This window comes from Lygodium microphyllum, chromosome 27 (genome assembly GCF_053477565.2).
Source record: "Lygodium microphyllum isolate KBCC chromosome 27, Lygodium_microphyllum_v1.1.10, whole genome shotgun sequence".
NCBI lineage: Eukaryota > Viridiplantae > Streptophyta > Polypodiopsida > Schizaeales > Lygodiaceae > Lygodium > Lygodium microphyllum.
In genome coordinates this window covers 89,290,018-89,434,196 of record NC_141161.1, presented here as the reverse complement: position 1 = coordinate 89,434,196, position 144,179 = coordinate 89,290,018, and the positions used below count along the sequence as shown (strand labels likewise).

General features: G+C 41.3%; 1 protein-coding gene across 1 annotated transcript; it reads right to left on the bottom strand.

Annotated features, from left to right (window-relative positions):
- Positions 1-74,372: 74,372 nt before the first annotated feature.
- LOC148012586 (histone-binding protein MSI1-like) lies at positions 74,373-126,334 on the bottom strand. Its single transcript, XM_087669795.1, has 6 exons — positions 125,858-126,334; positions 124,384-124,713; positions 109,961-110,113; positions 109,669-109,793; positions 74,925-75,020; positions 74,373-74,796 (listed from the first exon to the last, which is right to left on the bottom strand). The coding sequence occupies exons 1-6, from the start codon at positions 126,200-126,202 to the stop codon at positions 74,565-74,567; spliced, it is 1,281 nt and encodes a 426-aa protein (XP_087525921.1). The 5' UTR covers positions 126,203-126,334; the 3' UTR covers positions 74,373-74,564.
- Positions 126,335-144,179: the final 17,845 nt, after the last annotated feature.

Genomic DNA, 144,179 nt, shown 5'->3' with positions numbered 1-144,179 from the left:
TGTCCCAAAATAATCTCAATGCCACCTTCCCTCAAATTTTGGAAGAATATAGAGGAGCAATGGGATACTCTCAATCTCAATGGTGACTATTAATTTGCACTTAGTAAAGAGTAAGGTCATGATCTGCATGAATTAAATTTTGTATATGTCAATTGGAAATGTGGTCAGCATGGATTTTTTAAATAGCTATAAGGAAGTGTGCTATAAATTAAGCCCTCATCAATGAGTACATTATCCCATGACTAACTTAGATGTTTTAAGGCATATGCACACCTACCAGAATACGGAGTTCATATTCCATTTCTAAACTAATAATCGTAATAGGTTGAACATTTATTACATGGTCTACTAAATTTGGTCAAAAGTGTGGTGTAGGAGTGTATTGCTACTGTTGCTCAAACTGTTCATAAAATATTTATTCTATAGGCAGTAGGAGACTGTTGTCATTTGCCATGGGTGGTTCATGGGAAGGGTGTCTAGATGGATATTATTTCTTTGTTGTACTATTGTTAAAAATGGTTGATGGGTTGGCCATCTAGGGTTTTTTTCTCAACACTCCCTATCCTACTAATTACACAAATGCAAAAATATCCAAGGCCTTGGAGATTCAACTTTTTCTTATGGCCTTTAGTCGAGTAGAGCAACATGACATCCCTCTTGTTGAAGGATCATTGCTTGATATACTTGTTGAATCTTGCCTTTCATTGGACTACATGTTTTGATCAAGTGGTCAAGTCTTTTTAGGAAATGTTGCTATGTTCGAGTGTCTTCCCACCATTCTTAGTTAGAAATCCACAGGCTAGGGACTAAGAACTCAATAGCATAATAGCATCTATACCATATATAAGCTGAAATGGAACCATGGTAGTCTTCTAAGCTACCTGATAGGGCCAATGTGCTACCATGAGCTTATGTTCCTAATCTAAATGCAATGTTGAGATAGCTTTGGTCAATACACTAATGAGAACTTTGTTCGTGGCTCCTACTTTCCCATTTGCTTAAGGATAGTTAGGATGAGACTTCCTATGGATGACTAAGGATATAGAAAGCAAGTGCTCAATTACTTCATTAAGAAATAGTGTCCCTTGGCTCACTCACAATTTTGATGGAGCAACCAAAATGTGAGATAACTTGCTCCTATAGAAATCATGCAATAGTTGGTATATCATTTTTATGGGTTTCCCTAGCCCTAGTCCATTTAGTCATGTAATTTGTGGGCTACAATGATGTATCAAGCTTGTGAGTATTATGCAGTTGAGCTAATTAGTTCCATAAATTTTGTATCCCATTTTTCAAAAGGTTGGTGCACAATCACCAATGTGAGCTCCATCTTATCCTTTCGAATGGGTAACTTTGTTCTTTGGTACTTGTCACTATGCTCAACATACCTAGCCACATCTTTAGAGTGGGCTACCACAATTGGGATTGAAGTATTTTCCTTGTTGTGGTAGTCACATAAAAGTTTCCTTCAACAATGCCACCATGAGTCTCTTATAATAGATCATTGACTTCATCCTCACAAAGACACCACTAAGGAAAATTGTATTTCCTTAGGCAATAGAATTGACTCAAAATCAATTGTTGGTAGCATCGGATCTTAATCACAAGGCATGCTAGTCGAGCTTTCTCAATTGGTCATTCCAATATGCCTTGCTCAAGAATATACACAATGTCATTGACCCAATTAGGTGTGAGATCGGTCTTAAAGGACTAAGCTTCTTGATTAATGTGGAACAAATGAGTATCAAGGAGTTGGTCGTCAACTCTTATGGCCTCTTCACCACTTGCAATAAGTGATTGGCAATAGAGTGTTCTTTCCCTCTATACACAACAATAGAAAAATCAAATTCCAATAGAAACAAGAGCCATCTAGTGATGCACACTGTGGCAAGAGGCTTATTTACAAGGTATAGTAGTGCTTGATGCTGATCGACAAAGAATGTGAAAGGCATAGTGAGGAGGTAATGTCAAAGATTTTTCATAGTGTAAATCATCACTAAGCCCCTTCGTTTCAATGGAAAAATAGTGAGTTGTCAACTAGTGAAGCTCACTAGGAAATCCATTTTATGTGCATGGAATATTATCATTCAATCTGGGCCCCTTAAGTTAGGAGCATTTGTGAGAGTATTTTTCAACACTTTGTAGTAGGAAGCTTGCCCACACCCAGGTAATTAGTAGCTTGTAGAATGGTCATGCGATACCATTGCAATTTAGCACATAGGGACATTACAATCCAGTATGGTCAAGGATATCTAGTCGATATGCTTGATTTTGTAGATAAGTCTCACTTTTTGTAGCTTATCAATTTCTTCTCTGACATGATGGTTGTATCAAGGATTCATAAGGTAGGGTTGTTGTGCTTAATCGGCTTGGTATCATCCTTCAAAGAAATTGTGGGGTGAGAACTTGCCATGGTATACCCTTAAGATCAAAGTAGTTCCAAGCAAAAATGTGTCTGTATTCTTTCAACAAGCTAATCAATTGTTCATCATCCTCTTCACTAAGTTCCTCAACAATGTACATATGCTTAGGGGATTCCCCATGTGCTCCAATATTCATTTCCTTAACCTTTGCTAGTCCCTCAGTGGATCCACTAGATGTGCCTTTGCACTTTACACTAAGAAACACAATTACCTAATCACTCTTTTTAAACTTTGTGATTCATAGTGTAAGATCTTGTAGTTTCTTCTAACTTTGAGTTTTTGACTCACTATTATGAGGACTGTGTATTAAGTGTTTTCACTTGAAAAGGACTCAAAGCTTGGTCCTACATTGAGCAAGTTGGGTAGCTTGGGGAATTTTTGGGTTAGAAATGCTACTTCATTCCATATTGGAATCATAACTTGTCATGATGGTCTTCAAGACTTTACCTATGTCATCTTTGACTATGAAATACTTGAGGTCTAAATAGCTATTGTTAATTTGCTCTATTTTTTCATTGTCAAGTACCTTGAGATACTTGATCCATTCCAATTCTAAGTTTAGTCTCATAATACTCGCATCAATGAGCAAGCACTCAGTCTGAGAGACTTTTGGGTCCATAAATATTTACTCAATGGTGTGGTCATCAATTTTGTAATCTATGTGTCAAAATCACAATCATCAACATCTTCGACCCCCGACTATAGTCCTCATAGTCACTTACTTCATTCGCATTTACACTTTGCTCCTTCATCAACGAGATGAATAGAATGTTATGGAAGTCAAATGAGACTTAATGTAGATTCATCCATTAGCATGTGGGGTTCTTTAAAAATTCTTCGAAGATGATCATATCACTATTTTCTCAAGTATGACAACATGGCTACCATTGGTTGAGAATCTTAGCAAATGCAAGCCTACCCATTGGGGTAGGATAGCCCTCAAAAGTTGCGACTACTAAGTCAAGGGCCATCATAAATAGTGACACTAAGATTGGTTCTATGTGAGATTCTAACATGAGGGTTGAAGAATCTCATGCATCTTTCTAATTCTAGTATTCATAGGTTGAATGATATTCTATTTCTATTGTAAATTACAATTCCAAGGTGGCAATAATATGCATCCAATTGTGCTCATCCTAAGGAGGAGACATTTATGGCAAAGGGTCAAGAGGTTAGAGGGTTGCTAGAATCTTCATGTAAGAGTGCAAAGATAATATCTAAGTCAATAGGTGAGGTTTTCTAAGACTCTGTCTCCATGTTTACTATCTCCTTTCTATTTTCTAGAAAGACTAGACCACTGCCCCACTCTTTGATGAGACGTGCACTGTGCATCCATGGCCAATGGAGCAATAAGTTGTAGTTGACTCCTTTCATGACAACAAAGCTAACCTTGAACTATCCTCGAGTGATCTTGACAAGAAATCTCTTAAGACTCCCATTGGTTTGGCTTTAAACCCATCGATGGCCAAAGAGTATCCCCAAGGGTTTCCATGAGAAGAATACCATGTTGCCCAGCTCCTTCCTCGAACATGGGAACCCCTAAAACACTTAGGGTTGGACATACACTAAATTTAGGATGTGGAATGTGGTGAGATCTGGCATGATTTGTTCCTTTGACCCGATATTTTAATCCTTGCCAAATCAATGGGCTATTTTTAAGTTGAGTTTCAAGTGTAACAGTAACTTTTATGGATATAAGGGCTACAATAATGGTAGATTCAAGATATACTAGGGCCCTACTTTCATTGAGAACCAAAGAAGACTCTTGTTCTATGGATCGGGTAAGTTACTCATGAATATATGTGTGCATCATGTGGGTTAAAAATAAGGTATTTTTAAAAACCATTTTTATATGTTTTTTACATATAGAAGGGTGTAATGCATAGGGGTTTCTTACAAATTGAATAGAAAAGGTTTATGTTCTATTCAAGAAAAATTCACATATAAGGATATTATAAATAGGCCTTGAACACACGTGATGTAGAGTGTATATATATATGAACACATGTGATGTAGAGTATATATATATAGTAACTTCCCCGAGTTCTATGGGTTGTGGAACATTCAAAACACTATATTAGGGAATTTGGGGATCCTCATATAGTTTGGGAATTCTCAATATAGTTAATATTTGGCCACATAATCAAATGTTATCCCCTTACTTGAAAGTGGAGCTTACGCTAATTACTATATAAGTTTTCTTTCCAAGTCCCACTTTGACGCTTGGGTTAAGTAAGTGGGACTTGGGAGATTCTCAAAATCTCTAATATGGTGTTTCGGGGTTTGGATGGTGATTTTGCCAAGTTTCCATGGCTTCTCTTGAAGAGATGCATAGGATAGGATTGGAAGGCTTAAGATATTGTCAATTTCCCCTATCTAGAACTCATCTTGAGTTGCCTTTAACCACTCCTTGACTTAAAGAAGGGCAAAAAAACAAATTCTTGAAAATTGAGGCTATCTTTCTCTCTATGGGGCATTCATGTTGAAGATAAGGAGGAAGTCATACCTCCCATGTTTTTCAGGGTCGTAATCAAACCTATGCCATTTTGAATAGAGCACATAGATGGAATGTCAACCTTTCAAGGGGTTCAATGCTAAAAAATGTGACCCAAGCTTCTATGTTGATAAGTATGATGTTTCTTTTTCATTTTGATGGAGACTTATAGCCTCATATTATCTTGGGTACTTCAAATATCGTGTCATGCCAACAGTCAACTAGATGTTGTTCCCACAATCCAAGATCTTGGGGCTTATGCTCAAGCCACCTTTTTCTAGCCATGTGCCCACTCTAATTATTTTTTACATCACATCAAGAGGAAGTACCTTATTGATCCCCTATGCAAAATAAAAGCTAAATTTCATAGGTGAGTCTTGGGACTTCCAATATTGCAATGCAGAGATCTTACTGTCCCAACTAATAGGGTTAGGTTTTGGCTTTTGTGGAAAATGCATGTCTAGGGTGAGGCATCTTTCATGAAGTCTAAGGAAGCTCGTTCATCTTCAACACTTGAATTGTGTCCTAGCTCATGTGGTGTTGACCCTATTGTGTTCATTGGATCTTATTCTTACACTTGGGGAATGATGGAGGTAAGAGCAATGCTTCTTCAGTGGGGTTGAAATTAGTTCTTTCGCTTCTAGGATGCCAATGATTCTCAAGTCTTTGATATGAGAGCCCAACTTTTCTTAACTATAGCACACAATCCTTTTTTATCATCTTGTATTTTGGTCAAGGTATCATACTCATTTTCAAGTTGTATTTCTTGGTGAGCTACAACTTCCTTTTAAGATTATCATTTCCAAGCTCTTTTTGAGTACTCTCTTGGTGAGCTACAATTTTGTTTTAAGATTCTCAATCAATTCTCCTTCACTTTGTTATGACACTTTGACAAACTTGGTTATTGAGTTTTCATCATCTTTTCCCTTTCTTTGGCCCTTTCCTTTGCAAGGTTTTGCTCACATTTTGATTGAGCTAATTTCATGGGCAACTCAAGCATGGTGTTTGAATTATTCTCTTTCCCTTATCCCATATTTTATTTGTTCATTATAATCCCTTGTCTTTCCACCTCATGAGGACTTGCAATTTTACACTATTCTCCTTCCAATCATGCTTGACTCAATTATATCCTTTGTTGCACTTCATAATCTGGTTCCTTGTGGATTAGCTCATAGTTGTGCAATACCATTATTACTTCATTAGCTAGTTCCATAACTCTTCTATCCTCCTTTATATCTTCTTTAGGATTTCTTTCTTCTCTAACTCTATCTTTACCTACTCTTGCAATTGTGTTAGTGTGTTCTAGTCCCCTTTTAGTCCAGCTTTATCCCTAATGGCACTTGCATATTGTTGGAAGAGGGAGGGAGAGAGACAATGTAATGGAGTAGCAACTTGACCTTCAGGTCGTTCATCATTCACACTGGGTCTAAAACCACCGACTTATTTAATGTCCCACACTTGCTGATACAGCTGGACAAGACTAATGTCGGTCATACATACTAGTAGGAGAATAGTATGAGCTTGATATTCTAACACTCCCCCTCAAGCTCAAATCATCTTATGAACTCCAAGTAGCTGTCTAAAACTACTATACTTATCTTTACCCAAAGACTTGGTAAAGATATCTGCAACCTGTTCATTAGTCTTCACATGCATAAGATCTACTCTCCCTACAAGAACCATCTCTCTGATAAAATGGTAGTGTACTTCTATGTGTTTTGTCCTAGCATGGTATACTGGATTCGTTGCCAGGAGTACACTACTGAGATTGTCACATAATAAGGTCACTAGAGCATCCACCTGAATATCCAAATCAGCCATAAGCTTGAGCAGCCATGAAATCTCAAATGCTGCCAATGTAGCACCCCTGTACTCTGCCTCAGTGATACACAATGCAACCGTTGGTTGCTTCTTGCTGCTCCAGCTGATCATGCCACTTCCAAGGCCAAAAGCATAACCACTCGTAGATCTGCGATCATATGAGCATCCTGCCCAATCCGCATCTGTGTATCCAACTAGTTTCAAGGGCTTATCTCTCATATAGAACAGCCCATAATCTACAGTGGACTTAACATATCTCATAATCTGCCTAACAGCACCCAAATGTGGCTTCCTGGGCTTCTGCATAAACTGACTTATGAGCCCAACTGCATAACTCAAATCTGGCCTAGTGATGGTCAGGTAGATCAGACTTCCAACCATCTGCATGTACATAGTCACATCCTAAATTTCAGCTCCAGTGCTAATGTCCAGCTTGACATTCTAATCAAGGGGTGTATCTAATGGTTTGCATTCAGCCATGCCATACTTCTTCAACATTTCCATGGCATAATGTTTCTGCATCAGCCATAAACCATTTTCAGCCTTGATTACCTCAATACCCAAAAAGTATTTCAATTCACCTAGATCTTTCATGTCAAATTCAGATTTCAGCATCTTCATTACATGCTGTATGCCCAAATCATCATCAGCAATGATTATCAAATCATCAACATATATGACCAGCACTACCAAGCCACTGTTTGTCTTCTTTGTAAATAGGCTGTGATCAGCCCTACCAACAGTAAAACCCAACCTCTGCAAGTAGTTACTGATCCTAGCATGCCAAGCTCTCGGAGCCTGCTTCAGCCCATATAGTGCCTTTTTCAGCTTACATACATAATGCTGAAAATCAGGGTGAATATACCCTTCTGGCTGAACCATATAGACATCCTCTGCTAAGTCACCGTTAAGAAATGCATTCTTAACGTCCATTTGCTGTAATTTCCATCCTCTAGTACCAACCAAAGTAATCACAGTGTGTATGGTTGCTATTTTGACAACAGGACTGAATGTTTCCTCATAATCAAGTCCATACTGTTGGGCATACCCCTTAGCAACCAGCCTGGCTTTGTACCTTTCCACAGTGCCATATGACTTGCATTTGATTTTGTAGACCCATTTGCAACCAATGGTCTTTTTTCCTTTAGGCAGTGGCACAAGATCCCATGTCTTATTTTCAGCCAAGGCATTCATTTCTTCATCCATAGCTACACACCAGTTCTCATTTTCCACTGCTTCAGCATATGTACTTGGTTCTTTGATCTCCATCACTTTTGTCATGTAAGCATAATGCTTTGCAGTGTAGCCACTATATGTCAACCTGTCAACAGGGTATCTAACCCTCTGTGAGCATCTAAGCTGTGGTGCACTGCTCGATTCCCCTCTCTCATGAGGCGGAATGTACCTGCTCTGCCTTGCGCCAGGCATATAGACAGTCAGAATACCAAGTTCACTGTCTAAAGTGTCAGTAGACTCATATCCAGAAGTCATCCTACTAGGTGTCATCATCCCAGATACATCCTCAGTAACTTTCTCTTTTCCTTTTTCCACGACATCATATCTCCCCCTCACTGACATACTGGTGTCAGTGGACGGTGAGCTCCTCAATCTCCCTGTCCATGGAGATATTGTCTGACTACTAGGTCATGTCATAGCAGTGCTCTGTTGCATATCAATTGTAGATACATGAGTAGAAGGCATATCTGATGGCACTGTAGCCGGTGATACATACCAAGAACCCATCTCATCAAGAATAACATCCCTGCTCACCAAGGTCTCCCTAGTAGAGGGATCATAACATTTGTATGCCTTCTTCTCCTGTGAATATCAATGAAAACACACTTATGCGCTTTTGGATCCACCTTCTTCCTTTTTTAATCTAGAATATGCAAATAAGCAAGACAGCCAAAGACTTTCATGTGACTTACATCCAGCTTATAGCCATACAGCTTCTCAAACGGTGTCATCTCATGAATACCTGCAGTGGGAGTCCAATTCAAGATATACATGGCTGTCATAACAGCCTCAGCCCAATAATAGAGTGGCATCTTCTTCTCATTCATCATGGCACGAGCAGCTTCCATCAAGACCATGTTCTTCCTTTCAGCTACCTCATTTTGCTGAGGAGTGTAGCTGCAGGTAAGCTGCCTACGTATGCCATTTTCAACCAAAAAGTTGTCAAACTCATTTGACACATACTCCCCACCGCTATCTGACCTCAAGCAAGAGATATAACAGTCAAATTCCTTTGCAACTTGCTTTTTAAACTGCTGAAAACCAGCAAACACCTCATCCTTTGTCTTCAGAATGTAAACCCAAGTATAGTGACTATAATCATCAATGAATGTAACATGATACTTCGATCCTCCCATGGATGCATTATGGGCTGGCCCCCAAACATCAGAGTGCACTAACTGCAATGGACGTGTACTCTGCCTTACATGCCTGACAAATGGCAACCTTGACTGCTTACCAAACTGGCAAGCATCACATACATGACCAATATCTAAATATTGGAACTTGGGTAAACCTGTAACAAGCTGTTTTTTCTGCATAATTTGCAGCCTTTGCAAATTTACATACCCCACTCTCTTGTGCCAAATTTCCAAGTCTCTGATAGTGCCAGAACCATGGGCAAACATGGCTGAATTCAGCTCTGGCACGGTAGCATCAAGAGTAAACATTCTGCCATTCCTGTGACCACGAGCTATTAACTTGTATCCATTACCAAACTATTCAATAAAGCAACCATGCTTGTTGAATCTAACCTGCAAGTTCTACTCCGGTCGTCTGACCAACAGACAGTAGGTTCTTCATAATCGAAGGAACATGCAATACATCATGCAAATTTTTCTTTTTGCCATCATGAACCACAAGAGGCCCTTTTCCTTTATGCTCAATGCTATGCTGCGTGTCATCACCTGTACAGATATAGCCATTTTTTTCAACCACCATATCAGTGAACCAATCACCATGAGGAGTCATATGGTTCGATGCCCCTGAATCAATATACCAAACTGCATCATCAGTGGATTTTTTAGCAACTCTATCTTTTACATACTGCATGGCAAACAATCTATCTCCTAAAGTATCATCTGCCTGACTAGATGTAGCAAAATGCCCATGTTGTTTGCCTTTCTGATTGCCCTGCTTCTTCCAGCAGTCCTTGGCAATATGCCCATACTTTCCACAGTAATGACAATCCTTATCTTTGTTCGGATTGTCAGATGGATGTTGTTGTTGCCAAGAGCCTCTACCTCTAGGGCTAGATCTCCCCCTACCTCTAAAGTTTCCACCACCTCTTGCATTCGATATCTGCTGATTGTTATTGCCATAGGATGCATTTTGCTGGCCTCCTCTACCAAATCCATAGCCTCTACCACGGTTTCCACAGCCACGTTGATTGGAATAGAAAATTGCATCCTTATTTTTAGAACTGCTAGATCCTACAGCCAAACCAAACTTAACCTCTTCATGGATAAGCAATGCAACTAGCTCATTGAAATCAGGCATTTCAGCCCGCACAGACACAGAAGTGTCAAAAGACTTATACTCAGGCTCCAAGCCGTTCAAGGACACAGCAACCATGTCTTCATCTTCAACCTGTGAACCAACAGATGCCAACTGATCCGCAATGGTCTTAACCTCCGTGACATAATCCTATATAGATCTGCTCTTCCTCTCCATGTTGTTGAACTTCTGCTTCAACTGTATCTTCCTGGCACTTGTGGTTGTTCCATAATACTTGACCAAAATGTCCCATGCATCCTTAGGAGAGCTGCAGTTCATTATCTGCATTACCATGGCATCTGAGATACATAAAGAGAGCCAGTGCAAGACTCTACGAGCTCTTTCTATCCAAGCTCGGTGTAATCGTCTCTGATCAGTCGTAGGTCGATCTGGGAGCTCAGGTTCAGCTTCCGCTCCAGTCACCAAGTCCCAATAGCCTTTCCCTATTAAGAAGTTCTCCATGCGGAACTTCCATATGGCATAATTGTTACCATCAAGCTTTTCCCCCACTATCTGGGTTATGTTGTCAGTCCTTTCTGCATTTGCCATGTTGTACTAGACACTATTTAGTCACTGCCTGACTTCCTGCAAGCCAACAAGTCACTCTGACCAACCTCAGTCCTTGACTATTTATGACAGTTTTCTGCAACTATTCTCTGCAAAAAACTAGGGTATTTCAGCCCTTTACAACCTCAAAAACATCAACAAACATGTGGTATAACCCGTAGGTACATCAGTCAGTACATAGACTTTGCAGGTATTGTATCTCCGTGTCATGCAAGCTTATTGCAGTAAAGAGAATACTATTCTGAAACCTGTAATTTTTCAGTAACCAGCAGTGAATTTACTATCAAAAAACACTTTAAAACATGTCATACATGCTCCAAACTTTCCCAGACATTTGCTAGTATATGTAGGCAACTAGACATAATCATACGGGCACAAAACAGTGCATATCCAGCAACTACAAGTGACATAAATCTGCTCACAAATTGTATACAGCCAATAAACTGTCAAACCAAGATGTATTTCATCCCAAGAGATCCTCAAGCCACTTCATACATATGCCATTGTGTGTAGAGATCAATACATAACCATACGGGCATTCGCAGACTCTCTGTCTTCAAGAAGTAATGTCAAAAAGTACATGGACTGTTTATGACCAGCCAATACACTGTCAAAGCATTTGTTCTCTGATTCAGATTTCAATTTTTAAGAGCCTTAAATGCTCATCTCAATTCTCATAGCATTCAACAATCATATCCCGTACCATACAACTCCATGTACGTAACAAAAGGCATGTATTTCTTCAAGTCAATGAGTGTATGATGATGACAGTTTTATGACAGGTTTCAGCCTGTCATAAAATTTCAGATCTGAATATTTTATCAATAAAATGCGATCCAAATGCATCAAACTCAGTACATATGCTTCCTGAATGAACCCTCACTTCAGTAGAGCTCAAAATGCTCATCAAATGGCTTCAATTCTTCAAAGAGTGATCAGTGTATGCTACCCCGTTTCAATTTACAACAGCCTATCTTCAATTTCAGATCTGTACTTCAATATTCTAGCTCATTTATCAACTCCAGACCAAGCATTGACATGTCAGATCATTAATATGTCTTCCCAAACAAGCATACAAGCTCTAGATCACTCAAGTAGTGATTTATGTCTTCAGTAGCAGCAGGACAGCCTTCATTTACAGCAGGCGCAAACACACCATCAGCATGACTGTTTACAGCAGTAGGTCGTCTCCTTCTACATGCTCAACCAAGTCTCCTGAAGGCTCTAATCAAGCCTCAAGCATTGCCATGAACCATAGAATCCAAAATGGCAAAATGCATACCTTCACAGATACAATGATAGCCTGCACAATGACAACCTGCTTCTCTTCAACCACTTCCCTGAGTCTTCAAGCTGTAGGTCTTTCTCACAGATTCATGCCTTCAAGAGCCCATCCATGATGGCTTTGATACCATGTTGGAAGAGAGAGGCAGAGAGACAATGTAATGGAGCGGCAACCTGACCTTCAGGTCGTTCATCATCTTACATTATTTCATCGACTACTAACATAACATAAGTGTATACAATAGTACTAAGGTCCATAGGACCATTCACACTGGGTCTAAGACCACCGACTTATTTAATGTCCCACACTTGCTGATACAGCTGGACAAGACTAATGTCAGTCATACATACTAGCAGGAGAATAGTATGAGCTTGATATTCTAACACATATTGGCTCTCTAGTTGCACTCTCTTTTCTCTTCCACCTTGGATTTTTCTTTTAGTTCCTCATCCTTCTTTCTTGTCTCTTCTCTAGCCTTGAGCATAGAAAATTCCTTCTTCAAGTTGAAAGTTTCTCTAGTTGCTTTCTATCGATATGCTTTATGCATCTTTGTTTCCCTCTACAGTGTGGCTAGAGTAACTTTACTTTCCTTGTCCAATTGGTCTCATTGGTCCTCTAGTTCTTTCAACAAATTGAATTTCTATATGGGACTCTACATGGGCAAAGGTATTGAGGTTGATGATACTTTGGTTCTAGGTAATTTGGGCACTCTCTATTCTAACTCTACATCTATGATTTCTAGTCTTTTAGCACCTGTGACTATGTCCTCCTCTAATCTTACTTGAGTGAGCTACAATTTTTGCTTCTAAGTCATATACCCTATCTTCTAATCTACTACCGGTGCCTTACTCTTACCCATTATTATTTTCAATGTGGGAAGCTTCCTTCTACACTTGGGCTTGCTCCTTGACTAGTTCTTGCTTCTATTAAGATTCCAAATTTAGGGCCAATGAGTGATATTTCTTTGACCCTTGTTGGTTGCTCCACTAATCTTCTAACCGTTAGGGCTAAATTGTTCACTTATTTTCGTTTGAGCTTCAAAGTCATTCGCTCCTTTTCATCTAAGATCCTCCTCTTCCTCCTACTATCTTTACTTTTGTTTCTCCTCCTCCTCATGAGATTTCTTAGCTCTTTCTAGAGCCTTCTCCTCTTTAGATGTAGTCTTTCTCTTTTTTGTTGCTAACTTACTAATGATTTTCCTTCTTCCATCTTCATCAAAGGTTACTGACCTTGGCTACTCTAGTTGTGTTTTCTATTGTTGTTGCATGGTTTCAATTCCAATTTTTAATGTATGTTCAACCCTTTTTCTTCTCTCCTTTGTTTCTATTGATATGTGTAGTACTGGTTGGTTTACTTCCTCTTCTCTAGTTGGGATTTTCTTGGAAGCTTGGATTGGTGCTTTCTTGCTAGCCTCTGGCTATATTTAAGCTTCCATTGTATTTCTACTAGCCTTCTTGTGATAGACTTCTACTTCATTTTGCAATTTTCTTGTCTCCTCATTTTGCAGGTCTTCTTTTGTAGCTCTTACTCCAATGTCCTTTCTAGGATAGAGGATATTTGTTGTATTGATACACTAGGAGACTTTTGTGATGGTGATGATTTTCTTGTTTGCATGTCCTTGATAGCTTCCTTTACGATTGCTATATCATGATACCCTCAAATCCCACCAATGTAGCTTTTGTTGTGGTAAATGATTTCCTGACATATACATTGAAGTTTTCTTGTCTATGTTTCCTACTACTAAGATCTATAATGTTCTCACATGGATTCTCTTCATTGTGGAGTTGTACCTAGTGCTAGAAGAAAATGCATGAATTAGCTTTGCATGGGTCCTCACAATAGGGTGTGAATTGCCTTCTATGCTCAGTCCATCACTAGCGAATGGCTTCTTCTTATTCATACTTGACTTGTGTAGAAATATATCTTAATTTTTAGCATCTCTTCTTCTTTCTCTATAGGTTCAAGGCTTTGTATATCACATTCAATCATAGTGGTATTTCTACTTGATGTCGGCCATTTGCATCTTCCACTATGATCACTCTACTATGTTTCTCAAGGTCATAGGATGTAAGAAATTTTGTGCACTTGTCATATTCCACCTTACCTTTAAACTTTCCATGTATTCTTGCAATCCACTTCTAAATCTTTGGCTACTACTTTGGCAAGATTTTGAATTTTCCACTATTTCATGTGACGATACCACCTAGTCTCCATTTTTCGATTGTATTTTTCCCAATCCTCCTTTGAAAAGGGTAGTTGGGGCTTGCTTATTTTCTCCTATATCACTTTCTCTCCTTCTCATGCCATTTTAAAGAACCTAATCACAATAGATTATGGTGAGATGATTTTGTCAATGAAAACAAAACATATCAACATTAAAAATTTGGCCCTTCCATCCTACTGAGTGTGAGTTTTCTTGCTTGATGAATCTTATTTGTGTTTGATAAATTGATATTAATTTTTTACTTGTGCCTTTTTAAAAATCCCTCCCTCACCTAAATGAATCCAATACTTTCAAGGCTTGCAACAAGTGACTTGTGGATGTGGCAATTCTAAGTTCTAATTTTTCTTCTTTTTTTGTTATGATGAGCTTCTGCACTTACTTAAATATATGGTGATATGGTACACAACTAATTCTGTAGAAACCAATCTTTAAAATGAGGATTATATGCAAATTCTACATAATGATCCATATTGTTTGGGCACATGCTAACATGCACCAACATACATAATTTAGCTCAAGACATCATGAAATCATTTGAACCTATTCTGTTGTCAATGTGAAGTTCTTCCTCACTAAGGATTCAATCCAAATATGGGTGCTACATGATGCCCTCCTCTAATGGTCTAACTTAAGGTGAGTACCTTAAACAATGTACACAAGATGTAGGTTGGATCATATTTTTTAGACTTGATGGCATGATGTTCTTCAACATTTCTCATATTTAATAGTCAAGCCTTTCCCATTGTGTGTGTAAGATGAAGCATTTTTGCAACAAATATGATGTAGGTTGGGTCATATTTGTTAGACTTGATTGCATGGTGTTCTTCAACATTTTTCATTATTTAATAGTCGATCATTTCCCATTGTGTGTGTAAGATGAAGCATTTTTACAACTAAATGGACTTTGATTTTGCAAATCAATTAAGATTCGTGAGATCTTCTATTTTTGTCTCTACACAATTGCATTTGGAGGTTACATGGCATCCTTGAGAGCTTTTGCTTGTGATATTTGGGTAGCAATCAATTCTTTGGTTATCGAGGAATGCTTGGTTAATATAAACTCAAATTTCTCCCATGAATAGGTCAGAGGCCTCATAGATGTGGTTGTACTTTTTTCAAGAGAGCCAAATCTAACATTGTCTAGCTATGGGTGAATCAAATGAAGGTGTTGTCAGGTTGTCTAATGCATGTGATGACATCCTCACTCATATCAATGGTCATATTAGCAATTCTAAAATGAATGGTCTCTTCTAATAGGGTTTTAGGTGTTGAGGAAAATCTAGATTTGTAGTATTGATTTTGTCGATGTAATTAGTTGAATTGGGTAGGGCATTCACATGAGCCTCAGTTTATGCATTTTAAGGATTAGGCAAGACTTCTATATGAGGTGGTTATTGGTGGCTTTTACAAGTTTCTGTGGAAAACATCTTATCCTTTGGTGATTGTGCCTTGTTTCCATTTTCCACTAGAGATGGAAAAGCATCTGGGAAATTAGAAGTTGCAAGGCAACTTAAAGGCCCAAAGGGTGTCTCATTTGTCTTCTCACAACTCACAAACTTGTTGGTTATTTTTGCTAAAGCTCTGACCTTGGTTCTATGGGGCTGATGTGTTTGATAAGCATTCCTATGGAATGCATATTGCATCCAAGGCAATGAGGTTAAATGTCATAGCAGATGTTTTCTCTATATATCAAGCTAAGATTGATTATCAGACTCTAGTATTATATCACTTCACTTGTTTCTTTGATAGTGCCAAGGTTAAAAATATGCAAGAATGGGCACCCTCAATGAGAGTTGAGGAAGTTTGAAGTTTTATGGGCTTAACTAGATGGTGCATGATTTTTATCAAGGACTATGCGTTGACTGATTTACTCCCATTGTATGGACTAGCATTATGTGGACTCCCATCGAACAATCTAGCTTTGAGAAGCTTAAACAAATTTCGATCACAACTCCTATTCTAAAACTAACCAACTTAAACCAAGCATTTTAAGGTATCACTGATGCAAGCTCTCTTTCATTAGGTTGTGTATTCATGCAAGAAGGGCATTGAATAGCCTATATTCTTCTAAGAAGCTAAAGATTCATGAGAGAAACTATGATACCCATGATCTAGAGTAATGTAATTCATGCTCTCAAAATATAGAGATAGTATTTTCTTGGCAACAAGTTTATCTTAATCACCAACCATAAGAGCCTCAAATGGATCTTTACTCAACCAAACCTAAAGATGAGGCAACTATGATAGATTGAAGTCTTGTAGGAGTATGACTTCGAGATCAAAGTACAAGCCAGATAAGGAAAAAGTAATTGTGGATGCCCTAAGCTGCAAAGCATTTCTCAACACCCTTATCTCGGAAGAAACCCTCCAATATAAGATCTCTAATGGCAATGGTGTCAATGCCCAGTAATCCAATCATAGAAATGGCTAAGGAGGAGCACGTAAGGATCCAAGATATCAATAGATGATAAAAGAAGTCCTATCTAAGATAAATCCTAAGTTCAAGTTCAAGTAAATAAAACTTCTCTATAGAAGAAGTACTTGTCTACCTCAAGACAAGGTTGTGCATCCTAAGAAGTCAAGATCTCAAGAAGAAGATACTTTGGGAAGCCCATGATTCTCCTTTATCAAGACATCTGGGCTATGCAAAGACTCTCAACACTGTAAGAAGAAGCTTTCATTGGAAAAATCTCAAAGTAGATATGCATAAATATGTCATTGAATGCTTGAGTTGTTAATGGGTAAAGGCTACATGCGTTACCACTAGACATCCCATAAATGAAGTGGGAATTTATAAGCATAAATTTTGTAGTTGGATTACCCAATGTCCAAGGAGGACACAATTCAATCCTAGTCATTGTGGTTGGATATGCAAACTAAAACCAACTACAAGGCTTTAGATATTGCAAGGATATTGGTAAAAGTGATCCTTAGGCTACATAGGTTGCCTAAAAGGATCATCAATGATCGTGATTCTCTTTTCACTTCTCACTTCTATAAGAGTTCCTTTGATGCCATTGGTATTCAACTTTGTTTAAGTACCACCTATCATCAACAAATTGATGGGCAAACTGAACGAGTCAACCAAGTTATCAAAGACACACTTAGAGCTTACTACTACTTGTAAGGAACCTAAGAAATGGATACAATACCTACCTTTGGTGGATTTTTCTTACAATGCATCCTATCATCAAAGCATCTAGATGGCCCCATTCCAAGCTTCATATGAACAAGAATGTCTAACCCCACTAAACTTTTCTGATCCTACCCTAAAAGTAGAAGCTTCCAATAAGATGTTGAAGGAGATGAATGAACAAGTTAAGGCTATCAAACAAGATATCTAGGCCACCAAGGATCAACAAAAAGCACATGTTGATCTAAGAAGACAAGAACGGATCTTCAAGGAAGGCATTGTAACAAGTGGGATACACACTGACTAGGGTTTAGACACCCCGTCACACTGACCGGGGTATTTAAGGTGTAAGAGCCCCAGATTAGGGCAACAGTTATTATCAAGATCACACTCTTCACCTTCATCTCCAGCTTCCATGGCTTCCTTCTCCTTTCTCTCCTCTTTCCTCTATTTCTCTCTCCTCTTCTAGACTTCTTCCTTCTTCTTCTTGTTCTCTTTCTCTCTCCTCAGCTCTCTTTCTCTCTCCCCTCAGCTTCTTTCATTACAAGTGGTATCAGAGCTTCAAGCTTTGGTCCTTTTCCTCTTTCCCCTTTCTCCCTTTTCAAATCCCAAAAACCCTAGTTACTCAGCTTACAGGTACAGGTATAGCAAGAAGGACTGCAGTTAACTTTAGCTTTTTGGAGCAAGCAGGAGCTATGGCTGGAGACTTAGACATATCTGGAGGTAAAACGGTTAAAATAGCAGGTCTTCACTTCTTTTCATGTAAATTTTAAGGGTTCCAGGCCAAGTTTAGAGTCCCAGGAGTTGGAAGAGGGAAAAACCTCAGTTACTTTTTGCCTCAGCCCTCTTTCTCTCTCTTCTCCTACAAGCTGCCATGGTTGCCAACCCAAAGAAATCCCAAGAAACCTGATCTGAAGGTACTCCCCGACATCAACCAGCCCCGAGACCTCATCCCTAACCTCCCAAGCTCTAGATCAAGAGGTGGACTGGGAGGATTTGTTGTCTAGGAGGCCTATAGGACAGCCCCGCAATTTGCGGCGCATTTTGCGCTGGCTGTCCTACTCTCCCCCAGCCCTCCTGCCACTTCCCCTCTTACTGCCCTCCCCTCCCTACCACTCTAGGGCACTGCTCCAGCTCCTTGGTCCTTCCCCTTTGGCATCCTTGCTCCCGAGAATCAACTTCCATGGTGGACAGCAGCTGGGACTGTTTGAAATAGTTTGGGACAGCCATGGATTCTCCTAACTAAAGCTTCCTCTAACCTGGAGAGCTCAACCCCACAACCCCTTCAGCCCGTGAAGGATTCCTCTTGCTCGGATGAAGCCATTGAGCTCAGCATGCATGGAAGCTTTGCGGGCAGCCATGAAAGCTTCACTTGAAGCTTCCCGTCCTTGAAGCTCAAGCTCGAGGATAAGCTTGGGAACCCTCTTCATCAGCAAGAGCACTCAAAGGCTGAAGCACTCTTCCACGGATGCCCAACCAACAACCACACTTTATCAATGGAGCAAGTGGCATCATGACAATTCGGGCTTCAATGATCATCACAAGCATTAAAGAGGTATGCCACTCTGATCTTAATCTCTCAATTTAGCCACTTGCTGAGCTTAATCCATTGTTGGAGAGATTCAAGATTGCATACCTTTCCCCCTTAGAGGAATCAAGATGTCCACATCTCAAGAGAACTTAGGGGTTAAGTGAGAATTATAGAGTTTGTGGATTAGGATCCATCAATACTTCTTACTATATTACTCTAACTACTTATAGTACTTGGAAGTTTAAGATTATAAGGACAAGGTAGAATAGCCATTATAAAGTAGTTTTTGTTACAAATGTAGGGCCTATTACATCTCTCAAAGCACTTTCTAATCATCTCCAAGATTTTAGTGAATTCTAGTCCTTCATTACAAAAGAAAATGGGGATGTTGATTACACAAAGTATCTTCATCCATCCAAGTGACATCCTCTTCAGGATAGTCTTTCCACTGGATGAGTTATTTCTTGATGGTTTTGGTTTGGAGGGTACATTCTTTTACATTAAGTATTTTGTTAGGATGAAGCTCAAAGACAGCTTGTCCTGGCATTACAACTTGTTGACCATCAAGATCATGATCATGATTGGCTACATAACTTTTTAGAAGGTTAACATGAAATAGATTGTGAACTTTTAAGTGTTTAGGAAGTTGTAGCTTATAATCATTAAGTTTGATATACTTGTGAATCTTGTATGGCCCACAACATCTTGGGCTTAGCTTCTTGAATTTCCCCAATGATAAAGGACTCTTATTAGGATAGATGCATGTAATGAAAGAAGCTGAGGGGAGAGAGAAAGAGAGCTGAGGAGAGAGAAAGAGAACAAGAAGAAGGAAGAAGACTAGAAGAGGAGAGAGAAAGAGAGGAAAGAGGAGAGAAAGGAGAAGGTGTTGACATATCGAGCTCCACTCGTGATACGCCAGGGTGACCGTTGTGTATTTATGTCACCGACTTGTCAGTTGCAGATGCGGTTGGTACACCGCCCCTGAATAATAGCTACATGATAGCTATCCTTATCTACTCTAGTTCGTGGCTCAGTTAGTATGCCACCTTAGTTAGTTGAGTTTGGTTTGAGACCCATATCTAGGGTTCTTCTATTTTCTTTGTACTTGAGTTCTTTTGGCTTCCACAACTAAGAAGAGGAAAACTGTTTTCAGCCTCCACCCTTGTGTGTATTCCCCCATTGTGCAAGCAAGAAAGCTACAAGTGAGACTCCTTCCTTCTCTCCCACAATCTTGACATGGTATCAGAGCCTTGTTCGTGGTAAGGAGCTCAAGAAAGCAAGCCAAGCTCGCGGTGTTCTGGTAAGAGGAGCAGTGTTGCTTTCATTTTCTGTTTTGGGAGCAGATCTCTGCAGGTAGCACAGCCGGAAAGTGCAGGAGTGCATTGTCTCAGGTTGAGACGCCCTTCGCGGTGAAGCAAGAGGGCAGTATATGCTGCGGGATAGGGCTTTAGCCCTTGGCGACCTTGTTTTTTTGGTTTGAGGCCATTTCGGGACCTGTTTTGGAGGCGAAAGTTTTCTGCACGCACTCAGGAAAAGGCTCAGTTTTATGCTGTGCAGCCACGGTTCTACAGGTCGGTGAATAGTTACTGTAAAAATTGCATTGTATGCTTGTGCGCAGAGACATTGGGAGTTACAGAATCGTCCCTGTTGCCTGTTGATGCAAAATCGTCACTAGGAAGTGACTGTGTGGTCAAATACCACTTTCGCCAGTTTTGCAGATTTTCCCTTGTGAGGGTGAAGCTGTGGTTTTTGCAGTGACAGAATTTTTTGCAGTGTTCTGTAATGGCATCTGATTCTCTTTCACAGATTGTCACTGAAAAGCTTGACAAGAACAACTTCCAAGCATGGAAGTTTAGAATGACGAATTTCCTTATGGGAAAAGGATATTGGGAATTTGTTGCAGGAAATGAAGAAGAACCAGTTCTTCCTGATGTTCCCAATCAACAGCAAATGCAGGCATTTAAAGCATGGCATGAGAGAGCCAGGAAAGTTATGTATTGGCTGTCTATCAGCATTTCAGACTCTATGATTGTGCATATTCAAGATGCAAGTACGCCAAAGGAGGCATGGGATACTCTGTCAAAGATGTATAGCACAAATACACAAGCCAGGAAAATGCAGCTCAAGCAAGAGTTGCACAATGTGCAAAGAGAAAATATGAGCATCAATGACTACCACATGAAGGTGAAGAAGATTGCAGATGCACTTGCTTCCATTGGGTCGCCAGTGGAAGATGATGATTTAGTTTCCGTGACCTTGAATGGTCTAGGAAAGGATTATGCGCAGTTTCGGACATCCATTTCAGTTCGTGAAAGATTTCCTGATTTTGAGGAGTTGATTGCTCTTCTAATTTCTGAGGAGCAGAGAAATGGTGGTGCATCTTCTTCAGGAGGAACTTCAAAAGAAGCTGTCTTCTACTCAAATGCTGGAAGAGGTAGAGGCAGAGGTAGAGGAGGCCGATTTGGAGGCCGTGGTAGAAATCAGAATATGCAGCAAACTCAAGAAAACCAGTCCTATGGAGGAGGACGTGGTAACTCTAGAGGCAGGGGGAGCCAAAGAGGTCGTGGTGGATGGCAAAGAGGTCAAAATGCAAACAGTAATATTGAATGCTACTACTGTGGTAAAATGGGTCATATGGCTAAAGACTGCTATAAAAAGCAGAATGACATCATGAATGGAAAACTGCAACAAGGGAATTATGCATCTTCTAGTAGACAGGGTGATGACAGAAATGAGCATTTGTTCATGGTGCAGCACATGAACAATTCTGTGACAAGTGCAGAAGAAAGCAATGATGTATGGTATGTTGACTCAGGTGCATCAAACCACATGACAGGTCATGCAGAATGGATGGAGGATGCAAGGAAAATGGAAAAACCAGGATTTGTGGAGACTGGTGATGATACTGCACATCCTATTGTGCAAATTGGAAAAATTCCTTTGTCTATGCAGGATGGGAAAAAGAAATACCTGTCCGATGTATTTCATGTCCCGAATATCACCAAGAATCTGGTTTCTGTTGGTCAAATGGTTGAACAGGGCTTGCAGGTCAGATTTAATCCTCATGGATGCTTTGTTGAGGATATGAAAAATAAAGGTCGCTTGATAGCAAAAGGAAAGAAGAAGGGCAGAATGTTTACATTGGATGCAGACATGTCTGAATTGAGTGCAGCAATGTTTGCACATGGGACCGGTGTAGTTGCAGATATTGATATCTGGCATAAACGCATTGGTCATGTTAATGTACAGCGACTTAAATCAATGCAGGCCCAAAATATTGTTGCAGGATTGCCTAAATTCAAGGTTGCAGAAATGCATAAGGTATGTGAAGCCTGTCAGTTTGGAAAACAGGCAAGGAAACCATTTCCTAGACATGTTCAAGAGAGTAAGAAGCCATTGGAATTAATCCACTCTGATGTGTGGACTACTAAAGCTGCATCTCTTGGAGGCTGTCATTATTTTGTCAGTTTTATTGATGACTATAGCAGAAAAGTTTGGGTGTATTTTATGAAAAAGAAAAGTGAAGTTTTTGGGCATTTCAAAACTCTTAAAGCTATGGTTGAAAAAGAAACAGGTCTACAAGTAAAATGCCTAAGGTCAGATGGAGGGGGAGAGTACCTCTCAAATGAGTTTGCAAGGTTCCTGCAGGAGCATGGCATAAAGCAGCAATATTCATGCAGTCATACCCCACAGCAAAATGGAATTGCAGAAAGAAAAAACAGACATATTGGAGAGGTGTCTCGTGCCATGCTCAATGAAAAAGACCTGCCAGATTTTTATTGGGCTGAAGCAGTTGCTACAGCAGTCTACATAATGAACAGGACTCCCACTGCAGCAATACATGGAATGACTCCAGAGGAGAGGTATACTGGTAGGAAACCAGATATTTCTCATTTGAAAATTTTTGGTTGCATTGCCTATGTACATGTGCCAGATGAGTTGAGATCCAAGTTGGATCCAAAAGCTGAGAAGTGCATCTTTATTGGTTACTCTCTGCAGCAAAAAGGGTATAGATGCTATAACCCTTCTACTCGTAAGTTTACAGTGAGCAGAGATGTTGTTTTTGATGAGATGAGTAGCTGGTATAAACCAGTAAATGTGATTGGTGATGTAGATGCACAAAATGGTAATGCTGCACAGAATTCACAGCAGCAGTCACAAAATATTAGTGGACCTGGAGCGTCCTCTAGCAGTGGTTCACATTCTTCGCCATGGACAGGCAGATTGAGATCAGGAGAATCTTCTCAAAGCAATGCAGATAGTGGTATGCAGGTATCACGAAAAGGAAAAGAGAAGGTTGATCAGCCCATGTTTGATGTGAATGCAGGTCACTCTTATGTGGATGGTGAATCCAGTGGCTCAGAACAGAGCATTGATGATGAGTTGGGTATTCCTTCTATTGTTACACCTGGAGTAAGGAAGACCAGGGATGTTTTGAGAGCACCTGGGAGTGAACCCACTTTGCGCAGGTCTACCAGAGTTAGGTATCCTGTGGATAGGCTGAAATATGATGGATTTACAGCCATTCACTATGCATATATGGTCAAAGTGATACAGGAACCAGAACCCACTTCTTTTGAGCAAGCCATGGGAAAAGAAAAATGGGAGAAAGCCATGGATGAAGAAATGGATGCCTTGGAAGCAAATGCTACGTGGGAATTGGTACCTTTGCCTAAAGGTAAGAATGCAATTGGCTGTAAGTGGGTTTATAAGGTGAAGCACAATGCTGATGGTTCTGTGAACAGATACAAGGCAAGATTAGTAGTCAAGGGGTATGCACAAACATATGGCATTGACTATGAAGAAACATTTAGTCCGGTTGCAAGGATGGCAACCGTAAGAGCAGTCATTGCTATGGCTGCATCAAAGGGATGGTCTTTACATCAAATGGATGTAAAGAATGCCTTCTTGCATGGTGATTTGCAAGAAGAGGTATATATGGAGCAGCCACCAGGTTATGTGCATGCTGTTCATCCTGAGTTTGTTTGCAGGTTGAAGAAAGCTTTGTATGGCTTGAAGCAAGCACCTAGAGCATGGTCTGACAAGATAGGACAGTATCTTGTCACTATTGGCTTTCAGATTTCCAAGGCAGATTTCTCACTTTATGTGAGAAAAACAGAGAAAGGTATTATGCTACTTGTCATTTATGTTGATGATTTGATTATGACAGGTGACAGTGATGAAGATATCCTTCATGTGAAAATGCTATTGAAGCAGAAGTTTGAGATGAAGGATTTGGGAGAGCTGCGTTATTTCTTGGGCATTGAGGTGATTAGATCACCAAGTGGGATACAGCTCTTGCAGAGGCAGTATGGATTGGACATGCTGTCCAAATATGGGATGACAGGCTGTAAGCCTATTTCAGTTCATTTGGAGCAGAATGTGAAGCTGAGCGCAGATGCAGGTGAGCTTCTGGAAGACCCTACTATGTACAGACGCATAGTAGGAAGCTTGATTTATATGACTATTACCAGGCCAGATTTGAGCTATGCTGTTGGATTGGTAAGTCAGTTTATGCAGGCTCCAAGGAAACCGCATTTGGATGCGGCTAGACGCATACTCAGGTATGTGAAGTCCACATTGCAGTATGGACTATTTTATGAGACTGGGGTTCAGATACAGTTGCATGGATACACTGATGCTGATTGGGCTGGTAGCATTTCTGATAGACGTTCTACCAGTGGATATGTGTTCTCTTTTGGGAGTGCTGCAGTCACTTGGAGCAGCAAGAAACAGCCTACAGTTGCCTTGTCGAGCACAGAGGCTGAGTACAGGGGTGCAGCAATGGCTGCATGTGAGGTAGCTTGGTTGCATAAGCTACTTTATGATATGCATCAGTCTACAGATGGGCCAGTTGTCATTTATTGTGACAACATGAGTAGTATACACTTGGCAAATAACCCAGTCTATCATGCTAGAACAAAGCACATTGAGGTGCATTATCACTATGTGCGAGAGAGGGTTTTACTAGGTCTTATTGATCTAGTTTATGTCAGCACAGAGGATCAGGTAGCTGACATATTCATGAAGGCATTGGGCGCAGAGAAGCTGCGCAAGTTCAGAGACCTGCTTGGTGTGCAGGAATTGGGATTGAGCTCGAGGGGGAGTGTTGACATATCGAGCTCCACTCGTGATACGCCAGGGTGACCGTTGTGTATTTATGTCACCGACTTGTCAGTTGCAGATGCGGTTGGTACACCGCCCCTGAATAATAGCTACATGATAGCTATCCTTATCTACTCTAGTTCGTGGCTCAGTTAGTATGCCACCTTAGTTAGTTGAGTTTGGTTTGAGACCCATATCTAGGGTTCTTCTATTTTCTTTGTACTTGAGTTCTTTTGGCTTCCACAACTAAGAAGAGGAAAACTGTTTTCAGCCTCCACCCTTGTGTGTATTCCCCCATTGTGCAAGCAAGAAAGCTACAAGTGAGACTCCTTCCTTCTCTCCCACAATCTTGACAGAAGGAAGCCATGGAAGTTGGAGATGAAGGTGAAGAGTGTAATCTTGATAATAACTGGTTGCCCTAATTTGGGGTTTTTACACCTTAAATATCCAGGTTAATGTGACGGGGTGTCTAAACCCTAGTCGATGTGTATCCTGGTTATTACAATCCATCCCCACTTGAAAGGTTTTTTCCCTAAAAAACAAGGAGAAACAGAGGGGAGTGATAGGTGGGCTAAGGGAGGGTTGCCAAGTACTACTCAGAGCCCTTTGACAATGAAGAATAGGAGTGGAGAGACTAGGGACAGCATGTAGTCCTGGACCAGTCAGCTGAAGTAAACTGGCCATAACTTTTGATAGGTAGCTCCAAATGGGGCGTACTATATGTCGAAATGGAGCTTATGACGAGTACTTTCAGCCTATGTAGAATGCACATGCGTTGGATTTGAGTAAGTACAAAACTGTTCTAAAATAGTGTGCAGTCTGCGGGAAGGAAGTGGGCAATTTGGGTCATGACCGGTTAGACTTCCTGCTGTTGGGGTTTACGAAGGTAAGGAAATTCATGGAAGATGGTTGTTGGGCACCAAGAGGCTTCTTTCAAGGGTAGGCCTTGCCATTTGATAAGGTATTCTTTGATGGATCGGGATCGTAAGTGCTTATCTCACTGCCCAATGATTGCTTCAGGAACATATTGAGTGATGCCCTCTTCATCGATGGGGGAAAGTTCTTCCACATAGTCCACTGAGGAGCCTACAAAGGGTTTCAGTTGACTGACATGACACACATTGTGGATTTTGGTGGTAGGGGAAAGTTCCAAGCGGTAGGCCAAGTCACCAACTCTCTTCAGGATGCCGTATGGGCCATAGAAGCGGTGGGCTAGCTTGCTACTGCTGCCCTCTTTGAGAGTGGAGTAGCGAGACTTAGGCACTTTCAAAAGGACCAATTACCCTTCTTGGAATTCCAAATGCCTGCGTCTTTCATCAGCATAGAGTTTCATGTGTGTTTGGGCCTTCTGAAGATTCATTTTGCATTGTTGAAGTAAAGCTTGCATGTGATCCAATTCAGCTTGACTCTGAGGATTGATATTATCAGTAAACAAGACTGTAGGAAGGGGAACCTTATACCCATATAAGGTCTCAAAAGGGGAAACTCCAATGCTAGAGTGTGTTGAGTTATTATATGCAAACTTAGCCAAGTGAAGCCCCAACTATGCTGTACATCATGGCAAAAGTGCCTCAAGTATGTCTCAAGCCATTTGTTCACTCTCTCAATTTGGCCATTAGTCTGAGGGTGATATGCAGTGGATGGAGCAAGCTTGGTCCCCATGGAGGTGAAAACTATCTGCCAGAAGTTGCTCATAAACTTTGCATCCCGATCATGTACTATGACTTGTGGTAGGCCATGCAACTTGAAGACATTTTCCATGAACTAAGTGGCCACCTGAGAGGCAGTATATTGGACCTTAGTGGGGATAAAGTGGGCAGCTTTGGTGAGGCGATCAACTACCACATAGATACTGTTCCACCCTTTCTTAGTCATGGGAAGGCCGGTGATAAAGTCCATTGTGATGTGAGTCCATTTCCCGTCAGGGATGGGGAGAGGCTGCAAGAGGCCAGCAGGCCTGAGCATACTATCCTTGTTCTGTTGGCATGGAACACATTTGGTCACAAAGTCCTTGACGTCCCTCCATAAGCCTTTCCAATGAAAGCTCTTGGCAATCCTGTCATATGTTTTGAAAATACCCAAGTGACCGGCAGTGGGGCAAGAAAGCATTTCTTCCATGAGGAAGTGTGTGGGATGACAATCTTGCCATGGGACCAAATAAGGCCATGCTTGAGCTGATATTGGGAGTTTTCAGCCATAACCCCATGCTGTAATTTTTGAAATATGTGGCTGAAATGGTCATCTAACAAGTAAGCCTCCTAGAGCTCTTCAACCCAATCACTGTGCAATTCTGAGATAGATGACACTCTGCATGCCCACATTCGAGAGAGAGAACCAGCCACAATATTATCCTTTCCCAGCGTGTGTGAAATGTCAAAGTCATAGTTCTGTAAGGTTGCCACCCATCGCCTTTGCTTAGGAGTCAAAGTAGACTGAGTCAAGAAGTATTGGAGGACTCGGTGATCACTTTTCACTTGGAAGCGGCTGCCATTCAAATAGTGGTTGCATTTCTTGATGGCATGGAGGATGGCCAACATCTCTTGGTCATATACATTCATTTGCATCTCCTTCTCATCAAGCTTGCGGCTTTCAAATGCAATCACACCATGCTCTTGCAACAATACTGCACCAATACCCTAGCCACTGGCATCACAATGAATGGTAAAGAGCTTAGAGAAGTCAGGGCGCAAACAAGGATGGGGGCTGAAGTAAGTGCGTCCTTTAACTGTTTGAAGCTATGATCTGCCGTGGCATCCCAAAAGAATGACTATTTTTTCAAGCGATGAGTCAAAGGTGCTGCAATGGTGGCATAGTGCTTAATGAAGCATCTGTAGAATGAGGAGAGACCGAGGAAACCACGCAAGGAGGTGGTGGTGGGAGGAGTGGGTCAATCCTTAACACATTGCACCTTTTTTGGGGTTAGCCTGTATACCATTTTTGCTTACAATGTGTCCCAAGTACTCCACATATGTCTGCATGAATATACATTTGCTCTCCTTAGCAAAGAGTCGATGCTCTCTCAATATGTCAAACACCCTCCGAACGTGTGTCAAGTGCTCCATAGATGACTTGCTATAAATGAGGATGTCATCAAAGAAAACAAGCACGAACTTGAACAAAAAGGGCTGTAGGATTTTTTTCATGAGGCTTTGAAAGGTGGCAGGCGTTAGTCAACCCAAAAGGCATCATAAGAAAATGGTAAAGTCCACGATCAGTCCGGAAGGCCGTTTTGACCTCATCTCTTGCCCGCATACAAATCTGATGGTAGCCAAAGCGCAAGTCAATCTTAGTGAAAAAGCATGCCCCTTTTAACTCGTCCAGCAAATCATCAATCCGTGGGATGGGGTAGCGGTTCTTCACTGTAATCTTGTTCAAATCTCTGTAGTCAATACACATGCGGAAGGAGCCATCTTTCTTTTTGACTAAGAAAATAGGGGATGCATAGGGGGAAGAACTCGGTTCGATGAAACCCATCTCCAGCAACTCCTTGATTTGCTTTGCAACCTCTTCACACTCACACTTGGAGAGTCTATAGGGGGGTTTGTTCACTGGCTTGGAATGGGGCTCTAGGTCAAGTGGGTGGTCCACTTGTCTATTGGGAGGGATGTAGGCATCTGAAATAAGTCATTGTATTCCTCAAATAAGGCCTGCAAGGCAGAGTCATATGATAATGTGGAGGGCTGATCAGAATTGTCCTTATTTAATTGCAAAACAAAGACCTGTGTGAGCATTTCTTAAACTCCCATCTGAGTTGCTTTGCTGTAATGAGCTGAAAATCAGCATGGTCTCGAACTCCCTCTAGGTGGATAGGCTGTCCATGCATCATAAACTCCATGTAAAGCTGAGAGAAGTCCATAGCAAATTTTCCCAATTGTTTCAGCCAATCACAACCCAAGACAACATCAATGGGGCCCATATCTAGGGCAATCAGATCAACCAGTGCCACATAATTTTCAGCCAAGCATAAGGGAACTGCGGGACATACATGTGTGCTGATTTCTTCTTCTCCATTTGCTACTTGCACCTTAAAGGGTGGCGTAATGCCATAGGAATACATTTCAACCGATCAATGGCTGATTTATTGGCAAAACTGTGCGTGCTTCCACTATCCACACAAGGATAAAAACATGCTTCCCATTGATACTACCTTGAATGCGAAGGGTACTGGGGCTACGTGAACCTATCTAAGCATCCAAGGAGATCGAGCAAAGGGAAGTGGGAGGTGGGTGGGATGTTAAATCAAGTATCTGTGAGGGCGCACCACCCGGGTCAAAGGGAAACCCATCCTCCAGGCCATAGAACTGCTCATGATCAACATCCTCCGTGGGCTCAATCTGGTCAATGGCCAGGTCATCCTCCTCATTGTGCCAATCTTCCATGACATACATGCTATGAACTTTGACCTTACCTGACTTGTAGGGGCATTTGGATGCATGATCAACAGTGTACTTATCTCCACATTTAAAGCATAGGCCCTTTTCTTTGCATTCTTTGACAACATCTGGGGAGATGAACCGTTGACTACTAGATCCATGGGAAGGTGATGCAGTGGACTGTTTATTTTCAGCATACTGATTTTTAGCCATAGAGCCCAATACTGTCCCAAAAGTGCCCATTTTTCTTTTAGCATGGAAGGCGGGGTAAGTGGGTACTTTGGGGCTGTTATTAGGCATAAAAGAGCCTCAAAAACCACCTCCGTATGGGGCTGATCATGAAGGGATGCGGGGAGGTCCAACACCTTGCTGAAAATGCTCATTCTTACGGTACTTTCTTGCATATCTCTCAGCCAGTTCAATTGCATCAAATAGTGTAGTGGGTTTTTGGGCCATGACATCAGCAATAGACTCGGTTCCAACCCATAGATGTACTTGTGCAATTTAGCATTTTCACTAATGCTTTCCACATACATGGTCAAGTTCATGAATTGATTGGTGTAGTCACGTACAGTGAGGTTACATTGGTCAAGAGTGTACCATCTTCTTGCCAACCGTTCTTTTTCCACAGGGGATACAAAAACTTGGACCATATGCATTTTGAAATCTTCCCAATCAATGAACTGCTGATTCTCTCGATTGATATAGTGCCACCAAGTGTGGGCAAAACCTTCCAAGTGGAGAGAAATAAAAAGTATTTTCTGCTCATCAGTGCGGGGGTAGATGTTGAAGTAGGACTCCAACTTGGACGCCCATTCTTCCAAGACAGATGGTGAGGGAGATTGCCCATTATACTTTGTGAGAATGACCTTGTCACGCAAATCATAGGGGCCATGCTGCCCATGAAATCCTTGTTGTCCATGCATCCCGTGGTGGACATACATGCCCTGCTGTCTGTATATCCCTTGTGGTGCATTTAGCCCATGTTGTCCATTATAGCCATGCTATCCATGATTGCCAGGCTGGCCATTTGTACCATATTGTCCTTGATGGGGCTGATTCATATGTGGTGCATGGGGGCTCCTAGGTAGAGCGGGTGAAATTCGACCCAAGGTAGGGGAAGGCCTCAAGTGAATGTTGCCGGCATGGTGGATAGGGGAATTCAATAGGGGCTCATCATGCATGTGAGAGGGTTCCCCAATCTCATAGGTAGAAGGAGAAATTCCCTTAGCACCAAGTATACCCTATGGTCCATGCGACGGTTCCATGGAGGGCATCTAGACTCATGTCTAGAGTCATTGGTCTTCTCCTAGGATGAAGCGGTCGATAACTGAGCAACAAGAGCAGTGAACTGTTCCAAGGTCTGTTGGGTCTTTGAGTTTGAGATGGCCATGTGTCCAATCGCTTCATCAAACTTAGACATCATCTGGCAGTGGTTGGTGACCATATCGTTGTGGCGTTCCATATGACGGAGCTCATGTTGACAGAGGGTGTGATTAAGAAGGGTATACGGGTCCGTTTCAGGCATGTCCTCTTGTATATCACCGTGGTAATCTTGTGTTGAGCTTGGTTCCTCATTCATGGAGGTCCGAGAGTCTCTAATCTCCCTCTGGAGTTCCTCTTGGGCCTTGCTTTTGCCTTTCTGGCCAGCCATATGGATGCAGTCCACAGGACTTGCTGTCAGTAAAAAGGGCGTAACTCTTAGTAGGAAACTCCGATTGCTGAGATTTTGGGCTCAAGTTGGAGGGGACGCCGGCCTCTTCAAGATGAGATATTAACATTTATGACAAAAAATGATAAGAATTTTCTGTAGGGGTTTTACAGTGCATGTCCTAGAGTGGTCCGCAACCTGTCAACAGTGATACTAGTGCACAAAAATGGGCATAGCTTTCACACCGTGACTCCGATTGGGGATATTTTTGATTCAAACCAGAGGGGATAAAATCTCTTCGAGATGAGCTATAGGGTTTACGCCCTGATTTAGGATAGAATTTTCTGCAATTGGATCTTTGTGACAATCTTACAGGACTGTGACAAAAAAACACTGTCTATCCCTTAGTGCCAATGTCTGACATGGATAGATCATAGATCAAGGGGCCTGATCTGACACCTCAATAGCATCTTAAGCATAGTGAGCATAATCCCGAGCATCATTGCATACCCATCAACTCTGCCATTCATGCATAAGTACATTCACTGCCATACATCTCCATAGACTGCATGTACCTCAAGTGGCATACATGGGTGCCATTATCATTGCGGGGTATTCAAGAGGAATCATTGGGTAAGAAAGTGTGGCTTATGGAAGTACCTGCACATGCAAACAAGTATTGGGCTCCGGATCACCGGGAGGTGGGCAAAAGTGCACCCCTTCAGGGTATTAAGTGGTAAGGGAGGGTCACCTCTCTTTGCACCCCTTCAAGGTATTAAGTGGTAAGGGAGGGTCACCTCTCTTTTGTCTTACCACCTCGCCTGGCATCGGTCTTTTTCCTCAGCCGGAGTATACATGGTAGACATTTTTAAATTAGCAATCAGCATGAGATGCATTGGAAAGGAGACATTGGGCCTTTCATGAGATGCAAGGAATGATGAGGGTTGGGGTAGGGGTTACCTTGGTAGTCCAGTGACCCGGCTAATAAACAAACCAAGTTGTCATCACCTCCTCTCAATCATGTCGACATTGGACTGATTATTGCCATCACATCGAAACAATCGATGCTCGATACCAACAATGCCATTGTGAACCCCACATGTGTGAGATTGTAAAGTGACTTGAGTGCATCATCGAGAGGGAGGGAGAGCTCTGCCAAGGGTGAGATAGGGAGAAATGGAACCAATAGCCTTAGCTAAAGGTTATATTTCCTTAGCCTAAGGCTTAGGCTAATGTTCCTTTTTATTCACATGCCAATTAGCATGAAAATAGAACAAAGGCTATCATCGATAGGAAGAAACAACCAATTCTTTAGGGATAGGAAGCTAAGTGCAACTCACTTGTAAGGGCACCCTTAGGAGTGTCCTAAGAAATGTAAAGCAAAGCCAAAAGAGATTGAACCAACAACTCTAATAGAGTTGAGGCGTGATCACGAATTGGAGTCACTAAGTGGCTTGACTTGACAATACCAAGGCTACTCAAACAAGAGCTAGTCACTCAACTTGCCAACCTAGAATCAACTCATTCTACAACAATGCAACAGTAGGTCGATCGAGCAAGACGCTTTGTCACAAGGGTGAAAAATAATGGCATAAGGGAAATCCCCAACAACCAAAATATCACTCTTGACTTTGTGGTTGTAAGAGTATTGCTTGTACACAACCATAGCAACAATAAAAACCATCACCACTTGCAACATCCCTAGAATTCTAAAACAATGAATTTAAGCAGACATTCATTTGGGATATTCTAACTACTAGCACCTTGAAGGAATATGAACATCATACACAACTAATCGAGAACTCTAAGGGGCACTACTCAAGCAAGGGATGTAGGGAGATCATCTCACCAATTGTACTCATGCTTGTGTATTGGAACCCCCTTGCATCCATTATCCCATTGACTATCAAACAACATTGTGTAGTAGGAGATTAGGACCAATTAATGCTCAAGGCCAAGAGCTTCACACTAGAAGACAACTTGTGCATTAGCTCTCTAGTGGTGCTCAATTAACTCCAGCTATTGGTAGCTTGCTCACACTATCTAAGAGCTATCAAAGTACCCATCACCACAAGCACTAAGAACTACCTCATAGTTGGAAACCTACTCATGACACATGCTCCTTTGAGAAACTCTAGATAGGATGCATACAACTTTTTGATCTAAAAATTTTTCTTAAATATTTAGGGTCAACACCAAAAAAAGGAGCTATTAATCCACATGTTACATCCTAGGAAGCAAAGCTACTCACACCCCCTACAACATCTCATAGGCGCTTCATGCCCTCGTTTCATATCGGCAACCTAGGGACAATTGAGTTATTGTGCATCTAATTGTGTGCCTTTGAGCAATGAAGCACATTGGAGTCACACTATCAAATTCAAAAGGGATATTGATAGTCACAAGTATCATCTTGCAAATTAAAATGGCCAATGAGACCCGTATGTACCAACCAAACTTGTTAGAGAGCCTTACTTAAAGCCATACTTAGCTAGACACCTCTACTAGGAGCCTTTAACCTACTTTCCTACCAATGAACAATCCAAAGACCCTAGGAAAAAATTGAATCTCTAATGCTTATGCTTCATCAAAAATAGGCCTAGCAAGGTTGCATTACATTGAGAAACACCCAGTTACACCCAAGGAACCCAAAGAGACCACCCTCAAGTAAAGGTGATAGTGTGCTTAATATCAAAGGGTACCACATTGCATAGTGCTAAATAACTTCTTTGAGTGCATGATACACTATGGTGTGGAAAAGTGGAGGGCTTGGTTGAGCACAAGTTGCACTTAAGATACTCAAATTGTATTTGAGCATGTTGGATTATTAGAAAAGAAAAATCTTGTTTGTGCACACTTTCATTGTCACAAGATTCTAGGGAAAGGACTGAAAACATCACATATTCACAAGAGAAACCATTGTAACAAGAACACAAGAAAACAAACTATGACTGTATCAAGCAAAAAAAAAAATAGAAACACAAGAACGGCACTAGCATAAAAATAAAAATGAAACAAGGAACCACATCGCAATAGAAATAGACGAAAGAGGCACTCGTTACTAAAGGTTGTCGAAGGGAGATGAATTGAATTGAGAATTTGTCGAAGACAAGACTAGAACGTGAATACACCTAGCAATAGGTCTTGAACAGAAACATAAGATGAAACAAAGGGATCCCACATCCAAACAAGAAAACCAAAGACTGTAGAATTTAAAAGGGCCACGCTAGCCATCAAGGGCAACTAGGCCACGGAAGAATACTTGCACAAAATGTGTGAGTGCTACACTTAATCTTGACAAAATGCAACACTATCAAAAGATAAACACAAAGATGGACAAACTCAATCTTAACATTGAATGCACTATGATTAGGATTGCAAGAATGAGCCATGATCCCAAAACAACAACCATATTTGATCATGCAACTAAAAGTTTAATCATTTGCATTTGAAAGATTGGGTTTGTTGACCTAGACCCAAAAGATGATGAGCTAATATATCTTGCATATCTTAGGGTCAAACTTAATGCAAAAGGAGAGCATGGTATGGATGCTCTCATCAACAAAGGAGAAAACTTCAATATTTTGAACCTACATGGCATGGACAAAAATAGGACAACTAGAGCTCACACCAACCAACACAATCCTCAATTCCTTTGCAAAAAATCCATATTCTCTCCTAGGAAAATGTAGAATCCTCACAACTATCAAGATCGAAAGTCAATCCATCTTGTTCCATGCAGTCCCAAACCATGAGAATGTGGGCAAGGAAATACTTGTTGGTGGAGCCTTCAAGTGAGCAACAAAATGTGAGATTGACTATGTAGTACAATGAATATATATGATGCTCCTAAATGTGAAGATAATTACAACATTTAGCAAGTGTAATATCACCAACCCTCAAGGGAAAATCATGGAACAAATCCTAGACCCCAAAGAGATAGCAACTAGTGAGAGAAGTAGGGAGACACTTGAGGAGTTGCTGTGAGTGCACAATAAAGAAAGAGAACCTATTACACAACCTATTAGCACACGACCATTCTTCAATCAAAAAATCAAGGGAGTGATGCCAAGGATACAAGATGGAGTTATAAAACTCATAGAAAAAAATGAAAAAGTCCTAAACCTCATAGGCAAAGATGTTGGCGGAGATCTAGTATGCAATGATGGGTCCCAGATACCTCATGCTTGCTTAAGAGTACTATGTAGGAGATAAGTTGTGGCTACCCAAACTGCCTATAAGATCATCTCTATCACACCATACACAAATTCCTCCTCAACAAAACAAAAAAATCCCTAAACATAAAACAAATCCTCAAAAAAATATCAAGGGAGGCAATGTTGAGATTGAGATCCCCATGCACAAGCAACCCACAATTAGATACAATAAAGTCCTAGAGCTAACAACTAATCAAGATCAATCACTAGCATCCATAATTGATATGCTAAGTGAAGGGAAAAGAGTTGAAAGGTTGGACTCTTCAAAACAAAAGGCATTTGAATCATCATAGTCTTACAAGATTGCTTAGCATGATCTAGGAAAGCCTTATGAAAATACAAAAGAAAAAGAAAACATTGATGACGAGTAGATCCAGTGACACAATTACCAAACCAATTGAAGGCATAGAATCTCTTAGGCCTGCACCTTCATTATTCAAGAGAAAGAAAAGAAGCAAAAGAACCAACAATAGCATTGAACAACTGTAGAAGCCACAAAAATGGAGCCTAAGGACAAGAGCAAGAAGTTGATAGCCTTGACACACAAACAATCCATAGATATCTTTATGCCCACTTCTCCCAAAGGAGATAAGCCTATGAATGCTTCCAAAAGTTCTAAGGATTCCAAGAAATGGGTGCTTTTAACTCTTGTAAATAAAACTCAATCCATCGATAAAAAAGTGCATGATTTCCAATCACATGTGGAAACAGAACAATCACACCCATCACATCCAACAATGAACAAGACATGATAGCCATGGAGCCTCATGATAAACATGAAAATCTCAAAAGTACAATCAATCCTATGCTCGTTCAATCTTTCCCATCTCGTCCCAAACCTCCTATCATGCAAAAGCCCAAATTAACAAATCATAGGGTTTCTACTCTCAGATGTATTTGCTAATAATTTCTTTCGACATTCGGATGTCATGTACTTGATGTATTGATCCTTGAATTTATCTTTCACACTCTGGATATGCTTCAATGGATGCACTTTTGAGATATTTACATTTACCTAGATATTTTGCATTAGAGCTTTAGATTTTTTCTATGCAGTTGAGCTTAGTTACTGAGACAATGGGACTCTTGTTCTCTATGTACATGCTCTCTTGGATACTCTTAGATGCACTTACACCTACTAGTAGGTTGATTTGACTTACATGCTTTGGACACCAACACTTACCTCTATCAGCATGATTCAGTTATGTATACATGCTTTTTGGTTATGTGTTGAGCTCCATTACTTTCTACTTAGTCAATTGTGTATTTGATGGATCTTTGCACTTAATCTTGAGATCTCTTACATACACAATGCATATGCCTATGGGATGTATGGGTTACTAACTCCCTTGAGTTTATGACAAATTTCAGTACCCCTTCCCTTGTATGCCTATTTTTCACTGCTAGTCGCTTGTACATATCCTAGTTGTTATCTAGATATTCCTCGCCATGGGAGCTCGGTATTTTGTGATTGCTACATTTATTACAACAGTGTTGTAATCACAATTTTTAGTATTATCTTGGAGATCAAACATTTTACTTTGGTAGTCTATTGCTTGTAGTTGGTGGACGACTCTCGGGAAGGTTTAGCAATGGTTTATGCAGTTAAGAAGTTTCGTCATTATTTGCTTGCCACTCCCTTCACATTTTTTGTTGATCATCAAGCTCTACTTTATCTTGTGAACAAGCCATGTGCCATAGGCAGAATTGCACGGTGGTTGTTGTTGTTGCTTGAGTTTGATTTCTCTGTGGTTGTGCGGAAAGGGAAGCAGCATTACATGGCTGATCACATGTCTCGATTAACCAGTGGAGAAAAGGCTACAGGAGTTGATGATAATTTACCCGATGTCCATTTATTCTGCCTTCAACAGGAGGCCCAACTGTTCAAGGCTGATCTTACACCTCATTGGGCCAATGATATTGTTGCTATTTTAGAGAATGGAATTCCTGAATGGCCCATTGAGAAAGCTCGTCTCACTCGCTTGTTGATTAACCTACCAGATGATTGCTGGTCAACTTTATCAACTAGGGCATGACAGTCTTCTTCGACGATGTGTTTGTGAACATGACATGGAGTGTGTGCTTCAGGAAGCCCATGGCGGCATTACTACAGTCTCATCTCCCTCTTCTCTTCTCAATTCATGTCCCTTGTTCTACTTCACTCCGCAGTCTCACGGAAGGGGCATTTAACAGGATCTAAGAGCATAGTACGGCCTTCACCCATGCAAAGTCAGCTGCAGCTGCACAATTGCCTAAAGGAGAGAAGTTCTTCGCACATCACAAATCGCCTCTCTATCAGGTCTTCGTAATGATCACATGCAAGGAATAGGGAACGGGGAACAGCATAGAAACAGGGTTTAAATATTGGTAAAGTCAAGAATTTCTCGATATTCTGAAATAGCACACACAAATGATTCAAAAGGATCGTGCTGGCGGACATTTTGATGGTCAGGCAACAGCATGTAAGGTCTTACAGGCCCATTTGTGGTGGCCCACCTTGTTCAAGGATGCGACACGCTTTGTTAAGCATTGTGATGAGTGCCAGCGTACCAAACTTCCTATTCGCAGGGACAAGATGGAACTTTCACCTATCATTGCTAGACAACCTTTTGAAAAATGGGGGATTGACTTTGTAGGACCTATCACTCCAGCTGCTCAGTATTCACAAGTACGCTACATCATAGTCGCAACAGACTATATGACAAAATGGGCTGAGGCACGTGCCACCCGTAAGAATGATGCTCGTACAACAGCTAAATTCTTATGGGAACAGGTGATCTCTCGCTTTGGCTGCCCGATCGAGTTGGTTAGTGATCAGGGGACTCACTTTTTGAATGAAGTCATTGAGCATTTGCTCTCCACCTTTCTTATTATCCACCGCAAGTCATCTCCATATTATCCTTAGGCAAATGGCCAGGCTGAGGCCTCCAACAAGATTTTGCTTAATGTGTTGACCAAGACTGTCCATTTCGACTCACCTATGGTACTGACGTTGTTATGCCAGTTGAGTTTCTCATCCCCAGTCTTCGCATTGCAGTACAGGAGCGTTGGGAAGGCACTGGTGCTTGGACCAACCGCCTTGTGGAGTTGGAACGTCTCACCGAAACTCGCCTTTTGGCCACACATGCTCTCCTTGCTGAAAAGGCCCAACGTAAGGCCTGGTTTGATCGACATGTGCAATAGCGTTCCTTTGATAAAGGTGACCTGATGCTCTTGTATTCTCTTAAGGGCCATAAATAGGGTACGGCCCTAACCCAAGGACATAAGGGTTAACAAACAAACCCTTGGGGATCTTGCCAGGTCGCAATTGATCCCGGATCGAATGCTGGATGCATTCGGAGAGAAGGATTCACTCCCCTTAGCAGTTGGCCAAATTAATGACCACTGGAAATGATTGTGCTTGTAAGAGTTTAGAGAGCACTGTTTGCTTTGTTTGCTCAAGGAATTAAAGGATGAAAAGATACCTAATGCTTCAGGTTGAAGGCCTGAAGGAAGTGGCAGCCTCATTCTTTGGTATTCCCTTCTATTTTCCTTGATTCTCGACTGACATTTGGAGCTAATTTGAAATCATTTATAGCAGCCCATTCTCTTAGATTTTGCATTGGTATATTGACATTATAGTTATTTCTTCAAATAATAGTGTTTTTTTCAATATTGAAAAGCTTGATGGCACTAATTTTACTATTGGAAGATGCGGGCATGGTAGGTAGTATTGGTCCAAAAGAAGTAAATTAAGCCATTGAAATTCAAGAGTTTAAAGCTCAAAGGCATGGATCAGAATGATTGGGATAAGTAGGATAAGTTATGCAAATCTACTCTTATAATATCATTCTCTAAATAAGTTTATTTCAATTTTGTGGCACTTGAGGATAATGCCTATAGTTATAGGAAAAGATCTGCAACCTTTATGGAAAGCAAAGTCTTGCCTCATAGATGTATTGGTTGAAACAACTCATGGACCTTTGCATGAAAGAAGGGACGAGTGTGTCCATGTATTTGAATGAATTTCATTTGATTTTCAACAAGTTGACTTCACACGGAATTGAGTTCAAGGATAATCTACCTCCTTTGTTCTTGCTTGTGATACTTCTTGAGTCATTGGACACTTTCGGTATTACCATGTGTGCTAATGTACCTAAGGATGGCTTGAAACTCTAGGATGTTAAGGATGCTTTACTCACAAGGGAGGTAAACAGAAAGAATGTGGATGTAGCCCATACTTTTCATGCATGGACTACTAGAGGCATGATGGTAAGAGTGCCAATGACCATCATGATAGAGACTCATAGAGGTCTCCATCTCAAAGGCAGTCTTGTAGTAAGTCCCATGGTCATAAGGCCTCTCTGACATGTCATTATTGTGGGAAGTAGGGTTATATTTGGCCACATTACCATAAGATGTACGATGATAAGTGCAAAGAGAACAACAAGGGCAAAGTGCAAGAAAAGTTTAATGATTATAGCATTGTTCCCAATAAGTCAAGTGTAAAGATTGAAAGGATAAATTTAGTGCATCTGGAGTTAGACAATGAGTACATATTAGCATCTTACTCTCTTAATGTTTTTCAGTTGACTAATTCTTTGTCTTAGTTCAAGTCCTATCACAGCATTATAGGTTCTGTGAGACTGTGGCATTGGATATTATTGGCATTGGGGATATACAACTATAGTTTCCTTTAGGGAACTTTTTTACTCTGCATAATGTACTTCTTCCATAGTTATTCATAAATTTGCATTGTATGTAAGACCTTGTCTATTCTATAGGGGCAAGCTTTTTTTTTTCTTCTAGATCTAACTTTTCTTTAACATACCATTTGAAATGGCACATGGAAAATGGGTTGATAAAGGGCTAAGGCTAACCTAATGTTATGCTTTTTGTTGGCATTTTATAACCATAATTTTCCACGTTATCAGATTGCCTACTTAAGCAAGTAATAAAGGAGAGCAACATGAAATCATTACAAATTCTCTCTTTCTTTCATACCCCTAACGGTATTTTCATTTATTTGCTTGTTAGTGGGAAGCCATGCGAGCAAAGTTAATTTTTGAATAGAAAAGTTGAAAGCGCTCTATCACAAAATAGATTGCCATAGTAGTTGGCTTATTGATTGACTGGAGTGTACTTTTAAGATTTGATTTCCAATGAACACAAAAGACTATGTCTGTGAGGGTCATGTACTAGCTTTGACCAAAAGTCTTCTATCTACTAGACAACTAGATTATGCATGCTATTATGTATCTTTTGGTGATTCTATATGGAAAATTACTTGTGGGAATCTTGTTTTTGCTCAAGGTACCAAGGCTGGCAGTCTCTGTCCTCTATTTGTATCTAGATTCCTTTACCATGTTTTGGTTGTGAATGACATACCACATGTATCTTCATAGCATTGTCGTAGCCCTTAAATGTGATATGGAATACTTTGTGGATGATCATGTTATTATTGAGACAAATTTCTTGCCACTATTGGGGATGAATTCTAGTTGTGTCACTCCGAATATTGCTATATTGCAATGGATAGTATATATTAAGTCATTAAATCGTGGATTGCAACAAATTGCAAGAATGGATAACTTGATTGTTGACATGCTATTAAGGGCATGGTTTGATGATGAAGTGGACATGATAGAAGATGAAATGAATGATGAATTAGCTACTGAAAATGCTTTCTTTATTGCAAGCCTAGATTATTTGACAACTATTGTGAATGCAAGTACATGTGTCATACATGATGGTACAATTGTCATAAATGCAGTGGTAGTATTAAATGTAGCAAGTACATCAGATTGAAGAAGGGTTTTGCTATAACAATAAATTGAACAACAAATAAAGTGTTTTCAACAAGGAAAAATGCATGGACAACAAGAGGTAAGCATTACATATAATATATTTTAACCATGAAGGAGTCTCTAGATGACTTATATTCATATGATTGGCTGAAAATAGAACAATATCTTAGCACGTTATCCAAGAAAGAGGAGTGGTCAAATTCAAAGTATAAAAGAATAAAGAGAAAGGCATATGGATTTTTCTTGAAAGATAACTATCTTTGTAATCATGTGAAGAAAAATAATGGAGCCCCATTGTGAGTCATTGGAGATAGAACTACCCAACTACAGATTATGCAAGAATTTCATGGAAGTCTATGGGCTAGCCATAGAGGTGTCTAGGGAACTTTTGAGAAGATCAAGGAATAATAATGGTGGCAAAGTATAAACAAGGATATAGCACACTTTGTAGAGTCATGCAGTACTTGCTAGGTGTACTTTACTGAGACATAATGATGGATTGCATTCCACTTATCCATTGACCATGCACTATAAATGGGTGATTGATTTAATGGCAATGACCTATAGGTCTCTCATAGATGAGGTATCTTGTATTCACATGGGAGGGTCTAACAAACCAAGTGGAAGGAAGAGCTCTTGATACGAAGACTACACGGGTTTTCTATAGATTTCTCTTGGAAGAGGCATTTTTCTTATATGTATGTGTTAGCAAGATTACAGAAAAAATAGGGGAATTGGATTTAGATGAGACTTATGAGTTCTTCTCACAGCTATAATTAAGTTGTCTCTTACTACAACATATAATCCAAAAGGTAATGGCAAGAGTGAAAGGGGACACCCTCCTATCATTAAGGCACTAGCAAAAGCATGTAGAGGCAAGATAAAGGAGTGGCCAAGGATGCTACTATTTGCATTATGGGCAAATAGGACGATGAATATTGCAGCGATAGGTTTTATACCTACTCAATCGATGTACTATCAAAAACTCATAATGATAACTGAGATGGTTTTGCTACATGAAGTGTGTTGCTCTAGCAAGAAGGGTTGAGTAGAGAGGAATTGTTGACTCTACGCATAAGACATTTTGAGAGAAGACCAGATGACATTGAGACAACACTTTCTAGATTGTAGGCACAATGATTCAAAACAAGAAGAGATTTGAGAAGAAGCATCGATTGCAACCAAGGGCAATACATGAGGGAGATTGGGTGTTGATTTATAGCAATAGCTTAGAGAACCAATATAGTGCTATTTTGAAGTTCTCTAAACAATGGCTTAGTGTATTATGTGGTCATGAGAAATATACATGATAATGCTACCTATTCTCTCAATGAGTTGGATGGGATAGCATCGAGAGTTCCTATAGCAAGAATAGGGATCAAGCTCTTTAAGAGGCGAGAGTTTGATACATTCAAGATATAGGGGTTGGATACAAGAACTACTCACAAGAATGCATAAGAGAAAGAAGAGGATGACATGGAAATAGATGATGAGGACTCCAAACCTACGAATGCTTTTAATACGATTGTAGTAGACAATTTAGGGTAGAATTGAAAATCTTTAAAACTGCTCTATTTCAGTGAGGATTTATGGTGTCCAGCACTTCCAAATTGGGTGTTTATAGCTAGGAAAGAGTTCTACCAAGTTTAGTTGTCATCCAGGTTGATATGTGGAAGTTACAGGGACAAGAAGGTCAATGAGACTATGTGTAGTTAAAGACAATTGCAAGCTACACAAAATTTTAAGGGCTAAAATCTTCAAATTTTGGTGGTCAGTTATTTGCAAGACTTGTATGTAGGAAGTAGAACTAAAACTTTGCAAAAGAAAGCTTAGAGATCCGAGTTATGTATCAAAAGATATGTGCATTTTTTTGCAAGGTGATCTTACATGACAATTTTCCAAGCAAAGATAGAATGAATCTTATGCATGTAAAGTATTGTACACGACATATGCTTTAACAAAGATGGATAGGGATTACTTATGGATACCCAAGGCATAGAAAAGGACCAATATAGTCAAGGAAAGAGATCCAAAAGCATGAGCTCTTAAGGATGAAAGGCAAGATGACAAGGTAGATGAAGAAGGTATTGTAGAAGAATAAGAAGAACTTGAAGCAGAAGATGATAACTTTGAGCAAACAGCTGAGATTGGGGATGATTATAGGTAGCTATGGCTAATCCGAAGGATGTGTGGGTTTGGAGGGGGTAGATGTCATGACACAACGTGCTCATTCAGTAAAAACTTATAGATTATATAGAAATACTATGATTTCATCTGTGTCATGATGAGTGTCTGACAAGGAAAATGAAAGGTGATTATGTTTTAAAGACTATATGGGAGTATGAGTGATGGTTTGGGAAACATCAAAGACTTGCCAAGTGTAATGCGGAGTTTACATATATGATATACCTATCAAGTTGATAACCATGTACTTCACAAAGGTTGTAAAGGGTTAGGATCAAAAGTATCAAGAATAAGTGAGTGCCCAAGATAATGTCCATTGCTCATGGGACAAGGACAAAGTGTCCAAATATAGTGAACATGCAAAGGGTATGAATGAAAAAAGTGGGATTTTTTTCTGTGTGAAGCTAGTCATGGATAGCCTGCTTGGAAAAAACAAATGTGAAGAGGTTGGGAAGGAGAGATATGCTTGTTATGCTCGAAACAAAGCTTCCAAGATAGGGTAGAAGAGGAAGCCATCAAATCTTATGACAAAAGGACTTGAAAGAGGTTTTAGGAGTGATCTCTAAAGTATCTTTGTTGTCTAGAATGGGGCACTACAATAAGTGGTGAAATTTCTTCATCGCTTTTATCAAATTTCATGATGTTTTGGGCCTAAAGGCACTCCTAGATACACCCCCAACCTAGCTTGAACTTGAGACATCAAGTGGAAGCCTTTGTGGATGATTTGGGTCTGGAATTGACTATCAAAACAGGATATACATCAAGGCATATATTGTTGTAATAAAACATTCAGCATACCAATTGCATGTAGAAGCTACAAGTATTGACTTACGCTTGTCCCCATGGGAGATAGAGGCATGGCGAATATGAACACTTTGTTTTGGATGCACTTGGGATGCAAGAATTGAGTTTCTTTTGATGTTTATGGGCTAATTTTGGCATGGAATAATAGGGCAAAACAAGGCAACATGGTTTCCATGAAATTCATGAGCTTCAAACAAACTTTTAAAGGCATCTATTGATGGAATCAAACTCTTTGGTGATAGATAAGATTCAAGCATCGTCAAAACTTAAGTTTAGAGTGGATTTATGGGAAGAAAAAGGACTAAAGTGGTCTTTGAAGCCCCATAATGGTTAAACAATGGTTTTGATGGATTCTGATGTTTGATCTCACTTCTTGGCATTATTACACATAATCTACTACAAAGATTTGGATGTATGTATGGATTTATGAGATGCATGTCTTTGATTTATGGTATATGCATGGCAAAGATCTTGATGCACATCAAAGGATTTATGAGCTATAGTCTTAGATTGTGTGTTGGGCAATCATCCCAAGTATGTTTGTATGCGTAGGATCTAGGCATCTTAAATGGTTATATTGAGATGTACTATTGGACCATATATGGAATAGAATCATCGTATTACACCTCTATTATTGTTTTTCACTTCATCTAAATACTTAATACTCTTTCTTTTGTCCTATGCCTTATTTAACTCTCTCTAAACCCTTTTGTCTCATACCCATGTGGTAGACCTTCTATCTTACACGCTTCAACAATGCACACACACATGTGAGCACATGTGTGCACATAAGTGCACATGCACACATGCATGTGGGGTGTGTACATGCATGCACACTTCATACAAAATGTTTAAAGTTACACGCTATCCATTTGTTGAGATAGTGGTGCAAAAAATTAGCACCTAGAAGTGTGCTACAACCCTTATGTACATTTGTTTAAGTTGATATATTAAGCATGTGGGAATGATTCAATACTTGGGTTTTAGAAAGTGTATAGTTTTTGGCAAAGCAAGTAAGTTCAAACCAAAGTTATGTATGATAGTGTTTGTACCAAAGAGTAGGTGTGCACAACTATGTGAGTGTGTAGCTAAAAAGTATACAAGGGCATTGCTATCCCTTGGGCTTTTTAATTTTCCAAATCTTCTTTCATCTCCCTTCTTAATGTACATCCAAGTCTAGGGCAACATAAGGAAAACCCTTTCCTTTGAGATGTTATTTTCGTAACACGTACAACCAATTCAACAAGTAGATTAGTGAAAATTTTTACATTATACCTATGGATTTTTGGCTCACTTCAATACTAGAATTAGTGAACAAAGAGTCAATAATCTAAATCTATCTAAAAGGATTCATTGCCCTTGACTACTTGGATCACCATTTCATAACATTGTATTTGATCATGACATATCACCATATACATATTTCCTCAACTTAGAAGTAGTGATTCCCGAAAATGAACAGTTTTCTAAGAATGTTTAGCAAAAGAAACCAAATCCCTTTTTAACTAATAATATTCATTCATAGAGGGAGTAATAGACCTTCTAGTTGTGAGCCTACAAGGTCATTTTATCTCAAATCCACTCTTACCTATACACTACTAATTCAGAATGAGAGGCATCATCATCCATAAGAATCACAATATAATATTTTTAAATTGATGGCTTGAAAAAGCAAGGACATGGAGATTGGGTATGTACTTCCTTTAAAAAATATTTTCCATGAGTAAAGTCTAATATCTTTGATCTTCGAGTTCTCCTTTGAAATGTAGGGAGCAATCCAACTAATATGTCTACTTAAAAAACTTGGTAGGCACAAGGAAAACGGATCTAGCAAATGAAGATCTAAAAGTGCAATGCTTACCTATGCTTATGCGCGTTCTCTATCAAATCCTCAACATGTGCCAAAACTTATATTAGAGTAATTAGAAGCAATTGATATTACTAATAGGCATGATAGTACTTTCCATGAAGTCAAAGTGATGACTAATACATTTACTACCCATGCCCTAGGCAAAGAAACTACATCATTGTATGGTGTACACTTGGGCTAAGTGAATCAATAATCTTTAATGGTCAATGGCAAACAAAAACTATGGCTAATAAATTGAAGTGTTACATTATTTGATTGATCATAATGAATGTGCGTTAAAGATTTCTTAACGTGGCATATTGTTGTTGGATACTTGTAGTTTAGAAATTACCATTTATTCGATGCATAATTCTATGGTGTATATATTCTATTCTCTCACACCAACATAAAGAAAATCACATCAACGAAAAAGCACCCCAATGCTATGTTAACCACATGAAGCCCATCAAACTTACCTTCAAACCAAATTCTGAAAACTATATTTGTAAATAAACTTTTATTAGCATTACTAGTACAAGCACGCTATGTAATAGTTGAAGTGCCTCAATGGTTCTTCATTAATTACTTCACATTGGTTGATGTTTTGGATAAAGCTAGACAATTAATTAGCTTTTTGTGATCTATCACTTTAATAATATATATTTGTATCCTTAATGCTTCTTTTCTATGTGGTTTGAAAATCCTCAAAAGAAACACAATACGGCAAAAGGGGAATGGTCCAAACACACATCACATGGTCTTTTGTTTATCTATTCAATTAGTACCCATTATGGAGCATGTAGAGAGTAATGTTTCTTTCTTAGAATGAAGAGGGTGCCCCAAAAATGTCAAAAACCATGGCAAATGTGATGAAAGTACATCCATGCAAGGTATAGGATTGTGGCACAGGTCATGAAAGTGCAATGTCAAGGATTATGAAAATAGTTCAAGATACTCCAAAGTGATCAGCTAATGGTAAAAGCTTATGCTTCACAACCTAGAGGTTGTCTAGGTTGTGAGTTCAAGCCACGTAATGTGCATCATGGATAGGAACACCTATGTTCATATGGATTGTTCATGTGGTTGGGAATCTTGTCCCATCACAAGTGAGTATCCCCCTCCTTGGTGAGTGGGCCAAGGATGATGATCCCACTTGCAATCACACTACGTTTGCTTGGCTCACAAATTGTGTATGGTGTCCATAGGAGATGCGTGTGTTGATTCATGGCTAATATTTGGAGGGGAGGCTCTAAGTAAAAATTTCTCAAAAGGTTAATGGCTTTGTTTCATAAAAATCACTTAACTTGGTCATTTAACCAACAACTATTAGGGCAATTCAACCACTACAATAGGATGCCCTTGTGATGAAGCACTGTCAATTGAAAAGTATTTACTTTTGAGTCTGCCTCTACATAGGAGCATTCTTTATTAGCCATTTTTTGCCACTCAAAACAAAAAAAAGGGCATATAGATTGTAGAAAAAAGACCCATTGATCTTAAAGAGTAGATACATGCAACATGGTGATTCAAGTAAAAGAAGGGAGCTTATATGACTATGATTCAAGTTTAGAACTCAACTAGTCCAATGGTTGATCCAAAAGCCCACAAAATCAAAATCAAATTATTCAATCCATAACTTTCACAAGCTTACTAAGTGGGCTCATCATAGCATCACTTGACTATCCTTATATTGTATTTCGAGAGTGGCTCGCGATTCAACTCCCAGTTTCACTAGCACGAGCACAATGCACCACACAGTAAGGTAGACACACCCCCTGATAGTGCACCTTCTTTTCTTTCAAGTAAATACAAATGATGCAACCCACCAACTTCGGAGGCCCCATCATCCACTCAATTCACTATCGGCCCCCAAGACCGATCCCCATGAAACCCTATAATCATTGACTTCCATGACTGTTGTTGTCGCACGTGTCACCATGCAGCCGAAACAAAGTAAAGGAAGACCAAGGAAGCCCAAGTCAAAAAGTAAATGAAGAAGCTCATTCTGATCATGCAAGAAAAGTGCAGGAGGTGGCAACCTCAGAAAAATATGGGGGAGCTCCGAATATTTTGGGGAGGTCCTCTCAAGGATGAGGAAGGTCTTGTCAAGGATGAAGGATGCTCTCTCAAGGACGAGAGAAAGTATTGAATATTCAAGCAAGGCTCTCTCAAGGATAAGGAAGAGCCTCCAAAGGCTCTCGCAAGGAAATCATGAGGTGCAATGTAATTCATTTTATAAGAATGCCAGGTTTCCTCCTATGCAAGTGGTAAAGTCTGCACACGGACATAGGTGAAGGGATAAGGTAACTTGAAGGGAACAAGGAAAAGCCATGTTCAGCTCACGTCGTAGGAATCTCAGAGGGCACGAGGATGCATCCGTCAAACACCATTGTCAATTTTAAAAATGGATCCGTTCATTTGCTATTCTCCATGAAGGATCCGTCCAACACGACCTTCAATTTCAAGGGTCAGATCCACTCAAAGTTAGCATCACGCCCCAACTATATCTTAAATTTCAAGGGCTGATCGATCCAACACCATCCCTTGCAAGGGCTTGTATACAAAGTTAAAAAGGCCATCTGGCTACATCCATCCCACCTTCCAACTACTACCCATTAGTGCCATGGGACTAGCACTAGGCTAAGAGGGGGGTAATGTTAACGTCAGCATAAGAGAAAGTGGAAAAAGTGGAAAGACGCAAGTCGAGAGCCAAAAGAGGCGGCCTAGAAGGAAATTAGACACAATGGAAGAAGCAGGAAGGGAAACAATCGAAAGCGCAAGGGGTGTCTTAAAAGCTAAGGCAAAGGCAAAATTGCATTTTTAAATGCGAGCTGTGCCCAAAACGTTTTGTAAAAGAGCGCTAGGCTCCCTCTTGTGCAAATTGTAAAAGTAGATGGGTGGTAGAAAGGAAGCTAGGAAGATAGGAGGACAATGGAAAAGAGGGTCTAGGCCACGACCGGCCATGTAAAAAAAGAGGATAAGGGGATGACCGCCCAAAAGGGATTTAGGGCTTTGTATATAAAGTCAAAAAGTGAATGAGGAGCTCATTCTTTAGTGTGTGGCAAAGTAGACTCATCTTCTTCTCTTTTTTTCTTCTCTTCTTGCTTGCTTGTATGTGCTTGAGAGAGGGAGTGTAAGAGTGTGAGGGAGTGAGTGTGTGAGGGTGAGGGATCAAGGAAAAGAAGCTCTCCATCATCTCCTCTCTTCTTCTCTTCTCTTCTCTTATCTTCTCTTGTCTTGTCTTTTCTTGCGTACGACTATGGAGGATGGAGCTTGAAGGTGGGGGGTCTCGAAACGTGGAGTTACCGGTGTGTGTGAGAGAGGATCCAACTCGTTTGGGCATCGAGATAAGCTCACTACACCCCGGTAGGATCAAAAGTGCATCGGCTAGGTGAGAGATAGCCATAGGTGTTTGCTTGAAACACTTCAACAATCAACAGTCCATGGGTCTTGGTGGTTTAGTGTGAGCTCACCTCTATAGTCATATAGCAAGAATATGGTTTGTTAGCCACTTTGCCTGCTATGTTGAGAGCCATACAACTCAAGATGAAAGACAAAACTTTGGTGAATTAGTTGCCAAGTAGATATCAATTGATATCAAATCAACTCAATGAAGCTTACAACATTGTTTGGTCACTTTATGGCCCTCAAGGAAAGTTCTTCAACCTTGGAGAAATGAGCCATGGCTTATCCAAAGAAAATTATAAAGATATAGTGCCAATGGGCAGCTTTTTGTATAAGAAAAGAGGCTTTATCACTAATCATCCCTCTTCTAGCTATTATGTACTTGACATGTGCAGGCTCATCTTGGCTATGCCCCTTGCAAGAAATTCAATCCACTTGATCATAAGTCTTACAGCTAATTAGTGCTATCTTGGGTCTCATGCTTCTTAGTGTCCTCATCCTCATCGTCATTTGCAACCGCGGTGACTTCTCGGCACATGCAAGCCTAGGTGTTGTCTCACACTTGAGGACCCTGTTTGTTTATAGGGGAGATGCAATGTGTGTAGCTTAGGGAACAATTTTTGGAAGTCCTGCCCTTGAGGTGCCCTAAGCGTGGAGTGGGAAAGCAAAATGGGCTAGGGGGTTCGGCCAATGGAGGCCACTGGACGTGCCTAACTTGAGGACCCCTAGGTGCGGTAATTATAGCCAATGTGGAGCTAATTGCTTTTTCTTATGATTTCCTTATCTTTTCATTTTAGTCTCTTCTTTCTTTCTCCTTTTTTTTTGGGAATTACATAGTTATGATGAGGGCTAATCTTTGTTATCCATATCAGGATAGGGTGGAGTTGGGGGCTTACAAGATTTACTAAGAAATTGTGAGCTCTACATGTACCCTCTGAGGTTCAAGCGTACTTGGAGAGTGGTGGTGGAAAGAAATGGATGATTGCAACGTATAAAGTGTCTATCATTCATATCTTCTAGGAGGGCTAAGAAAAATGAAGGAACTAGAGTAGCTCACATCATCAATCTTGCCATGGCACAGCTATCTATTTCATTGGGATCAAAAAAGAGGGGTGTAAGGCGTTGCTCTTGTGGCACGGGATCCTGTCTAAGCAGTATCCTAAGTAGTCTAAGATAATTACAGGTCGTGATAATGAAGGCAAGATCGGGACAGGAAGAGAATTCGTAGATGAAGCAGACTATTGAATCATATAGGTCCTCTAGCGCGAAAATGAGGGCCTCTTTGGATTTAGTAGCATTGGTGTTGTACATCCATGGAAAGTCGTACACGTTGTGGTGGATGCTTGGGTTAAAATCCACTCCTACCCTTCTCGCATATGGCATGAAGGTTGGATTATTTCTCTTGAAGGGTAGGGTGTTACAAAAATCCATCTAGGCATCCATGTTCAGATCAAAAATGTGCCTCCTCCATGTGGGTTGGCACTCATAGCCCTTCACAGCCCTGGGCACTTCAAAAATTTTATCATGCCAAAATTCTGCATCCTCGGTCCCCCAAAGGATGGGATTCTACTCTCTCTCTGAGATCTGTTTGTCTCCTAGCCTACTTCCCACATTAATCACCTCTTCCACCGCCTTGACTGGTAGTACTCTGCGCAAGTTGGTAGAGAATCAAAAATTAAGGCCAAAGGGCCTTCTAGCAGTCTCATTTTGCTTCCAGATCACAAGTTTGGCATTGAAGCTTGTTGGCATTTCGTCCTCATTTGGTGGGGTGGGTGCAATCAGCACCACTGTTGGCTTGGCATTTAATCTTCGCCTCACTGGCTCCACCATCTGTTGCCTCTTTCTCTTAAGCTTCGCTTTTCTTTCAGCAAAGGTGTCTACCTATTGTTGCTGTTCTTCTAGGCATGGGGAAGGAGGCTGTGGAACAAGTTCTTCTTCATGAGGTCCCATGTCAAAGCTTGCACTAGCCTCTTCTCCTTACTAGCCTACCTGTTGTGCCCCCTCAGCGAACCCTAGTGCATCGACTTCTTGTGAGGCCAAGCTTCCTTGCAATAGATAGTTATATTGCTCTTCAAGACCAAGGCTGACACCCACGAGTTGCGCTGGCATCTACAAGCCTGCTCTCAGGCCCCTGCATGCAATCCGTAGCTTCTTCTTTATGGAGCCAATGGCCTCCCCTTTCTCCATTTGAGTGACATCCAACTGTGTGTTCAAGAAGGTGCATTGTTGGGCTTCAAAACTCACTTGGGCGGCCTCTACACTGCTCTTAGCTAGCACTTTGTCCTTTTTCACTTGAGCCAGATGGCATGCCAAAGCTTTGACTTTTCTCTCATTATGGTTCGCCCAGTCCTCTGCTCTCTTCTCCATTTCCTAAAGGCTTTCTCCTTGCCTTTGAGCCAGTATCATCAACCTTTTCTCTTGATCTTTGATCTCTCTTTTCAGCCTGTGTTGCTCCTCCTGCTCTGAGGTTGCCTCTTACTTCAATTTATCGATCTCCTCTTGGTATCTACGTGCCCTTTCCTCCCTCACCACCTCTAACTCTTCTATGGATTTATGGACCTTTTCCATCTCCCCTTGTTGCAGGTCTTCATAGAGCCCTACAAGCTCGTCATTATGGCATCGTGGGCTCACTAGGGCTTGAGTCTCTTCATCCAGTCTTGCCTGCCACTCGGTTTTTGCTTCGTCCTTGGCTCGCAGATGCTCCTTCAGCTCACTTATCTCCCTTTGGCACATGGTTACTTGATGAGTTTTCTCTAATTATGATGCATCCATGGCCTCCTTTTCTACCTCTAGTTCAGCCACACTGTCATCTTCTTATCTTCCTTTACCATCTCGAGTTGTGAAAGGAGCTCTTTGACGTAATTATCATAGTCTGTACGTGGTAACTCTGTCGTGGGAATGGAGGTTGTGCAGGTTTCCCTCTTCTACCTCTTGGGATCCTACCTAAACTCGACATCTGCTGCCATTAGTCTTTTAGTTCCTGTTATGGGGTTACCCTCTCCCATTCCTTGGGTCATTTCCTTATTAACAAAGTATTGTACCCAAGCCATGAGGTTGGTAGCATCCACTTTGGCTGTGGAGCTTGGTGCAAATATGATTGTGGGAGTGGTGGGCACTATTGAGGGTAGGGGTGGGATCGATCAGGGCCTTGCCCTTGCCTTCTTTCACTACGGTTGACGTGATCTCTAATGATTTGAGCTCGGGCCTTCATCTCTAAACAGGCTCATGGTGCCCAACTCATCCTACCTACATGGCTACTCTATAGATAGGCGTGTTGCCAAAGCCATGTCTTCGTCTTCCTTCCTTTTCAACTCCTCTTCCTCTCCTCAGATTTTCTTGATTCTTCCTCCAATCTCTCCAACTACTTGGTTTCTTTCTTCTTCCTCTCTTCCTCTTCCTTCTTAGACTCTCTTTTATCTTTTTGTAAGTCTACTTTTTCTTTTTTCTTACTTTCCTCCTCAGTCTTGTCTTGTGAATCCTTCTCCTTTAGTTTTTTGGGTTTTCGTTGGCTACTTTTCATTTCTCGTTCTCCTTCCTCGTCCTCACTCACCTTCCTTTCACTGGAGTGTGGATCATATTTGTTGTGAGCAGGTGACCTTTCTGGTATTTCTTCAACTCCTTCTTCACCATGTCCTTCCCCCAATGCTTCCCTTATTATAGCTATTAAGACCCCACCAAATCCGATGGTAGAGGCCTTTGAGGATGATGTTTTTCTTTTTGCCTTGGTAGTAGGGGACTCTCCTCATGTTGGTCTTCCTCATGTTGCCAGTGTTTTTGCTGAATACTCAATGGTCTTTCTCACAAATCCATTTACGTTCACTTCGTCAAGGAATCATGTTGCAATGCTCTCCAGCATAGGCACGTTGAATCGGCTCATTATTGAGTTGTACCTATGGCTAGAGATTAGCGTGTGCATCATTTTGGCTTGGAGCTGGATTTCAAAGTCAGGGCTGTCTACCAAGCTAATGTTATCGTTTGTGTGGACCACCACCTTGTCCATTCCTAACAAGGCATACATACCTTTCTTCGACCGTATTTTCACCTTATTGGGTAGGCCCAATGCTTTCTCCACTAACTATGGGGTTAACTCGATTTGGACTTGGTGGGTTTCTTCTCTCTCCCACATTGTCATAGTGCCACAGTTTCTACTAAAGGTCTAGAGAAATTCCGCACACTTCTCATAGTCGATGGCTTGGCCAACTGCTTCCATGTACTTTTGGATATGGCATTGTTCGACAATTTGCTTCACTGCTTATTCTTCCATGGCAACATCCTCCAAGTTCAAGATGTGCTTGAGCTTGAACTAGTTAAGGGCCCTTGTTTCCACAACAAGGTCATATTTTGCATGCTCTTCTTTTGAAAACGGCAACTTGTTGGCTTTCTCTTGGCCTGCCATGCTAGGTGCCTGTCATGAAGCCATGTTCACAATTAGTTCTTTTCAAAATAATTATTTACATAGGAAAAAGATCACATGCTTGTGGAATTGAAATGCTTAATTATAAGATTAAACTTCTCCCTCAAGCAGTCCATGCATCCCAAATTTTATGACCCTTTTTCTTAATCATGAACTGGTTTTGATTTGTTTCCCTTTGCTTTTGAGTTTTGTTCTTATTTCCACCTTGCCCCCTCCCCCTGCAAAAAGAAGAAGAATCCTTCCTAGGATTAAGGTTTAAGAAGTCAAGGGTGTTCTTTTACATGAACCAATCATAGAAGTCGGGATTGTATTCTAGATTAGCATAGCGATCCATGTAATAATGGCAAATTCCTACGTGAGTAATGTAGGTGAGAACATCCATGAGGAAGTCACCGAAGTCAATTCGACTGGAAATGTGTAGCTTCTCCTAAGTGAGAATTCGATCTAAATACGAGTTCCCTCTGACGTGGTCTCCAAGGGGTCGATTACAAATGGTGGTCAACACCCTATAAGAAGTTGGAGCTACATACATCAAGTCTCATACTCCAAAGTTTTGATCACGCATCTTTGTTCAGTGTTTGTCATGACTTGGCATCCTTCTAGCGTCCGCTGAAGGCAAAGGGCATACCATTTGCATTAAAAAAGGGTGTTGTCTTCGAGCTTCTTCAACTTCTCAATTTCCTAGTCCGTGGCAAGGACTTTGCTCTTGTTATAAGATGTGATAAGGTATTTGCATGCTTGTTCAATGGAAATCTCGGTGACAATGAGTTCCTCGACTGCCGGGGTAGCTTTAAAAGCTCGATTTTTTATTCCTCCCATTAGCAAGGTAGCGTTCCCACTTTCATTGCTAAAGGCTCCTCCAAATCGCCTAGGTCTAGCCAATCATAGCTTTTAGCCAGCATGGTAAACGTGGCATCCAATCATCTAAGGCAAGCAAACAAGTCGTCGCCTGTATTGTCGGCTAAGTCGGTTGCAGTTCCTACTGGAGGTGTGGTCTTGGTGTTGCTAGGTGTAGCCCTAGTTGCAGTTCTGGCTGGGAACGTGGCCTTGGTGTACTAGACATGGCTGGTGCAGTGGGTGGCACGTTACTAGATGCTTAGGCAACGGTTGGGGTACTAGTAGGGCAAGGTTGAGGCGGTTTATGAGTAGCGAGCTATAGTTTGGGTCAATGGATTTTTTGAGTCTCAATGGGTTCAGTTTTTGGAAGAGTAATGGGCCCTGTGGCCAAAGGCTTTTGTGGCGTTGATACTTGATTTTTCATGATGCTTCATGTGGTCAAGCTTGAGGGCACCGTTTGAGTAATGTCCTTGGCAGTCTTAGCTTTATGTACCCAAATCTAGATATTACCATTGTAATAGCCTTGCGCTTGCAATAAGGTCTTGGGGATCCATCACGGCTTGACCGTTTGTCGATGTATGTAGTTTCTTCGAGGCCTCCTAGGTTATGAGGGAAGGTTTCTAGCCTTGTGAGTACATGGTTGGGCGCTCCTAGGCGACGATCTTGGATGTTTTGGCACCCATTTGAGCTGGTGTTCAAGGGTTTTAGCTTTGTGGTCAGCTTTTTGCTGGTGCTGAGGTTTGGTAGGGTGATGATGAATTACAACCCTCCTCCTTAAGCTCAATGGTGGTTTCTCTACCAGTAGCTTTACGGACTATGATGGGGTCACGCAACCCTTACTGAAAGATGTGAAAATTCGTGCATTGTCGATGGCTAGGTGGATGCGCTGTGACTGATAGTCGACATTACAGTGGGCATGCTTCTTAAAATTTCGTCCTAACAGTGATTCTGAGCCTACATCTTTTGTGTTTGGCAACACATAAAAGATCATGGACAAGCTTTCAGACTCGTAGAGACTACAACTTTGCACTTTCCCAGAAGTGCATACAATTGGCCGCGAAATGGGTTGAGTTGGCATCAGTGGGATGTAACTATGGTTTGTCAATTTGAGTCCAATGATCGTGAATCAGGACATTAAAGTTAGTGTCCTCATTGAACAATTCATCAATGGCATGTGCCTGTTGGGCTGTAATGGTCATGCACAAGTAAGCTGGAGTTACTACTTCCTCATCCTCCGCTTCAATCTCCGTAATGGTGGCTACACGTGCATTGACAGGGGCTTCTAGCATCGAGGATTCGTGAAGTGGATGCATGGGGGATAGTACCTTTTTATGCGGCTACCATTAAAGAAGTCTATGCCCTCACCTTCCAGGGTTTCGAGTTCCACATTACCGGTTCGGCTTATGATGCAAACTTTGAAAGGTCTTAACCCCCTAAACTTCATTTTCTGCTTATGTCCCTTGATCAAGTACAACAGTACTAAGTCTCCCTATTCGAAATCTTGCTACTTGACGTGTTTGTCAAACCAGTTCGTGTCATGCCTTTTCACAAATCAACGCATGGGTGGCTAGAAGCTGAGTTTTTGATAAGCATTCTAGCTCAATTAGATGTTCCATCCATGCTTCCTTCCCCTCCCATCTCTCTTGAATGGTGATTCTCAAGCTTCGTTTTGTAGGTCAACCTGAAGGGGGTCTGTCCCACAGCCATTTTATAGGCTGACCGATAGGCCCATAAGACTACCATTAGTTTGTTATCACAGTCGATGCGTGAAGCAGAGACTACCTTAATCAGGATGTTTACCAAAATCTTATTTTTTTATTCCGCTTGGTCATTTCCCTAAGGGTAATAGGGTGAGGATTTCCAATGGATGATCAAGAAGGTGGACACGAGATGAGCAATCACCTCATTGATAAAATCTGTACCTTGATCACTTATAAGTTCAATGGGGTAGCCAACTCGAGAGATTACCTGCTCCCATAAGAACTTAGCAATGATTCGTGCGTCATTCTTCTTGGTGGCTCGAGCTTCCGCCCACTTTATGAGATAATCGATGGCAACGATGATGTATTTGGCTTGCGAATATTGAGTCGCGGGAGTGATAGGCCCAATGAAGTCAATCCCCCATTTCTCAAAATGGTTGTCGTGATATGATGAAACTTAGCAACATTGTGTCCTTGCAAACTAGCACCTTGGTTTGTTGGCACTCATCACAGTGTTTCACAAATCGTAATCGTGCGCCTCAACTGGTACATCGTGTATTTTGTGCTCACACGCGCATTTGCGTAGCATTCCATCTTTCCCTAGCCAATAGAGTTGGCTTGCTATTAATTGATAAGGTTGGATTTTGAGAATGAGGTTCCTCTGTCGTGCCTTTTCTATGGGTTGGTCGAGTAGTCCATGCTCCAGTACTTAGACTATGTCATCTTCCCAATATGATATCAAGTCGGCTCTAAACAGATGTCTTCCCAATATGATATCAAGTCGGCTCTAAACAGATGTCTTTCACTAGATAGGGTGAATAGATGTGCATCTGGCAATTCATATCCAATGCCCTCTCTATCGACTTCTCCCGTGGATATACGAGACATATGGTCAGCCACATAGTGTTTCTTTCCCTTGCATAGGACAACGAATAAGTCTAATTCGAGAAGCAGAAGTAACCATCGAGCTACGCATCCTCTAGCGCAGGGTTTGTTCACTAGATACAGGAAGGCTTGATGGTCAACGAAGAAAATAAAGGGCATAGCCAAAAGATAATACCGAAATTTCTTTATGGCAAACACCATGGCTAACCCCTCTCATTCAGTTGTGGAGTATTTCATTTATGTATCTGTGATTTTTCTACTAGCAAAACTCACTGGATAATCTAGATTGTGATCACCAAGCTAGCACAACACAGCTCCAACTACGAATTTTGAAGCATTGATATGAACGTAAAAGGTTACGGTCTAGTCTTGGGCCCTTAAGTTTGGTGCAGTCGTTAGAGCCTTTTGCAATTCCTCATATGTGTACTAGCATTCATGAGTCCATTTAAATACTATCAATAGCTTGTACATGGATCTAACAATCAATGCATACTTTAGAACAAACCGTCAATAGTACCCTGTATGGCCGAGGAAGAACTGAACTCCCATGTAATCGATTGGGGGTGGAAGATTGACAATAACCCTAACTTTTGAGAAGTCAATGGCATTGCATTTCTTGGACACCACGTGCCCTAGGATGCATCCGTGCTTTACCCAAAACTGGCACTTTAAGGGGTTCAATGAGAGACAATATAGTCTGCATCGTTCAAAGACTGCTTGAAGTTTGTCTAAGTGTTCCTTCTAGTTTGAGTGAACTCATAAGTCGTCAACGAAGACCTCTAACTCTTTCCTAAGCATATCCTTGTATATTGTGCACGAGCCTCTAAAAAGTACCAGGTGCATTAGTCAACCTGAAAAGCATGACTATATAGGCGAAGACGTCCCACTCGGTGGCGAAAGCGATCTTTTGCCTATCGTCGGGGTGCACTTGCACCTAATTGTATCCTAAACAACCATCCAAAAAACTGTAGACGTCTTTTCCTGCTACTCTCTCGAGCATGTGTTTAGTATATAGCAATGGATAATTGTTCCTCTTGGTTGCAACGTTTACCTTCTTGTAGTTGACGCACACTCTAATTTTTCCATTCTTCTTCAATATGATCACTACGAGCGAGACCCAGTCCGTATGCTCAATCTCTAAATGAATCTTGCCCTTAGCAGCTTGTCAATTTCTTCCTTGACAGTGAGGGCTGAAATGATGAACGGGTTGCCTCTTACCCATCCAACCTCCAATCCTCACTAAGAGAACTAAAGAGGGGCACCACCTAGCCAAAGAGAGGATGGGCTAGGACATCCCTATTCTCAAAGAGAATCAAGAAAGCCAAGACACAAATTTACAAGAGAGAATATATGTGCTAGACACCATATTGGAATATAATAGAGAGAGATGAGAGGAGAGGGAGACAAGAGGAGAAGAGATAGAAGAAGCTTGCTATTATGCTACATGGAATGAGAAGATGAGAAGAGATGGAGATAATAGGAGAAGAGGTAGAGGAAGCTTGCCATTATACTACATAATAAAAGAACTCACTCATAGCTTACCTCAAAGAGATGAGGGTATTGTAGAGTGCTCTCATGGACTTGTCATTCTCCCTCCTCCCTCTTCCTTCTTCATTCTCCATGGGCTCTTTATATAGCCTTCATGAGGGATTAGATTAAGCTAATCTTCTTGATTAACATAATCCTAGATGATGTATGGCATCTTTGAAAATATGGAGAGTAGTGGATGGGACAAGTCCCCACCTTGGTCATCATGCAAGAAGCCAAGGGTGGTGGTAGACAAAATAGAGAAATGGAGCTAGATTACAAGAGGTGGGTGCCCAAAGCACATTATTATAATATATTGACAAGAAGGATAGAGTGGAAAGTTGGTGTGGTGAAAGAGAGAAGAAAATTGCATATAGCCAGCAGTCTGCGCCTTCGTAACTTCAAATCCGTGAGGAATTTGGAAAAAGTTTCTTCTGCAACTTTGTAGACCAGATCGAAACCGATCGGCCTTCGTGGGATTTTTCTTGAAATTCGCTTTTTCTTGGGAGTTATTGAGATTATAAAAAAGGGCTTCCAAAAGCTGCTTTGACTTTAGTATCCCATATGTATATAAATACATATAAGCATGTGACAAAAGGGATCCATGCTTGTAAGCTTTTGTGCAAGATCCAAATGACACCATGATGTGGATATTGACTTGTGTGCAAGGGTGAGGTGTCCTCTAATGATGGTGATAGATTCCAAATCTTAGTGATGCAGACGAAGCCCATATGTAGTTGGAGGCTAGTCCTTTGAAAAATCTATGCATTCACTCAACTCCTAGGTGTAATCCATTTTCATCTTCACTAAGATAACCATCCCATTTACCCTTTACATTGACATGCCTTCTAAGAACTTGTTCCCTCCATTTGCTAGAGTTATCATAATCGAGAAGCAATGTAGCATACCTAGTGCTTGAAGAGTAAACCTAAAGTGATATGGTAAGCTCTTGATAGGGGCCTTGGCTAAATTTTGTGGTAATAATCCGGGTTGTAAAAAACCCGGATCATTAGCCCTCCCCTTAGGCTAGAGGTATTCATGCCTCCAGCTTGATAATGATGGTCCAATAGAGCAAGGAGGACTGCACCCCCTCATTGGTGGCTCTTCATTGAATGACTGCTCCAAAGTGTTCATATTTCTTTGAAAATAAGGCTTCAGTCGCCATCCATTTACCCTTGTCTTGTGAACCTTCCCATCCATGTCACCTAGCTTATAGCTGCCATTTGGATATCTCCTTATGACCATGAATGGCCCTTCCCACTTAAACACAAGTTTAGCATCCTTTCTGTTATCGAAGCGGTTATCATAGCATAGCACAAGTGATCCTTCCCTTATGTTTTTGCTAGCCAGCTTCTTATTAAAGGTCTTCCTCCTCTCTTCAGCCTGCATGGAATAGTGTTGGACTACTGCTTCTCTATCTAACTCCAGCCTCTCTAGATCCAAGATCCTTTCCTCTAACTTCTTATCTTGATTCTTCTCTTGACTGGCTACTAAAACACGCAAACTGGCCAGTTCCACCTCTATAGGAAGCAAAGCTTCTTGGCCATAGACGAGGTGAAATGGAGTATAGCCAAGCGAGGTTCTAAATGAAGTCCTGTAGGCCCAAAGAGCTGCATTCAAATTTTTAATCCCAGTGCTTGGGGTGCATGTGTACCTGCTTGGTAATTATCTTACAAATCAGCCCATTCACTTTTTCGACCAAACCATTACACTGTGGATAGTAGGGAGTAGAATGCCTGTGCTTGATTTTTAGCCTTTCCATTAGCTCCCCTACTAGGTTCGCCCTAAAACTAGGACCCCGATCAGAGATAATTTCCAAAGGTGTGCCAAACCTGCAACAAATATTTTCAAACACAAATTTTCCCACTTCTTGGGCTGTGATCCTACTAGTTGCTGAAGCCTCTGCCCACCTCGTCATGTAGTCCACTCCCATTATGATGTATTCCTTGCCAGATTGAGTTCGTGGGAGTGGTCCTATTGCATCAATCCCCCATTTCTCAAATGGGCCATATGTAGTTATGGGATTTTGTTCCTCATGCACTAGCTTCCTTGGTTCGGCCTTTTGGCAATCGTCACAAGTGCGGCACCAATGTTGCACATCTCGATGTAGACTAGGCCACACAAAACCGGCTTGGAGAATCTTTCTGCTGGTTATTTCTTGAGCAAAATGTCCGCCACAAACCCCTTCATGGCAGCTCTTAATCACATCTATAATCTCCTTTGCTGTTGGCACCCTTCTAAGCACTGCATCCTTTCCTTTGCAATACAACACATCATTTATCAAGCGGTATTTAGTGGCCTTAGTAGCCAGCCACCTTTTCTCACTCTTACTCATATGTGTAGGTGCCTCACCATGCTCAAGAAAATAAAGCACATCTTGTAGTTGAAACTTGCCTTGAAACAAGGGAAGCTTTACGGCAATGATGCCCACCATTACCTCTTTCAATTTTTCAGCTGCTAGAGCATCTGCCTCGCCATTTGCGCGCCTTGGCACAAAATAGATTTGGGCTTTCTGTAGCTTTCTCATGAGAGTTTTAGCTTCTCTCATTTTCACTGCTAAGTTATCATTTTTACAAGCCCAGATTCCTTTCATTTGCTTAACAATGAGCATAGAATCCCCAAAAACATTAAGCCGAGTGATACCATGTGAGAGACACCACTTCAAACCTAAAAGCAAGGCTTGATATTCTGCCTCATTGTTAGAATGGACATCCTCCAAGCTGATACCTTCTCCATAAAGTTTGTCACCTTCGGGACTGAACACCACTATTCCTGCTGCCGCTCTGTCTTTAATACGCTTGTAGGCCCCATCGAAGTAGAGGGCATGGGCATTCTCCACCCGTGGCGGCTCCTCAAGAGGAGGTGTCTCCTCTTTTACCTTTCCCTTCTCCTTTTCCTTCTTTTGATGGCGTCTATGGGTCAACAAATCAGCTAGGCAAGCTCGAGTAGAATCCTCCACCTTGAAGGTGTAGTCAAACTCTTGGAGTTGTATCACCCACTTAGCGATTCTAGCTGAAACATCCATGTGCTGTAAGGCATAGGGAAAATGCTCTTTTGTCGTGATCACTGTGAATGGCCTAGGGAGAAGATAAGGACGAAACTTTCTTATAGCAAACATTAGAGACAAAACCATCAACTCGACCATCTTGTACCCTCGTTCTGATGCTGTCATTACTCTACTAGAAAAGTAAACCGGTCTCATTAGGCCAGTTTTAGCATCCTTTTGTATTAGTGCTGCCCCTAGAGCATCTTCCCCAAAACTCGGGTTGACAAAAAACTCTTGATCCCAACAAGGCTGTAAAATTATAGGAAGGGTGCTAAGAGCCTTCTTCACCTCGTGAAAGCACCTTTCGCTTTCGTCACTCCACAAGAGCTCCTCCGAGTGGGTTAACTGTTGCAGTGGAAATATTAATTGGGAGAGGAGATGAATGAACCGCCCCATATATCGCACCTTCTGAATGAAAGAGGTTAGTTGCTTCACAGAAGATGGTGATGGCACTGCCAATAGGGCCTTAACTTTGTTTGGATCTGCTTCAATGCCCCTCTCACTTACGACATGCCCTAACAAAGTTACACTACTTTCGCCAATTCGACACTTCTCATGGTTTAATTGCCCCCCCATTTGTGCGAGTCGGTTGAAAGCTTCATCCACCTTCCCTAGATGTAGAGCCTTAGAACTATAAATACAAAAATCATCAATAAAGACCCTGATGGATTTCCCAAAATATGGCTGGAAGACATAATTCATGAATCGTTGGAAGGTAGCTGGGGCATTTGTTAATCCAAATGGCATTACTTTGTAAGCAAAACAACCCCAAGGTGTAATGAAGGTGGTCTTCTGTTGATCCTCCTCAGCTATTCGGATCTGGAAATAACCTGAATACCCATCACAAACAGTGTATCTCTCATGCCCAGCCACCTCGTTGAGTATTTCATCCTGAAAGGGAAGAGGAAAGTGATCTCTCTTTGTTGCAGCATTTAGCGGCTTGTAATCCACACAAATCCTCCATTTTCCATTCTTCTTGGGTATCACCACCACGGGTGAAACCCACTCTGAATCCCCTATTGGATAGATAAAGCCTGCCTTTAAAAGTCGTTGCACCTCAGTGAGTAGAGCGTTTTGTTGAACTACTCCCAATCGTCGTAGTCGCTGCACCACTGGCCGTGCTCCCTCTTTTAGATTAATGTGATGTTGTACTGCTGTCACACCTGTGATGTGTTCATACTCAGAAATAAAAAGTGCAGAGTGTTTTATCACCACTTCCATGTAGGCTGCCTTCTCCTCAACTGATAGATCCTTAGCCAACATTTTTTCTAACCCCTCCTTCTCGACCTTTGGAAGCTGCTGCGGAATTTCACTACTAGAAGGCCCTTTTAATGTAATCCCCATCACTTCTAGAGAGCTTTCTTCCTCCTTATTAGAAGACTCTTCCTCTGTCATAGATGACCAACCCTCGCTGGAACTCCATTCATCAGCGGTGGTTTCTAACACAAGATCCTCCTGTCGGCCCTCCTTCATGTTGTAGATAGTGCTCTTCCATTTTTTATGCAGCCCCTTTTGTGGCCTGAGCTCTAAAGCCCCTGTCTCCCAATCTTGTCTGGCTTTCATTCCCATTAGCCATGGTCGCCCAAGAATGAGCGGATAGCCATCCCCCTTCACTGGCATCACATACATGTCAAGCTCCAGTTGCACTCCACACACCTTTACCTTGACTTTCTTTATAACTCCCAAACAATTTACTACCACATTGTTAGCCATTTTGGCCCCAAATTTAGTAGTTTCATTTACCTCTAATCCCAAACGATGCATCAACTTTTCCGTCATGACACAAATCTCTGCACCTCCATCCACATATGTCTTTGACACTCTCTGCCCATTGATTTCGGCTTCCACTAGAGGTACAATATCTTTCATCTTTCTAGCCTGGATTGCATTCACATGTCTATTCTTCATGGGTCTAATGCTTACCATCTTTGACCATTGTCGCCGCACTGTTGGAGATAGATGTAGTAATTGTGGCCATGAAATTTTTGGCCCTTGATTCCTCACATCAGCAAGCAAATCATAAGCTCTAGTATCTTTACCCAAGGGAAAATCATCTGGCTCAATGTGTCGGCGTGAGCGAGCCCTCCTCTTTTTACTGTTGCGTGTCTTTGCAGCCACTGATGACTCTGCCTCCTCTTCCATATTTTCAACCTCCTTTTGTGGTGTAGGCTCCATCTTCTCAATTCTCCGGGCTTTCTTCACCGGCATTGCTTCAACCTCTACTACTTTGTCATTTCCTTTGACATCACTCTCATCTAAACTAATTATCCTAACATCATGATTCTCTGGCGGTTGAACAGGCAAGGGCGGCACCTCTGCAAGTGGTCGAGGATGCTGGAGAACTTGAACCGGTGGTGGAGGCCTTGGATTCGGTGGAACAAACCTTTCCCTAGGTGGTGTCACTTGTTGTCCCCTCCTTCTTGGTTGGAACCCATTTCCTGGAAAACGCCTAGGATGAGGGCAAAAGTACATACCATGGCCAGTCTCCCCACAATTATAGCAAACATACTCTCTTTCTTGTCTTCTTGGACCTCGATTGCCTTCATTTATGAGGGGAGGGGGCCGCACTCCTTGCACCAAATTTAATGAAAGGCTTTCGAGTTGATTAGTAATGCGTTGTAGGAGCTCTTGCTGTGGTATCTCTGGTTCAGGTGGGGCCTCTGCTATTTCTCTAGGCCTTGGCATGGTTGGTAAAACCTGCATGGGCTCAACTCCCCCCTTCACTTGGGCTTGATACTTCAATTTTCTATCTTTCTCTCTCGCATAAGTGACTGATTCTTCATATGATGTGGGAAACTTTCCTTTGACTTTCTCCCTTAGTAGAGGATGGAGTCCGGCTAGAAAACAATCTTTCTTAAGGCAATCAGGTACTCTTTCTCCCTCGGCTAAAGAGGCTGTCCATTTATCCCACAATTTTATAAACATGCCTTCATAGGTTTGGTACTCCCCTACTATGGTTTGGCGAAGATCTAAGAGTTGTCTCCAAATATCTTCAGGTGGCTCTGTATATTGGTACTTGTGCATGAATGCGGTCTTGAGATTCTCCCAATTACCCCTTGTAGCCTCCAGGAGAGCTTGATACCACACTCGAGCATCACCCTTTAGAACTAAAGGGAAGGCCCGTACTTTGGTTGCTTCGTCATCCCGGCCTGTGACTAGGAAGGCCATTTCTAAGTCATCCAAAAAGTCCAGAGATTTCTCCCCTTTGTGCCCAAAAAAACTTGGAAAAGCCATGATAGGAAGATGTTGGCCTAGCTCAATACAAAATAAAGATGAACACGTCTAGGCCCAAGTCATATCTTATTAAGGGTAGAATAAATGGATTTACAGATGCATTAATCTCAGCAAGACGACGAGGGCCCAATAAGACCCTTATAACATTTTGAAACCTGAGCTTTGTGCTAACAATTATATGCACGGTTTGTCTAGCAAGTGGACGGATAGGTCCATACAAGTCCCTATGGTTCATGGGATACACTTAGAGTAGAATGAATATGTGTACATTAAAGGAGATGTTATAATCCAAAATAGGGAGTATTATGTGATCAGGTGACAACAAGATCTCTCTCAACCTCTCAGCTCCAAAATAGAATACCAACCTTTGCTGAAAATGTATCTTTCTACTAATGCACACATCCACCCGAATGTTTTGAACCGATTGAAAGTTGTAGAAAGTAGGAGTAGTCATTTATGCATTAACTACAAATGTACACTACAAACTTTCATGAAGCGTGTCGTTGAAGCTATGGCCTCTTAGATCCCACCATTCGAGAGATGCGAAGGACTTGCTTACCGCTGATTAGCGTAGCTTTTGTGTGACCATCATCAGCCTTGTAAAGTTCATAGGCTTCGATAGCTATCTTTTCAATTACTTTGAGTCTTCTTGCTAGTAGTAGTTGAAGCGCATCACCATATGTAGCCTCTCGCCAATACCGCACACCATTGATGTGTAACTCACCCTCCAAAAACTTGTTAATCCCCGAATTTGAAAGCGCCTTCACCACTTGAAGACGAAGCTCCGTAGGGAGTGTCTTTACACTAGACACCAAGCACTCAACACAATGCCTTGACGTAGAGACTTGATGAGAGCAAGATTTCTCATGAAGCAAAGAAGGATGTGTGTAATTAACTTGCTTTACCCGCATACGTGCCGTTTGTCGATAAAGGTCATTCTTCTCTTGAGCTTCTTTTGGAGACCATTGCGGTACTCTTGAGCGGCGAATCCCTTGAATAGGGTTTGATGAAGATTCCTCCTTAGTGATTTCTTGACAAACACTCGTTGAAGAAGAGAACAACTCCTTAGATGTTTCTTTCTTCTTGGAAGTTGTAGAGCATAGCTTGAGAACTCCTCAGCGGGGGCACCAAAAATGAGGGCTGAAATGATGAATGGGTTGCCTCTTACCCATCCAACCTCCAATCCTCACTAAGAGAACTAAAGAGGGGCACCACCTAGCCAAAGAGAGGATGGGCTAGGACATCCCTATTCTCAAAGAGAATCAAGAAAGCCAAGACACAAATTTACAAGAGAGAATATATGTGCTAGACACCATATTGGAATATAAGAGAGAGAGATGAGAGGAGAGGGAGACAAGAGGAGAAGAGATAGAAGAAGCTTGCTATTATGCTACATGGAATGAGAAGATGAGAAGAGATGGAGATAATAGGAGAAGAGGTAGAGGAAGCTTGCCATTATACTACATAATAAAAGAACTCACTCATAGCTTACCTCAAAGAGATGAGGGTATTGTAGAGTGCTCTCATGGACTTGTCATTCTCCCTCCTCCCTCTTCCTTCTTCATTCTCCATGGGCTCTTTATATAGCCTTCATGAGGGATTAGATTAAGCTAATCTTCTTGATTAACATAATCCTAGATGATGTATGGCATCTTTGAAAATATGGAGAGTAGTGGATGGGACAAGTCCCCACCTTGGTCATCATGCAAGAAGCCAAGGGTGGTGGTAGACAAAATAGAGAAATGGAGCTAGATTACAAGAGGTGGGTGCCCAAAGCACATTATTATAATATATTTACAAGAAGGATAGAGTGGAAAGTTGGTGTGTTGAAAGAGAGAAGAAAATTGCATATAGCCAGCAGTCTGCGCCTTCGTAACTTCAAATCCGTGAGGAATTTGGAAAAAGTTTCTTCTGCAACTTTGTAGACCAGATCGAAACCGATCGGCCTTCGCGGGATTTTTCTTGAAATTCGCTTTTTCTTGGGAGTTATTGAGATTATAAAAAAGGGCTTCCAAAAGCTGCTTTGACTTTAGTATCCCATATGTATATAAATACATATAAGCATGTGACAAAAGGGGTCCATGCTTGTAAGCTTTTGTGCAAGATCCAAATGACACCATGATGTGGATATTGACTTGTGTGCAAGGGTGAGGTGTCCTCTAATGATGGTGATAGATTCCAAATCTTAGTGATGCAGACGGAGCCCATATGTAGTTGGAGGCTAGTCCTTTGAAAAATCTATGCATTCACTCAACTCCTAGGTGTAATCCATTTTCATCTTCACTAAGATAACCATCCCATTTACCCTTTACATTGACATGCCTTCTAAGAACTTGTTCCCCCCATTTGCTAGAGTTATCATAATCGAGAAGCAATGTAGCATACCTAGTGCTTGAAGAGTAAACCTAAAGTGATATGGTAAGCTCTTGATAGGGGCCTTGGCCAAATTTTGTGGTAATAATCCGGGTTGTAAAAAACCCGGATCAACAGCATGAGCATGCTTAGGATTCATAGGATATGGTCGTTGCTTGACCGGCGTTGTGTTGTGGGTTATGGGGATATTATGAGTTACGACACTCGAATCTACCCTATGATGTTTATGTCATTCTTCCTTCAACCTTCAGCGCCTCAAGTGGATTGAAAAGTCCCCTTTGGTGTGTCTGATCTTACATGGTTGTGGCACCTCAAGATCAGTATCTGAAATTATCTCCGACTCAGAATCAAACTCTCCATTTTTACTAAAAGAGGGAGTCTCGTCTAGTGGTCGTGGTTCGAACGGTGACTGTATTCTAAGCACTAGCGAAGCACTTGGCTGGGCAATGCTTGCTTGTCCATAGTTAATTGCCCCTACGTGCTCCAATCAGGCTCGATCGCAATCCATGCGCATGACTCCTCTCTCAATTCCAAAGGCATTCTTCCTACGCAAGTTGGAATCAGCTTGAATTTGCTCTATCACCCTTCCCTCAGTATCGTATTCCACAGTGTCCATCTCTCCTTCGCTTCCATCACTGAAGGAACAACAATCCTTGTATTCTTTGCTAGAACCATTCTCCTCTAACTGCTCCTCGTCTCCTAGGTCTTGATAGGGCCTTTCCTTCTCATCGATGACTAAAGCTTGACATGCAAGGACTTGGGCACCGTGCGCAACGTCAAACTAGGTATCTAAGTCACTATGTCATGATCGTGTAGATTAGTTGTCCCTTACTTCATTGGTCCTTTAACCCACTGCTTCAATTCTTGCCATAGTATCGGATGCTACCTAAGCAGATCTCTTAAGCTTAGAGTCACTGAGGTTGTCACTAACATAGTGAGGAGGTCGTTAGTTGCTTGCCTCTCTCATAACTCTGTGTTTCTTTGCCAATGGCCCCGACTAGTTTGGTGGCCCCGTAGCGTGTAGACTCTGTTTAAGCAATACTACTTGTGGTACAACCACGTCTCTGGACTTTCTTGTGGAGGCGAGGCTGGTATGCTTGCGCTTGAGAGATCATCAATCTCCTCTTCCAATATGGGCTTAGCATCCTTCAAGTGCTCCTAGATTTTTTTTCATTCTCTTTGACCATTTCGATGGCCTCAAGTTGGCGCTTCGAGTTGGGATACTCCTCGACCTATGCACCCCCCTTCTCGGCCATTTTTGGAGCTGACGTTTCTGCTTCCGCGTCTGTCACCTTTTTTTCGACAGGTAGCATCATGATACTCTCGGTTGTTAGCGTAACCTTTGCACCAGTTTTCTTTCTCCTTTGTCTATGGCTCTTCTTTCCGATTAAGATTGCATCTCTAAGTTGCTAGATCCAGGCAATGATATACCAGTCTGCTTTGTCTGTGCGCGGGTCATGACATACAACGGAATGGGTATATCTTCTCCGTTAAATGTCTCAACTCCAAACAATTTCAATGGTACAAATGGCTCGTTTGCCACACTAATGGATGGCTTTTATTGTCTAGGACATTTCGCAAACAGGTGAGTGATTCCACACTATGGGCATCTAAGCCGACCTTTTCCCGATCAGCCTAATCCCATTCGAGGTAATGTGAGATGTGTCTCGGGTAATTGCAATTCCAACAAGAAATCGGTTCTTAGGCATGTGCCTCTACCCCTTCCTAATGCCATCATTGGTACCGGTCGGTAATTCATAAGGATTCCATTGCCCTTTTCGTTATACATGGTACGCAGATCGGATGTCGTATGCTTGCGTAGTGAATGCCGGAAGGTCCCCAAGAACAAAAAAACTCTACTTTTTGCACAAAACTCAAGGTAAAAAGCATGCACGACATAAACAAGAGACCAATTGGGTACAATCTCTCCCCCATGCCTTGTGTGAGCGCTCCACAAAGCGGTATTTTATGTATTAATCATCTTCAAGCTCAAATAATAGCCCCAATTACAAAATAACACACTTTTGGCTTTTGAGTTTGCTTTAATACAAAATAGAAATAAAGCTAATGGGCGGGCGTCCAAAGAGTCAGGCATACCCAATACAATGTCCAAGTACAAATAACATAATCGTGCGTCCATGCGCATACAAAATAATAAACAAATATCTAACGCCTCAATAAATAGGCGCGACAAAATATAGGCGTCATGCCTAAGGTATGCGCCCATCAAAATATAAGTAATAACTCGAATACTCGCTATCCTCCAATGCTTTCCTCTGCCACTGCTGCTATCTTTACACATCAATTGAAGCATTCACAATCGTTAGTAAAATAATACAATTAAACCGACAAAAGTGAATACCTAGCAGTCTTCAGCTACATAAATAAATCAACTGGTTAGAAATCAATCCTAACCTTAATTTATTACAAGTGCGCACTCTAAACTCATAAACGTTTATTAATTTAATATGCATTTTGCGAAATCGCCCGCTATGGAATCACCCATGTACACACTAAATTAATGAAATTGCCCGAAAAGGATAGGCGTCCCCATCAACTTCTCGCACAAAGAAGTCCACTTTGTGTATGAGCCCCGATCATCAAAGTTTATGGAATCCACCGTAAAACCTCACGGAATCCACCGTGGCACGGAATCCACCATGAAATATACCTCCTGGCATCATACCCCCGGGGTGGGATAGCAATTGACCTCAATTGCTATTAGCTCAATGTGTAGCTAACAGAGTGGAGAAAGTATTTAAGTCTCTAGCGTGCATCCATTGGGCTTCCTCTACATGATGGTTCTTAAATTTGACTAGATATCTAGAATATCTTCGGCCAGTTCTAGTAGTCATAAAGTCAGTATCTATGATAGCTTCAAGTTTAAGTATTTCAGTCTCTTCATCTAACAAAGGTGGGTTTTCATAAACAGGGTGTACAGGTAATTGGCCTCTAAAGAATTGTAATAAACTAATGTGAAATGTGTTGTGAATTTTCCAGTGAGGTGGTAATTCTAACTTGAATGCATTGCCATTGATTTTGTGAATGATCTTAAATGGTCCATAAAATCTAAGTGCTAATTTTATAACTGGATGTTTATCTACACTTTGTAATCTACATTTTTCTATTATCAACCAAACATAGTCAACTTTAAAATTCTTTGCTTGTCTTTTCTTATTGGCTTGTTTGGTATATGATTGCTGGGCTTTGGCAATCATGTCTTTAACCTCATACAAAATAATAGCGTGCATACTAGCAATATCATCAGCACTCTGAATTCTATTTGATAAAGATGCAACAGGTGTAGATAATCTATAACCATAAATCACTTCAAACGGTGCTTTCTTTGTAGATGTGTGTAGTGTATTGTTATATGCAAACTGTAGTAAATACAAATGTGTGTCCCATGTCTGTAGTTTAGACATAGTATAAGCACGTAAAAGATCTAAAATAGTACTGTTAGTGGCTTCTGTTTGTCCATTAGTTTTAGGATGGAATACAGATGAAAAATCAATTTTTGTTCCTATGTTAGTAAACAAAGTAATCCAAAAGTTGTTACAAAATCTAGAATCACGATCAGAAATAATAACTTTTGATAATCCATGGTTAGTGAAAACAGTTTTCAAAAACAATTGTGCTGCTTGAGATGCTGTTAAAGTTTTCTTATATGGAATGAAATATGCTTGTTTACTAAACATATCTACTATAGTCCAAATCATAACATGGTTAGCTTTAGTATTAGGTAAACCAGTAATAAAATCCATAGAAATTTATTCCCATGGTCTTGATGGAATAGATAAAGGCATAAGTAATCCATAGTGTTTACCATGATGTCTCTTAACTCTTTGACAAATCAAACATTCAGAAACAAAGTTAAATATATCAGTATCCATATGTGACCAATAAAAATCTTCAATTAATGTACGTAAAGTAGATATGATACCTCTATGACCTTGATATGGAGGACAATGAATCTCATTCAAAACAAAATATCTATATGGAACTGTAACACATAATCTCTTTTCATAAAACATGAATCCATTATTATAAGACAGTGAATCAATAGAAATCCAGTTATTTCCAACTAATTCATTCCAATCAGCATGAAAAGTAATGTCTTGATTATAAGTATCTTTCAAAAGGGTTAGAGAATCAAATGATATAACAGAAATATTGTGAATGGTGGGTCTTCTACTTAATGCATCAGTCACTACATTTTCTTTACCTAGTTGATATTGAATGATGGGATGAAAACTCTCAATAAAGGCTGTCCATTTGATATGTCGGTCAGATATTTGAGGTTGGCTAAGTAAATGTTTAATACTTTGTTGATCAGTCTTAATCATAAACTCAGAACCCATTAAGTAGTGTTTCTATTGTCTTAAAGCTTGTACCACAGCTAATAATTATTTATCATATGTGAAATATTTAAGTTCTGAGGGTTTCACTTTACAATTAGAATAAGCTATGGGATGATTATCTTGCATAAGTATGGCTCCTATTCCAGATCTGCTAACATCAGTAACTACTACAAAGAATGGTTTATTAAAATCAGGCAGTTGTAATACAGGAGCATGGGTTAATGCATGTTTCAATAAGTCAAATGATTTCTATTGATTATCAGACCAATGATAAACAATACCTTTCTTTAAAAATTTAGTCAATGGCAAAGCAAGTAATGAAAAATTTCGCACAAATTTCCTATAAAGACTAGCAAGACCTAGGAAAGATCGTAACTCATACACATTTTTAGATATAGACCAGTTCAATATTACTTCTATTTTTAGGGTCAACCTTAATACTATCTGATGATACAATATGACCTAAATATTCAATTTCTGTTTTAAAGAACTCTCTTTTCCGAATTAGCATACAGTTGATTATCTTTCAACTTTAAAACCAAAGATAAATGTTCATATTGTTCTTTCTCATTTTGACTAAATACCAAAATATCATTAAAGAATACAATAACACAATGCTGATATTTCAAAAATATACGATTCATTTAAAATTCATAATGACCAAATTCTGTTCTAAATGCAGTCTTGAATATATCAGACTTATCTAATCTCACCTGATGATAACCAGATTTAAGGTCTATTTTACTAAATATGGCAAAACCTTGCAGTTTATCCATAAGGTCATCGACTCTAGAAATTGGATATCTATTCTTTACAGTGATCTTATTTAAAGCACGATAGTCAATGCACATACGATAAGTATTATTCTTCTTCTTTACCAACAAAACAAGTGCACCAAATGGAGAACTACTAGGTCTAATCAATCCTCTATTTAGTAATTCCTCAACTTGATTTTAAATTTCTTTTTGCTCTATCTGGTTATGCCTATATGGTGCTTTACAAGGTGGTTGTGTACCATGAATCAAATCTATTTTGTGGTCTTCTGGACGTGAAGAAGGTAAACTAGGTGATAGATCTTCTGCAAAACAGTCTTTAAAGTGTGCAAGAAATTCTTTATACCTAGGGTGCATATGTTTTTCTTTAACTTGCAGTTCATTCACCCAAATGAGATAAGATTTACTACTTTTGCGTAATGCACGTTTAGCTTGAGCACTCAACTGACAAGTGGTTTCCGCCATAATACATGCATTGGACGTAAGAACATGTTGGTCGGAACCTTGGGTCAAAACCCGGAGTCCCGCCACTCAACTGTCAAGTGGTTTCCGCCACAATATATACATCGGACATGAGGGCGTGTTGGTCGTCTCATCATTTCTTGTAATTTGACTAGCTCGATCTTCATCTCTGCTAGCTCCTAACTTGTGCCCGTGCCCTTTCCATTATTTTGAGTACTTGGACCTAATTTTTCGCTTGACGTCGAAATTGTCTCAGAGTTTCTAGCGTTAGTCTCCTCTCGGGTCGAGCTATTGGAGCTTCTCTTTTAGCTCGTCGTCCACTCTAATCGCCTCATCAAAGACCCTAGCTAGTGCATCTCGCTGCAAGCTTGAATTGCCTGCGAAGGCCTTGCAGAGTTCCTCACTTCATATCCCATTGATAAAGACTGTGGAGACCGCGCTTTAGGTGGGTCGCTCACTAGTTTGGGGCCCAAATGCTTGCACAAACATCTGGATTGGCATGGCATATAACTCGACTACAAGCCCAAATAATAGGGTGACAAACTCCAAAACATTGATTTTCCACACCAAAGAGGACAACGGTTGTGCTAAAGCATGTAATCCTTGGGCAGCAACCTAGGGTCACGTGTCCATCCAGCCTTTGGCATTGGGTAGTTGTGATGTATGGTCGTAGGTAGGCTGACAACTAAGGTTGATCGAGTGGCAAGAGGCACAATGCTAATGGGCCCCTCCCTTTCTTTCACTACTCAACTAGGCTGATGGGTATAATGGCACCAAGATCGACACTAAAGACCCACAAGGAAGCAGTACAAGTTTCACATAGACATGAGCTTCTAGAAGCATACTGGTCCACTATTTTCTCAGTTCTGGCTCTTTGTTCACAGCCTGACAAATAGTGAGGGGCATCAGTCCACATTGTCTGTGGATATGTCATCACAAGATAGGTCACAAGATGAAGCTTATAGAAAGCAAGTGAAATCAACAATGGATTGGTGTTGGGTTTCTGAAATGAGAAGATAACATCTTAGCTCCCTTGATTGATTGTTTACAATGACAGTCTGTTAGATAACATTAATGATTCAAAAAGAATTGAGACTCAATAGGCGATACGGATTGCAGGAGAAGGCTGACAGCTTTATGGCATGCTAAATAAAAGGCTAAAGGACCTATTGGCAAGCTATGACCACCCACCATGACCAAAATGCTGCAAATTTGGCACGTCACCAAACGAAAAGCAAGCCCATGAATTATCCATACAACTAGAATAAACTACTCATACTTTCCTATCTTGCATTGCAATCGCAATTGATGCACAAGATCTCCCATGATCGCTTATGAGCAGCAACAAATTTACTAACTTCATGAGAACAACCCCTTGCCCACCCTCCACCCATCCACCTTTGCCCCACATTTAAAAATTTCCATTCCATGATTTGAACTATGATTACAAGATGAATAAACAATAAAATATCTAGTAGCACATTGATGTACAACTATGACATTTTGATGCACCACCAATTTTTATGTCATTACAAGGTGGTGACCAACTCTTCCACAGCAGATTCCTTTCAATATTTGCTGTTACAAAATTTATGCCAACCCAGGCATCTCACCCGGTGATACATCATCATCTTCATCATGATAGATGTTTTCTGCCATTTGCCAGATCTGAAGTATGTTATCTTCAGCAACACTTGCAATCACCCAGTCTTCTGCCATGTTCCATGAAAAATCAGAAATTTTGCTCGTGTGCCCTCCATGAATGAATAGCAACTCAGGAGGTCCATCTTCAGCATCTTCAGGAGTTTGTTCATCACCTATCCTGCAACAATAAATTTCCCATAAAAACAAGGTACACACAATAGGCAATATCTGAGGTGATACTAACTTTCACCACTCATTGGATCACATATCTCCATGAATAGCAGCCAAATGCCTGTAAAAACTTACCTGCTCAGATCCCAAACCATAAGCCTTCTGTCAGCACCACAAGAAGCCAAAATTGTCTCGTTTGTAGGACTCCATCCTATTTGGAATACTTCATCTCTACAGAATACAACATAGACATAACATCAGTCTTGATGCATAGAGCATTATTCATCTAAGTTCCTACCAATAAACCAATGATGGAATGGGCAAGAACCAATGGTAGACGAGAAAACCAGAGCCTTCTTTTAATATCAGCTACAAATAAGATTCCACAAAGTCAAAGTTGGTCTAAACAAGAAGAAAGACAAAAATACAGTTACAATCTAGGTGCCTTTGTGAACATAAGACTAAATCAGAGACCTTACAACTGTTTCCCACTCAAGAAGAGGAACCACAAATGCAAAAAGAGGGAGGGGATGGCCTTTGCTTCCAGAGCTATAGAACACATGATCATAGGACAGTACCTACAGGAAAATTCTAGACACTAAACTAAGGTTGTAACAGTAAGCATGAATGAAACCAAGTGAGGTTGCCACCCTCATAATATTTACCTTGCCCCCATGAGCTCATGGAGTCATCATCACACTACATATATGCACTTGCTAAGTTCTTCTCTACCTTGTGTTGCAGCTCACCACCAACACCATCCTTTTGTCATTTTCTCTAAATCCTTGTGAAAGAGAAGATTTTTGTTCAGGGTACAACATACTATGAAAACACTCTACAAAAGCACAAGGTCTCTGAACATGAGACAACATTGCAAAGATGTCCCGAAATGGAATCCAAGTGGAAATGCATCCCTTGAAAAAGGGCTGATCATGAGACAACATTGCAAAGATCTCCCAAAAGGGACTCCAAGTGACAAGGCATGGCTTTTGTGACATGTAGTTAAACAAGGCTAAATTAGTTCTCCCCCCCCCACCCCAAACAAAAAAAAAAAGTATTGCTAAGTTTATTCATATTTAAAATAGGCCCAAAAAAGCCAACTCAACTTGAAAAAGTTCCCATCAAGTTGTCTTACACTCACTTGACTATATATGAGGGATCCAAGAGGAACCATTTGTCTTGATCATGAGCTTCAAAACTTTAATATCAGTGACCGGGATGACCTTAAGGTCAAGTTGGCTGAGTATCAGCTATATCACTACCACTATCACTCTCGTGACTGACTACATTGACTTGCTCCATCTTCACACTGCTCTTCTTTGCATGTTCCTTTTTCTCGTCTTTGTTATCAATAGTGCTTTTGCCTTTGCCCTTTTCTTTATTCCACTTAAAGCAATCCCGCTTGAAGTGGCCTTTCTTGCCACAATGATGGCACTCTATATTTTTTCCATGAGAATTGCTGCGTGCTTTGTTTTCAGAATTACCCTTCTATTGGGATTTGCCTCTAATACGAAGTGCATTAGAAAACTTGTTTGCTAATATATTTTGCCTATTGAACTCTTCCATGAGTAAAGAGCTCTCCACATCTGAATATAATAGCATGGCATTGGAGTTACTCATTGCTGTCCTAAAAGTGTCCCAACCTTCAAGCAAAGTACATAGCAAAAATGTTGCCTTGAACTCCTTATCAATGTGAAATTCCAAAGCAATCAGCTGGCTGAAAATAGAGTTAAACTCATTCAAATGTACAAACATGGCTAAACCTTCCTTTATATGAAGGTCCATCAATTTTTTCAACCAATAGCCTTGCTCATTGCACTTTTCTGAGTATATAACTCCTCAAGTCGTTGCCACATATCATAAGCAGATTTCAATTTCTCCATGTTGAAGAGCAAAGTGCCTATGGTAGAGCATGCAAGCTCATCCCACTCATCTAGATCCATGGTTGCTGGTTTTACCCCTTTTGTCTCTCTGGGCTTCACTTGTTTCTTCTGCACCAAGATGTTGTAGCACTGCTTCTGCCAGGGGCTTTTGCCCGATTGGAGGCCCTTTGCACAAATTGTTACCAAACTCATAGACATTGCGCAATTTCTTCCACATTGACTCAAGAAAATTTGGGGCTTTTCAGTTATTTGGATCCTGCACATATCATGAGGCAAATTTCAGTTGCTGTTCACTGCTAACACACATCCCGAGGTGACATTTTTGCAAAAATTCCAGATGTAAGGTACAAATTTCTTCAATTTCTTTGAAATTTTAGAAAGAAATTTGGGGCTTTTGCTCGACGCGCACTCCAAGGCAAGCAACAAGAAATAAGCAACATTTAATTGCTGTTACAATCAAATTGGACAGAGAGTTTTGGGAAAATTCAGTAAATTTTGGTAAGAATCAACATTAAGTTGCTGTATTTTGTACTTTTGTGGACACACATTTCGAGGCAAGTGTGGTACAGCAATATAGTGCTGTAATTTACTGGCTGAGTGCTGATTTGGGTGGCATTGTGCACACTTTGGCATTTAAGTGACATTTTGGTACTTGCTTCTTAATCCCGTGGGGGATTTTGGTACTCTGAGGAGATACTCTATAATTCAGCATTGAAGTATTTGGCTGCAGATTTTTGTCTATCATTGACAGCATGGCACGTCAAGGAAACAATGATCAGAGCAACATCCTTGGTGTCCTCACTCAGGAGGACAAACTTGATGGCTCAAACTATCCACTGTGGAGTTTTATGGTCCGTAACCTTCTTGTGGCAAAGGACTTGTGGGACTATGTTACAGGTGATTTGCAGTAACCAAGAGGTCTCGCACCTGAGACACCTCAGCGTAACGCTCGAGGACAAGTTGTTGGTGTTGCTGCTGGTGGTATTGGTGCTGCTACTGCTGCTGCCCCTCCTCTCCCTCCGACCGAGGATCAAAGGAAATGGGACTCAAAAGATGTACAGGCACTTTCTTTGATTGCCTTGTCAGTGAAAAGGGCAATTATTCCGCACATTCGATCATGTAAGACCTCAAAATCAGCATGGGATGTACTTGAGCGTATGTTTGCAGCACGCAATGAGGCCAGGATATCCTATCTCTACAGAGAGTTGGCCAATGTGACCATGGATGAAGGTGATAGCATGACAGAGCACCTTACTCACATACAGGATTTGCGTGAGCAGCTACTCAATGTTGATGAGGTCATTCAGGATGCTGAATTGGTAAACATCACACTTAACTCTCTTCTAGAGTCATATCTTGGTTTCCACACCTCTTTGATGTTGTCGAGAGGGGGGCAGCAGCCCCTTACATTTGTGGAGTTGAAAGGCCTCTTGCTGCAAGAGGAACAGACTCAGAAGAATGTGGCATTGTATTCAGGTGATGAGGCTATGCTTTCCAAGTTCAAAGGCAAAGGAAAAGTCAAGCAAAATGTAAAAAATCAGCAAAAGGGTAATGCTGGACAGCCATCAAATAAGGTTGTCCAAGACACAGAAAATACTAAAAAGAAGGGGAAATGCCATTATTGCAAGAAGCCCGGTCACTATATCGATGAATGCAGATAGAGATTGGCCAAAGAGAAGAAAAAGAACTCCGGTTTGGCTATCCAAGAAACATCAACCAGCAAATCTACTGATGATGATACTTCAGTCAACTTTGTAGAGGACTATGCATTTCTCACATGCAATTATGATTCTTCAATGACTATTCAACATTTAATGCTATTGAAATGCAGCAAACATGGTATTTTGATAATGGGGCATCAAAGCACATCACTTCCAGGAAGTGTTTGTTTACCTCTTTGCATTCAGCCCCTACTGGGAAGCATGTTATATGTGCGAACAGTAGCAGTTATGATGTATGTAGCATTGGGACTGTCACTATTACTGCTGCAGATGGTTGTGATTTCATGCTTCTAGATGGCTTGTTTGTACCTGGCATTATAAAGAACTTGTTGTCTATCTCCGCTTTCAATAAGCATGTCATCTTTGAGGATGACAAATGCATTGTTAAAGACAAAGAGATGGATTATACACTTAGGCTGTCCGGCACCCTGCATAAGGGTCTATTTTTGTTGGATACATATGACAGACAGTCTCAAGATGCTTTAGTAGTCACTACTCTTTTGCCCGCTATGCAAAATGCGGAGCTATGGCATGCCCGCTATGGACACATGAGCTTTGGGAGTTTGATGACCCTTCAGAGGTGTCATATGGTAGATGTATTGCCTCCAATGGAGACTCCACCTCCTCATGCATGTGAGGATGTATTTTGGGCAAGATGCATGGGTTTGCCTTCAAAAAGGATGGTGCAGTGCATGCTATCCGAAAAATGCAGCTTATTCACTCTGATGTTTGTGATCCCATGAGGACACGTGCACTTGGAGGTCATTAATACTTTGTTACATTTATTGATGACTACTCTCAGTATACATGGGTGTATGGGCTGAAGACAAAATCCGATGTGTTCATGCATTTCAAACATCTTGTTGCAAAGATTGAAGCTGAAACTGACTTAAAAGTGCAAACACTTCGCACAGATAAAGGGGGGGAATACATGTCTCATACTTTTGAGACATATTTGCTTAATCATGGCACTACGTATCAAGCCACTGTTAGAATGACTCCTCAGCAAAATGGTATTGCTGAGAGAAAGAATCGGACTCTTATGGAGATGACTCGTTGTATGCTAAAAAGCAAGGGGCTACCTCATAAATTTTGGCTAGAAGGACTTCAATGTGCAAATCATGTGTTGAATCGTGCATCCACTAAGGCATTGAAGACGATCACACTGTTCGAAGCTTGGCATGGCAAGAAACCCAAAGTAGACTACTTTCGATTGTTTGGTTGCATAGCCTATGCACATGTTCCGAAAGAGCTTCGCGGGAAGCTTGATGACAAGGCTGTAAAATGCATATTTATTGGCTACAGTTCGGAGAGTAAGGGCTATCGCTTGCATGACCCACGCACGAAGCAAGTCTTTGTCAGTAGGGATGCCCTATTTGCTGAAAATGCTGCATTTTCACATGATCAGTTGCAAATGCTAGTCACCCATGACATTGGTGATGTCTTTGAGGATCTTTTGCCACTTACTTTAGAGTTTGTGTTGCTATAAATGGCAGGACAGACTTAATACAGCAAGCTGTTGCTGCACCATATGCTCCCGAACAACAAGATATCGATGATGGTTTGCCACATGCAGTGGAAGAAGTAGTACAACATGAAAGGGCTGTTGTAAATGCAGCCAAAATAATCCCAAGATGGCGGTTACAGACTCTCCACGAGAGTAAAATGGATGCTCCTATACCTCAACGCACTAGAAGGGCTGCCAGAAATGCAGCAAATGATGCAGGGGGAGGCACATTTGATTGATTTTACGAAAGTAGATGATTGTGATCAGCATGTATTTATGAGCTCACTATTGGATGATAATGAGCCTACTCTCTTGGACGAAGCTCAGCAAGATGTACATTAGATGCAGGCCACGCAGGATGAGTTAGACTCTATTGCTCCTAACTCTACATGGGATCCCACAATATGTGGATAAGCTATTACATAGGTTTAGTATGCAAGATTGCAAACTTATGTGCACTCCTATGGAGCCAGGCTTAAAGCTCTCTATGCATGATGGTGAAGAGATGTCTGATGTTGCAATTTACAGCCAGGCTATTGGTTGTCTTATTTATCTTTGCAACACACGCCCTCACATTCAGTATGCAGTATCTCGGGTGAGCAGGTATATGCATAGCCCACAGACCATACATTGGCAAGCTGTTGAGCGGATCTTCAAATATTTACAAGGTACTCAGTCACATGCATTATTATTTCCTAGGGGGGGAGACTTGCACTTACAAGCTTACAATGATTCAGATTGGGCTGGTGATACAGACACTAGGCAGTCTACTAGTGGACATTGTTTCTTTCTAGGCTGTTCATGCATTTCATGGCTAAGCAAGGAACAGCCTATAGTGGCTACCTCGTCTTGTGAGGCTGAGTACAAGGCAGTTTTCACAGCAGCAATCGAATGTGTATGGTTGCGCAAATTGTTGGTTGATCTACATTTACCATTCGAGGGTCCTACACCCATTCTTTTTGATAGTCAGAGTGCTATTGCAGTAGCACAAAATCTTGTATTTCATGCTCACACAAAACACATAGAGGTGCATTACCATTATGTTAGAGAGAGATGCTATGCAAGAGAGATCAGCTTGATGTATGTACCCACACAGAAAAATAATGTTGCAGACATTTTCACCAAGACACTACCACGCGAGAAGTTTGAGGCTTTTCGAAAGTCCTTAAACTTGTTACCCTTTGGTGATTGATCATCCTTGTACTTCATCACATTGGCACTGCAAGGGGGTGTTAAAATTTGCAGATTCTATGGGCAGTGCCCAATGTAATTTGTGTGGTGTGGACACTTAATAAGTGTCAATATAAGGTGTGTACACCTAGTGTCTTAGAAACTTAAAGTAGTGACACTCTAGAGTAAAATAAACCTAACTCTAGTTAGTTGGTGGAAGGCTGGTTAGGTCAACGCTTGACCTAAACATAAGTTATAATTTCACTCTATCTTTCATTCTTGCAAGTACACTCTTTTCTTTTTGCTTCAGCTCACTCGCTTGCTGTCATTGTCTCTCCTCTCTCTCTCTCCATGACTGCCTGCCATTTTCCAGCATTTACTGCTCAAAAGTCAACAAATGTGAGCCTAACTATCACACAAATGACCAAGGTACAAAGCAAGTAGCAACTAGCAATGAAAAAAACAAGTAATTGCAGAAATTTCAGATCTGCAAATCAGTTTTCACAAGTATAAAATGTGTGCTACAGCACACCACAAGCAATTGCAGCTGTGCCACAAGCTAATACATCGAGTTCATGAGAAAGCCCCAAATTTTAGCTGCAATTTCTTCTCCAAATGCATCCATGAGCACAAATTTGCCCGCACAGTCAAAAGCCCCAAAATTTCTCTGCTCAAATTACATCAAGCATAACTCCCAAGTAGATTGCACAAGCCAATTTTGCCAAAATTTCACAAATTTTGCAAAAGCCCCAAATTTGTCCGAGGTCCAACACAGTCAATTTGCATAGAAATTGCACTAAAGTACATACCAAGACCAAATTTGACCCAAATTTTACACATTTTGCAAAAGCCCCAAATTGTGCAAGGTCCAATGTATCAAAATTTCCAGAAATTGTAGTTGTCCCGCTGCAATTTCTGCAATCACATGAAAAGCCTCAATTTCTACGACCTGAGAGTGCGCAAAATTCCACAAATATTTTACTCAACTAAGTCAAATTGTGAAGTATACGCCAAAAGCCCCAATTCCCAAGAGTAGGTGCATGCCCAATCTCTCAGATCTATCTAACTGTGCTTGTGCATGCATGACAGCCCGCACAATTTTACCAAGGATAAGCACCTTTTTAAAAAATGAGTTTTTTTTTTAAATTATCGGTAGGTCAACGGCTGCACGCGACCTTATGCTGACCTGTCACCTGGGCTGCCTGCACTGTCACCTGGACCTGCCCTGCCCACCTGCACCTGGCTAATGTGACCTGCCTATCGCCTACCTTACATGGCCTACCTATCACCTGGACCTGCAAGTAAAGACAGTTGCAACCTACTCCTGTTCTCAACCTACCACCTACATGACTTGCAGCATGCGTGACCTGCAGCTGCAGCTTGCACAGAACTTAGGAGGCGTGCTCGCGATAACCTTCATCTCTGATACCAGTTTGTGGGGGCCGATGGGCAGTGAAGGTACAATATTCAGCAGCAATGGCTGAGAGAGAGAGTGTGTGTGTGTGAGAGTGAGCAGCAGTAAAGAGTGAGAGAGAGTGAGATGCACAATGTGTGGGTACAAAGAGTTGTACCTCTTTTAGGGTTTTGTGATATAACAGTTATATGTGAAGTACAAGTGCTAAGGGTGTGTTCACATCTGATCACGTATAAAAGGCACAGTGGCACTTTATTCCCAACACTTTGCATATCAGTCCCCACATGGTTTTGCACACACCACACGGAGGGGTCCATCACACATAGGCACAACCTTTAGGACTTCTTCATCTCCAGTTCTCGATGGTGCTCATGCACCTTTGGGAAAGGCTCAACATCCATCTTATCCACCTATGGGTTGCATACAACATGAAGTCTCTACCCCTACTTACCTGAGTGTAGATCTACGGGTACCACAGTTTTCTCCATGGCATTACCTAAGTGGATCTACTAGTCATTCTGTCGTGCCCCAACTGACATTTGGATAGGTCTTTGATTTTTTCATATATGACTACAAATGAATATGGAGTTTTCCAATGATGGATAACTAGCTCTACATGTCTAGGATAGGCCAAACTAGCCTTATCCATGAGATCCATGAGATGCATGATGGATCTCACCCATCTCATCATCTCTAATGCCTAACTTGGCCTCCAATTTTGGAGAAACAAAATTGGCATGCACACTGATAGTGAGAGAGCAGAGTAGAGAGTGTGCACGATTTTTGGGTATAATGACGAGTGTACCACTTTAGGTTTTTAGATAGATATATATGTGTAAGTACAAGTGCTAAGGGTACGTTCACACCTGAGCACATTTAAAGGCACAAGGGCCTTTATTCCCAACAACCTCCCACCTAAAGGCAATGTGCCTTAAAAGGAGAGAAGAATTACCTAAGTCTAGGTATGTACAAAGCTGAAATACATATATCTATCCAACTCCCATCATCTGTCGGCAATGAGCAAACTACTTTGCTGGAAGACTTTTCGTGAGAGGGTCTGCAGGATTATCATCTATATACACTTTGACAAGCTCAATGCTCTTGCTGTCAAGTACATCTCTAATGAAGTGGTACTTCACCTATATGTGTCTTATCTTTGCATGATAGACAAGATTCTGTGCTAGCATGATAGCACTCTGACTATCACAATGGAGAACAGGTAACTCTGTGATGCCAAGCTCTCCCACCAGACGTGAAAGCCATAAGCCTCCTTGCATGCCTCAGTGGCAACCACATACTCTGCCTCTGTAGTAGACAATGCAACACACTTTTGTAGCCTGGAGATCCAACAAACGACTCCTCTTGTGGAAGTAAACACGTACCCACAAGTGGACTCTCTGCAATCCGCATGACCAACATAGTCTGCATCCGTAAAGCCAACAACAGATGCCTTCTGCTTTCCAAAGTAGATGCACAACCCCTTTGTGCCTTTGAGGTATCTCAGAATACCTTTCACTACATCCCAATGCTTTTTGCCAAGGTTTGCCATGTATCTGCTAACCACTCACACTGCAAAGGCAATGTCAAGACGTATAGCAACCATAGCATACATCAAACTGCCAACAGCTGAAGCATATGGTATCTTGGTCATTTCAGCCTTCTCATCATCAGATGTAGGGCTGTCCTCTGCACTAAGTTTCACATATAGAGACAATGGAACCCCAATTGTTTTCCCCCCTCCATATTGAAACGCTGCAAAACCTTGGAGACATACTCTTGCTAAGATAGATAGAGTAAGCCTTTCGATCTATCTCTGAATATTCGCATGCCAAGAATGTGATTTGCATCACCAAGATCCTTCATCTCAAAGCTGCCATCATGAAGACTTTGCTTCAGTGAATCCAAGGCATGAGTATCCCTGCTAGCAATCAGCATATCATCAACATACAGAACCAAGATAATCAGGCTGCCATCTCTTACCTTCTTAATATACAAGCAGTGATCCACTTGACTTCTATGGAAACCTTGAGACTACATAAATGTATCAAATTTATGATACCATTCTCTTGGTGCTTGTTTCAATCCATACAAACTCCTTTTGAGTTTACATACCATCTTTTCTTTCCCTTTTTCAACAAACCCTTCAGGCTCCTGCATATATATGTCTTCATGCAGATCACCATGTAAGAATGCAGTCTTTACATCCATCTGTATGAGCTCCATACCTTCAGCTGCAACCAAGCCCAAAATGGTGCTCAAAGTAGTCATTTTGACTATAGGAGAGAAGATCTCATCAAAGTCAATTCCATGCTCCTGCTTGTCTCCCTTTCCAACCAATCTTGCTTTGTACTTTGGTAAGGAACTAGAAGTGACCTTCATCTTGTAAACCCATTTGCATAGAAGTATTTTCTGCCCTTTAGGCAACTGCACCAAGTCCCAAGTGCCATTTTTCTCAAGAGATTCCATCTTTGACAACATGGCTTTATACCATTTCTTGCTATCTTGTCTATCCATTGCTTCCTTGAAGCAAGACTGTTCACCACAGTTTATCAACATGACATAATCAACCACATTGTTTGCACCAGGAACAAATCTATCAGGTTGTCTAGTCGCCCTAGACGATCTCCTAACCCAACGATCATTGTTTGCTGGCTGTTGAGCATTTTCAGCTTGCTGTCCTGGCATTTCAGCCCGCAAATCAGCATTAACAGCTTGTTGTCCTAGCTGTTCCTGCACATGTAGTGGCTCATTATCATGGGCAATAGCTGGCTGATCATTTCCAGCATTATTTTCTGCATTTACAGGTTCATTTACAGCAGGTATTTGATGTTGTACAACGGGCACATTTTGCTGTCGAAAAGGTATTTCTTCCTGGAATACAACCCTATGGACCTCCTCAGTCTTTTCGGGTTGTTTACGCATGCGATCTTCCCAGAAGATAACATCATTCTTGTGTACTAGTTTCCTTTTCTCGAGATCCCACGGTCTATACCCCATTTCACCCTCGTCACCATATCCTAGGAAAATGCATTTACAGGACTTTGGCTCAAGTTTACTACGTTTTTCTTTACGAATGTGCACAAAAGCCTCGCAGCCAAACACTTTTAGGTGAGCATATGAAGGTGGCTTGCCCGACCACGCTTCTTGGGGAGCTCCCCCCCCCCCCCCCCCAAAGACCTGTGTGTACAGCTGTCATAACAGCCTCTGTCCAAAAACCATGGGATAATGCAGCATGAGACAGCATCGTACGAACCTTATTCTGTATGGTCCGGTTCATACGCTCTGCAACTCCATTTTGGGGGTTTATGAGGGACAGTGAGCTCCATCTTTATCCCTTTGCTGTCACAAAATGCCTGAAAGGCCTTAGACACATATTTCCCACCATTATTAGAGCAAAGACACTTGAGTGTCTTATCAGTTTGATTTTCAACCAATGCCAAGAATTTTTTGAACTTGTCAAGCACTTCATCCTTGCTACGAATGGGATAAACCCATATCTTTCATGTAGCATCATCAATAAAGGTGACAAAATATTTTCTTTTCCCCTAAAGAGAATCATGGTATCTAACATACATCTGAATGTACTAACTCTAAAGGAGAAGATTTCAAAGAAAAAGACTTTTTTTGAGACGTATGTGCATATTTACCATAAATACAATGATCACAATACTCAAAATCAGCTTATTAAAGATAAGGCAAGTAACCCAAAGGAGAAAGCACTTTCATTCTTGTTTGACTCATGTGTCCCAACCAGCCATGCCACAAAGAAACGCTTGGTTGCTCGATCACGGCAACAACATGATCACTCACACTAGATACATGGAGAGGATACAAAGTATCACTTTTACAACCTCTGGCAATCACTCTAGATCCCTTACAGATCTTCCATTTTCCATCACCAAAGGTGATATGAAAACCATCATCATCTAGCTACCCTGTGCTAATCAAGCTCTTCTTGAGCTTAGGTACATGCCGTACATGCTGAAGTGTGAAGACAGAGCCATGTTGAAATTGCAACTGCACACTGCCAACACCTGCAATGTCACATGCATAGTTGTCCCCAAGATGGACAACACCATGGCAACCCCCTGTATAGGCAAAGAACCACTCTCGATGAGGGGTAACATGAAAGGAAGCCCCTGAATCGAGAATCCAAGTATGCATGTCCTCATCTGTATCTGCAAGTAAAGCATGTGCACAAAAGTGTAAAGAGACCAAAAGTACGTCATTCCCACTGTCCTCACTGTCATGAGTGACTACATTCACCTCTTCAATTTTGACACTGCTCTTCTTGGGTTGGCCCTCTTTCTTCTCTTCCTTGCTATCATCTATCTTCTTACCCTTTCCTTTCTCTTTCTTCCATTTGTAGCAATCACGTTTAAAGTGACCCTTCTTACCACAATGGTGGCATTCAACATCTTTGCCACGTGATTAACTGTGTCCCTTGCTATCAGATTTGCCTTTCTGCTGTGATCTGCCCCTAGTATGCAAAGCACTAGAAGACTTATTGGACGCACGGTTTTGCCGATTCATTTCTTCCATGAGTAGAGCACTCTCTACATCGGCATACAAAAGAATCGCATTCGAATTGCTCATAGCAGTCCTAAATGTATCCCAACTCTCTAGAAGAGTACAAAGCAAAAACGTAGCCTTAAATTCTTCATCAATCAAGAACTTCAAGGCAACCAACTGGCTGAAAATGAAGTTAAACTCACTCAAGTGAGTAGACATTGTTGTACCCTCTTTCATACACAGATCCGTAAACTTTTTCAGCCAATACACTTTGCTTGTAGCACTCTTCTGTGCATACAGTTCTTCCAGTCGAGTCCATATAGCATATGCAAAATCCAAAGCAAGAACATAGCCTTAAATTCTTTATCAATCAAGAACTTCAAGGCAACCAGCTGGCTGAAAATGGAGTTAAACTCACTCAAGTGAGTAGACATTGCTATACCCTCTTTCATACGCAGTTACATAAGCTTTTTCAGCCAATACACCTTGCTTGCAGCACTCTTCTGTGCATACAATTCTTCCAGTCGAGTCCATATAGCATATGCAAAATCCAAACCTTCAATGTTAAACAGCAAGGCATAATCGGCTTTGCTTGCTTCTTTTGCAACAGGATATTGTAGCACTGTTTTTGCCAAACGGCAAAGTTATGTGCTCCTTCAAGCTTCTTTATGTGCATGAGATTACTGCTGTCACTGCTGCCAGCCATGATTTTCAGCCCAAATGTGACCAAAAAATCACCAAATGCAGGCCCAAACTGTCACCCAAGTGACCAAGGTACAAACAAGTACCAACCAGCATTAAATGACCACATAGAAGCACAAATTTCAGATCTGTAATTAAATTTTCAGAAGCACCAAACCATGTGCTACAGCATTCTACAACTGATTACAGTTGTTCCAAGGGCATATGCATCACATTACATGAGAAATCCCAAATTTTAGCTGCAATTTCTGTTGTACATGTACCCACAGGCATAAAATTTGACACACACGGTCAAAAGCCCCAAAATTTTTGTGCTCAAAGCATCAACCACACATCTACATTTTTTGTATCATGCATAGAACAGGCCAATTTTGCCAAAATAGAGCAATTTTAGCAAAACCCCCAAATTTTCCAAGTGTTGGATGTCCAAATTACATGGAATTGAACCTGCATGTACATAAAATGACCAAAATGATGCACAAATTTTGCCCAAACTGCAAAAGCCCCAAATTGCACAGGGTCCAATGTGCATCAATGTCGAGAAATTGGGTAAATTTCAGCCCAATTTGTGCATGTATATGAAAAGCCCCAAATGTCGGAGGCAAAATGTCACAAATTCCTGTAATTTCTGAGACAGATATCACTGTTGCATCTTGCTTGCACCAAATCTGGACAAATCCCTAAATTTTCCAAGTCCTACGTGCACTAATTTTAGTGAAATTGAAAGAATTTCACTAAAATGTAAAAAAGCCCCAAAATTTCCGGGCAAATGTGCACCGACTTTGCAATTTCTAAGTCAGATTATCCACTTCTACGTTAAGATCCCCAAATTCGAGAAAAGCCCCAAATTTCTAGGCTTGGATTGCACGAAAATTTGAAGGTGTGCCTCCACGCGTGAAACCCTCGATAGGGGAACTTCAAGAAATAGAATTTTGAAGGAAAAAAATGTTGAACGACAGGTCCATTGACCCACCGTGCAGGTCGCCACTAGTGGTTCGTTAGAGCCACCGTCTCGTCAACTGGTCCATCACGTGTGGAGTCCACCACCAGTTCCATCGCTTGTGCAGCTCGTCAACTGCTGCCCAACACCCTATCCCCGTCAACTACTTTATAGGCATCGTCCATCAGGCGCCATTCGGTCCTGTTGTAGGGAAAGTGCCGCCTGATGCCACGACTGCAGCTCCCACCAGTTGCCTGTCCGACTGGCAACACGTCAACTGCCTGACGACTGACTACTTCACGACTGCTTGTCAGGTCAGAAAACGACCTCACGACCTGCTCGCCTGTCCTGCTCGAACTCCGAGAGGTACGAACGCCTCAACCGCAGCTCTGGTACTAGTTTGTATTGACAAATCGACACGAAGATCAAGACAGCCATTGTTCCTTATGTGCGGAGAGACAAAAAGAGTGAGAGAGAGAGAGTAGAGTAGAGAGTGTGCACGATTTTTGGGTACAATGACGAGTATACCACTTTAGGTTTTTAGATAGATATATGTGTGTAAGTAGAGGTGCTAAGGGTGTGTTCACACCTGAGCACATTTAAAGGCACGAGGACCTTTAATCCCAACGGCTGCCTTGCACACTTTTGAATGCTCAAAAAAATGGCCACCAAAGTAGACTACATCAAATTGTTTAATGAAGATCAACACCTCCAATCTATCGTACATAGCATTAAAGGTTTCAATTTTGACTGTTGCCCTGGCTGCAAAAATGGTGAACCAAATGATGCCATTGCTACATTTGCATTTATGATTTAACATATGCCCACCAGCAAGACCTCCCAATTGACCAAACATTCCAATTTGCATTCACCGATACATACCAATGTTACCGTACATGCCAGTGTGCACTTTAGGCCACGATACCCCATGATAATTCCCCTGAACACCTAGCATAGGTGGCTGAAAACTAGCTGCATTTTGCATGCCAGCATTGGCAATGCAATTGCATCCATAGCCTAAAACACTAATCCACCATGAAAATAACCTAGATGCGTAGATGGTTAAGGAATTGTTTGCTGTCCATGAGAAATACGCTGCACATAATTCCCTAATGGACAATCATATTGTTGAACTAGAGTTCCCTACACATTCACAGTACAGGTGCCAATGTATGCAATACTTTTGGCTGAAAAAGATTGCCCATGAGCCTTGCTTGGCTGTTTAGAATGCAAAGAAACCTTTTTCCCTTTAACATTGGGAACTAATTGCAAAAATTCAGCAAATTTGGATTGCTGAATTCACTGTTGCAAGTTGAAAACAACGCTTGCCAACTGTGCCTTGAACATTGCATTTGCTTTCTGTCATCTAAGCACCTTAGACTTACCAAGTTACATGTGATTGAAGTACATTCTCACGGATCACATTTGTTGCTTACTATACTAAAGCATTTTCAACATTCAGTAGCTCAAACCCATGTGTTGAGTGCCTTTCAAGAGGGAATTTCTGTTCCTCACTCCTATTACCACTGTTGTGTGACATCTTTTACTATTTGCCCCTTGTTGTACACTCTTTTCAACAAGTAAAAACCTTGCTGTGATTGAATTACAGCCAAAATGCATGTGTTTGCTCCACAAGACAGCCACAAGCTCACCTCCTTCATAAAGATGGTAATATCCCAGCAATGGAGCCATGAAACTGGCCTTCAGAAACCCAAAGGACTACATTCAGCAAATGTTGAGTTCAGCTTAACAATAATTCAGTAAGAAAAATCCACAAACAACTAGAGCTACAATGCTCCTACAACACATGACGCTTGTTCACCCCAAAGCTTGATGTCCCCTTCAGTATTTCTTTAGATTGCTAATATATGCTCAAATTTGATTACAAATAGCTGTATTTCAGAGATTTCTCGAAATACAACTGATCGTGAGTGCACAATGACCTTGCCACCTTCAATATTGGCCTCCAATCAACTATAGAGTGTTCAAGAATGCAAATGAACACTTCATCTTGATAAAGCCTAAAAATTACAACCAACATTTGAACCCAATTTTGTGAAGTAGTTGCCTAGACCAATATCTTGCATAGTTTCCATGCAATCCCATGTTGTTCCTCTCACAAACAAAGGGATTTCTTGCAATGAAACTGTGAGAATGTCGCTTTCTTCACGAGACAAAGTTGCCCAAAAAGTACATTAGACTTGAGATCTCAATAGAGAAGAGAGAATCTCAACCCATAATGCTGTAATAACCTATTTTTCTTGTATTTAGTTCAAACACATTACCATACCTTGTTGTGTATGGCATTACAAGGCTGCCCAATGGTGGCTGATACCTGCAATTTTCACAACAAAGTAGAGAAGAATGGTGGTCTCTAAACTTGGGCTGCTCAAAGTGAGAGAGGAAGAGTCCCAAATAGCCAAGATAAGCTTTTCAAATGAGTCACCAACTGCTCTTTTAAGGGCTAATTAGTGACTTATTCATTAATAATAAGCTACTCACCCAATGAAACTTTACTTGAAGGCTTGCTTCATAACTTAAGTGCCCTAAGTGAGTTGCTTATTGGGCACAACTTTCAATGTAACCCGATTCCAAGGTTCAAACTTTCAATTTAATGAAAGTTTCACATTACACCTTTTCACTTTTGCCTTGCTCTTGTATCACATAGCCTGTGCACTTGTCCATTGCATGCCCAATGACAAATCCTTCACTGCCTATGCAATGGTCACCAAGCCAAGAGCTAGGGTTACTAGGATTAAAGTTCATTCTAATTAAAAATCATTGTGAAGTTTAATTATTCTATTACATTCATTTCACATTCTAGTGACAGTTTACCACAACCTTTGCAAATATCCCTCTACTGGCAAAGCTAGGGTTTTCTATCACCATGACTCAAATTCAACTTGACCTCACACATGTGCACAACTTAAGTATCCCAAGAGCATTAAGTTAAAAATTCATGACCCCATGACATTCATAGTGGAGACAACAATGTACAACAAATACTAGAAGTGATGAATTGAAAAACTCAGAGAATGAATGACTAATGAATGCAATGAAGTGATGATACAATGCCCTCAAGCCTATGTGTCTCTAGCCTAGATAAGTGTTGGCTTCTCTCTCCCCGTTTCCTTTACCAGCCGTCCGCTTCAGGTGAGTCCTACTATTCTTTGACTCTCTTACTCTCTAGGCTCCCCTTGACCCCGTTCGGGTGCCCAAGGCCCTTGGACGGTCATCCCTCGCACCTGTCTCCCATAAATTACCTTATTAATGTAACATTTCCTTTCCCTTAAGAATCGGTTTCGTCCTCGAAAACGATACTTGGAAGGTTCAACTGTAAATTGGGAAACCTTTTCCTTAGGGTACTTACTCGCTCCCATGTTGAGCTTTCTTCTGAACAATCTTTCCATTTGACCAAACATTCTTGATAAATAATATTCCTTGTTCGTCTGTTACGAACATTTAATATTCTTTCTGGTTCATGTGGATTAGATTGGTCATCTAATAGCTCCTCAATGTTATCATTTAAGATCAAATTATCCAAATCACCCAGCTTCCTCCTTAGCTTACTTACATGGAAAACCGGATGTGTTTTACTACCAGCAGGTAGTTGGAGCTTGTAAGCCTGTTCTCCCACTCTTTTAAGTATTATGAAAGGACCACAATACCTGGGTGAAAGCTTTGGACATCGTCCTGTTTTCATGGTTTTAGTTTGTTCAAGCACCTTAAGATAGGCCAATTCTCCTTCTTCAAAGGAGATGTCTCTTCGGTGAGGATCTGCATAAGCTCTAGCTCGATTTTGAGCTTTCTTAATATTTTCTTGAGCAAATTTTAACATACTATTCATATCCTCCAAAAAATCCTTGGTTACCTAAACCTTTTCCTTATGCAGTCCTACTGCATGGTGAACGGGTGCTTCCAATATGCAAAAAATTCAAAACACGCACTAGCATGCAACGACCGCAAGGATGACGCCACGGAGTGTCAACACGGAGGTAGGAGGTGGAATTTGGAATCAAGAGGGTGCGGGGTGTGAAAGGGGGCCTGCAAGGGCAGGTGTGGTGATTTGGAGCTCTGGGCTGAAACCCATACATTAACATAAATGGACTATATCCAGTGGAAGAGTGCTTGGCACTATTATATGCAAACTCAGCTATCGGTAGATACTCTTCCCAATTAGTTTGCCTTTTACTTACATATGCCCTGAGCATATCTTCAAGGATTTGATTAACCCTTTCAGTTTGCCCATTAGTTTGCGGGTGATCCGCCGTACTCATGCTAAGTTTAGTATCCAACTTCCTAAATACAGCACGCCAAAATTGACTATCAAATTTTCTATCTCGATCAGAAACTATATTTGCCGGAAGGCCATACAATCGGTATATGTTCTCTACGAACAATCTAACCAATTCTGGTGTTTTAACATCAATTGAAGTTGAAATAAACCTAGCCATTTTGGTTAACCTATCCACAATCACCCACACAGAGTCGTGCCCCCTCTGTGTTCTGGGTAATGCAACAATAAAGTCCATGGAGATACTCCCCCATTTTCCTGAAGGAATCTCTAATGGGTGGAGAAGTCCTCCCATTTTCAATCTTTCAGCTTTATTAATCTGGCATTTATTACATTTGACCACATAGTCAAGGACGTCCTTATTCATTCCAGGCCAATAGAACTACCTTTTAATAAGACTATTAAGTCTTATTAACTCCTGGATGTCCCGCGCTAGGGGTATCATGACACTCAAAGAGTATCTAGCACCTTATTTCTTCATCTTTCGGGACACATACCCTACCCTTGTAGAGTAAATAACCATTATCAATGGTAAAATTCTTCCACTTGAATCCCATTTGAGCAACCCCTGATGCTCCATTTCCTCGTTGAACATCCTCGCATATTCCTTCCTCAATGGAGGCCCTTCCATTTGGATCCCCATTTTCTATTGCTTCCCATATGTTGGAATATGCCAGATCAACCTGGCATTTCTCTTTTAAGGATTCAAGCAAATCGGAAGTGAACTGAGTAAAACTCAATTCATTTATGATGGGCATTCTGCTGAGTGCATCAGCCACTATATTATACTTTCCTTTTCTATACCTTATCTCATAGTCGAACTCTTGGAGAAGTTCAGCCCATCTGGCTTTACGCCCTTGTAGATCCGGTTGGTCATTAAGCCACTTAATGCTTTCATGATCCGACAAGATCAAAAGTTAGGCACCATATAGATAGTGCCTCCATTTCTTCATTGCATGTACTATTGCATACAGCTCCCTCTCATAAATAGAATAATTCCGTTTTGCATGGTCTAATTTCTTGCTTTCAAAAGCAACTAGTCGACCTTCTTGTAATAAAACCGCGCCTATCGCCTTATCACTGGTATCGGCTTCAACCACAAATGGTTTATTAGGATCCACAATTAATAGTACTGGAGCTGTAGCAATAGCTACCTTAAGTTTTTGAAAACTTTCATTTTGGTCTGTTCCCCAATTAAAGCTCTTCCCTTTCCCTTTAAGTTGGTCTGTCATTGAAACAGCCATTTTAGCATAATCTTGAATGAATCTACGATAAAATCCAGATAAACCTAGGAAGATCTGCAGCTCTTCCAGTTTCCTTGGAGATGGCCATTCAATAATTGCCCTTACTTTTTCTGAATCCATCTTGATTCCCTCTTTCGAGATAATATGCCCCAAATATTTGACCTCTTGTGCGAAGAATTCACATTTAGTTTTCTTCGCATAAAGGGAATGTGTTCTTAACAATTGGAATACTAATCGTAAGTGTTCCAAATGTTCTTCTTTTGATCTACTAAAGATCAAGATATCATCCAAGAAGACTACTACAAAGTGTCCTAGATAGGGTCGTAACACACTATTCATCAACTTCATAAAGGTAGCTGGTGCATTAGTGAGGCCAAAAAGCATCACCAAAAAATCATAATGCCCATATCTAGTACGAAATGTTGTCTTAGAAACATCTTGTGCCTTAATTCTTACTTGGTGATAGCCTGATCTTAAGTCTATCTTTGTGAAGAATTTTGCCCCTTGTAATTGATCAAAAATATCTTCCATTCTGGGCATAGGAAATTTATTTTTCATTGTTATCTTATTAAGTGCTCTATAATCAACACAAAGTCACATAGAACCATCTTTTTTCTTTACCAATAAAATTGGCAAAGCCCAAGGTGAATTACTGGGTTGTATAAACCCTTTATCAAGGTAATCCTTAATTTGTATTTCAACTTCTTGGTGTTGTGTTTCACTTAACTTATAAGGTGGTTTAGAAATAGGGTGTGTATCCCTATCTATGTCGATTGGGTGATTTATATCACCCCTATCTGGTGGAAGGCCACTTGGTAAATCAGAAGGGAAACACAACAAAGGATTATCAGATACTTCATGTTCACCTTGAATCACAAAAGTCTTACCATCCCTTTCAAATTCCAGTGTATCATGATGATAACTACATTTTAAGGATGGTTCCAATCCCCATAGCCACTCCCTCCCTAAAGCAATATCGGCTCTTTCCATATTCATAATTTGGAAATCAAGTTTATCTTTATATCCTTGGATCTCAATTTCCAAATTGGATACCATTGTATCCCATATTTTATGATCCTGACCTTGCATCATACGAACAACATATTGATGCCCACTCTTTTGTTGGGGAAGTTTCAATTTTTTGACAAGTGCATAATTTATGAAATTGTGGGTAGCAGAGTCATCAATCATGACTCTAACCCTCTTTCCAGCTATCAATCCATGCACTCTAACTAAATCATGTGGCCCAAAAGTAGTCTACCACATAGAAGTTGACATACAACACCTGTGTTGTACATCCTTGTGCAAGACCTCTAAAGATTTATACATTTCATGCCCCTTTAATTCCAGGGTCTGCACTACATGGATTTGTTTTTCTTTTCCCTTGCCCTTGTCCTTATCCTTTCCTTTATCTTCCCTCTTTTTCCTTTGAGGACAATTCCAGGCAGCATGGTTAGGGAAAGGGCAATTGAAACACAGCCTTTCTTTTTTGGCCTTATGAAAGTCATCTTGACTTAACTTTGGCCTTACATATTGTTTCTTTTCAAAGGGTTGTTCCTTGCCCTTAAAAAATGGCATTTTCCTTTTAAATTTGCCTACAAATTTTGGGGTTTCCAATTCCTTAGACTTGGGCTCCGTATCAATGAGACTAGTGAGTATACCTGGACGCGTACTATCTTCATTGATTAATGCAAATTTAATTGTCTCTTCAAGCGTCTTAGGTGAACTCCTTTTTACTTCCTTTTTACAAGCCTTATCTAGTCCCCTAATGAATCCTCTTGTCTTTTGAAATTCATCTATTCCTTCCAATTTGAGGATTATCTCACGATATTCCTCCATATATGTCAGCAGGGGTCTTCCCTTTTGTCTGACATAATCCCAATCTTCCCAAGTTCTTTCCATTTCATTTTTAGAAAGGAATTCTTTCAAAAAGACCGATTCAAATTGAGCCCAAGTTTCAAGTATTTTATTTGCCTCCTTTAAAGTTCACCACCATTTATATGCCTTTGGCCCCAAAGTTAAACTGGCCTCCAACGCTTGGAGATGTGGTGGAGTATTTTTAAGTTTGTGCAAATCCTCCCATTTTTGGAGAAAATTAAATAGTATCTTTATTTCTATCTTTTTCCTCTCTGTGAAACTGGGGGGGTTTCATATCTTTTAACACTGGATTATCCCTTAGCTTTTGGTGGGGTTCCCTAGGATCTCGCATAGTCACATCTAAATCTTTTGATGAAGATGGAATATCCAAGGTTTCTAGCTTATTTTTATCTCTCTCTAGTAATAAGGTTAATTGAGATTTTATTTCGGTGAGTGTTTGAGTTAGAAATTCCATCTGAACCCCCTGTGCCTGCACACGAGCAGTTAGATCATCAAATTGTTCTTGTGTGGCAAAAAATTCTTCCCATTGTTCTTATTGTATCTCCGTTTCATGGGGATCTACTATAGGGTGGTCCCCAGAACTAGAGCCCTCAATTACTCCCTCTCTCCCTTTCCCCTCCATTAATACACTGGAATTGGAAAGCAAATATAAGAAATTTGTGTACAAAGTGAAGTACTTCCCTGATTATAGTGATAGGGCAGTTGTTGATGGCTCTAATAGTTTAGTAAAATAACCCAAAGAGTGAGGAATAGTTCGACTTCCCCCAAACCGAGCCAGTCGTTGAAATGAAGCCTGTCGGGCAGGAACACAAAATAAGGAGGGGATTAATAAACACACCCCCTCCCTAACAGGTCATGTGTGAACTAGCTGTACCCACAGCTATATGTCAAACGGGGGACTTCGCCCGACTAGCTTGATACTGCCGTCCAGTTCCGCTACACAAAATCAGTCACGTACGATGAGGTACGGGCCAATCCTGTCAGGCGTTGGCTAATCAGTACTGACGTAACCCGTCAAGTACTCGAACTTGATTCGTGTCCGTGTGGGCGCCGTCTACTCAAGTTTTGATTCGCATCCGGATGGGAGAAAGCATTCGCGGGAGAATAGTCGAAAGCATTCGCGGGAGGACAGTCGAAAGCATTCACCTCCATTAAAACGGAATCCGACAGCTGATCCAGAAGACAGGACCCGATGGTTCTTCGTAAGGACCCGGCGGCTCTTCCTGAGGACCCGGCGGCTTTGATACCAATATGACGTAGTTGACCAGTCTGACGAATAGACGAGTAGCACTCCACGAGTAGCAGTCCAACTGATGACGGACAATCAGTTGGTGAATCAATGGCACAAGTGATTCCATTTCTCCTCCCAACCTCGCCTAGATAAGAGTTGGCTCCCCCGTTTCCTTTGCCAGCCGTCCACTTCAGGTGAGTCCTACTATTCTTGGACTCTCTTACTCTCTAGGCTCCCCTTGACCCCGTTCGGGTGCCCAAGGCCCTCGGACGGTCATCCCTTGCGCCTGTCTCCCATAAATTACCTTATTAATGTAACATGACTCAAGTTGATTGCACCATCCCGATTGATAAAGGGCACCAACACCTGTAAAAGGAGTGAAAAGGGAGCAAAATGCAATCCTCCTAGAAGTGGAATGTCAAAGAAGACACCAAGTGGATGTGAGTGGCATTGAAAGGAAAGAAACACAATCCTTCAAATCAGTAAGACGTCAATGATAACTCCAAATAGCCAAACACAATGTTCTATTGGCTGAAAACAAAAACTCAACAATCAGTTTGATGAAGGTGATAGTGTCCATCAAATGGCACATGCGCAGCAAAACACAATCAGCAATGATGGTGTTGCTAATGGTAGCAACTAGCTACACTCTAAATGGATCAGCAGCAGATCAACTAAGCAGCATCTCCAAGGGCAACATGCTCAATGGCAGCTAGGCAAACCTTGCGGCAGGGCAATGGTGGCACTTGGATGTGTGGCAGTCCAAAGCACATGATGTGACAGCTGATGAGGTGGAGGAATACTCAAAGAACAAGTGCATAATATGACAATTGATGAAGGGGGGAAACACTGAAAGAACAAGAGAGTGATAATCAATGAGAGTAAAAGGACTCCCACTACATGTCCTCTATAGGGGAGGTTGGAGCATAGAAACAGGGAATACCCGTTCCGGCAAATAGGAACGGATTAACGCGTTCCGAGAGATTTGAGCCCAGGAAACGCTGGCGGAACATTCCATCCCGTTCCCTGACCCGTTCCGGGCCGTTCCTTGTTTGGGACAGCTCTTCCGGCAATGGACCTTTTTTTTTTTTTACTTTCATTTCAGCAGGTGCGACTCCCTAGCCCGTTTCCCGCCTGTTGCCCGTTGCGCTCCCGCCGACTGTACCGCCCATTGCTCCCACCAATTGCTGTCCCGCCTGTCCCCACTGCCTACTCCCACCTACTCTCAGGACCCCCCTACCTCTCTCGCCTGCCTGGCCCGCCTCTCTTGCCTGGCGTGACTCCCGCCCACGATCAGGTGAGGTCTCGAGGATCATTATCTCGATTCTCCGCCAAATTTGGGGCATTTTGGATCAGACTTCAGTTGTTGGTAGTTGCCCCAAAATTTGGGCCTTTCTCAAGGATTGGAATTTGGGACCTAAATTTGGCTGCAATGTCCCCAAATTTGGGGCATTTTAAATCAATCATTGCCCCAAATTTGGGAGCTGAAAATGCGCCAAATTTTGGGGCATTTTCAGCAAGGGAATGCAGGCTGGAATGCCCCAAATTTGGGGCATTTTGAGTCAGCCATTGCCCCAAATTTGGGAGCTGAAAATATGCCAAATTTTGGGGCATTTTCAGCAAGGGAATGCAGGCTAGAATGCCCCAAATTTGTGGCATTTTCAGTAAAAGGAATGCAGGCTGAAGTAGCACCAAAGTTCTGGAATTTTTTGCAAACATTTAACACACGCATGTTGAAATTTTGGCTGCAAATTTCTGCAATTTTATTAAACTTTACTGATTATTTGTCACTTTTATATAGATGACAGCATTGACATCTATGGGATCTTCATCATCCTCAATAGGTACTTCGTCAACAACTGGACGAAGTCGAAGCACTACTTGGTCATGGTGGGATGAGGTAGATGCACGGGTGCCATTGAGAGGTGGAGGGGCTCGCCCTTGGAAATGCAAACTTTGCTCTTATGCTCGCACTAGTGGGGCTCATAAAGTGAGAGCCCATCTTCTACACGAGGAGGGGAAAGAGGTGCGTTTTTGCACCAATGTATCAATTGAGAAAAGGCAGGAGTTACTTGACCGCATAGCCACTTCTATGGGGAATTCACATGCCAGGAGGACTCCAAATATAGCAATGGATCCAACAACATGGACTCCAAGGCCAGCAAGGCACAGTGCTTCATGTGAAAGACCACCAAGATTAGTGGCTACGCAGCCTTCTCGTGGGCCATCAATGGCAGCAGGTCGTGGCGTTAGACAGAGTTCATTGCACACTTCATGGGAACCAAAGAAAAAAGAGGAAACAGATGCAATAGTGGCACGCTTTTTTTTACCATGACTATATTACATTCAAATCAGCCAGTCACCTTATTTTTTAAATATGCTGACAAAGATTGCAAAGTATGGACCCACATATAAGCCCCCTTCATCAGAAACTATCAGGACTACATTGCTTCAGAAGGAGAAAGCAGCCATAGAGATTGTAACAGCAAATATTCGCAATCAATGGGCAAGAAATGGAGTGACATTGATAGCAGATGGATGGAGTGACACACACCATAGATCCATACATGGCATTGTCTCATATTCTCCTGGAGATGTATACTTTATTGGTAGTCATGATGCTTCAAAGACTGGAAAGAGTGCAGATGTATTGGCATCCGAGTGGTGCGAGGCAATGCAAGCTGCTGGGGCAGAAAATGTAGTGCAGTTTGTGGTAGATGGTGAACCTGCAAACAAGGCAGCAGGAAACATTTTAATGGCAATGTATCCACATATCACCTTTAGTCCATGCATGGTGCGTTGCTTGAATAACTTGTTGAAGGATATTGGGGACTTGCCATGGATTGCATCTCTTGTTGCAAAAGGCAACAAGATTATCACATTTATATATAATCATTAGTACTTGCATGCTGAGTTTCGCAAGAGAAGTGACAAAGAACTTCCGGATACACGATTTGCATATAACTTTCTTATGCTTGGTCGATTGCACTATTGCAAAGGTGCAATTAGGGAGCTATTTGCTAGTGATGAGTATGAAAATTGGACTGGGGCTGCCACTGCTACTGCTGTGTTATGCAATGCATATGTCTTTGATAGAGATTTTTGGGATGAGGTGAATCACACCAACCAAATGGTTGATCCTATTATGCACATGTTGAGGCTTGCAGATGGCATGGATCCATGCATTGGAAAGATCTATGAAGGTATGGATTGCACGATTGAGAGATTGGAGAGTTTGGAACCAAATGCAAACAGGTATGAGCAGATCAAGGAGTTATGCATCAACAGATGGAATGAGTATGACTCTCCTATGCATGTTGCAGCATATGTGCTTGATCCTGAGTTTCAAGGAAAGATGCAAGAAAGAGACCTTGAGGTGGTCAAGGCTTGGAACACATTGCTTGCCAGGCTTTATCCTAGCCGTGAAATGCAACGCAAAATTAAAAATCAGCTCTCTATGTACCAGCAAACATTAGGGATGTTTGGTACAGAGGATGTACTAGAGGACAGGACAAATATCAGGGCTGCTTTATGGTTGGAGGACTACGGGGCAGAAGCTCCAGAGTTTGGCTATTCGTATTCTTAGCCAAACAATTAGCTCTTCTTGTTTAGAGCAACTATGGAGCTCATTCAATCACATTCACTCAAAGAAGAGAAATCTTCTTGGTACAATGAAGACGAATAACCTAGTTTATGTGAGCTCCAATCTTTGCTTGCTAGCTCATACATCACTTGCAAAGGCTGATTCTTTTATACGTTGGGAAAAAGATGACGATGATGATGATGATGGTGATGGTGATGGTGATGGTGATGGCGAGGATGTTGTTTAGCAGGATGAGCATTCAGGCACAGTGGAGCCATCTTCCATGAATCAGAGCACTTAAGCCTTAGCAGCTAGCCTTTTGGAACTTTAGAGTATTGACTTGGAAATTGGGGCTCTTGTAACTTGTATCTTTAGACTTTAAAGTTTAGTGCATATTTTGTGTCTTTGCAATGCACACTTCTTGGACTTATGCAACATTGTTGATTACAATGTTGAATCATGAATGCGACAATCCATTTCTGATTACAATGTTTTGAATCTTTATTATTGTTGAAACTTGATTATTATGTCTCTAATTTCACAAAGTATGGTTGATATGATATGCACCTGATGCAGTTGTTTTCTATTTTTTGGCTATTTATAGCCAGTTCATTGCATGCTCCAACATTCATTATTTTCAGATCCTAATCTTGAGATCTGTTGGGTGAGACAGACTGTGCTCGAGCTGACGGAGATCGAGGTCATCAAGTCGCATACATACGCAGATATTTCCTCTGCCCCCTTGTGTATTTCTGCACTCTTATACAGCATACTACACCGCAGATTTTCTGCATTTACACTCTCCTTTTCTCTCTCTCTCTCTTCTCTCTGTGTTCACTCTCTCAGTCTTTGTCCTACGCTTCTGCATCACTGCACTCTGACATGGTATCAGAGTGGTGAAGATGGACTGACTGAGGGCTAAACCTATCTGAAGAGGAGATTTCAGCGCGACACAAGGCTGCATTTTCAGGATTCGAGGGCGAGCGGGAGGGCTGTGCATCGGATCAAGGCTGAAGCAAGCATGGGCGTGAGAGAAAGGAGTCTAATCGGTGAATTTGTTGCAAGTTATTGCTATTCGAAGGGGAGGAAGGCTGCGTTTGAGGCCTTCCATTGCAGATTTTACCTTTTCATCGCCTCCGATGGGTGAAGAAGGTTTGCGCAACGGAGGAACCAGCCCTAGAAGGCTACATTTTCACAGTCAGAGGGGGCTGATTTTTCGTTTGTGCAGGTATTGCAAGTTAACATGTCTACAGAGACTGATTTGGGGTTCCAGGCGATCATGGACAAGAAGGTGCCTGTCCTACCAGCTCTTCCATCGGATCAAAAGCTTGATGGTGACAATTACCGCATTTGGCGGGTGATGATGTTGGCCATTTTGGAGTCTTATGATTTGGCAGAACTGGTGATGGAGGAGATTAACAGGCTCTCGGTGAGAGATGAGTCCAAACTCTCTTCCAATGCTCGTGCAGAGTTGACCAAGGCCCAGTCTCATTGGGACAAACTGAATGCTAGGATTCGATCTTTTCTATTTCTGTCTTGCACCATAGTCGTGATAGCTCACATCGAGCAATTGACGGTGGCTCGTGAGATATGGCTGGAGCTCGATCAAATGTACAACCGGATGACCCTGATGAAGAGGGTTTCTTTGGAGGTGCAAATGCGGACTTTGTCCGTGAATAAGTCTTCTTCGCTTCAGAAACACATCAACAAGCTTCGGCAGCTTTAGATGCAGGTTCAAAATGCGAGGAAGCCTATTTTCTCCGAAGACATGGCGATCACTTTACTGTCCCAATTGTCGCCACGATTTGGTATTTTTTATTCCGCTCTTATTGTATCAAGGCGGGAGTCGACTCTTCGGTGGGAAGAGTTGGTTCCTATGGTCTTGGACCAAGAGGAACAAATGAAGACAAAATGCTTCCAAATCGGAGGCATTGGTTGGTCAAGCCTCTCAAAAGAAGGGAAAGGACCAAAAGAAGAAGGAGGACAACAAATCCAAGAAGGACAAGGAGAAGGAATCGACTTGCCATATTTGTGGAAAGACCGATCACTAGAAGAAGGATTGCCCCGACAAAGACAAAAAGGATAGCAAGAAGAATGACACAAAGGATTCCGGAGCGGTCACTTAGCAGTCATCGAGGCCTCTACACCGAAGACTTCTGATGCTGCGATGACAGCTCCTCAGGCTCGTGAGTGGATCGTGGACAGTGGTGCCTCCCGGCACATGACTCTTTCTCCCGTTGGTGTTGCCCATTTGCGACCTTCACATGGGCAGATTCTCATTGGAGATAGCTCTTCTATGTCTATTGCTGGGCAGGGTGAGATGCAGCTTATTCCAGATGGACGTGGTGGTACCCACACCACTGAGGTGTTACATGTGCCAAGTTTGGGGTATCATTTACTTTCGGTCCATAAGATTTGTGCTCTTGGTCTCTTGGTGGAGTTTGACAGTGATACTGTTCGAGTCCTTGATCGTGGATCAAGGAAGGTTCTCTCTACAGGGTATGAGGAGAATGGCATCTACAAATTGAAGTCTTCTTCAGCCCTTACTTCTCTTCTTCTTACTTCTCAAACACAGTCCGAGTTATGGCATGCTCGGTTTGGCCACCTAAACTACGAGTACCTTGGGAAGGCGTCGGGAGGGTCGTTTGTCCGAGGATTGCTGAACATAGTGGTGAGCCATCAGCCATGTGTCTCCTGCATTCGTGGCAAACTGCATCGGGATGCGATTCCCAACAAAGCTTCTAGGTGGTCTACTTCACCCATGGAGCTTGTATCTATGGATCTTTGTGGCCTGATGAGGACCGAGTCCCTGAAGGGGAGCGTGTACTTCATGTTGATCGTAGATGACTACAGCAGGATGACTTGGGTCTATTTCTTGACTTTGAAGTCAGAGTCTTTCTCTCACTTTAAGAATTGGCTTCTCTTTGAGGAGAACCATTCTGGCCGGCGACTGAAGACCTTGCGTTCAGACAAGGGAGGTGAATTTATGTCTGATGAGTTTGCTCGTTTTTGTGCAGATAGGGGCATTCACCAAGAGTTTTTTAACACCAACACTCCCCAAGAGAATGGCATTTTGGAGTGGAAGAACCGAAGTGTGATCGAGATGGCACGCACCATGATGAAGCACTGATAGACACCTCAGTTTCTGTGGGCCAAGGCAGTGGCTACTGCAGTTCACATCCTCAATCGATCTCCCACTTCAGCCGTTGACAGGATGACACCTGTTGAGGCTTACTTCGGGACTAAGCCTGATGTCTCTTATTTCAGGATCTTTGGGTGTGACGCTTATATGCATATTCCGAAGACGCAGCATGATAAGTTCGAGGCGGCTTCCCGACGACAGGTTTTTGTTGGCTATAGCTCCCAATCCCAAGGTTATCGTTTGTTTAATCCCGTCAAGCGAGATATCTACACGAGCCAAGATGTGCGGTTCATGGAAGTTCCGGCCACAGAGGGGGGTGAGGTGCACCCCGTCCTTGGAGATCCACGGGAGAGTTGGGCTCCCGAGACAGTTCCTTTGGAGCCAGAGCCTCTTGAAGGAGATTCTTCTTCTAATTCAAAGTCTTCTCTTCCACCGGCAACCCCCGAGGAGCTTCCACCGATGGATGTACCCGAGTCTTGAGCAGATGGAGAGCAACGGAGAGAGGTTCATCCTCCTCCTCATTAGGACCGTGACACACTCCGAGATTCAGGGATCGAGGGGGTCCTTGAGGAGTGGGAACCGCAGGATGGACCGCGGAGGTCACGGAGGAACTAGGCACATTCTTCAGAGCTTGTTTGCTCCAACTATTGTTTGTTGACTCATGTTATGCAGGATTGTGAGCCCACTTCAGTGAAGGAGGCTTTGCAGTCTGATCATTGGCGGAAGGCCATGGAAGCCGAGTTGAAGGCTATTGAGAGGAATGGCACTTGGTCTCTTGTGCCTCGTCCCTCTCATAAGAAGGTGATTGCTGTCAAGTGGGTCTTCAAGACCAAGTACCTTAGCGATGGTTCTTTGGACAAGCACAAGGCTCACCTTGTTACTAAAGGTTTTGCTCAGCGCCCAGGCATTGATTTCCATGATACTTTTTCCCCCACTGCTCGTATGGCGACTATTCAAGTTGTTCTTGCCTTGGCTGGCCATAGGAGATGGCATGTCTATCAATTGGATGTGAAGTCGGCCTTTCTAAATGGTGACATACAGGAGGAGATCTATATTGAGTAGCCTCCTGGCTTTGGATCCTCGGATGGGAAAGTTTACAGATTGAAGAAGGCATTGTATGGCCTCAAGCAAGCTCCGCGTGCATGGAACGAGAAGATTGACTTGTTTCTTCAATCGAAGTTGGGATATTGGCGCTCCAAGGCCGATCCGCAGCTTTATGTGTGCACACTTCCGAGGTTGGTCGTGTGTTGTTTGTGTTATATGTTGATGATTTGATTCTGACAGGGGATCATGCACAAAAGGTCCGAGTTTACAACAGGCATTCGAGATGACGGATTTGGGGCTTCTTCATTTCTTCTTGGATCACGAGATTTATCAATCTCAGAGGGGGATTTTCATCTCTCAGCAGAGGTACATTCAGGAGCTCTTGGTGACTTTTGAGATGGAGACTTGTCAACCCATTACTACTCCTATTGATCCGAATTGGAAGGCCACTTCACACTCAGATTCTCCCGTGATGGATGCTTCTCACTACCATCAGTTGATTGGATCCTTGATTTGGCTTCTCAACACTCGTGTTGATCTTTGTTTTGTTGTGGGTCTTTTGGTAGGATTCATGACTGAACCCAAACAGGTGCATTGGCAGGCTGCCCTGCGGATTCTTTGGTATTTGAGGGGGACCTTTGACTTAGGGATTTCTTATCCCGTAGGTTCAGATGCTTCAGATCTGGTTCTTGCACGTTGGAGTGACTCGGATTGGGCTAGCGATGTGAACCACCGACGGTCTACTACAGGCTACTGCTTTACCTTGGGTACAGGTGTTATCTCTTGGAGTAGCAAGAAGCAGCCCATGGTAGCCCCTTCTTCTACTAAGGCGGAGTATCGGGCTACGTCTTCCACCACAGGTGAGGTTGTGTGGCTTCAGAGATTGTTGGAGAAGCTTGGCTGCTCCCAGACTCGCCGTACTCTTCTGCGGTGCAACAATGAGAGTTGCATTGCCTTGGTACGGAATCCTGTATTCCATTCCCGGACGAAGCACATTGAGATCCAGTATCACTTCATTCAGGAGAAGCTTCTGGATGGGACCATTTATGTGAAGTATTACAAGATGAAGGATAATCTTGCAGATTTGTTTACCAAGGCACTTCCCCAGGCTCTTCTTTGGCAACATTCCAGATCCCTCAGTCTTTTGACCTATCTAGGATCTGAGAGGGGGTGTTAGCCAGTCATTTCATGGACAGTGAGTACGGCAAAGCCACGTCAGCAGGCGCCACATCAGCACCTGCAGTCGGACAGTTTACTGCAGTCGACGTGGTGCAATTATTTCCTATTTTTTGGCTATTTATAGCCAGTTCGTGGCACACTCCAGCATTCATTATTTTCAGATTCTGATCTTGAGATCTGTTGGCTGAGACAAACTGTGCTCGAGCTGACGGAGATCGAGGTCATCAAGTCGGATACATGCGCAAATATTTCCTCTGCCCCCTTGTGTATTTCAGCACTCTTATACAGCATACTACACCGCAGATTTTCTGCATTTACACTGTCTTCTTTTCTCTCTCTCTTCTCTCTATGTTCACTCTCTCTCGGTCTTTGTCCAACGCTTCCGCATCGTTGCACTCTGACACGTTCCCGTTCCCTAGCTTTGGGCATTCCCCCCGTTCCAAAGGGTCCCGTTCCCGTTCCCATTCCCCGTTCTTGGTAGCTATGGGTTGGAGCATTTGTCCTACTATGCACAAATAAAGCCTTTTTAAATAATTTTGGGTATTTGAAAGGAGTATAATTAGGCATTGATACATGACAATCTAATGCTAATGCACACCTTATTTTGGGGGCACCACCCTCTCTCACACTCAAAAGAGTCCTAAGAGAAGAGAAAGTCCTACTCCATCCTCATTTTAACTTTTAAAATGTAAGACAATAAATAGACAATAGGATCCCCCATTGTCTAGCAAGAGTATCATTGAGATAAGAGGAAAACACAATCTCCCACAATTGTCTGAGAGGAGATAGAAAGAAACACCTATATCATAGCTGAAAGACCTTAGAGGAATAGAAGTAGCCAAGGTGACAGTTATAGGTGCTAGAAACTCAACCTTGGGAGAGAAACCACTAGCTCCATCTCCATGCTGGTAAGAACATGTAGCTGTGCCTAATCCTAGGCCTCAAGAGAGAGGACATTATCAGCATCTAAAAGGAGAATGAAAGCCAAAGCTCTTGCCATGGTGTACAGATGTCCTCTGTGTGGAGGGAGTAAAATGTAGTTCTCTGGTCAACGGTAGTAATGGACCATGACTCCCACTGAATCCCCCTCTAAGGGAGATACAAAACCCAAAAAACATTAATGAAAACCTGTAAGGAATTAGAAGAAGAAGAAATGCCCTTGGAGTATCGAAAAAGGTATTGTTGGCCCTAGTGTGGAGTAATTCCGAGAGAGAGAGAGAGAGAGAGAGAGGTAGTTAAAACACAATGATACTCAATCACAAACTCAAATGAATGTATTGAATGATTGAATGAATGTACAACAACAATCTACCCAAATAATGGCCCCACTAATGGAAATGCCATATGGATGTGCTAAATGAAACCGGCTTTAGGATAGCTAGGGTGCCCAAACCATTGACCAAAGGGCATTAACATACAACCAATTGGATGGCCTACAAATATCTGGGATCAACGCAGTTGTGAAGCAAGAAACCAACAACCATCTTCCAAGGCTACATAGAAGACAAATGGGAAGAAGGCGTATCACAAATGATCTCCTCAATGCTCCTATTGCAACTTGCATCTATGGGGGCATCACAAGTGAGAAGATATATGTGACTCTTGTGGAGTCATAAGTAGCTGATAAAATGTCCATAGCTCAAAAGGGTTAGCAAGTGTCACAAGGTTCTCATTGCCATGAGCAAAGAAACAAGTGGGGGAGGAAACATCTGCAACATTTTGTGTTGTCTCTAAAAGGGCTCGTCCTTAGTGCCTTGATGTGCTTGAAAGAGCTCAACATGCATCATGGGGCTTTTATGCCTTGAGCATAGGACTCCAATAGCAGATGTAGAACAATCTATGTTACCTAGAATGGCGAGTTGGCACAAGAAGTAGCTTTGAGAAGACACATATACTTCAATGGTGTAGAGAGCAATGGTCAACGACGACAAGCTAAGGAGGAGTGACCTGTCTTGCCACAATAGATGCACCTAGTGGTCAGAACTAAAACTTGAAAGGTAGAAGCCATAAGCACCAATGTGACAAACCTATAATGGGAGGGTGTGAGGGGAGCAAAACTCAATCCTCTTGAATGTCGCAATGGGATGGGGTGTAGGAATGTAAGTTGACAATGGTCTTGTTGCTCCCTGCAACATGTGTTCTCCACAAAGAATAAGAATGTTTAGCTCAAAGGCAACTTTGCTCTAATATTGTGGAAAGAAACAAGAGGGTTTCCAATGGAAGACAATAGAGTGTACAACAACCACCAGCAGTGAATGAACTAAGAAACTAAGAGAATGAATGACTTACGAATAAAATGAAATGATTATACAACGTCCTCAGGTCTCCGTGTTTTTGGGACCAAGGCTGAGGAGAGAGCTAAGAAGAAGTGGCTCAAGATAACCACACTATCTAGGTTGATGAAGGTCAATAGCACCTATGGAAGGACTGAGAGGGAGCAAAATGCAGTCCTCTAGGAAGTGGGATGTCAAAGAAGACACTAGAAGGATGCAGGCAGCAGTAAAGGGAATGAAACAGTGTCTTTTAGATCAGCAAGTTGTTGACAATGATTCCATACAGCAAAAGCCAAGGTTCTGCTGGCTGAAAATGCCAACTGCAGATCAGTCTGATGACAGTAATGATATGTGTCAGGTGGCAGTCCACCAATACAGCAAAATGCAGGCTGCTGGAGAAACGCAGTCCAGCAGCGATGATATTGACAATGCAGCAGCTGTCCACACTCCGAACCGACTGCCAGCAATGGAGATCAGCCGGGTGGCAGCTCCAGGTGGCTGGTGAGAGGGCTGCATGCCGCACAGACCTCCTGGCTGGGCAGTGGTGACAGTTGCCTGGGCAGCAGCTGGGAACACCCCAAGATGCAGGATATGGCAGCTGATGAAGAGGGGGAACAGTTGAAGAAGGAAAGTGACTGAGAATGCGATAAAAATCAGTGAGAATAAAAGGATGACCACAACATGTCCTTTTAAAGGGGATTTTCTGGCATTTGTCTTACTGTGTACACAACTAATCCCAGGCTGGCATTCAATTGTGTGCATACTTGCTTGCCTACGTTCAGCCGATACTTCTCGGCCAGATCCATTCATGTACCACCAGTTCTATCCATCTCTGCTCAATTTCCCAACAGTCATGCAGTACTACCCATGGATTAGCTCCAAACCACTTCAAAACATGCCATTGGATCTAGCTCATTGCATGTAAAGCCTAGTTCAGACTCACCTGAACTTCAGAGACTCCCCAAGCCCAGAGATTCCAGCAGCTAACATGTGATTGTTACAAGTGCATTATCAAGTGGAGTACTAACATGATGTACGTGTATTCCAGATTATTACTTAAGAGCCCTATAATTTGAAGTGTCCATACTCAGTAGAAAAGTAACTAGCATTCACCATATACTCTGGCTGTACAAAATCAAAACAGGTGACAGAAGGCACAAACGTGTGATTCACAAAGGAGTGCAAGGATTTTGAGATCCTCCGTAAGTCATATAACGCCACAGTTCTGTCTGCCGATCCCGTTGCAACCACCCATTCATTGAAGGGGTTAAAAGCCAAACAGTTCACCTAATAAGCAGACAAAAATACAAACATAAGATTTGACTGCATGCTGCATACGTGAATGTTAAATCCTCCTAAAAGATATTCACCCAATAAGCAGACAAAGGAAGAAACATAAGATTTCCACACATGCTGCAAATGTTGAAGTTCCCAAGAGATACTGTCAATTCTACCTCTGCTTGATGAGCTTCAACAGCATGCAAAGGCTTTTCTGTGTTTGAAGTCCGAAGATCCCAGATAAAGAGCTGTTGATCATCACCTACAGATCCAAACAAGTAATCATGACTTAGGTGCCATGCAACATCTTCAACCACACCAGAATGTGCCTGCAAAAAAGGAAAATTGTGAACTCACAAATCCATCTGGCTTTTCAGCTGATAAGAAAAAAAAAGACAAAAGAATGAACAGTAAACATTCATGCTGCCAGCTTGTCAAAAAGACATCCTGTCTGTTTATAAAAGCTTTTTTCTGTTTAACCAGCTGTTGGACATGTGCATAAGTTTCTGCAAAACTTACACACCTCCTAGTAGCTAAACTTCTTCTCCTAATAGCTATACTTCTTCAAAAGAATTGAACACTTATTAGTGATTCGAGGCTAACAAAAATTATACCTAAGATGTTAAATGTCAACCATGAATCAAGTACGTTTATTATTGATTGGTAAACAATATCTTTCACATAGTAAAATGCAATAGAATTGTACAATATGCAAGCATGTAATCCCAAGTTCTACTTAGCCTCAACAACTAGATCTTTTCATTAACATCTTAAGGACAGTTGCATTGATTCAAGACCTATAAGGCCAAAAGTTATTGATAGATGTGGAGGAGGAAATGTGTCACGAGGACGTGAAATTTTATTGCTTTGCTTAGCATTTGATTAAAAGTTAATCGAATATGCTAATGTGACTTGCACATGTGAGGTGTAAGTTAATTATTTCACAATGTGGGACCCAGGACCCCAAGATATCAGTTGGTGCTAGAGGCAAAAGTTATATTAAGTTATGTTTGACAGGTACTAGCTAGTAACCGGTGTAAAATTTGGGCCTATACCAATTTATTGGCCATTAACGTCAATGATGACATTAGAGAGAAAGCATTATTTAATTAATGCTAGTCTAGGGGTCAATAACTACTCAAGGACACTTGGGAGACAGATTGGCCTAGCCAATTTAATCATTGGCTCGTGGAATTTTTTTGGGGCACTAGAATAATTATTAAATTAATTTTCAAAAGTAACCTTTTGAAACCAATTTAATAAGTTGGATAACGTTGGAAAATTGAATTAGAAGGCTACCACTTTGCAAAACTTACCCATGCAAGTGGGAAAAACGTTTTTAGGGGCTGGTGAAAGAGTATTCCAATCCTTGTGAGAGAAAAGAAGAATGTTAGAGAGCAAGGAGATGCTGCTGATATGATTTGCAGCCACTAGAGACCAATCCTACATCAAGCAACAGCAATTTGGAGCCCTCCAGGAGTTAGTGACAACAGTCCAAGGTCCTCCTCGTATGGGTGACACCATATAAGAGGGGGAGGTAGCTTTTGTGGTGGTCCTAAGCTGTAGGTGACAGCTTCCATAGCTGTTTGAGCAAGGCAACAACAATTTTTCAGCATTTCTCACCATGAAACTCTGAAATTTATCTCTCTACAGCATTCTCTCTCATCCCCCAGCCATTTCTCAAGTTATCTCAGCAAATCCAGTCATTTGAGTCATTAAAGGTGGAGATTTTGATTGATCTCTGCTGTAAACCCTAATTTACAACAGAAATTAGGGTTTGGCAGCCACCTCAGGATGCTCAAAATTAAGGGAACCTAGGACTTGGAATTTTAGTAGCTAAAATTGAGGAATTTCAAGGAGATTCAAGAGGCCATCCAGCTAATATCAAATTTGGGGCTGAATTTATCTTTCAAGGAGTAGGGTGAAGGCCAATCATCGAGCAAACCAAGGAGCAAATCAGTTTGGGGGCTTCCTAGTCAGTTTTGACAAGTAGTGGCAATTGGATAAGTGGAGAGGGTCAAAAGATCTCGGTTGTACTCCATCCATTTGCAATAAAAGTTAAAGAAATACCACAAGGGGTACCAGTTTTGAGGCCAACAGGCCATCCATTGTCCAAGATTAAAGTGGTAAAGTGTGCATTTTCAGTTTACGTGAATTTGTTAATTGCTGTAATTTAGTCTTAAATCACGTTACTACCACCCCTCCACAAAAGGAAGGCTAGTTTCAAGGTTCCATCATCGAGATACCATCAATTTCTTGAATTGGTGGGCCCAAGGCACTTGATTGAAGATCAAAAGCTTTGCTTTAGTACTGAAATTGTATTCAGTTGAGCATTACAACAAGAATGCCTTCAAATAGTGAGATGGGATCAAGCACGGATGATGCCTCTCAATCTGAAAATTCACAGAGTGTTGGGGAAAATGCAATGCTTAATCTTGGACAAGGCACACAGCATGGAGAGCAAGCTGACAATGTTGGTTTAGACCAAAATGTGGGTCCTTCTAGGCCTATAGGAGCTGATAACCAGCAAGAGGAAGAGGAAATTTATCACTAGTTTAAAGATCAACTCGAGACAACAGCTGAAATGTGTCTGCAATTGGCAAATGAACTCAATTCATGCGCTTTTTGAACCCCTTACAAGAGAAAAGCAAAGGCAAGAAGAGGAAATCATCTTCAAAAAGCTTTGGGACAGCAAGATGCACCAAAGGAAGAGCCAATATAGCAACATGATGTTCCAGATGTGAGTAGTGAGCATAAGCAAATGATGCCAATGGGGCAATTGATGCATATGCAAGGCCAACTTGGAAGTGCCAATCCAATGCTTTTTGGACAGCAGAACATACATGCAACGATGGGGTAGCCATGGTACTTTGGAGGTGGTATTAGTTTCCATGCTATGGTGTGTTAGGGAACATACAGAGATGTATAGCACAACTCCTTATGGTATACAGCAACCAATACATGGCGTGTAAGGCCCAATGTATCCAAGTATGACTGGCAATATACATAACCCCATGTATAGCAATATTGGAATGATGTTGGGACACAAAGTAGCAAGTTTGGAAATGTAAATATGTAGCCCATTGTGTTTGAAACTCATGGTATTACTGTTGGTCATGCAAATGCTCCATTTAGTGCTGGTCATGAGGGAAAATATCATGTAGTACATCATTGCAATGAGGTATTGTTTATGCTTAGTTTATGCATTCTAATGCCTCAGTGGTCAAAACAATGTTGGATTTTGGCATGTGGATGCATCCCTTATGGTTCTAACAGTGGTTATGATTCATGTGTGTGGATCGTAACTAGTTGAAGTAATTAGAATTTCACACATACAAAGGGCATGAGCCTAGTTATACTATAGGTGCCCATGTTGTTTGACTATGATGCCAACATGTATTTCTAGTAGTGGTTCCAAATGCTTTGGCACATTGTAATGCAATTGAAGATGATTGCAAGGATTTCAAGGGGGTGGCCTATCAAGAGGACATGAAATTGTATTGCTTTGCTTAGCATTTGATTAAAAGTTAAGAATATGTTAATGTGACTTGCACATGTGAGGTGCAAGTTGATTATTTCACAGTATGGAAACCAAGACCCCAAGATACCAATTGGTGCCAAAGGCAAAAGTTGTAATAAGTTATGTTTGGCAAGTACTAGGTGGTACCCAATATCAAATTTGGGCCTAGACCAATTTATTGGCCATTAATGTCAATGGTGACATTAGAGACTAAGCATTAATTAATTAATTAATACTAGTCTAGGGGTCGATAACCGCTTGGGGACACTTGGGAGACAAATTGACCTGGCCAATTTAAATTATTGATTGGTGGAATTGTTTTCAACACAGCATAGACCTAGACAAAGACGAATAACTCAAACCCTAAAAGTAAAATGCAAAACACAAAACACAAAAACTCAAAACTCAAACACAAAAAGAAAACTCTAAAGTAAATAAATATTATAAATGAATGTAAAAGTGTACAAAATGCCCAAGGGCAGAGCAATGCAATGTCGGAGAGTGACGTCCACTGAAGACCGATTCCAAGTGTTGTGACCACCAATTGGAGTGTCTGAGTGTCTGTGTGAAAAACACCAAATGCCGATCACCAGAGTGTCAGGGAACTGAGGCGACAATAGGAGAGGTATTTGCTAACGTAGACGGCCTGCTAGATAGAAAAAACGCACGTACTGTAATAGTCCCTTGGTGGGAGAGATGGCAACAACCTATTGCCTAGCACCGAGTGCTGAAAGTGCAGGCTAATCAAGTACTATGATGATGCAGCAAACAAAGACCTCCAAACAGCGAGACAATGGCTAAAAACAGGCCGCCTAGGGTTGGATAGTGATAGGCTACAATCGGCGATGGCTGGACATCAAATGGTAGGTGATTGATGGCTGACATCTGCACGATAGAGTGAGAAACTTGCACAAAAGGATGAGATTGAATGGTGGACAGTCTTTCTATTTATAGTTGTTGAAGGGTGCCCCAAAAATCAGGGTTTTGGGAGACCACTGAAACTCTCTCGAACCGTGCACCAAATCTGCATTTTCATTAACTAAGTGTGATTTGGAGCCATTTAAAAATGCTAATCAGCTATAAAGCGTGTTTCAGCTCAACAGGCATTGCATTTTCCCCAACACTTAGTGAATTTCCAAATTGAGAGGCATCATCCCTATTTGATCCCATCTCACTATCTCAAGACATTCTTGCTGTAACGCTTAGCTAAATATAATTTCAGCATTAGAGCAAAGCTTTTGACCTTCAATCAAGTGTCTCAGGCACACCAAATCAAGGGAATTAATAGTATCCCGGTGATGGAACCTTGAAACCAACCCTTTCTCATTGGATAGGGTGGTAAATAACCTGATTAAGTATTAATTACAACAATTAACAAATAAACATAAATTGAAAATACACACTTTACCACTTAGTCTTGGACATTGGACACCCTGTTGACCCCAAAATTGGCACCCCTTGCAATATTTCTTTATCTTATATTACAAATGGAAGGAGTACAACTAAGATCCTCTAATCTCCTCCACTAATCCAAGTGCCTCTTACTGTCAAAACTGACAAGCAAGTCTCCAAACCAATTTGCCCCTTGGTTGGCATTCACCTACTCCTTGAAAAACAAATTCAACCCCAAACTGATATTGACTGGCTGGCCTCTTGAATCTCCCTGAAATTTCTCAATTTCAACTACTTGAATCCTAATTTCGGTTGCACATTAGGGTTTAGAGCAGAGATTGACCGAAATCTCTTCCTCTGATGGCTCAAAATGTTGGAAAAATCCTAGGCCGTCAATTTTGTGCATGCATCCTGAGGCAGCTATCAAAACCTTATTTTTTGTTATACATTAGGGTTTACAATAGAGATTGACTGAAATCTCTTCCTCTGATGGCTCAAATTGCTGGAAAATGCTAAGATAACTTAAGAGATGGCTGGGGGATGAGAGAGAATGCCATAGAGAGAGAAATTTCAGAGTTTCATCACAAGAAGCGTTGAAAAGCTACTGCTGCCTTGCTCAAACAACCATGGAAGCTATCATCTACAACTTGGGACCACTAGAAAGATTGTTGCCCTCTCCTATATATGCTATTATCAGCACCAGAAGGACCTTAGGTTGTTGTCACCTGCTCTTGGAGAGCTCCAAAGTGCTGGCACATTCTATACGATGATCCCTAATGGCTATAAATCACATCAACAGCCTCTCCTTGCTCTCTAAAAGCCTCCTTCTCTCTCACAATGGCTAGAATAGACTTTCACCAACCCCTAAAAACGTTTTTCCCACTTGCATGGGCAACTTTTGCCAAGTGACAACCTTCTATACCCATTTTTCAACACTATCCAGCTTTTTAAATTGATTTTTAAAATATTAATTCTAAAAATTAATTTAAAATTTATTCTAGTACTCAAAAATTTAATTCCACCAACCAATGGCTAGACCAAATGTCTTCCAAGTATCCTTGAGCAATTATTGACCCTTAGACTGGCATTAATTAATTAATTAATGCCTAGTCTCTAATGTCACCATTGTCATTAGTGGCCAACAAATTGGTCCAAGCCCAAATCTGATACTCGATACCACCTTGCACCTGTCGAGGATAACTTATTACAACTTTTGTCTTTGACACCCGCTGCATCCTCCAGATCCTTGACATGTTACCATGAAATAAATATCATGTACATCACATGTGCTAAATAACCTTGCACATTTGATTAATATCTTAATCAAATGTTATCGACAAGATTAAAGCATCTTAAAATTTCACATCCTTGTGACAATGGCCAGCAACAGATAATGCCATATGGAAGTTGGCAACATCGGAAGGATGATAGGCTGTTAGTAGACTCTAGAGATGATGATAATGGTTGGCAGCAAAGGTAGCAACCTATGGATATGAGCATGAGGATAGATTAATGATGGTAGTGTCAGAAGTGGTGCAGCAATGGAAGCGTAAAGAATATGCTGAAATAAATGCTGAAACACAAGACAGAAGAAAGAATGAATGAATGAACACAGTAGACAGATGAGAACTCAGATGTATGCTCGGGAAATGGAATCCATATTGAACACGAGACAGCAGCATACAACGGTGAGTCACTGGCTGCGTGGGCTCCTCAGCACCGGCTCCTCTCTCCCAGAAGGATCTCCACTGATGGCTGAAGCACCGAAGACTGTGGAGGAGGAGCCCTATAAATAGCCACAAAAGTGGGGAGCATAAAATGCAGGTCGGCCAGCATTTAATGCTGGTCGGCCAGCAACAAATGCTAAATAAATACATCATAAATGGCCACAAAAATGTGCCATAAAATACTGCATAAAATGCTACATAAAATGCCCAGCCTCTGCACACAGACTCACACCATGAGCTGACTAATATCTGCTAACACCCTCTCTCAGATCATGGGTGATTTGATACAATAAAATAGTACAACGATGGAGAATCATAAACTACACAACAAAGAAACACCAGAAGGACCATGGATGTCCAAGCGGTGAGTGGCCAGCCCACCACCAAGATGCCTCGGAGAGTATCTGATGTCGATGTCGATCGTACCAACAACACCTGAAAATAGAGAAGACTCATAGCGGCTCTCTGTGTAATGTCACCTATGTCACTCAGGACATACAAAGCCAATCTACCAAACATGTCTCTGAACATGTGACCATGGATTCCCCGCCTTTGGCCAAACCACCAAAGTGTCCCCTCAGGTGAGCTCCAGACGAAAGCCTCTCGCTCTCTGTCAAGAAGAACAGCTCATCATGAACCCAAAAATCAACTCCAGTCTCTAGGATTTCACTGCCAGATACCGTCGATGCGTCAGGGACATCCCTCTCTGGATCCTGTGCACCTGTATCAAAATATAGATGAGGCACGGCAGCCCCACCAACACCCGCTCACACTCCCTCTCTGGCACAAGAGAGTCGTGAGGGATGACCGCATCACCACCACTAGAAAACAGCCGAGGAAGGGACCACCAAGCCCTTCCCGCGATCCGAAGAAGAGGATCCCTTCCGCGCCTTGGACTTCTCCTTGGTCGGAGGATCGGAGTCGGAGTCTGATGAAGGAGAGGACTCATCGGTAGAGTCAGCATCCCGCTTCATCTTCTGCTCCTTCTTCCTGGAAGCCGCTAACTTCTTACAGTCCTTCCGCAAATGTCCCTTCTTGCCACAGTGGTAACACTGGGCCTTCGACTTCTTCTTCCCGTCACCCCTCTCTGAAGCTACATAAGCCTCACCTCCATAATGTGCCGGAAGCCGCCCCTGTAATCTCAAGGATGCCTCATGCTCAAGAAGCATCGAGGTCATATGTGTAAAACTGACAGGAGTCGATGATGTCTGCGCCCGCAAAGCCTTGGCCACTCCATCAAACTCCGGGGGGAGCTTGTAGAGGACTGTCCCGACAAGATGCACCTCAGAAAGAGCAGATTGCATGTGCCGAAGCTGGTCCTGTACCTGCGTAACACGAAGAAGAAAAGACTGAATAGTATCTTTCGGCTCAAACTTCATCTGCTGGAGCTGGCCATAAAGTGTGACGGCCCGCATGGTGGAAGGTGCCTCGTACATCTGCTGCAACTTCTGCCATACTTCAAGAGATGTCCTACAGGAGGTAACCGCCGGTAAGACCGCTTTAGAAATACACCGAAGCAACGCCGAGTAAGCACGGGCATCGTCCGAGTCCCATGTGAGCACCGCTTCCTCATGGTTGTCCTCATCAAAGTCTTCAGGAAGAGGAAAAGGACGGAGAGGTCGAGCAAGAGCTCCACAGACGATGTACCATAGCCGCTTCTGCACAAACCAAGCTTTCATGACAGCACTCCATGTGAGATAATCAGGTCCATGTAACTTATCTTCACTTGAGGTGCACGGAGGGGCCATCTGGAGGAGGTAGAGTTTGGAGAGGGAGCACAACCAAAACGCAACCAAAAACACCAAAAAGAGTGAGTTCACATGCAATATAACCCAAAGGCTGACCAAAATAAGCCAAAAGCTGCTGCACAAAGTGAAAAAATCAGGTTAAAACTGCCAAAAACAGCAAAAACGGCCTGAATAATCAGAAAAACAAGCAAAAATAATGCTGTAAACAGCAAAACACAGGCTGCAAACTGAATAAACAGGGGCTAAAGACTGTTGCCAGCAGTTTGATGAAGGAAACATGGGCAGCAAAGAGTGGAACAGCAGTAAACGCAAATCTGTCCAGAAAAAACGCAAAACGCAAATGCTGAAACACTGTCGCCAGCAGCAAATCAGCAGTCGCCAGCAGGAAGGACAGCTGGCTGATCAGCAAGAAAGGTGTAAATCCTGAAATCAGCAAGAAAACACAGCACAAATAGGTTGCAGCCTGAAATCTGATACCATGTCAGAAGTGGTGCAGCAATGGAAGCGTAAAGAATATGCTGAAATAAATACTGAAACACAAGACAGAAGAAAGAAAGAAAGAATGAACACAGTAGACAGATGAGAACTCAGATGTATGCTCGGGAAATGGAATCCATATCGAACACGAGACAGTAGCATACAACGGTGAGTCACTGGCTGCGTGGGCTCCTCAGCACCGGCTCCTCTCTCCCAGAAGGATCTCCACTGATGGCTGAAGCACCGAAGACTGTGGAGGAGGAGCCCTATAAATAGCCACAAAAGTGGGGAGCATAAAATGCAGGTCGGCCAGCATTTAATGTTGGTCGGCCAGCAACAAATGCTAAATAAATACATCATAAATGGCCACAAAAATGTGCCATAAAATACTGCATAAAATGCTACATAAAATGCCCAGCCTCTGCACACAGACTCACACCATGAGCTTACTAATATCTGCTAACAGGTAGCAAGTGTGGACAAAAGGAAACAAGAGTGGTTTGCACAATGAGTTCCTTCTACAAAACATATTGGAGCCCAAAGAATATTAAGAGTGTCATACATCCAAAAGAATATTTAGAGTGTCATACAACTATCTAAAGTGTTGTATAACTATCAAAAAAATATCTAAAGTACCGCACAACTCTCTAAAGTGTCTAAAAAATGGCCAAATTGCCTTTTTAGGCCTATTTTAATAAGCCAAAAACATGCCGCCAAAAAAAAGATTATATAGAGATAAGTTTTGATAGCTCAACACAATGGACATAAGCCTATATAACTTGGCATGGCAGTGCCTAATGTCAATCATCAAATGCAATGATTGGACTAATTTTGCAATATATCAAAGTGGGGATTCTTTAAGATTGTCTCTATCCTTATGCAAAGAAATGCTTGAAATGAGAATGAGAACTTAAAGCATACACCAAGAACATAGTGAATATAGTGGGGTTGGTCAGCATTAAATGCTGACCGATCAGCTGCCATTGTAGACCTATTTTATGCCTATTTATTCAATGGCTCCTCCTCCTCCTATTCAATCATCATCAATCTTCAAGTGATCTTCCTATTGGAGAGAGGAGCCAGTGATAGTGCCCACGCAACCAATCACTCACCGTTGTATGCATCATTCTCGTGTTTGGTATATGGATTCCATTTCCCAAGCACATCTCTGAGTTCTGTTCTTTTGCAGTGTTCTATATTTTTTTATTTTCTATCTCTTTTTAGTACTTATCTATGCTTCCTTTGTTGCACCACTTCTAACAATAATCTCTTGATAATGTTGGGGGAATGAGATACCAAAGTATCAATCCAAACTACTCAAAACATATGTAACAAACCTTTTGTATATCAATTGTTACCAAGACATATTGGCTCAATGATTTCAAATTAATTGATGCTCATGTACTTTGAAAGGTAATTTATATTATTTAAGTGTTTCAAAATATGCTTAAATTTCATCTTTCTATCTAAGGGTGGTCAATGTCTAAAACACCTTATAATTATACTTGGGCCATCATTCACAACATGTCCAAGAGAAATTAAAAGTTTAGTCAGACGGTCAGATTGACCAAAAAGCTCAAATAACTAAGACTTTTACACTCAGATAGTCACATTGATTAGAAGTCCATATAATGAGTGATTCAGAAAGTGAAACCAGATGCTCAAGATCGAAGAAACAAACCATAAACTGATGAACCTATATAATGAAGCTCCCCAAAAGCTGAATTTAGCGACTCCTAAAATTTAGAAGGTTACTATATTTGGAAGTTGCTCAAATGAAAATTTTGTTCATGTCAAAGTCTCTAAAATTTCGCAAGGAATAATTTTGTCTTCAACAGCTATCTCAAACTCTTAACCATTTGAGAGATTTATAGAGTAAAAGGTTTGGAAGCTTCTTTCTTTAGAAAAGTGACATATAGCATCTAAAAGAGAACATGTGTCATTTTGAAGAGACGAGTATCCCTACACTTGTCGTTTTCAGTTAACACCTATCATTCATAGTCTCTACTTTCCACTTTTGAGCACCCAAGCCCCACACCTATACATTGGAGATCTCTCTCTTCATTTAGAATAAGCTATCATGCTAAAATTTCAGCCACATGCTTTGTATTCTCCTATCTATCTCTCATTTAATAAGCACATTCTACTTATTTTGATCTAATCCAACCACTAAAGAAGAAAATCAGCTTGCTGCCCGAGTTTGCAACAATTAGAATTTCAAAACCCTAGTTTTCAGAATTGCAACAAATCAACCTTTTGTATATGGTTCAGACACTTGGTGCTCGTGGCTTTGTTTCAATAAATTTCTGTAAAAGGGGGGGGGGGGGAAGGGGGAGCGAGGAAAGGGGAGGGGCTCCCCTCTCAATGTGGTGTTGACTCTCTCTCTCTCTCTCTCTCTCTCTCTCTCTCTCTCTCTCTCTATTCATGGTGATAATTGATCGAGTTAGTTAAGTTCAAAGTATTGTCATTCTCACGTTCTTCACCACACTTACAACGTGCAAGTCAACAAATGATGCAACAACAAAGCGCCTTGCCTCAAAAAAACACAGCATACAATAGTGTTGGCAGCAAAATGCATGTTGCGACTTGTTGACAATTGATGGAGATGATGTCACGGGGACGTGAAATTTTGAGATGCTTTAATCTTGCTAGTAACATTTGATTAAGTTATTAATCAAATGTGCAAGGTTGTTTAGCACGTGATGCACATGGCAGTTATTTCATGGAAACAGGCCAAGGATCCTAAGGATGCAGTAGGTGTTAAAGGCAAAAGTTGTGTTAAGTTATGCCAACTAGGTTTTGGTGGTCAGTTGGTGCCAGATTAGACCCTAGGACAATTGTTTGGCCATTAAGTGTCAGTGGTGACACTAGGGACTAGCATTAATTAATTAATTAATACTAGTCTAAGGGTCAACAGAGGTTGGGAACCACTCCAAGTTGCAAATGGCCTAGCCAATTTCATTACAAATGGTCTAAGGGTCAACCCCCCTTTTGAAGCTGTTGGTGCCATCAGATTTGTCATCAAAGCTACGAATCAAAAGATACATTTCAGCTGATTTTTCTCTCTTTCTACAGCATTCTCTCATCTCCTCCAGTCTATGCTCAAGCATTCTCAGCAATTCTCAGCCATTGGTAGCAGAGTACAGCCAAATTTGGTGGACAACAAAGAGTTTACTGCTGTAAACCCTGAATTACAGCAGTAGTTAGGGTTTAGCAACCACCTCAGGACCCGTGCCATCAGTCAAAGGCATTGTACACTGAAATCAGCACCGGAAATTCGTGGAATTGTGAGGATTACAGCTGCCAGCCCATCTATTGTGAATTTGGGGCAGCATTTGACCAGTTGGGGTTCCATTAGAGCAAGTCCTAGGTCAAAATCAAGGGGCAATTTACCCGAATGCTTTGCTGATTATTGGAACAGCAAGGGGCTTTTGAATCAGCCAAGGAGATCGTGAAATCTCGGCTTGTAATTTATCCATCAGCAATTGAAATTAAAGAAATACCGAAAGGGGCGCCAGTTTTGGAGCCAACAGGGTGTCCACTGTCCAAGTTTATGAAGGTAAAGTGAGCATTTCAGTTTATGTTCATTTGCAGCTATTGGATGCTATTGGATGCTCCACAAACGGTAGCAGCTCGGCCTGATCAACAAATGCAGACTATATGAGGTGTCTCGACAGGTCACCTAGCTACTGGAAAGCTAGAACAGCTACAGCAGCCCCACAAATTCAGGTATCTTCCGGTACCAATGTAGACAACATTGGAAGATGGGCTCCAACTGCTAAATGGTCAAGGATACCAATGACTATGCACACCATCAATTTATATATAAGAAACCAACCAAAGTTTGGGTTTTCTTATGGGACACAAAAACTCTTTAAGCATTAAAGTTTGAGTTTTGGGGCTGGTTAAATGACCTAGTTAAGGTTTCATGCATAATGGCCTTTGTTAGCTTAGCACCCCCTCTCAAGCCTAAAACTAGAACTACGAGGGATTGCCAAGCATAGCTTACCCCTATTTACCTCAAGAAGTCCCATCTCAAGCAACCAGGGCCTCGATCAATGGGTGCATGTCAACTATCCAAGAAACTACCAAGACTACAAAGGCAATGGTTATCTTCCCTCAAGAGTCCAAAAGGCCATCCCCAAGAGGCTAAGGCATCGAACACAAGGTCCTTGTTGACTACCCAATGGCCTACCAAGACTCACAAAGGCAATTTAAAACCACTTTGAACTCCTATTTTGGTCCTCTTTTTTTCTAATGAATCTATGCCCAATGGGTAAAGGGATAGTTGGCTCATAAACCGCAATAGATGGCATGTACACCACCATCCGCAAGGCTATCCATAAGGAAGAAAATGAAGAAATGTGTTGCATACTACCATGATATTCTACCATAGTACACTACTGCATGAGATGCCACGAGTAAAGCAGATCCAAGGTCAACCCCTCTGGGATGAAGTGAAATGGTAATATGCACAAATGCAAGGAGTTTTCATCCTTGGATGGGCACTTGCAAATACACGTTTTTCCATCGTCTAGAGCACTCCATTCACAAAAACACAATGGCAATGCATGATTTTATGCAAGGTGTTATAATCAAATAGAATGCTATGCAAAGGCAATGGTGCTACTCAAACAATGACCTCATAGGAAACCATTCACTTGCCCAAGCGCCCTTTTACCAGTATGATTGCCAAGGCATATACAAATAATGGTACACGATACATATATAGTTGAATAAAGACCAAAATCCTATAAACACCAACTAAAGAAGTTGCCTCCTCTCACCACTGAATGTTGGAAGGGAAAGCTATGGGGACCCCTTCCCCCTTTTGTGTTCTTACTTCTCTTCAATGTCAAGCTTTCAAAACAAGGCTTATGTATTTCTGAGAGTACCTAGCTCTAATACAATGTCAAGAAATGCTTGAACAGAGAATGAGAACTCAAACGTGTACAACAAGAACATAGTGAATACAACAGAACTCAAGGTGAAAAGGACTCAAAATGACAAGATAATGAATGAATGAATCACACTATGCTAGTATGATATAGTGGGCCTTAAGGGGTGAACCAGGGATGAGATGAGCTGGAAGAGGAGTCAGAAACACTGATTACAGCTCCAACAGTGTGCCATACCTCAAACGGAACCCGAAACACAGCAAACAGCCTCTAATGATGTTGAAGAAGTTGCAGCAACAGCTCCCAGCTCAAACTGCTGAAAACACAAGCCTAGCTGATTCAATGATGACGTTAGCTAATCATGACAGCAGAGGATGACTAAGCAGCAGCAGGGCACCCTGCCTGGCTGAAAATGCACAGTACAGCAGTGTCGATGAAGTGCTAGCAGAAAAATGCAGGCTGCAATCTGCTGGCAACACTGGAGATGAGATGCTGACTATTGGGTGGCCTGTAACTGCAAGGAAGGTGACAGTCACTGGATGCTCCGGGGGCAGTGGCAGCTGGTCATGATCAGCAAACACAGACTGTAGGTGGTGTCTAGACAGGTCGTTATAACTCGTTTACCCCTAAGCCTAGGTACTATACCTATCTACATTATTCACTTTTCCTCCAATCTTTAAGGCATAACCTCTACACAGAAAAACAGAGTGCCATAAAGTGGCCATCAGCATTGATGACTGACATGCAATGCCTTGATGATTTTTGCAGGCATAAAAAGACACAAGAAACTTATAAGTCTGAATACAGCATAAAGAAATGATAGGATGAGACGAGCACCTGAAAAATTTGTTTCGCTTCAACAACACCATTGCTCTTTGTAGACCCACTAATGTCCCATAAACAAATTTGTGCATCATCAGACCCACTAAGCAAATGGCCCTCCTTGAGAGTACTCCAGGATAACCCATACCCTTCTTTTTTATGCCCTCGTAATCTCAAATCTGGGAGGCATAAACCTTCGTGTGATGGTTTGGATGGATGCTTGGTGTAATCAAACACATACACCTCTGCATTGACAGTTTTTGTTGCAATAATGACTGGATTCTGAGGCATATATCGTGCTCGATTCACTTCGCCTTCATGATTGATTTGTTGTACTATTTGAACCTGCTGAGTACAAGAACAGATCAAATGCAAGAAGAAAAAAAATGACAAGACTCCAAATGAAAAAGTGTCACTGGCAAGCACACAATATTCATGTGTATAAAGGGCAATGGGTTGGAGGGTCATACAGTAGAAGTATCCCTGGCCAAGATGAAGAGTTTAACAAAATCAATCGCTCTTCATATAGCATGCATGCAGCCAACAATGCATTAAACTTTGACTCAAAATCAAGAGAAATACAAATACAAACTGAAAATACTAGAAGTCTCAGTAACATTTTAAAAGAAAGGGGACAGCAAACATGCATTATAGATATAAAAGGTGAAGGTAATATAGACAAAACACATGTTAAGCACAGTTGAAATTCAAAATCTGAATGACAACTAATATTTGCTTATTTCATGTATTCTTGGTGGATCACTTTTGGGTCCTAGTTGATATCACTATTCACATCCACAATCTTATAACATGGTAGAATGGTGATAGGATTGATATATTAATGATGACAGTGGAGTGAGAAGTGTGCGCAGGGCTGATTCTGGAGATGCAATTGGGGAAAATGATTTGGCAATGTATTTTGAATTTGAATGCAATCAGAGTACCGTGAAAGTGAATAAACTGCAAAGCTGGGCAATCAATGAGATTCAGATACAATGGAGTAGGATGGGAATGAGGATGAGACTCTGTGAAGAAAAAGGGAGGGGGAAAGTCCTGCAAGAGACGGGAAGGGTGGGGGTGTGTGTTTACACAATAGTAAATTGCAATGTGACTCAACTTCCAATGCACTGGGTTTGTCATGGAAGGCAAAAAGCTGTGAGGATGGGTTACTATTGAATATGACTAAAATTCGGAATTAATAGGGTAGGATGTGACTGATTACGGACCAATGTGACTCAAATTCCACTGCAATGGGGTGTCATGACTAGAATTCAGAGGCAATGTTAATGAAAATTCCAATGCAATGGGGTGTCATGCAAGGCAACAAACTGTGAAGATGAATTATTACTGAATATGACTAAAATTCAGAAGTAATGGGGCAGAATGGGACCGATTATGAAAATTATGCAAAAATCTTAAGGATTAGATCCAGATTATGATAATTGTGATAGACAGTAATGATAATTACTGATAATCATGTGTAACTGACCTTGCCAAATTCAGCTCCAAAGCCACCATTCTCTCCCCGTTCATCCTCATATTGCCGGGCGTCGGTCTCGAGGTCTTCGAGGGGAAGCTGAACCTCCGCGATCATGAGGTAATTGGGCTCATTGTCGGAGGTGTGGGTGCCGAGGATGAGCTTCTGGAGGGCATAGTCCTTGGCGGGGGGCTCGCTGCGGTCAGGCAGCCACTCGACGGTGAGGGAGGGCCACTCGAGGGCGTGCGTGATGACCAGGTCGTACAGGAAGGGCGTGTTCTTCTTCCATATCTTGTATTCCTCGTTCACCAGCCGCTCCTCCATTTCGTCCCGAAAGTCCTCGTCTTCTCTGGCCATGGCCTCTCTCTCTCTCTCTCTCTCTCTCTCTCTCTCTCTCTCTCGGTGTGCCTGTCTGTTTCTCGGTGTGTGCGTGCGTGTGTATGCGTCTCTCTCTCTCTCTCCCCCAACCAGCCAAGCAACTATACTCTCAATAGGAGACTGCAATCTGTTATAAACGCTTTTCTGTAACTTAGGCTGGTTACACACCGCCATTGCCCGCCTAGTTTGTGGGCATAGGAAAAGTTGACTTGGGCGGTCACTTGTCCGCCACCTGCTTACACATTGGGCAGTGGACATTTTTCGTTATCAATAAGTGTCCGTCCATCTTCCATCCACAATCGTTTACACACCGACCACCACCTACGTACCGGACACTTTCTGAATCACATGTGAATGAAGGGACACTACGGATGTTGATCATCATTCTCATAATAATTATTTTTAGAATATTTGATTAAACACTTTAAACTGACTAATAAACCTTTAAAAAAAGTCACCAATAAAACTAAAAGCATGAATCTGAAGTTTTTCTTACCACAGAACTCCAAGAATATGACGTTATTGCCTCGTTGCTTTCTGCGCCAATATATTTGTTTCTATGGTGACTACTATGCATGTTTTTGGAAGCTCATTCACTTCCAAGAGAGCAGGGGAGTTGAACCCCTTCACCATGTTGTTGAAGCATGGCTCTACTGAGCTCTCTACGGAAAGGTGGAAAGAGGGAAAAAAATTTAGCACACCACCCCTCTTTCCACCTTTCCATCCGCGCTGCAGATGCAAGGATGACTGAAAACTTAGAAAAATCATGCAATGATGACTAAAAATTACTTACTTGGATGTTATTGCGCTTAATGTTGAAGTAGTGATGGAGTATTTTGTTGCAAACAAAGTTGCTGTTGTTGCAAAGAGAGTTGTTGCTGCTGCAATTTCTGTGATTTCCTGGCACACACTAGATGTGAGGCCACAATAGTTGACAGATACCAAAACACAATAAATCATTTATCTTTGAGTACCAGAAAAAAGAAATCAAGCGTACTAGTTGGGGACAACACAACACTAAATTTACATTACCTAGAGATTATCAATAATAGATATGCATCAACTGTCCTTATAGCAGATATATCACAAATTACAAACCATGAACCAAAAAATTGTGTGCCCTAACATATTGTAGCTTTGTGCTCCTTCAGATAACATCTTGAATCAGAGTGAGGTGAGAGCTTTACTTTTGCTTCTCAAATTATAATGAAAGCTTTGTGCTCCTTCGGATAACATCCAATGCAATGGATGTAAAATTACATAGAAGGGGAAACACCTAGCTCCACCTCCTCTAATTGTTGTTGACCAATTTTTGCTTTTTGGAAGCTCATTCACTTCCAAGCGAGTAGGGGAGTTGAACCCCTTTACCATGTTGTTGAACCCCTTCACCATGTTGTTAAGGCATGGCTCTACTGAGCTCTCTGCGGAAAGGTGGAAAGAGGGAAATTTTTTTAGCACACCACCTTAAAAAAATCATGTAAGGATGACTGAAAATTACTTACTTGGATGTGATTGTGCTTAACAGTATGGGCTGAATAATAGGCAGAGTCAGAATGTGTTTACTCACCGTTGTCTTCATCATCCGTCTCCTCCGCAGAGTCAGAATCACCAAAGATTGTTCTCACATTTGCGCTCTCCCTCTCTCGATACATGGCTCGAGCAATGTTGTCTCTTCAAGATGCCCCCCTAAGATGGATTGCCTCTTGTGTTGGCTCCGCTGCTTGAGCTCTTTATATTGCTTGGTGTGGTACCTGTGTTAGTTAGCATAGCAACCTTTGCTAATCCATTTCTCAAACTATTTTGCTAGTCCATGTCTTGATGAGCCGCATTACTTTCTCTATCTAGTTTTGCTGTCGCTTCATGTATCCATGCATCATCAAAACCATCTCCATGCATAATGCATATATTATGTAGAACAATGCATGCTGCCACCATCTTTGGGACATTTTGTAAAAGCATGTCACATCTCTTTAACAATATATGAAATCGCGCTTTAAGGATGCCAAATGCCCTTTCAACTGGCATACGAGTACTTGATTGTATGTAATTCCAATAATAACGTTTCGGAGATAGCCCATCCTTACTACCCTTGAAAGGAGGAAGCATCCAAAAGCGTGCAGAATAAGCACAATCGCCTAGTAGACAGTATTGTCCCAGAGCTTTGTTTGTATATCGTTTTCCTAGGTCTGAACGTTGAAAAACATTCCAATCGTGCATAGAACCTGCCCAGCCAACGTCATAGTCCCAAACAACACAATTGGCTGCCATGCTTATCTGTAGAATAATAGAGTAGAAGCCCTTCCTATGAAAATAATCTTTGTGGTTCTCCCTTGGGGCAATGATGGATATATAACTACCATCTACTGCACCAATAACATACGGTATGCCTCGAAGGGCTTGAAATGCACCAGCATATTTTTGCATTTGTTGTGGCATTGGCCACTTTACATACATACCATGCAATCCAGAAGCACCCAGTGCATCACAAAAGTCCAAAACAGCCAGCTGTGTAAACAAAGTTGAGACTCCGTACAAATCGGCTATTAGTCCTAAACTTGAGCCGCTCACCAAGCGATGCAGAGCCACACAAACCCGCTTTTCCACAGGTACTGCTCTTCTATAGTTTGTATTCTTGCGTCGCATTTGTGGTGCTAATTTCGCGACGAGATATTCAAATGTACTCCTGCTAACTCGTAACCTACTTTTAAACATTCGGTTTGTATAACTCCCCAGAAGCCCCTGCTCCATAAAAGTTTGTGGTCTTGGATAGGCCCAACATGACCGTCGATTGTGCCTTCGCTGACCTATCCTGGCTCGACGTGCAACGTAACCTCGAGCCATGCACTCCATCAAAGTATGCAATAGCATGCTGTCATCGTCCCTGTCATCCAAATCACTCAACAATAGTTGAAACATTGCTATGATAGCGACTACAACACCGATGACACACATTATCAAAAGACTTTCGTCGTCCATTCACTTGTCAAAAGATTTGACCAAACTTTATGAGACAATTGAAGAGAGATGTAAAGGTAGAATAAAAAAGTTGTTTTTTTAAAAGTTCCAAATTCATCTACAGTTGAATTCATCATTCCTTTTTAAGACTTCTGATTACATCTAATAGACCAGATACCGAGGAGGCAAGTGTATCCATGATAACGAGCTTGCGCTCTTCAAATGTTTATTTTTCCTCTAGGTTTGATTTTTGGTTGGCTAACATTGATCAGGCGGTGCTAGCCATGTCACTGAGAGACTCCTCTATCTTTCTACCCTTTTTATTGCGTGCTCCTTGGTTGGTTGTTTGATCATGCACGATCTTCCAAGGCTCATTGGAGCCAATGTCTTCTTGGGTGTGGTCACCCTGATCATTGGAGACTGATGTATTGTTGTCTTCTGATGAAGACAACCCACCAACAAACGAGGCATGTGCATCGCTAACAACATTGGCACGATTCCACATATATTCCTTACTATATGACTCATAAACGTGCCCCCAACGTTTTCTGCATGCCTCACCATCTTTGTCGAACTCTGGAAATAGCGATGCTAGCTAGCTGGCAACCTTGGACCATATATTGATGCCAGGAGGCATATTCCACGGTGGATTCCGTGAGGTTTTACGGTGGATTCCGTAAACTTAGATGACCGGGGCTCATACACAAAGAGGATTCTTTGTGCGAGAAGTTGATGAGGACGCCTGTCCTTTTCGGGTGTTTCATTAATTTAGTGTGTACGTGGGTGATTCCATAGCGGATGATTTCGCAAAATGCATATTAAATTAATAAACGTTTATGAGTTTAGAGTGCGCACTCGTAATAAATTAAGGTTAGGATTTATTTCTAACCAGTTGATTTATTTATGTAGCTAAAGACTGCTAGGTATTCACTTTTGTCGGTTTAATTATATTATTTTACTAACGATTGTGAATGCTTCAGTTGATGTGTAGAGATAGCAGCAGTGGCGGAGGAAAGCATTGGAGTCTAGCGAGTATTCGACATTTGGATTATATTTTGATAGGCGCCACGCCTATATTTTGTTATGTCTATTGAGACATTGATTATTGATTATTATTTTGTATGCGCCTATGCGCACGGATATGTTATTTCTATTTGGACATTGAGATTGGGTGTGCCAGACTCTATGGGCACCGTCCATTAGCTTTATTTTCCTATTTTTGTAGAAAGCAAACTCAAAAGCTAAAAGCTTGTCATATTTTTGTAAATTGGGCTATTATTGAGCATGAAGATTGAAATATACATAAAATACATGCTTTGTGAAGCGTTCACACAAGGCATGGGGGAGATTGAACCCAATTTGTCTCTTGCCTCTTGTCGTGCATGCTTTTACATGGTTTTTTGTGCAAAAAGGTAGAGTTCATTGTTCTTGGGGACCTTCCGGGATTCACTACGTGAGCATTCTGCGTCCGATCTGCGCACCAGTGGTGTCAGAGCGGAGCTGAGATCAAGAGCTTCCAATCGCTACCAATCTCGGGCGAAGGCGGAGCTCTAGGAACGATCGGGCTCTACAGTCAATCTCGCCGTGAACCGTCAATATAGGCAGACTTCTGGCGATCAAGAACCCCTGTTTCCACTGTTAGATCGCGAAGGACCAGGCTCTGTAGGCGGAGGACCACGCATCCATCTCCTACATGAAGTCGTGGATATACAGTAAGAAGCTCATATCTTTTTTCTTCAAAAAAGCTTAGTCTTGAAGCTTAAAGGCTTAGAGAATTGAAGAAGCTCCACAAATTTCAATCGTGGTGTCAGAAGATGCCTCCGATTTTTCCGCGCGGCCAAAAAACGGCCCCCCCCCAACGAAAATCAGACGCCGCCTGTTATCATTAAGCTTACTAAGCTTAAGCTTAATCTCCTTAAGTCAAAGCTAAATCACTGCAGTCACACAGGGCAAACAAGTCCATAAACTCTCGGTCCTGCACTGCAAAAGTCAAGTTCTACAAGTCAAGTGGAATCAAGTTCTGCAAGTTCTGCAAGTCGGCCTAAGTTCTGCAAGTCAGTAACCCTGTAAGTCTGCTGAGTCTGCAACTCTGCAAGTCAGACTAGTCAACTGGAGTCAGAACTGACTAGTGCTTAAAACTCCTAGAAGACTTGTTCCTATGCAAAAACTCTGAACTGGAAAGTTGTTCGTGGCGAAGTATTCTACCTATCTACAAGTTCGTTGAAGTACTTTCAGCAAACGAAGATGGAAATATTGCAGATTTTCTGAAAATTGAGAAAGAAATACCCAAAAAATACATAGCCTTGTAACCCCGAATTTGAGCTACGCTCATCCCGCTAACCTGATTTTGAGTGAGAAAGGTTTATTGAGTTTTACAGGATGACGACCCCACATATGGATGATCCTATGACTGAAGACGACCTACCTGAGCCTACCATGGAACAAAAGCTGGATCTAATCATGCTACAATTGGAAGAAGAGCGAAGGGCTAGGCAAGCATTGCAAGCGCAATTGACAAAATTACAAAGAGCGTCCACCGACAAAGAAGAACCTCAAGCTGAAGATTTGATTCGACGTACCATCGACGCCACTCTTGAAGCACAAACCATTCGCAAGGAATCCAAGATAAATAAACGAAGTTTCAAATTTCGCACTTTCAATGGTATACGAGAAGGAAAGACTGTTTTATCATTCATTAGCCAGTTTGATGACTATTTCCATGAGGAAACTTATCTCGAAAAAGATAAAATCAAGTGTGTTACTAATCATCTGATAGACAGAGCATCACTTTGGTGGACTGTAGTCCGCAAGAGCATAGAATGTCCTGCTACTTGGGAAGATTTCAAGAAGAAGCTCATGCAGAATTTCCTTCCACCGCAATTTCATGAGAAGGCTATCAAGCAATGGGATTTACTTCAACAACGGGATCGTGAGCCTATTCCACAGTATACAGAGCGTTTTTGGAATGCACTCCTACAGCTACGCATGCTTGAAGACGTACCAGAGGCGACACATAAGCGGAAGGATATATCTGGACTTCTTGGACATTACTACGCTGAAGTGAACATGTTCAAGCCTGCTACCCTTGAAGACGCTATCTCACTAGCTCACGACACTGAAGATAAGTTACGCGGAAGAGACAGACGACCACAGCAATTCCAAGCCAACGATAATTATGGATCTAAATAATTCAATTCCAATTTTAGAAGGTTTAATCCAGGTCGTTTCTCATCACCATCTTTCCGCAAGAATTGGCCTAAAACACCTGCATTACCCTCCAATGTCAATCCAAATCCTAAGCCTATTCCACAAGCAAATCCAAATGTACCCAGACTTCCAGCCATTGCAAATAATGTAACCAAAGCCAAACCAATAGTATGCTATAAGTGTCACCAGCCAGGGCATCTTGCAGCAAATTGTCATTCAAAGAAGCCACCAGCACATATCAACTATCTTGGAGCCATGGACGAAGAAGAGCATGAGGATATACCAGATTTCACTGAAGATGAGGATGATCCTACTACTACTTCCGATACTTTACCAGGTATGCCTACTCCACATTCATTGTTGACTATGAAATGCATGGTGCATGGAAAGGAAAGAACTATTTTGCATGATGACGGTAGTACTCATGACTTTATTTCAGCAAAATTGGTAAAGGAATTGAAATTGCATACTGTACCTACGCATTATCGCATAAAAGCTACATTTTTAGGCACTAGGTACAATGGCACACAAGAAGTACAAGATTTAGAAATTCAAATTGGTTCATATATTGAAAGAAGAAATTTCTTAGTTGTTCCATTACAGTCAAGCGACATTATTTTAGGAATGCCTTGGAGACACCAGCATAATCCAAATATAGATTATTCCACACACACAATGAATATTAATTTTCAAGGAAAATCTATTACCTTATATGGTATGCATGCATCTCATATTTTTCCACTGCTTTCGCATACTCAAGCAAAACGTGCACTACGCAAGAATACTAAATCATATCTCATTTGGGTGAATGAATTGCACGCAAAGGAAAATCATATGCACCCTAGGCATAAGGAATTTCTTGCATATTTGAAGGACTGTTTTGCAAAAGACCTACCTCCAGGTTTACCACCTTCACGTCCAGAAGACCGTAAGATTGATTTAATTCCTGGCACACAACCACCTTGCAAAGCACCATATAGGCACAATCAAATAGAGCAAAAAGAAATCCAGAGTCAAGTTGAAGAATTACTAAATAGAGGCTTAATTCGACCTAGCAGTTCCCCATTCGGTGCACCTGTACTCTTAGTCAAGAAAAAGAATAATACCTATCGTATGTGTATTGACTACCGAGCTTTAAATAAGATCACTGTAAAGAATAGGTATCCTATACCTAGAGTTGATGACCTTATGGACAAACTGCAAGGATCTTCTATATTTAGTAAGATTGACCTTAAGTCTGGATATCATCAGGTGAGGCTAGATAGAACTGACATATTTAAGACCGCATTCAGAACACAGTTTGGCCATTACGAATTCTTAGTCATGCCATTCGGATTGACTAATGCACCTGCTACTTTTAGTAGAATGATGAACCGTATCTTTCTGAAATATCAGTACTGTGTGATTGTTTTCTTTGATGATATTTTGGTGTTCAGTCAAAGTGAAAAAGAGCATTATGAGCATTTATCATTAGTTTTTCAATTATTGAAAGAAAATCAATTGTTTGCAAATCCTGAAAAGAGTGAATTCTTTAAGACAGAAATAGAGTATTTAGGTCATATTGTATCAAAAGAAGGAATTAAAGTTGATCCTAAGAAAATTGATGCAATATTGCATTGGCCTGTTCCTAAAAATGTGCATGAGTTACGCTCATTCCTTGGTCTTGCTAGTTTTTATAGGAAGTTTGTACGTAATTTTTCATTACTTGCTTTACCATTAACAAAATTTCTTAAGAAAGGAATTGTTTATCAATGGACTGAAACTCAGCAGAAATCCTTTGACTTACTGAAACGTGCATTAACCAATGCCCCTGTTCTACAATTGCCTGACTTTAATAGACCATTCTTTCTAGTTGTGACAGATGCTAGCGGATCAGGAATAGGAGCCGTACTAATGCAAGACAATCATCCAATAGCATATTCTAGTTCTAAGCTGAAACCCTCTGAGCTCAAATATTCCACTTATGACAAAGAACTATTAGCAGTTGTACAAGCATTAAAACAATGGAAACACTATTTAATGGGTTCAGAATTCATGATAAAGACCGACCAGCAAAGCATTAGACATCTACTTAGCCAACCCCAAATTTTTGACCGTCATATCAAATGGGCTTCCTTCATTCAAAGTTTTCATCCTATCATTCAATACCAACCTGGAAAAGAAAATGTAGTTGCTGATGCATTGAGTAGAAGACCTGCAATTCATAATATTTCTATCATATCTTTTGATTCTTTGATTGCTATGAAAGATACATATTACCAGGATATTACTTTTCATTCTGATTGGCAAAAATTAGTTCAAAATAATTTCATTCTTGTTGATTCATTGTCATATAATGATGGATTCATGTATTTTGAAAAGAGACTGTGTGTTACTATTCCATTCCGATCTTTTGTTTTGAATGAAATTCATTGTCCCCCATATCAAGGTCATAGAGGTATCATATCTACGTTACGCATGTTAACTGAAGATTTTTATTGGTCGCATATGGATGCAGATGTATCTAATTTCGTTTCTGAATGTTTGATTTGTCAAAGAATAAAGAGACATCATGGTAAACAGTATGGATTACTAATGCCTTTGTCTATTCCATCTAAACCTTGGGAACATATTTCTATGGATTTCATTACTGGTTTACCAAATACTAAATCTAACCATGACATGATTTGGACAATTGTAGATAGATTTAGTAAGCAAGCATATTTCATTGCATGTAAGAAAACTTTAACAGCATCACAAGCAGCACAATTATTTTTGAAAACTGTTTTTACTAACCATGGATTGCCAAAAGTGATTATTTCAGATCGTGATTCTAGATTTTGTAATAATTTTTGGATTACACTGTTTGCAAATCTAGGCACAAAGATTGATTTCTCATCTGCATTTCATCCAGAAACAAATGGACAAACAGAAGCCACCAATAGCACCATTCTAGATCTTTTACGTGCATATACTATCTCTAAACCTCAGACATGGGACACTCATTTGCATTTATTACAATTTGCATACAACAATACACCGCACACATCTACAAAGAAAGCACCTTTTGAAGTTATTTATGGATATAGATTATCTACACCTGTTGCATCTTTGTCTAATAGAATTCAGAGTGCTGATGATATTGCTACTATGCATAACAGTATTTTTGATGAGGTTAAGGATATGATTGCTAAAGCCCAACAATCATATACCAAACAAGCCAACAAGAAAAGACAAGCCATGAATTTCAAAGTTGATGATTATGTTTGGCTTAGAATAGAAAAGCGTAGACTGCAAAGTGTGGACAGACACCCAGTTGTCAAATTAGCTCCTAGATTTTATGGACCATTTAGAATTATTCATAAGATTAATGATAATGCATTCAAGTTAGAATTGCCATCTCATTGGAAAATTCATAATACATTTCATATTAGTTTATTGAGACCATTTAGAGGCCAATTACCTATCCACCCTGTTTATGAAAACCCACCTTTATTAGAGGAAGAGACTGAAATACTTGAACCAGAAGCCATCATAGACACTGACTACATGACCACTAGAACTGGCCGAAGGTATTCTAGATATCTAGTAAAATTTAAGAACCATCCTGTTGAGGAAGCACAATGGATGCACGCTAGAGACTTAAATGCTTTCCCCACTCTGTTAGCTCCACATTGAGCTAATAGCAATTGAGGTCAATTGCTATCCCACCCCGGAGGAGGCATATTCCACGGTGGATTCCGTGAGGTTTTACGGTGGATTCCGTAAACTTAGATGACCGGGGCTCATACACAAAGAGGATTCTTTGTGCGAGAAGTTGATGGGGACTCCTGTCCTTTTCGGGCGTTTCATTAATTTAGTGTGTACGTGGGTGATTCCATAGCGGGTGATTCCGCAAAATGCATATTAAATTAATAAACGTTTATGAGTTTAGAGTGCGCACTCGTAATAAATTAAGGTTAGGATTTATTTCTAACCAGTTGATTTATTTATGTAGCTGAAGACTGCTAGGTATTCACTTTTGTCGGTTTAATTATATTATTTTACTAACGATTGTGAATGCTTCAGTTGATGTGTAGAGATAGCAGCAGTGGCGGAGGAAAGCATTGGAGTCTAGCGAGTATTCGACCTTTGGATTATATTTTGATAGGCGCCACGCCTATATTTTGTTATGTCTATTGAGACATTGATTATTGATTATTATTTTGTATGCGCCTATGCGCACGGATATGTTATTTCTATTTAGACATTGAGATTGGGCGTGCCAGACTCTATGGGCACCGTCCATTAGCTTTATTTTCCTATTTTTGTAGAAAGCAAACTCAAAAGCTAAAAGCTTGTCATATTTTTGTAAATTGGGCTATTATTGAGCATGAAGATTGAAATATACATAAAATACATGCTTTGTGAAGCGCTCACACAAGGCATGGGGGAGATTGAACCCAATTTGTCTCTTGCCTCTTGTCGTGCATGCTTTTACATGGTTTTTTGTGCAAAAAGGTAGAGTTCATTGTTCTTGGGGACCTTCCGGGATTCACTACGTGAGCATTCTGCGTCCGATCTGCGCACCATATATCCACTCCTTGCTTCGGTGGCTTTGAGAACTCCACACTCATGGATCCTCGGATGTGAATGAGTTGTACTGTCCATGCATCCTTCCATTGCGCAAACGGTTTTTTTGTGGCTATTGAATGATCTTGTGTCTCAGGACCGTCATTCTGATTCTTTCCTTTCCGCGCCCTCTTTGGTTTAGGAGGTTTAGGAGCACCAATGATGTTCGTCGTGGACGTTGTTTGTTGGCATTCTCGGAAGATGGCACCATTGGTTCTTGAGCCTGAACCAAGTCAACCTCTTCACACGTGTCCTGGTTGGCATCACAAGAACTTATTGCTTGTGGTTCTTGTTGTCCTGGTGCCGAGGGACCATGTTGAGGACTATGTGCAATTGGATGAAGAATTACATTATTGTGTACTGTTGTGGGTCTCTCTATACCTAATTGTCTTGGTCGTTGGAACGGTACGAATTGAGGAGGACGGGGATTGATCAAAGGAGGGCGGTTTGGAAACACATTTACAGGGATATTGCCAACGGTAGTGTGGCTTGGCATGTGGTTTGGAACACCCACACTTTGGCTTGAAAAGTACATGAAGTCATTATTGCATATTGCATCTTGGCTCATTTGAGACACGAACTGATGAAACTCCTCCATGGGAGTGCTCTCTTGAGAATCCATCAAGCTCCACCTTATGCATGAAAATTGATCCATCATTTACAATATGTGAATGGACAAACAGGTTTATTGTTCTTTACATAATTGATCCATTTTTATTATTTACATATCAATAATTGATAGTAAGGTGACAACTATAGGATAACTCCAATTACATTGTAATTTATCTTACAATTAGAAAACAATATGGTTAAAGAACAATAAAGATAAGGAAATGTTATACAGATACATTGATTCAAACAAAATGATGGGATGTATGTATAGACAAGAAGTTTTAGCCATTGTCAACTTGTAATAGATGCCAAACATATATAGCGGAACTAAGAAAGGATTCACTGCAACGATGAAACATTGTTAAGCAAACAAAAACCCTCCAATAAAACCTAAGTCAAATTGAAACTAGACCACCTAGCAAGAGTTTAGCACACTCAAAATTTACAATAATACATTCCTACAAATACAATTAAATAAATTAATTGGTAGAATAGCAGTTGTAATGAGGGTCCACTCAAAAAGTTTCAAGATTTTGTGGTGTTTCAAAGACGTTGGTGCTGAAAGATTGGTCAAACTCTACATGTGAAAGTTTTTTACAAGAGAATCACAACAGGCCTTTCAATATAATAAAACAGGCAGTCAGCAAGGAATTCAAAATTTCAACTAATAATAAAACAGGCAGTCAGCAAGTGTTCTACTGTAGAAAGTTTCTTAATGATATTCATTTATGTTCATACAATTCTCCATACCATTATTTTCAATTGAAGCTTGATTGATGATTAATTGAAGCTGTAGTTATGCCTCCTTTGTGGTTCACTAGATCAGCAGTCGGAGGTTTTGTTCATTTTCTTATTCCTGCAATGATTTGCTTTAGCAGCTAGTCTGCTTCTTTCCTCCATAAATTACGCAATCTCATACTCTTTGAATTAGACAATTGTGCTTTATGCTTGAGATGAATAGCTCACTCATATGTATCAGAAATTGGGACCTCTACATTGCTATCTCATGTTATAGTGTGCAGGCCATCTATACCTCTCTCATTAACTCAGTAGTCCCCCTAGTCAGTTGAAATCACAGATGTAGATGACTGTAGGAGATGAAAACACAGCATTATATGACAGTGACAGCAACTGACAGGGCTGGTGATGGCAGGGAGAAGCCAAAGACAGTGGGGCAGCAGCACATGGAGGTAGAGGGGCAACAGGGTGGCAGTAGGAATTTTGTGACAATCTCTAGGTCACTTTTTACAAGCACTTCCACTCCATTCTGAAATGTTGCAGGCTTGAAACACAGGCAGCTAGGCATGCAAATGATGGAAAAATGACCTGCATGAACTAACCAGACCCAGAAATGTAGCAGTATGCATGCACAACAGGCAAGACACAATATCAAAACACAACCCAATTAATGTTTCTGACTGATCAACACTTGCTACAAACTGATCACATAAGGTCAAAAACTAGGCAAAGATTGCAATGATCAACAGCCATGAGTTGGGACAGCAAATATGATGGAGACCACCACACATGTGCACACTTAGGAACACACTTGAGGCACACACAAGGTACAATCACACCAGTCAATCATAATCAATAGAATCACTTATTATATCCAACTGAATAGCACTATCTTTTGAGAGCTTGACTTCTTATTCCTGCAATGATTTGCTTTAGCAGCTAGTCTGCTTCTTTCCTCCATAAATTACGCAATCTCGTACTCTTTGAATTAGACAATTATGCTTCATGCTTGAGATGAATAACTCACTCATATGTATCAGAAATTCAGACCTCTACATTGCTATCTCATGTTATAGTGTGCAGGCCATCTATACCTCTCTCATTAACTCAATAGTCCCCCTAGTCAGTTGTAATTTTTTCCTTTTGCTTCAGCATTGGAATGATTTCTATGTCTTAATGTTGTATTTATATCTAAGATCGCATGATTCTCCTATACTTGATGGTGATAAGTATGATGTCTGTCAATCATAGAGATTCCATAATAGTTCACATAAATCACTTGTTGATGCATTTCAGAGATTCAGATTCCAGCACATGCACACACGGGATTCAATAATTACAGGCAATGGCAAGAACCCACACTAGCATACCATTATTTTCAGACAACTACAAGATCCAAATTTATGTTGTGCATATTCTATTTCCTACACGAGAGAGAGAGAGAGAGAGAGAGAGAGAGAGAGAGAGAGAGAGAGAGAGAGAGAGAGAGAGAGAGAGAGAGAGAGAGAGAGAGAGAGAGAGAGAGAGAGGTCCTTTACAAGCTGTATGAAGCTTTTGAGAAAGAACAAAATCACCCTCTTGATACAATTCCCCAACATTCGATGGTTTATAAAACATTACCAGGTCAATCAAAGAGAGAGAGAGAGAGAGAGAGAGAGAGAGAGAGAGAGAGAGAGCATACCTGTGAAGCCTGCGATTCACAGCTCTGATAAAGACCTTAGCCTCCGATTCAGAGCTCTAATAAAGACCTTCGTTGAAGCTTGCGAATCACCTGTGAAGCCTACAAATTACATGCAACCAATTGGCCATGATTAAACCCTAAACCGGTTTCTGGAACAGAGGGAGACTTGGCTGGATGCATGATCATCAAAGATGCCTTCCCACCTTCACCATGTGTATATTTTCATGCGAAGAGAGGGATGATGAATCCAGAAGAACACAAAGAAATGAACACGAATGCATGGCAACCACTGGCATGACATTTATACATGTGGAGAAACGGGCAACACAGGGAAGCATCCTGTGTAGCAACGACTCCCTGTGTAGCAATGGCCACAGAGGGAAGCATTCTACCTAGAGCCCACTCATGTGGGTAGAAAATAGAGAGATAGCCTGGTGGCCAGAGATGCTTCACAGGAGGTGGAGAAACGGGCAATAGAAGAGGCGAAAGCATCCTGCATGCCTTTCTATTGCCCTCTGTAGCAACGGGTTGTTGCTCAACGGGCATGTACAGAGGGAAGCCCTCTGTCCTGGAGCCTACATATCAACAAACAGAGGAGCCAATCAGAGAGCCCATTGAGTCCGTAGGACGAAACCAGACGGGGGAGCTCCCTCGCCCTGCGGAATGCTGAAAGGGGGCGGGGGGAGCATTGAAGACCCCCTTTCGGGGGAGATACCGGGCGCCCCCAGTGTGTAAGGGGGGGCGCCCATTTTCGAAGATCCGGCCTTCTTATTGGTTGAATCTTGATAGCTTGGGTGGCTGCACTTAGGTGTGTAACCACCCTTATACCCAACTCCCGATTACACTTGTCACTAACCCGACCCTAAAGCTAATTTGGCAGAATGGCCATTTGAAAGCCAATGTTTCTTTCTAAAGCTTGAAGAATGTGTTTTTATATTTCTACAATCTACTTTATATTATTTTTTAATGTGAGATTTTACTAGGAAATGGACGGATTTAGCTATCATGCACCCTTGGCACGTTGGTAAACATTCCCCCCGCCCCCCCAAAACCACCACAAAAAAGCTAGATATAAGGGGTCCAATTTTTTTAGCATTATTATAAAACTCACGAGGTTACCTCTTCCTCACTTAAAAAGATAATTTACAAACATATTTCACATCTAACAAATGACATGTTGTATGCATAATAGTGTATTTTTAAAGCTATTTGAATATATGTGTAGAGGTTTTTACAAGGTTAACCATCAGAATTCATGAAACACTTATTGTTTCAAGCATATCATCCGATTCAATAATGGCTACCTCTCACTTAGCTCTTACATTTCTTGCACATTCTTCTCCCAAACCACACAAAAATGAACAAATCAACAAAGGTGTAGTAAACTCATGTCACCGCCTTACCTTCTCCTTTATGCTACTAAGCAATAGCTCGATGATGTTGGCTCCATGATCCATGCTATGATACTCAATCCGCTAAAGCAAAATCATTGATAAAGTAGGACACCAATTGATGGGTAGGTGATAGGAAGTATTGTCGTTGTTGATGAGGGATAGAGGATTCAATGGAGAATCATGAGAAAAACCTCGAATTGTTGAAGGTCCATGGGGCTCACAATCATGGATATGATGACAGAGCTTCTTTTGCAATTTAACAATGAATAGAGACTATAGTGCTAAGTAGGACTACAACATTGCACAATTCCCCATTAACTTGTTGATTGTCATGCTTTTTATATTGTTTCCATGGTAGTGAGCTATTTAAAAAAGATTGAAAAAACTTGGGTTAGTAACTTAGGGAGACAAGTCCAAGCGGAGGCTCCCTAGGTGTATCATGAGTTTACATATACAAACAAGAAGTGGGCTAGTGAAGGGGAAAGCCCTAAGTGAAAGCATGCAAGTGGAAACAAGAGCTATGGTGGAAAGAGCAAGAGAGAAAAAGCAAGAGACATAGTGACATTGATGGGTGCAAGTTACCTATAGTGTATAGGTGTGCGGGTGCTGTCAATGTAGTGAATACATAGGCAGTTAGGCACATGCACTTTTATCCCCAACAAACTTCCACTTAAAGATGAATGTGCCCCTAATGAGGAGAGAATAACAAAAAAGTAATAAAGTACAATAGGATGAGAAAAGACGGTATCTCATCCAACACCCATCAACTTTGAAACACTCCACTAAGAGACTTTTAATAAGCAAGTTTGCAAGATTTTGGTCAGCTATTGAGATCTTGACAAGTTTAATAGACTTGTCCTCAACAACCTCTTAGATAAAGTGGTCACTCACCTCAATGTACTTTGTCTTCGCATGGAATATCGGATTCTTCGAATGCAATGTAGAGACCACATTAGTAGTACCAAGGTTTGCAACTAGAATGGCCTAACTAGAGAGCCTCCTTTGCAAGCCTTAATGGTTGCAATATACTCTGTCTCTATAATGGATAGGATCGTGCATTTTTGCACCTTGGACATCCACGAAACATCACATCCAGCAAAGACGAAAGCATACCCAGAGGTGGATTTCCTATTATCTGTATGTCTTGCATAATCAGAGTCAGTGTACCCCATAACTCCTATATCCTAGCTACTATAATATATGCACATATCTATAATGTCCTTAAGGCACCTCATGATATCCTTCATGGCATCCCAAATCTGCTTGCTAGATATAGCCATATAGTGTGCCACAACTCCCACTATAAATGCTATATCAAGATGAGTGGCTATCATTGCATACATCAAACTGCCCATTACAAATGCATAAGGGATCTTAGTCATCTTCGTCTTCTACTCATTAGACTACTTCAGACAATTGACTTGACTAACCTTCACATGAGAAGATAAAGAACAACCAATAGGCTTAACATTCTTTATACGAAATAGATCCAGGACCTTCTTGATATACTCCTACAATAAATAAAGGAGCCTCTTAGAGCAACCGTGTGTGATGTGTATCCCAAGAATATGTGAGGCCTGTCCCATGTCCTTCATCTCAAAGCTCTTCTTGACCTAACTTTTCATGGCATCTAGCTCACCATGACTCCCATCACTCAACATATCATCCACATAGTGTCACTAAATTGATTGCTTATTACGCATTCTCTATTTAATAAATTCATATCAATAAATTAATGACTCACTTTTCTTTAAGTGTTGATGATGATCTAGCATAGCCATGAGACCATTTAGAAACCAATATTCCTAGTGCATCACTTAATGGGGTGATCAGAGCACTGTGACAGGGATATCTGGTACAAGCAATACAAGTTATGAAGGGCGAAAAAGTGTCTGCCAAGTGTAAGAGTGTACACAAGAACCAAGGAGTTAAACATAAATGAAGATGGATTAAGTTCTAAGAAGAGGAAGTACATTAGCATTGTGTATATGTATTTATGTGTGCATTTGGAGACGCCTGGAAATGTTTACTTGTGTGTAATGAGCATTGCATTCATTTGGGGCCATCCTCTCCCTTACAAGTCAAGGTTTAAGGTCTTTTCTTTCATTAAGAAAGACAAGAGAGATAATTCTCTCACTAAGAAAGACAAGAGATGTGATCCTTTGGAAGTAAGGAGAGAAGTGATTTTCTCTTTCTAAGGTCTAAAAAGACACAAGCTTTTGTGTGAAAATCAATCTTAAGGTTGAGACCCAATGCAATTTAATGAACTCTCCTTAAGGTGGTTGCATGGACCACAAGTTAAGAGTACAGTTTGAGAAGTTGTTCTTTTTAAAAAAGACATGGTGAATCCATTTTTAAAATATATCGTGATAGAAAGACGATCTCTAAAAACAGGCCACTAAGGTTATTGGAAACAACAAGATCTACAACTTTTGTGTTGGATGTTTTTTTATCCGAACAATGCACAGAGAGATATCTCGAAATTAGTGCTCCAAAGTAGGTCATGGAACAACCACATCTTGCATGAAGATCAACTCAAGTCTCTCTCCAAGAAGAGAAGCTCTTGAAAGCCTATAAAAGAGGAGTCTCTCCTTGGGTGTGAGGGAGGAAAAAGGAAGCATCACTTTGCATGCATCCAAGAGGAGAAGAGAAGGTGCAAGTGCTGCGGAAGCTCTACTGAAATCAAGTGCTGCGGAAGCTCTGCTAAAATCAAGCACCAAGAGGAGAGCCTACACATATTGTGTAGGAGAGAATGAGACTCAAGAAGGATCAAAAGGTG

What these genes read in the sequence shown, in the direction of transcription:
- LOC148012586 (XM_087669795.1), bottom strand. Translation starts at nt 126,202, where the DNA reads ATGGCCAGAGAAGACGAGGACTTTCGGGACGAAATGGAGGAGCGGCTG. An exon ending in CACTCCTTTGTGAATCACAC is followed by an intron (nt 75,021 to 109,668) that starts GTTTGTGCCTTC and finishes TGTATTCTGTAG; the next exon opens with AGATGAAGTATTCCAAATAG. An exon ending in ATGGTTTGGGATCTGAGCAG is followed by an intron (nt 74,797 to 74,924) that starts GTAAGTTTTTAC and finishes TTATTGTTGCAG; the next exon opens with GATAGGTGATGAACAAACTC.